General features: G+C 40.4%; 2 protein-coding genes across 3 annotated transcripts; one reads left to right on the top strand and one right to left on the bottom strand.

Annotated features, from left to right (window-relative positions):
* Positions 1 to 40293: 40293 nt before the first annotated feature.
* On the bottom strand, positions 40294 to 43120 carry LOC143415170 (uncharacterized). 2 transcript variants are annotated; one of them, XM_076880640.1, is made up of 5 exons: positions 43007 to 43120; positions 42038 to 42139; positions 41455 to 41629; positions 41160 to 41325; positions 40294 to 41007 (listed from the first exon to the last, which is right to left on the bottom strand). In XM_076880640.1, exons 2-4 carry the CDS (start codon positions 42090 to 42092, stop codon positions 41160 to 41162), a joined length of 396 nt encoding a protein of 131 aa, XP_076736755.1. In that variant the 5' UTR covers positions 42093 to 42139; positions 43007 to 43120; the 3' UTR covers positions 40294 to 41007. The 2 variants fall into 2 exon arrangements, with proteins under 2 accessions (XP_076736755.1, XP_076736756.1); XM_076880641.1 differs by lacking the exon at positions 43007 to 43120 and having other exon boundaries at positions 42038 to 42152.
* Positions 43121 to 56936: 13816 nt separating this feature from the next.
* On the top strand, positions 56937 to 78879 carry slitrk6 (SLIT and NTRK-like family, member 6). Its single transcript, XM_004552603.4, has 2 exons — positions 56937 to 57504; positions 74644 to 78879. The coding sequence occupies exon 2, from the start codon at positions 74659 to 74661 to the stop codon at positions 77194 to 77196; it is 2538 nt and encodes an 845-aa protein (XP_004552660.1). The 5' UTR covers positions 56937 to 57504; positions 74644 to 74658; the 3' UTR covers positions 77197 to 78879.
* The last annotated feature ends 65300 nt before the right edge of the window (positions 78880 to 144179 follow it).

Genomic DNA, 144179 nt, shown 5'->3' with positions numbered 1-144179 from the left:
GGTCACACCCTTTCGTGAAAAGTCACAGTTTTCACTGTAACCCAAGACCAACTCCTTAAGGCTTTCCTGGAGAAATTTGAGGCTGCAGATGTCACCCATCACAATACTGTACCCCAAAGTGTAAAACATGACATTTCCTGTTCCCACTAGGTGGCGCTGTACCTGGTGTCAAATATGGCAGTTGAAATATGTTCAGGGGTGGAGCCTTATCATATGTGTTCACTTTGGTCAAGGTCAGAAAATGTATGACAAAATGAGAGGCAATAAGATTTTCATGGCGAGTCATCGAAATTCGCCATGGCGCCACGGCCTCATAGTATTGTGAAAACTCAAAAGCTCCGCAATTTAACATGGCACAAGGGTGTAGTTGACACTGACCAAATATGAAGGTTATGAAATGAAACCCCAAGGAGGAGTTCGCAAAAGTTCGAGGCATGGAAATGGCAAAATTAGAGCCAAAATGTCACCTTCTCTTCCAAATGGCGGACTTCCTGTTGGGTTTGCGTCAATGGGCCCACAGACTTTTTTGTTCGTCTTGGCATGATACATATGTGTGCCAAATTTCATACATGTAGCTCAAACGATGTGGTCGTAGGGCTGCATTTAACAAGGCATAGGTGGCGCTCTAGAGCCATTTCCCAGTGCTCATATGTAAAACCATTAAAATACAAAATTTTTCACCAGACCTGGCATGTGTGCAAAATTTCATGAGTTTTTGAGCATGTTTAGGCCCTCAAAAAGGCCCTTGTTTCGCCTGAATAATAATAATAATAATAATAATAATAATAATTAAAGCTGCAAGCAGCGTTATGAGGGCCCTCGCACCCCCGGCACGTCGAGCCACTGCCAACACCTCAAACCGGCACGTCCGATGTGATGTCACATTGATGGATTTCATGCTTTTAATCACCAGCTAACATTTCATCTTATTCAACCAGGATTATAGTCATGCCACTAGGTGGCGCTCTAACCATTATTGACAAATAGCATAACAAACATTTCCAAGCTCGAGTCTCATCACACCTGCGACCTTTGGGAGAGATTGGACATTGTGTTTTTTAGTGACAGCAGATTACTGCTTTTTGCGAGTGATTGAAACTCTACGTGCCGCCATGACCACCCCGTTTCCCTGAACGGAAAAAGCTTCGCAATTTAACATCACAAAGGTTTTTAGATTGCACACACTGGAGAATGGTTCAATATGATGAAATCCCTTGGAGGAGTTCGTCAAAGTATGAAGCCTGAAAAGAGGGGAAAATGTCGCCAAAATTGCACATTCATTTTAAAATGGCTGACTTCCTGTTGGATTTGGGATATTGCTCCAAGAGACTTTTTTGTACATCTTGATATTTTCCATAAGCTTACCAGGTTTCAGACTCATAGATGAAACACAGAGCAGGGGCTGTGATTTTGAAATATTGTAGGGGGCGCTGTGGAGCAATTTCGCGCTATTCAATGAAAATGATCACATCCCAACAAAGCGTTCATCCATTTGGAGGTGTGTGCCAAATTTCAAGCCTCTATAAACTTGCCAAGACCCTCAAAAGCCACTTCATCTTTCATGTTGAACAGCGTTGCCACCAGGGTGCGCCGTTCAGTTTAAAGTCACAATTTTTGCACTGAAGCATCACGAGGGACTGATGGTGATATTCACCGCTTTTGAGGTGGCCAAGATGAACCTGTGAAAATCAGTACAACAAAATTAAAGCCATGACATTTCCTGTTGCCACTAGGTGGCGCTGTCCGTATTTCCGACAATGGGCACATCAATCTGTTCAGGGCGGGTCTGACATCATGCCTGTAAAGTCTGGTACTGATCAGACTGGATTTCATTGAGTTATACTAATTTGTTTCTTCATGGCGTGACATCAAAGTTCGCCATGCTGCTGGGGTCACACCCTTTCGTGAAAAGTCACAGTTTTCACTGTAACCCAAGACCAACTCCTTAAGGCTTTCCTGGAGGACTTTGAGGCTGCAGATGTCACCCATCACAATACTGTACCCCAAAGTGTAAAACATGACATTTCCTGTTCCCACTAGGTGGCGCTGTACCTGGTGTCAAATATGGCAGTTGAAATATGTTCAGGGGTGGAGCCTTATCATATGTGTTCACTTTGGTCAAGGTCAGAAAATGTATGACAAAATGAGAGGCAATAAGATTTTCATGGCGAGTCATCGAAATTCGCCATGGCGCCACGGCCTCATAGTATTGTGAAAACTCAAAAGCTCCGCAATTTAACATGGCACAAGGGTGTAGTTGACACTGACCAAATATGAAGGTTATGAAATCAAACCCCAAGGAGGAGTTCGCAAAAGTTCGAGGCATGGAAATGGCAAAATTTGAGCCAAAATGTCACCTTCTCTTCCAAATGGCGGACTTCCTGTTGGGTTTGCGTCAATGGGCCCACAGACTTTTTTGTTCGTCTTGGCATGATACATATGTGTGCCAAATTTCATACATGTAGCTCAAACGATGTGGTCGTAGGGCTGCATTTAACAAGGCATAGGTGGCGCTGTAGAGCCATTTCCCAGTGCTCATATGTAAAACCATTAAAATACAAAATTTTTCACCAGACCTGGCATGTGTGCAAAATTTCATGAGTTTTTGAGCATGTTTAGGCCCTCAAAAAGGCCCTTGTTTCGCCTGAATAATAATAATAATAATAATAATAATAATAAGAAACGGAGCAGATACAATAGGGCCTTCGCACTCTCGGTGCTCGGGCCCTAATAAGAAACGGAGCAGATACAATAGGGCCTTCGCACTCTCAGTGCTCGGGCCCTAATAAGAAACGGAGCAGATACAATAGGGCCTTCGCACTGTCAGTGCTCGGGCCCTAATTAGTGGACCCAATACATGCCATAACATTATCATTAATGCCCTCCCAACAGCCTAACTGACTCAAACTAGATCTGTTTACTATAGTGGACAAGGGTTCACGTTATTGACAGTACACCATCTTGTTCCTAAGTACTCTCACTTCTACAATAATATCTTACACTCATGAAGGTCTGAAATTTCATGCCACTAAAATCACAACATTGCTTGGACGTTGGAGGGGATCAATCCAAATAACGAAAGTATCAATATCAACGCTGGCATTGGCATTGGATCTATACTAGTGTGGCAGGATTGATACTTCAGTATGTAGCCCACTTAATTGTGTTAAGTAATGTTTCTTTTCATTTTTTTTAATAAAATAAATTCACCTCAAACATGCACATGAAAAATGTCTGAACCTTTATGTATTGACTATTACGTCTATTTTATTCATAGCCTTTCGCACATTTAAACCAGCAGTCCCCAACCTTTTTTGCAGTTTACGTCCAACAATATTTTCATGGACAAGCCTTTAAGGTGTTGTGGATAAATACAACAAAATAAAACCAGTAGCGGTACCCAAAACAAGAAGATTTATTCATAACACACGGGAAAATACCCTGGGAAACCAAGTTAACGCTAAAAACAATTTTAAAAAAATAACGCTAAAAACAGATAAAAACACTGAAAACCATAAATTTCACAACCGAGCCTCAACTCTCGCGGCCCGGTACCAAATGACGCCAGGGCTGGTACCGGTCCATGGCCGGGGGGTTGGGGGACCCCTGATTTAAACAACAGAAGTTGATGCAAAGTGCTTTAGAGACAGACACGTTTGCAAGTCTCCAAAATGTGTTCAGAATTTGCAAAATGATGAGGATTCATCTTATAAATCATTAAACACTGCACTGCATTAGTATTGGTATTGGCAGTATCGGCCCTGTATTTACTTGGTATTGGATCAATAACACCATTTGCAGTATTGCACACCACTAATATTTTATCCAACCACAATCAAATGTTTTCATAGTAAATCTCAACAGAATACTTACAGGACCTATAACGAAAAGCAAGACCAACGTTTCACACGCTTGTGTGATCCTTGGGTCTGTGGTACCCATTTACTGTAAGCAAGGTGATATTCTTTCATTAATTAATTTAATTGATCATTTTTTCAACTCACTAGAGTTGTATCATTTTCTGCAAAATGGATGATTTTATTATTGAGTGCACACCGTGCACTCCGAAATACATTTATTGCCCAGATTTATTGGAGCTTAGGGTAGTACAAGTGCAGGGCTCATTGGTGAAAACAAGTAAACATGAGAGAAAAAAGCTTCCAGTCTATGTTGTTTTTCTCCTATCTGGGCCAGCCTCACTGTTAGAACCGTTAGAGTGTGTGTGTCTTTGAGAGCTGAATATTCATTTCAGACTGAACATGACCCTAACCACCTCTTTATAGGCATTATTAAACTGAGATGCATTACCATTCCCTACATGCACACGGTATCTACCAATACCCCTCGAAATGCTTCAAGTCCCCCACACAGCTCAGTAACAACTGACAAAAAAGAGAGCCGGTGTAAAAGGTATAGGTAAATTCCCAGCTTCTCTTTTATGGGATCAGAACGATGCCACCTTGAAATGAAACTGAAAAAAAATATTGTAAGTGAAACAAAAAAATTACAGTTTCAATTAATTGTTTTTCACTATCAATTTTAATTTCACTTTCAATACAAGATTTTTCAGTACATTTATTTCAGTTACAATATGTTTTTTCAGTTTCATTTCAAGGTGGCATCGTTCTGATCCCATAAAAAAGTCGCAGACAAACCCTCCTGGCTTGAGTTCAGAGAGACCATAAATCCACCTTAAGAGCCACGTCTATGAAAGGAGGACAATGCTCTGGGATTTTCCTGAGGATCAAAACAGATGCATGATGGCAGTGTGGGAATTAATTTGCATATCAAAATAGGAAGACACCTGATTATTCTTGTTCATATAGCTAAGAGAGCATTGTAAATTTGACATAAATCAGTGAGCACAGCATGCTACCTCAGCACTGGGTCAGCCACTGAGCTTCTTTTTTTTTTTTAAAGGCTGTAAAAGAGCTTTTTCCTAGTGTAGGAAATGAACCTCTCATAACCCGTACCCTGAAGTGCTTTTTGAGGTACTTTCTCATGTCTCCACTGTATTTTACAACCTCAGGCAGTGTAGATCTGAGTAAGTAAGTGTATACACGCCAATGTAAGAGGTGGCAGGTGTGTATTTTCCCATTTCATATGCCCGTTTGAGGATATCACTGAGGGAAAAAAAATCACTCACCATAGAAATGCTGAACCCTCCAATAAGAAGTAAGGACCTGGAAACATAGCATGACCTGAATTTTCAGTTACACCAACATCACTGAGAAATTGTGTTTTGCTTGATCGCCTCCTGGAAGTCACCTTCAGCATCTAGGGAACGGGATACAAAAAAGTAGAACCGATGTTGAGGATCCCAGAGGTTGAAAAGCCATCAAATTTGGAAGCTAATAAGCTTGAAACACTGAATCTGTAAGAGCTCTTCGCTTCATTCCTGAATAATAAATTAAAGAATTTGGGATTTAGATTAATGAGGGGGAAAGTAAGGCCTTTTTTCAGCTCAAACAGTACTCCCTGAGATGAAATAATTATGAAAACCCGAAAAGTCCAAGATGTAACAGGGCGTTTGTGTGAGTCTCTCATTATGCTACAAACAAAACGTCTCAATGCAGAGTTTTCTGGGATCACAATATCTGTTTGTCGCAATTTTACCCGACTGGTAGAGCTGTCAGCTCCAAATGAGGAATAATGCACTCCTGTTCCCCAGAAATATTGCAGCGTCCTGGCTGATGCCTCCACCACCTCTTCAATTGTTTCTAAATAATTGGGAGCCTCTCTCAGAACTGACAATGGAAATTATGAGTTCATCTCTTGTCTCCACTAGCTAATGATGCGGCAATGGATGTTCATTTATAGCGAGGTGTTCAAACACACAAGAATACAGAACACCTCTTCAGTAAAGCTGAAGGGTGTTTCTCTGTAATTTCACATGGCTTAGCTAATTTTGACGTTAAAGGAAAGAGCAGATGCCACATTCAAATTTCGGAGATTTCACAATCTGAATGTGTGCGTCACCTTCAAAGGACATAACATCAACCTGAATAGAAAATATTGCTTAAAAATCTACAGCTGACAAAGCACATTTGATCTGTCAGACAAATATGTGGAAATAATGATGACAACAGGATTATTTAGTAAAAGGAAACCATATTAAAACTATAATATTGGCTCACATCCTGTAGAGAGGTCACATTTGCCTGCAAGCTCCTCCAACACAGGAGCAGGAGCAGAGCAACAAAACTGGCACACAGGTTTGTCTTCTGCCCCTGAAGGTTCTCATCTAATATCCTCAAGTTGCCTGGCAACCACATACTAATAGGCCAAACTTACCCATTTTTAATGTTCATGCATCTGCAATGCCTTATAAAAGCATAGTAACACTTTGACTTCTCTACAGTAACGTCTAATTTACACAAAACTTGAAAGCGTTCAAATCAATAAGAATGTGCTCTTTCAGTATTTAATTGACTAATTAAAGGTTACCTTGACCTGCCTCATTTTGTACAATTTGGTAGTACGACAAGTACAAGTACAGCTTAGCTCAGTTTGAGTTAATTTGATGGCCCTTTAGCAGAATGCATACAGGTTTTGGACACAACCACTTAGCAGCAGTTTCTTCACATTTTCTTCATAGCTAGTTTTGGAAGGCTTTGAAATTACTGTTAAACACAATGATTTGCAACAAGTACCTCTAAGGAGCTGACACATTATCCAGGCAACAGATGTACAGAAAAGCAGCCATATATGAAATGGATTGCAGTTAATGTATTCTGTTATGTTTGGTAAGGCTTATTCTGCCTCCTCTGACAGCTGAGTATCTATACATCTATCCTTAAAATGATGATAAAAACATAATGTGCATGCCTAAGGTGCAAGCCCACCCCTGGGTGCAGCAATTCTATCCTCCACTGACAATAAAGGGAAGATGAACTGCGTCTACTCTGTGGCAGCACCCAGGGTGATTTTCCTCAGATAAAGGCACATTTTCTGGTTCAGATCTGGTTCACAACACAATGATATGAAGCTTATTTCAGTGCAAAGCTCAGAGCAGTATTGTGTGATTCTACAGATCTGGTCCTCTATTCATCACCAACAGGGCAGCTTGCAGTTTTTATCTCTTGACATCACCCACATGGAGTGTCAGTTCTAATCTGAGGACCCGACTGAACTTCTATATAAATGTCTCACTTCTTTATTTAGGGTCTATTTTATCGGGGTCAGAGGACCACTGGGAGAAAATGCCACTCATGCAATCAAGAAGTTACCCTCCTTCTCATGTCTTCTCCTCTTTAGATTGCAACTCACAAATCCTTTACTTGTCAGCACTAGCAACAGCTTACCAACCCTTCATGCCACTTCAAAAAGCAGATATCTTTTGAAGTTGGCATGCAGTGGCAATTCAGAGCCAAAGAGCTAGTTTATCCTGCAGTCGTGAAGTGTCACATCTGCAGCACACGGCTGTTTGATTAAGCTAATGTCATTGATTATGACAACACGCAGAGTGATTTAGAGAGAGAAAAAAATGCAGTGAGTGCTACACATGAAAAGCGTTTTTAACATTTTTCTCAGTGCATTGCTTTTGATTCCTGCTGCACATTAGTCTTTTTACCCTCTTACTGTCCACCAGGTCACTGGTGACCCATTGTTTTATTTTAGCCAAATGCAAATTTTCACTTAGCTCTCCTTTCCATATGTTTTTGCACTGCAGTTTGTCTGTTAAAAGCTTTTCTATCTGCCTTTCACCTCTTTGGAATAGAGGTGGTTTTAAACAGTATCTATCACTCAACCCTTAATGTAAAATGGGTTGCCAGTTATCTGGTGTTAAGAGGTAAAACAGTATGTTAGTTGATTGCTAAATATGAAATTGTGTCGGGAGATAATTCCCCCCAGTTTGCGAGTGATCTGCAGTATCATGCATTTTTGCATTTGGTGACTGGCGGTTGGTTTAAACACCAAGAACTGAAAAGTCTGTCAGAACACTAAAACACTGCCTTCTGAATCCAACTGTGCCCCAGTCTTCCAAACCCCATGCTGCAAATTAGACCGATGGGAAATGAATGAATGAGGTGACAGAAAACACGTGGGCAGGCCGTTTCAGAGCTAGTGTGCTTTTTTTTTTTTTTTTTGCAGGAGGAAGGAGGAGGGCGAGCGGCCCTGACTGCCTCCCTTTGTGTGACAGCTCTCCGCTCACTCTCTCCTCTGAGCCATATTCCGCTCTGCTTTAGGCGTGCGTGCACGCTCACCATGCACGTGTGCTCACATCAGCTGGATCTCCTTTTTTTGTTTTTTTGTGGTTGTAGAATTGCACAGCTACACACACATACAGGGGACGTGACAGGCGACTGAGACAGCTCAGGGCCCCAGCAGGAGACACAGAGGCGGTGTGCCAAGTCATAGCCTCTCCTCTGTTCCACCTCAGTAGTATGCCTTTAGAAGGCATCGATGACACTCTGCTCACTATAGATTATATATGAGTAGCTATGTGATACTAGCAAATGAGTGCATTATTTTCCTGTCAGCACCTCATACCTGATGATCACATCAATGCCCTCAATCAACATGTGATTTAAATGAGCATAAATACATGCACTGTATTGTATCTACATCCAGTGGAAATTACATGCACGCACAGCCATAGAAAGGGTCCAGCACATACACACACACACACAAACAACTGCCTTTACACCGTGTATTTGCACATATTGTATGTGTAAATTGGTTTTGAAGGCAGATGTAATTGTGTTGGCAGAAACACCTCAATGTTTTTTTTAAAAAAAAACCCAAAAACACAATTTAACTCCAAATGTCAAACACGCAGTGAGGTGATTGATATCAATTTTTCCTCTGTGTATGCTGGATGTGTTTAGTCGCATAATGTGGGTTATGTTGATTTCAGAAAAGTGTTCTTTTTTTAAATTATCTAATGACGATACCAATAAATTAAAATTCCACTTTAAAGTCATGTAAATGCAGTAAAGTGACTAAATCTGAGCAAATCTGTCATTGCCCACTGATTTGTAGAGCTGACAGCTGGTTAGGTGTGACACAATCCAGCCATTGCTCAACTAAATTCATGAATTTACATTAATCTTACTGATTAAACAATGTTGTTAGCTTTATCTAAGTTTTATGTTAAGTTAAGTTCTCCAATTATCTGCATGATGGATGGATATATAAAGATACTCAAACGTGCCTTTTTTCTGGCTTCAGTTTGTATGTGGGGAGAGGAAAGTAGTGGAGCAGTCTACAAATTTTGATGAGCATAGCTCTGAACATTAACTTTATTTTTATTGTGCTAAAGGACCAGAAAGTAAAGTGTAAATTGTGCCCTGAAGAGACACGGCCATCCCCTGCTGCTAACATGATATGGACTGTTTGCAATCATCTGTGAAGACAGCATGCTAACACAAAGCCGGTAGACAAGAACCAACACTCTTATTAAAGCTGTCGATCCCCAACCAAGCAGCCAATGCGTTATTTTTAGCACGTAACAAAACCAGTTTCTACAGTTGAGCTCATTTTAAATACTTTATATTCTTTTTAATCTTCAGTAATGCATCATAGCTTATAAATTCACATATTTGCAAGTAAAAACCAAAACTCAGCTTTCAATGAACTAGGAAAAAGCAGAGCTATATTATGATTTTATTAAATATCATATAACATATACTCTTAACATCTATGAGGGGAATCACAAAAACTAGTGGTGTATGAGAAAAACAGATGATTAAGATAAGATAAGATAAGATAAGATAAGATAAGATAACCTTTATTAGTCCCACACGTGGGAAATTTGTTTTGTCACAGCAGGAAGTGGACAGTGCAAAAGTTATGACGCAAAAATTAGAATACAATAAGAATAAATACAGTACACAGCTGTACAGAATAGAATAAAATAATATACTATATACAGTAGAATAAAATAGAATAAAAATATACAATAAGATAAAAATAGAATACAAATACAAATACTATATACAACTGAGTAAAAATACAACGATGACAGAAAGGATTATTGCACTTAGTATTATTGCACATGTATGGATGTGTGTGCTTGATCAGTTAAAGTCTTTATTATGGAGTCTGACAGCAGTGGGGAGGAAAGACCTGCGAAATCTCTCCGTCCCACACCGTGGGTGCCGCAGTCTCCCACTGAAGGAGCTGCTCAGTGCTGTCACAGTCTGCTGCATGGGGTGGGAGACGTTGTCCAACAGGGATGACAGCTTAGCCGCCATTAATCTTAACAAGCTCGAGGCTTTGTTAAACGGCAAACGGACGAGCCCTTGTGAACGACACATGCTCCAGATTAACAGTGGGTAACGAGTCAAGCAGAGTTAATCCTGCTTCCAGTGACAATAGTCAAATGTGGCCACATCTAATGTGCCACAGTTGACTATAGTAGTAATGTAAAGCAGTCATTTAAAGAATGGATGCAATTTAAAGGATGTACTGTATGCAAACACTCACCCAGGGGTGTCACAATATATATCACTATTGATTATGGTTATGCATATACGTATAATCATAATGTAAATCATGTTTTTTTTGTGCAATTATGAGTCTTTCATCATGTTGCTATTCTCATATTTTTATATTGTCATTTTTATGTACACATTAAACCAGGGATGTCAAACTCATTTTACACAGACCACTTTGATCTTAACTTCCTTTTGTGCCAGTGTAAAGACATTTGCAAATTTAAACCCTGTTATATATTTTAACATAAGAAAAAAGAAATGTGTTTTCAACATAACATGACAGGTTTTCGGAAATGATAAAGAATGCTGTTGTAGCAGAAAGAAGTCTGTTAGCACAACACTTTGGGCTTAAATTGTAAGAAATAAATGTAAAATTACCCAATTCTTTAGTCATTTTGCTGTTGTTGTTTTTTTTCTTTGTTTTTTTTTTTTTTTTTTTTTTACTGTGAACCAACTGTAAAAGTCAGAAGTTTCTATAGTGGGGAAAACAGGAAATTCTATTTCTTATCTATTTTAAGTATGCCTGCAGTAGGAAAAGCCATGAAACTTGTGGAAATATATTTAGAAGTCAAAATGTTAAGGCTTTCCTTCACATTTTCTAAAGCCAGCCAGTGGGACAAAGACATCAGTTCAAGTCCCCAACATGCCATTTAGGATGAATGTCTGTTTTATTGCTTGTGTCTCCTCAAGATCGACATTAAATGATCATATTTGATCATTTTAGTGAGTCACTTTTATTAATTTGACACTTTTGAGACCAACTTGAGGCCTGTTGTAAGTTTCCAGAAAGTATTTTACATAAGAGGCGAAGGCCTTCACGACAGACTATTTTTTATTACTGTTTTAAATGGTTAAACCCATACCAGAAAACCCCAGCCAATCTCAGCATGAAGTCAACAATAGGGTAATAGGAAGGCTGACCCTGCTGGATTGAAATGACCCGCGCAGCAAATGTATCTGAGCAAAACCTCATACTCTATTTTCACCGTTAATGTTGTCCTGGTGCGAGAGCTCACCCCATTGTTGAAATGGGGTTTATGGAAAGAGCTGCACTTTTTTCTACTTTGTGGCCACTGCAGTAGTCTAGACGACTACAGTTCTGTCACAGGAATTGGACCTGAAAGGATAACATAAAAAAAAATCACATATATTAGAGTTCGCATTCAGTATGCAAGACTTTAAGTATACAGAAAATGTGTTTCAGTGATAAATAACTGCTAACAGTCAATCCTCCACATGGCATCTTTAATAGCTCATGTTGGCAAATTATTCATTGTTTTAATCTTTCTGATATTTTAATCAGCCATAACTAATTTGTTTTGTTGCATTTTGTAATGGTTTTGTTTTGATAAAGATTCAATTTAGAAAGTTTAATTCACCATATTTTATTTTTTTTTCTATATTGTCTCTAAACACAGTGAAAACAAATGAGAGATACCCAATAAGACTCCCTGTAAATGCAAAGTAAATAATGCACACAAGACATGCTTTTCTAAAAAATACATTAGCCCAATACCAGACATACAGTTACAAAAAAAATAAATAAATTACAAAACCAGATAACAATATAATTTATATTAAATATCTGTATACACATACATAATTGCTAACAGCGATACACAATACATGTATCGTATAAAGAACATGAACAATTCTCCAACTATTTTCATTTTAAGTTTATAAAAACAGAGACAGCAGGGGAAAAAATAAAAACCTTTCCATCTTAGTTTATTATTATTTTATTGTAATGCCAGTTTTCACCTTGACACAAAGTGGCCCATCCATATTCCAAAGTTAAACTCTGCTTTTATTCCTGTGAATACCATTTTCTCGAGCTCAGTAATACTTCAAAATCACTTTTGAAGTGCTCCATATTTAAGCATTAATTGTGTGTAGCTTTAAATATGAATGTTGTCTACATTATAACAATCATGATATTCAAGTATTTTAGTTTCACGGCATCTTTTTTAAATCTCCAGAAACTGTAGTTCGAGGGCAACTTTAGAAAATCTGAAATTGAAATTTCGATGGATGTAAAAAGAAAAAATAAGGCTCCTTCCTTACAATATCAAAACAATTTGCACTCCTTCTTCTACTGAAATAATCAACATTCTGGCCACTTTTAAATGTCCTATTTTGATAAGCATTTTCTTAATAGTTCATAGAAGCAGTGGTATAAAGCACTGTTTCTGAGGAGCTGGGCTCAGCCCCTTAGTTCCAGAGAAAGGAACTCTTAATGCTTTAGCATACCACTGTATTTTGGAAACAATTTCATGCTCCTTAACTTTGTGGGAGCAGTTTGGGAATGGCGCCTCCCTGTTTCAATATGACTGTGCACCAGTGCACAAAGCAAGGTCCATAAAGACGTGGATGAGTGGGTTTGGTGTGGAAGAACTTGACTGGCCTGCACAGAGTCCTGACCTCAACCCAGTAGAACACTTATGGGATAAATTAGAGAGGAGAGTACGAGCCAGGCCCTCTTGTCCAACAGCAGTGTCTGACGTCACAAATCTGCTTCCGGAAGAATGGTAAAAAATTCCCATAAAAACTTCTAAACCTTCCCAGAAGAGTGGAAGCTGTTATAGGTGCAAAGGGCGGATGTCATCCTTTTAAACCCTATGGATTAAAAATGGGGTGTCACTTAAGTTCATGTGCATGTGAAGGCAGATGAGCTAATACTTTTGGCAGTATAGTGTACCTATGAAATCTGTGAATCTGAATCCATGAAACTGTTACCATCTCAATCTTGTTACTCAAACGTTGTCTCCAACTAGGCCAACCTGAGCTGTCCCTCTGATGTACTCATATCTGTCCATCCTGGTCACTCCAAATGAAAATCTTTTTCAACTCTGCCACCTCCAGGTGCCTCCTGTTTTTTTGTTAGTGCCACCATCTCCAAACCATAGCTCACAGCAGGTCTCACCCCCATCTTCTAAACCTGTCTTTTTTATCTTGCTGTCCCCACCCAGTCCACCCTGCCTTCACCCTCTTTTCCACCTCTCACGTGCTGTCCGTTGCTTAGGATGGCTTTCCCCGGGTATTTAAACTCGTCCACCTTCTTCTTTACCTTTCCATCTGTCTCCCTCTCATTCCCACACATTTTTTGCTTCTGCTGACTTTCATTCATATTGTCTCCTGAGCATACCTCCACCTCTCCAGGCTCTCTTTCACCTGCTACCCTATTTTCACTACAGATATGTATTTTTTATTACATCTCAGAAATAAGCTGTATGATTTTACACAATAACGTATATATGTCTGGACAACCTTTGTTTTTCATTTCAATGTAAAATCTTAATATTGTAAAGCTAATTATTATTATTAGTAGTAAAACAGTAATAGTAATAGTATAATTTTTAATTGAACTTACTCTGTTCACTACATTTTTACAGGAATGCCACATCCAACATTTTACCAGTACGCTGGAGATAACCGTTGGTCTCAGCCTATGTATTACAAATCTGGTTGAGCCTGAGCTCACCTTTTATAGTGTCCAGTTTCTACTGAGGGTGGGGATCCGTTGCTTTCCTGTAATTTAAAGAAATTACAAGACATATCAGTCAACAGAACAGATAGCTTTTTATTGAGCTTGCAGAATTTTTTGGTATTCTTAAGTGCACAAGAACCAGAGCACAGCACATTTGCTCTGACTGGTGTATTTATGATCTCTTTCCAGGCTGAATTGGAATTTTATCAAATAAATGGCATACTGGAGGGAGAAAGAAATAGTCTTGCTTATTATCTCTATTTTATGAGTTATTGTGAAGATATAAGTGAAATCAAAATAGTACTGTGCACATGAGTTGCGCTAAGAGCTGCCTGAAGGAGGTTTGGCAAATAATGTATTGGTTTTTAAAGGAATCAAATGAGTCTCTACTGAAGTCTGCCTCGGATTAGGAGGACATTTGTACACCTCCTTAGGGAGGTCCTTACACTCATTAATCAGCTGTGGATCTAAAGTTAAAAATGTGCCAGCGTTTTAAGATTGTTGCTTCATCCTTCCCTAGTATTGCTGCCAGCATTTGGGACCATTGTCTGGGGGCTGTTTTGCCCTTTTCGAAGCACTCATCAGGGTCATTTGAGTGAATCTGGCTGTTCTGTTCCATCCATCTGGGTAGCCCCTTTGTCAGAATTTGTATTCCATCTCATCAGCTTGTTTTTTTTAAGTCTACTCTTTTGTGCACATTCATCTAATGTGACTCAACTGACTAATTTCAGCCTAGCTCCTGTTCAAGGACAATGGGTGTAAAGAATGGTGCATGCATTCGTCAGTTTCCTTCCTAAAGAGGTGGCGACCACTGTGCTGCCTACCTATTTTCATAAAAAAGTAGAAGAAAAAGACGTTTTCCCTGGCTATTCATCAAATGTATGTCCATGTGTTTCTAATATAATACTGGGATATTCTCAATAGGAAGTTAAAAGCAATTTTATGACATGATGGTTTTTTAAAAAGGCTAAATCCTCAATGATCCAAGACATCACTGAGGCATCTTTACTCTTTACAAGTTTGGAAAAGGAAGAAAATGTACATCAGGTAATTGCTATTAGGCAGCACTTAACTAAACATTTCTGTTCACTTTTGGTGATTCACATCTGGGTCAAAGATTCACCGTCACTTACTTTTTAGTTCATTCTTGTTTATTGAAGCTAGAAGATTGCATGGCCATTTATATTCAACAAGTGATGCCACATCCTTTGTGTTTTCCTGTCTCCAGTTCAGTCATTTCTACATCCTCTTGTCCTGAACTGTTACATTCAGTTGAGAACTAAGTTTATGTCCTAAGTCTGCATGTATATCAACACACTGTATATGTGCGACAGGTAAAAGCTTTCGTCATATACTTAACAAAGCTCAAATAAGTGGGTTCAAGAAGAGCCAGCGTAAATCACTTTAATCGTCTTAATGCTAGCAAAGGAATATATGCAGTCCCCTTTAGTGAACTAATGTGTCATGATCCTGGGTCTGCTGACCCAGCGTTTTGTGTTTAGTTTATGTAGCCTTCAGGTTTCCTAAGTTCATCATTTTCATGCCTAGGTGTTTCTAGTTATTTTCCCCTCGTGTTTCCACCATGTTAAGTCTCCCCTGCTTTTCATGTATTTCATGTCTGTGGCTTATGTTGTCAAGTTCAGGTTGTCATGTCTATGTCTCACTCTGTTTCCTGTTTTATTGTGAAGAGGTCTGGCATTTCTGTGTTCATCGTGTTCAGTTTTACTCTCCCACTGTGACGTCATTATGTTCATGTGTGCCAGCTGTTTCCCCAGGTGTTGCCACTTCCCTCATTATCTTCCTGTGTCCATTTAGTCTGTGTGTTCTCAGTCATTCTTTGTCAGGTCGTCCGTTGTATTCACCCGTTGTACCCTATGTCTCCGCTCCAGGTATCCCTGTCAGTTTGTTATGTTTAGAGTTTTCTATGTTTTGTTTTAGTTCACCCAGTTTAGGTCATTGTTTAGTTTTCATCGATTCCCTATTATTTTGTACCCTCGTTTCTTTCCTTAATAAACGGCTTGTTTTGTTATTCACATCTCATTTCAGTCTGCGCTTGAGTCCTTCCCTGCAACATGCGGTCTGCCCTAGCCAGACCGTGACATAATGCTGTTAAATGGTGTGGAAAAAATAGATGCTTCAATGTAGTGTGAATACAGACTTAGTACAGCACCAGTGAGCTCAAACACTGCCTGTAGGGTAAACTAATGAATAGGGATGGGTATCGTTTAGGTTTAATCCGATACCGGTGCCAAAACGGTACTTTTGAAACGGTGCCGGTGCTTAAACGGTGCACGAAACAGTGCTTAAAGAATAAAGAACACAAACTTTGTCCAAAAACCTCTTGTGTTTTTATTTTTCCCAGTAATTTTTTTAAGCAAAATTATAACAAAGTTAGCCCTTTCTGTCAATAAAACATAACGTCTTTGGTTGGAACCAGTGCTTAAACAATTGAAAACAAACTTTGTCATGAAACCTGTGATGTTTAGCAGTTTTTTTGCAAGAAGATAATCATATTAGCCTTTTCTGGAGCTATACGGCATCGCTCTTGGCTGATGGCATGCCCAGCACAAGAGAAAACTCTTTCAGAAGGCGTTGATGAGGCTGGGACACACAAGTATTTTTCTGATAGGCCAGATAAATTGGGGAGTGTATCCCTCTTACTCCACCACCAGGCCACAGGGTCTTGTCCAGAGGTAATTCCTGGCAGTCTTTTGTATATTTGAAGCTCCTTCTGTACCTGCTCTGTGATTGAGGGGACTCTACCCGCTTGAGAAGCAGCCTGTTGAAGCTCTCTGTCTTCATCCTCAAACAGCTTTTCTAAGGGTGACTTTTGGACCTTACTTAGCTGAAAAACAACAAAAAAAGATGTGTGAGGTTTGCAAAATAAATAAAGATCACTTTTAGAATGTAGTGGTTGTGTTAGAAAAAATCTGAAATTACATATTTTTCTGGCTTGTCCATGTCAGCATCATCCACCTCGCTGTGTGCTTTGGGGTCCTCAGTGGGAGGCTATGGACACACAGATAGTAAAAGAGCATTCCTTCAACATAGAAACTACATCATGATGCAAAAGGACAAGATTGTACACACACAATGAAAATACCTGCGCAACTGCTGCTGCTTCTCCAACCTGTCCCAGATGTCAGTAGCTGCCTCACCACCTAGCCTGCCTTTAAAACGTGGGTCCATCATCGTGGCCTCCTTCAGAAATTTCTGAAGGTTCTTATCCTTTAAGTAAAACAAGATATAACATAGGACCTGATACTGAAAAAAGGTAACCCTATTTTTCATGCGCATTGACATTGTCTGCAAATACCTGATATCTTTTCTGCAGACTACCCCAGACTTTCTCTTTTATTGAAGAGGTGAAAACACTGTCTTCATCACATCGTCTGAAATGTGCCTCCAGCTTGGCCAGGATGGGGATGATTGGGCTGCATGTGGGTGACTTGTCACTTGAGACACACATGGTTGACGTGTACAGGACTTGCATGCACTTAATAAACTCCTCTGCCTTGATTAAATCAGTGTGCGTGAACCTTTCTAGCCTGTTGAAAAATATTCACAATGTTAAAGGTAAATGACGTTATTTAGCTCTTGCAAGTGATGCTCATGTCCTTCTCCATAGGCTTCCTCAGCCGTTGATCCAGAGCAGCTGCCTGGATTGCATCAAACTGCTCCATAAATCTCTCCACCATTAGGAAGAGAGAATTCCAGCGCGTCTTAACGTCAAGAATTACATTATGCTCTGGCAAATCTAAAGCACAGATAGACACAAACATATTTTAAATTACTATAAAAAAGGTAATATGAATAACAATACTTCTTGATATGTAACTGCATGTGCTACTTACTCAGGATTCGCTGCTTTTCTCTGAGCACAGTTTTGCTCAAGGATGAACGTTTGAGCCACACCACAACTGAACGGATTTTGGCACACCAGGTGGAAACTGCAGGAATGTCATACACCTTTTGTGCGGCCAGGTTGAGGGTATGAGCAAAGCATCCCACTTTTAAAAAGTCCAATTTTTTCAAAGCAACATCCATGTTGCAGGCATTATCTACAGTGGCAGCAATTATTTTCCCTCCCAAGTGAAATTGCTCCACAACGCTTGATATTTCTTTAGCGACAACTGGACCAGTTTGTGACTCATAAACTGCTTCAGTGCTGAGCACATTCTGCTTCATTTTGCCTTTGTAGATGTAGTGAACAGTCACTGTGAGGAAATGGTCCTGAGCAATACTGGTCCATCCATCACAGGTGATAGCGACCTTGTTAACCTGTGCCAAATTCTGGATGAGGTTGCTTTTCTCCACACAATACCAAGCAGGTATAAGTGTGTTGGATAGATCATCCCTGGATGGGGGCTGATACCTCGGATTAAGGGCAGAGGACATCTCCCTGAATTAAAAAACAAAACAAAACAAAACAAAACAAAAAACAAATTTATAAAAAGAAAGTGTTTTTGACTTGAAATTTAATTCTTTTTTTCAGATAAAATAAATAAAACATATGAACCAGCTCCCAGAATAAAGAGAAAATACATTTGAATTCTAATTAATTTTTTTCTTCCAGATAAAAAATAAAAACATATAGCTCACCTTTTATTCAAATATAGTTTACTTATAATATTTAGAAAAGACTTACAAAGCTAAGCAGCTATGAACATATTAACCTTTACAGTATTATACAGTCTATTTCTTATGTCAGAGTAATACAACATTTTTCACCTGAATGATGGTGACTCAACCGTTGAAAATGGATGGAGATCTTTGACTATAAATTTTGTCACTGCCCTATGAATTTTGTCCACTTTTTCTTTCCTCATTTTAGCCTTTTTGGCCAGGATGAAGGGAGTATCTGCCATCAAACAAGAAGACAGCCGCATGTAACTACGACGGTGTTTGCCTGTTCACCTTACATGCATTAATTTAATAACGTGGTTAGCTTACTCAACTTAAATTACACACGAACAACATTAAGATACTCACCCAGAGAAGAACGGGTGCTGTTGCCGTCATCATCCATCATCATTTCTGCTACACTGGCAGGGCTAGGGGCCAGGACTCTCCTCTTCGGGTTCTTGGATGTTGCTAACTCCGAGAACAAGCACCACACCCGCAACAGATGTGCTCGGTGTGATGTCTTGCTGCAAGTTATCAAATGCGGTGCATTTCTCGGCTTTTAAAAAAACGCTATGCAACGCCATGTGTTTCATTGGATTTGAGGTGTTACCTCCTTTGCACATTATTACCTTTAAGCACTTGTTGCAGGCTCCTGAGTTTCTATCTTTTGCTGTGAAGTACAGCCACACTCTCGAGCGCTTCAGCTTCGGCATTTTAGCTCTGCTCTAAAAAAAGCCCCATACGTACCTGGGCCCGCCTACTATCCTTGGATAGGAAGTGATTGGCTAGATTTCTCAGGGAAAAAAAGCACCGAAATGAAGCACCGAAATGAAGCACCGAATTGTGCGCTGCTTTTCAGTCAGGTTACTACCGTTTATGTCAGAACCGGTTCCACAATGGCACCGGACACTGGTACCCATCCCTACTAATGAACATCTAAGTGGCTGCACCTGTGTCATATACAGCTACCGCTAAATACAGCATATTAAATTGGTTCAATATAATGCAGCTTAGAAAGAAACAAAACTTGAGCCACCCCTCATTTAATTTAGCTACTAAAACATGTTCAGACATACAATATGTTAGACCAAAGTTTGTGCAGTTTTTGAAAATCAATATTTGGTATTACCACCTTGATTTTTTAAAATAGCCTGAGCTTCCTTAGACAGCAGTCTTCAGGAATACTTCTCCGGGCTTCTTGAAGGACATTCAAAGCTCGTTTTTGGACGTTTGCTGCCTTTTGTTCTGTTTTCTGTCAAGATGATTCCACACTGCTTCGATAATGTGGAAGTCTGACCTCTGGGGAGGCCAATCCATGATTAATAGGTGTTCCTTTGTGTGTTTCTCTATGCAGGTATGCTTTCAGTGCACTGGGAGTGTGTTTGGAAAAATAATGCCCATGCCAATCAGATGCTTTTCAGATGACTCAAAATTGGATGATACTTTTCTGTGTTTATAGTTCCATCAGTTTTGATAAGATCCCTAATACCACTGGCTGAAACACAGTCTGAAGATGTGGCTTTTAGAGGTGGCTGTAGACCTAGTAAAATGTAAAGAAATGAGGGATGGCTCACCTCCATATATACAGACAGCAAATGGAACAGAAAATTTAGAATTTGAATTCATAACTACAAGATATTCAGTATTTTCAGTCCATTTCTTGGTATTTGGTATAAGGTTGACATTTTCTAACCATTTCCCATCCTTAAAAACTGCTTCTTGACAGCCACCCTTCCACTAAGACTACCTGTGAGAAGGCAAACATTAGATGGATCAACTCAAGAACCATCTCTCAGGTCCTTTGTGAGGTATTTGCTGGAATTTTTTGCCATTTCTTAAGGACATGACTTTCAGATACTGTCCATCTGCTAAAGACCTGCCAGTTCTTCGTTTGTCCTTCACATGTCCAACTCTCTCAAAATTTTTGAAGGAAAAACACTGTACATCATGACGAGATATTCCAAGTTTTCAGGTAATAGCTCTTTGGGAATCACCTCGTTGGCACAAAACTACTATTTTATGGATGGATTGGCTTTGGCGTGTTTTGGAGATCTAGCTAAAGAAATGGCAATAAAGTACGTTTTGTTTCGGGTTTTTTTCTGTGACAGGCTGCTAACAGCAAATTGTCTAAAGATATTATTTAAATATGTTTATTTGCTAAGTTGCCTTTATGAGTAAATTCCTATGTGTAGTCTGCTTCAGTGACTTGTCTTAAGCGGCTTAATAAACAATAAAAAATCTGGAAATTGTCAGATAAAAGGCTTAGACTAAAAACTTGTGAAAAAAGCAGCTAATATCCGCAGAAAAACTTTGAAAGACCAGGAATCCTGAAGAAGTATCGCTTTAAAAATTGCCCTTCAAAAATTACAATACATTCTCACTCCTTTGAAGCAAAATATAAAGAAGTTTGGTGTAACTTAAGACTTTTGGACACTACTGTAGAGTTCAAAGAAACAAAACTTAATGAACCAGCTGATCTTAATGCATGCCTAAGGCTTTAACCTGTCACCATACATCACTGATTTGACTTATCGCTTCATGTCTGTTGCAGTGGCTTTTTCAGACATGTAATTTTCTTTTAATAAGGAACTAATGTTGAACTAATGATTTGTTCAGTCACATATGTCATTAAGTACGGTCAGTTCAGTTTGACTGATATGCTCCAAAAATCTTGACATTTACTTGGTAGAAAAATAGGAGCTCCCCTATACATTAGTCATTTTATTTTATTTTTCTTAAATAAAAATGTGAAAGCTAATCTTTCCGTCTGCATTTGAGCAAGGACTGAGAAACATGGGTATAAGATAACGCAGATTAGCAGTTTTTGCTGTCAAAAAAAGACCAAATATTAAGAAATTATTCTACATATTATCTGTTTTTAACAAGTAAAAAAAATAAAACTGCAAGTTCATAACATCTGCTACTTTCACTGCAGACGTCATTATATTACCGTCAACTGGCTGGACAAACATTCTGTGTCCTCCTAGAGACACACAAGCATGGGGGGTTTTAAAACCTTAAGAAGAGGAGATATAAATAACCTTCTCCTTCAAAGGCAGCATGATTACAGTCTCGCTCTTTAAACCCTCACCCCTTGGGGTCCTAATCAAGAGGATGAAATAGCCTTGAACCTATAGTGATGTATGGCTACAGTCCTCGGTCCAATCAATCGATTGAGATTCTGCAGTTTTGTACTTGTGATTGTGAACAATAACAACAATAAAATCTCTTACTCTCTCTTTATTTGTTTTTGTTTTTTTACTTTACCCACTTCAATCGATACCGCTTCTTCCCCCCCTTGATGCCGCCGCTCCATTTTTTGTTTTTTAGGAACCAAAATGGAACATCCCCCCAAAACACTTTTTCTTCTTGCACTCTCTCAGCAAGTACTATAGTACTCTGTGCTTTTCTCTTCTTTTTTTGTGTATGTTACCCTTCAAGTCTCATTGAAGTTAAACGTGTAATTGTTTCTCTTTTCAATTCAAATCTGCATTTACTCATTTGGTTTCTGCTCTAAAATAAGATCTGCTATTTGAATCAAGTGACATCCTCACATAGTCATTTATATGCCTAAAAATATATTTTAAATTATTCATGAACTCTAAATAAAGACATAAGAATGAGGGAGAAACTTTAAATTTATTTTGAGAAAGACAGGAGGCACAGGGCAGACAGTTTTTCAATATCAGAAATACCATCTTCCGCTCATTAAAAACTAACACCCAGCCTGAGTCATCAAGTTGAAGACTGAACTTAAAACTACACAGCCTTCAGATATCATTGGCAGGCAGTGAGTTTTTATATTCTTGCACGTTTTTTACCATTTGCCAGGTTTCATTTTAAACAAGAGAAATCAAACACATTTTAGTTTCAGAGCCACATACACAATTCGATCTTAAATAAGCCAAACCACTAAAACTGTAGATGAAGTACACTGGGAAAATGTTCACATTTAGTAAATTATCCATTTAGAAAATTTATCTTAACAAAATTAGGTGCAACAACACATGACAGTTTTTTACGATGAAATACCAAATGTAGAAAAAACCCACCAGAATTGATACTTACACAATTGATGCGGGCTTTGTTTTGCAATTAGAGATAATTTCTGTTGGTTAAAAAAAGGACATTTTTCTATGAACTAAGGACACGCAGTAGAAATATATGGAAATCCGTAAAATTAGAAAAATTACTGCCAGCTCATGACTACCACTTCTACCATTTTAAAAAGTTTTCTTTCATTAGAAAACAGAAAATGTTCTGTTAATTTACAGAAAGTGTCCTGCTTTCCACTAAAGACCAACAGTAAAAATAAAAAATGGCAAAACAACAAAAACAAACAAACAGCAATAACAAAACAAGCAGGAAATCTGTACAATGAAATATTGGAACCAAAGTTTCATAAAAGAAAGAATATCTGTTTTAAATAGAATATTTTTTCAGTAGAATACTAATAGTATGGGGTAGTGTCTTTGTCATGACAAAGGCCCTATAACTAATCTTGATTCATGAAATTAACAGTTCGCATTCTGATGATGCGATCCAGTGGGCCTGATTGGACCTTTTGGCGACCTGGTTCTGGCTCTCACACCGTGTGTTTAACACACCTTTTTTTAAAACACCACTGTTTACAGTGTGACAGGGATTGTTTCACGCTCATTTCAATGAGAATGGTGTAAGTGTTTGTGGTACAGTGCGGAGGAGGAGGCAGGAAGAAAAGAGAAAAAAAGGGGACACCAGCATTAGCACCGAAGAGATGAGGGTATTGTTTTTCCCCCTAAATATACAGAATTCAGCTTCCTGTGCTGAACGCAGACACTCAGAAAGAGGAAAAAAGAGAGAGAATGACATAACCAGGCCTTAGAGAGGCTTTTTTTCCTCTCCTAGTGTTACAAGCATTTAATGCCCTCTTGCTGTCAGTGGGTAAACTACAGTGACTGCACACGTGACCACAGACATTATTGCTCTATTATATGGAGGAGTAATTTGGTGGCTACTCTAAACAGGCATCTAGTTGAGTATTTGAGAATAAATTACTTAATCTTGTGGATATGTTTGCTTTTTTGATGGTGATGCATCTTGAGACAGGATTAAGGATCTTCTTCATTTAGCAATTTCAGTTTTTTTGACACATCTCCTTTTATGGAGGGATACCTAGCCATGTCTTAGCCAATAAAACGTATTCACACACAGAGCTTCACAGTTTAAAATGCCTTTTTTAAATATATATTTTAATTGTATTGTTTGAACATGTGATATAAAGGGTGCCCCTTAATATATATTATTTTTACTTATTATAAAAGTCTATTGACCTCATTTTCCAGTAGAAATCCTTTTTGTGTGACTTCCTTATTCATTTCATCAAATTCCTTTTGACATATTCTGTTCAAGCTTTAAAAAAGTGAAACTGAAAAAAAACAAACAATAATGTAATTGCGAGTCACCCTGTGTCAAAAATCGCTTCACAGTTGCTTCCAGTGCAATTTATTTATAGTCATTTTTCTGCTTTAGTCCCTTAAATATTACATTTGCATAATGTAGTGCTCTCAAAAGTTGTTGCAACAGAATAAAATTAAATGTTGTCCTCATAGCATGCTCTCTGCTCCCATAATGTAATGCCTCACCTTTGACGTTGTGAAAATTACAAATGTGTTGCACAGCACCTGTCAGCGGTGTAAAGCAATGAAAAATCATAATTGTAGTTTGGTTTATTACCCAGTTTGGAAATTCTCATTGTCAAAGACAGACAATAAAAGACATTACAATGACTAAAATTAATTTAGCAATGGTGTGGTCTGAATAGAGATTGAAAATATGACGTCATTTCCAGGGTAAAACCGCAAAGGCTTGTAGGTATGAGTGGCAAGTGGTAGTAGCGCACGTAGGCTTTCACATGAAAACAGTCACACAGCAATAAAAAGAAACACAAAGAATGGCAAGAAGCTGTTGTATTATTAACTGCAATAGCTGGTCACATGACAGCCACGGGAAGCTGACGGGTAAAGAGATCAGTTTTTATCAGATTACGTCGTGGAAGAGAAATTGTTCGAGCCATGTTTCCGAAGTAACAAAGAGCCGACGGATGGCCTGGATTGCAGCCATTCAAAGACCAAATATAACGTCCCAGAACACTCCAGCTCACAGGTTAGTCTGCTCCAAGCATTTACACAAAGGTAAGTCTTCTGTTGTAGTTATTACGTAATTTACCATAACATAATTGTTGATGTAGGTTACAAATAAGTCTTATATTGATTTGAATTTAATTCGTTGCGCTATGCTGCTTTGTTCACTGTGGCTTTGCGGGCCAATGTTTGTTGTGTTTTGTAGGAAAACCAGCCTACAAAATGCTGGAATGCGATCCAGACTGGACACCCTCTATCAACCTGGGTCACACAGAGTTTAAAGCTGCTACCACAGCGAGATTTGATCGGTTAAGAGAGAGAGCCATATCAAAACAGCCACGAAAAGTCCCGCATATATGTGCCCAAGTGTTGTATTGAAGCAATCAAGTGATGAATACAGTGGGGCAAAAAAGTATTTAGTCAGCCACCGATTGTGCAAGTTCCCCCACTGTAACTGTTTTCCAGTATGATGTTTTGAAATGTTTTGGGGGTTTTTTGCATTGTTGATTTGTTTTTCACCAAAGCAGCTAATAAAGCATAATGGAATATAATTTTGCCTCTTTCTTGTAAGCTTCTTTTATAAAATGAAACAATAATGCCAGTTATAAATAAAGACAATAAATTGAGTGAATTATGAAACACTTATTTTATTTCTATTAGATCTGAAAATGTTGTGTAATACTACAACCTGAAAAGACAAATAGATTGTGTTGGCCTGTACAGGAGATAAAGAAAAAAAATGTAATAACAGCTGTGAAATGGAATAGTCCAAATCACCAAAGTAAACTGGACCTGGGCTTGTTGCAGGGATCTGAAGTTACTAAACATTTTGTGAGTGTATGCACTCACACTGATGCAGGGCGGGACTTGGCCCAGGCATTTTGACTAGAGACCAGCCCATCAGGTATTACAGGAAAAGCCATAAAGCCTTTGAATGAAAGCAGACGCTGTTGTGACAATACACCTTATTGTTGGTATATGTATGATTTCTATACATTTTACATCAGATTAAAACTTTGGTTGTAAGATTCAGATAATTATTTAATAAAAGCGAGACATTTTAAATGAGAATAAGAAAGAAAAGTATTTCTTTGTGCCCCCCTCTCCCAGTTAATGCCCCACCTGCCCCCTGACAAAACTTTTCTAGACCCGCCCCTGCACAGTTACCAGCTGTCAGATACTTAGCAAAGAATCCTGGTGTTATTTCTCAGAAACAGTTTATAACTTATTTATTCTGAAGCCTGTTGTGGTTGTTGTTTTTTAATATCAACTGAAAAATAACACCATCAGCATTTAGATTGGTTACCTATAAATCTTTCCTTGAGTCCTGGCACAAGCTTGCCACCAGGTTGGAATTTTCCTGCTAAATCTGATTTTCTTTTTATGAAAACAGGAAGTATGTCAGCACACCATTAGGCAAATGGTTAGCCTTTTCATAAATTAATATGACAGCAGCTTTCTCTGCATAAAATTTTTCTCTATATAAACATGTACACAAAACAGAAATGTGTCCATAGGATTTGCCTTACCAAATGCTGGCTGCAGTGCCCAATTAGCTATAGCCATATAGCTGCTTGCTGCTAATGGCTAGCCACCGTTAGTCACCAACAGTTTGCTGTTACAGATTTGTCTTCAGAGATACTGGTGGATATCTTTAGTTAGCTGGCATAATGGATAACAAACAGCTTTGGACACGTGACTAGCCCAAAGAAAAGAACTGCTATATCACAGGAATCAAGGAAAGCATTGAGAAAGGCAGAGAAGACAGGATAAAGCAGGAGTTAGCCTGAGAGAAGCATTTACACAATGGAGAGAGCTTCAGGATTTAAGGGGCTTCAAAGCAGACAGCCAGCTGGCACTGAGTAACAAAACCTGTGTGCCTGTTATCTAACTTAGTATTTTCATATGATCCTAGCTTATAACCGACATGTCATTTTGTGTTGTTTTATAAGCCACCAGTGCCAATAAATATCATCAAGAAACAAGAAACAGCCATACAGATAAACAGATAAACACTGACCTGTGATTTATGTTTCTTGGAAAAGAAATAGTGGGCATCCAATTAATGTGAATATGTGTATTTGCAACCCCAATAGATACTACTTGGTATGCATAGTTACTTTATAAAGAGCACATTAGGGATACTCCACCCTCATCTTTGTAAAACATCAGAATATAATATTCTCCTGAGAACCAGCCTATTCATTTATGTTCTCTGTATTTAACATTCATTTTTGGTCTATATCTTGTGACTTATTTGAGCTACTAAAATGATGTACTAAATAGAGGACATCTTGGGCTTTCCACTGTTATATCTCATGTGTTTGGGTGGCCACTTTTAGCTCCTAAGATGCAGGAAATCAGAAAAAAGGTTCAATGAGACGATTATTTTTTCCTCATTTCTATGTAAAATAAGTGCATATAGCACTTAACTTTTAAAAATACCTTTAGATTGTGAACATAGGTTTAAATTCAGTATGCCTATATATAGGCTTTGAGCTTTTAATGCGAAACCAACCCATTTTTCTGCCTTACACCATTAAATGATGTATTATCCAGTACCTGGAAAACTAACGGCATTACTGCCATACTCATCTCTACTTTCCATTTAGTACCACTTAGTTAATTCCGGTGTGCTACATTTCCATCTAGGTCACATAAAAGTTAAAAGTTTGATAAAAGCATGCTGTGTATTGAGCCTTACAGTAATCTAATGTGGTTTAATTTCGCTATACTGGCATGATTGTACCAATATGGACTATCAAATTGAAGTCACAAGTCACTGTCTCAGTAGTAATTTTATATGTGACTCATCTGCAAATCATATAAGAAGCCATGTAGACACAGAAAGTATCATGGAGGAAATTAAGTTAATAAAAATGGCATTTTGGTTTCCTCAAGGCCCTGTCTGTAATAAGTGACTCATAATGCTACATGGTCGGCTTTGTAAAGAATAGGATCCAGGAGCTTGATCGCACGCTGTCCCTGCTGATAAGGCTGTGAGATGTAGTGTGCAGCCTCTGTAAAGACTGGTGTCGTGTTCACCCTGTGAATGGCCACGTGTGCTAGTTGTAGCTGATTTCGTGGTGGTGAACTCTGGTTGATAGTTATGGTGTAGTTTGTTTTTTTGTACTGTACTGTACTATGTGTGATCAGAGATTCTAAAATAACATCTGCATCCTAAACAAAGTTTCCTTCAGGCAGAGGGATTGAATGACTCACGCAAGACAAGGTGTAACCATTCCCTCTCCCCCCGCTACTTCTCTCACCAAAGCTTAGGATCATTTGCTCCGCATCTCACCACAGTGTCGATGATTTTTCAATTTTCATTTTCCTTCTGGGTTTTTCCTGAAATATACAGAGACTTCTGCCCTGAGTAATGGCTCTTTTTTTTTTTTTCGACTGTCGAGGTGGCTTCTAGATACAATTTACAACCTCTGCTATCTTCGGAAAGCACTATGGCATACACAGGTGTCAATAGCTGTATCAAAAATGGTGACAGGGAAGGCTCTAACAAAACACATAGTCAAGGTTTTGATGCTGAGAGACAGTGAGAAGAAAAAAAAGTGCTAGATCACACTGTGTGTGTTTTTTTTTCTTTTGACTGCAAAGTTTTACACCATTCTCCAGTCTAAGCTTCTCTAGTTGTTGGTATCAATAATTTACTGTGTAATTTCTTACAAAAATGACCTGCGGGCCTCCAGGTGTCATTACAAACATTTCGTGGTATGTATTTTATCACCGCTGTTAATTTTATGAGGGCCGTTAAGTTAAGTGGAGGCGCATGCTGCCAGCAATCGTGCTCCTTGAATCAGCAGTTTACTAAAAATAACCTACACCTTCCCTAAAAAGAAACAGGGTTACTTCAACCCCCCCAACCACCAGGCTTTGAGAATGCCAGTCATGCCGGGAGTTTTTTTGGAATGACACATCTCGGGCCTGAATTGAAATGCAGCGATCATCGTCTGTATCGATGTTTCGCACTAAACTTCCTTCACTGACTCCATTTAAAGGGGCAATGAGTGAGATTTATACGGCCCCATAACACAAAATGACCATAACATATCAACGGTAGAGTTATTGATCAATGCCAGTGACCCAAAAAATACTTAAGCAGGTGTTTGGGGTTTCCTGGCTTTCCAGACTCACTGTCCTGGACAATTTGGAAACAGCTAAGCACTGGGAGACATTAGCAAAAAGGCAGCGTTAGTACAAAAGTTTGAATAAGTTTTGAGATATGGATTTTTGGTGGGTTTTGTTTCAGTGTTACAGTCAATGTAGGCCACCTACCTCACACAATAGAGTCGGTAGCGCTAATTAACCTTTGATCATCTGGTGAAACTCTTGGAAAAAGGCAGACAATAGAGAACTCCAGAGCAAGACTTGCACAGATGTGTTTTTTGTACGCTGTACTGCTTTATTAGTGCGAGTGGATGAACACGCAGGAAATAGGAAAAACTATTTTAATGGGCACTCAGAGTTTATTAGAACACGTCTAAAAAAGCTGGAACAGTATGAAAAATGTGCCCCCCCCCTTTCTTTTTTACCGAAAAATGATTTGATGCCAGCAGCACAAAATGTTTGTTTGGAATAATCACAATTCCTCGCTGACCTGTAAAAAATTTGGGACACCGGTGATAGTCTTAAAGTGTCCGACGTGTCAATCTTTGACGCAAGGTGGAGATAGAGAAGCAGTGGTAAGATAAAAGACACTTTTATCTAAAGTGAATTAAAAGAAACAAGCTGCTCAAAAACAAAAAGAAATTCCACAAAACAAAATACAGAAGACCAGAGGGACATGACTTGACAGCCCAACAAAGAAAGAAGACAAACCAACTAAATACACACTAGAGAAAGAAGGGTAATAAGGTGCAGGCAAACTCAATCAGACGTCAAAGGGGGCGGGAAGATAACAAAGGAGGGAAATAAAAATCGCAGAGATCCACAAGTGAAAACAGACTTCTAAATACAAGAGAAGAGGCATAAATTCACAATGAGAAACAGAGGCAACACAGGGGATGACACAACTGAAAAAAAAAAGTTAAGGTTTACAAAACGAAAGCACACATAACTCGAAACCAAGGATTGTGAAGTACTAAAACAAATCTGAAAAAAGCGATACAACTTTTCTGAAATACTCCAAAAAAATTTCTTTGAGGGGGGGGTATTTTGCAGGGCATGATATTTGCTTTGTGCAGAGGATGTGGTTCTTCTGGCTTCATCCACAGATTGGTGCTGCATCTATAGTGCAGCACCAATCTGCACTGGTCTGTTGTGGTAAAGACGGTGTAAACCAGGAAGGCATTTACATCCCTACTCTTGCCTATAGCCAAGAGTTTGGGTATAAACCAGAAGAATCGCAGACACAAGTTCAGATATAAGCTCCTAACAAAGGTTATAGGAACTCAGTCTTAAAGATGGGTTTAGGAATTCAGTCATCAGGATGAACTCAGAACAGAGCAGCTGTTACTTTGCAAGTTGAAATGGTTATCTTGCCAGGTAAAGACACCAGAACAGACTGCAGAGACTGTGTCTTGGTTGGCTTTGGTGCATCTTACAGGTTCCAAAGGAGCTAGAGGGCCTGACCAGAGAGAGGAGAGTCTGAAAATCCCCGCTCAGACTTCTGCCTTTAAAATGGATGGATAGGTGTAAAGACAATGGCTTTCTTGGAGATAGTCCCCCATCGCTAAAACCACTTCCTCTACCAGAAACTCCAGAAAACCTAATATGATTGTCTGTACACTCTGCCAGTCACTTTAGATTAAGGTGACATGCACCATTTAACCCCTTCCTCTTGATATAAGGATTAAACATGCCAATCCCTTGCCAGCAGTACTTTTTCACTGAATGAATTTGGCCGGCGTTTGCTCATAGCTCTCAGAAATGCTGAGCATTAACACATGCCTCTGGCACATGATCAATAAAGCTTCATGGGTAGACAGGAGTGAACACATAAACAGGAAGTCAAATTTTCCATCACTGAAACTATTAGGTCAACGCCAAGATCTTAATTGATCTGTCACCCTTGCATCCCCACTTTGCCATGAAGGTTATGTGGCATCCATGTGCACGAAAGGAAATGCCAGACACACGTGTGTGATAATACATGCGAACTTGTTGAATACTTGTGCTCTACTGTACCACTGTACCTCCTAATTTCCCTTCACTTTATTTACCTCACTCGACAGCTGACATCGTTTTATATTAGAGAAAAATACCTACTGGGAGACTAAACCAAACAGTTAATAAAATGCATGATATGAATGATATGAAAAAAAATGCAAAGCAACCAGAGTGTATATATATATATATGTATATATATATATATATATATATATATATATATATATATATGAAGAGTTGACCTTTTGCAGAGAGGAGATTTCTGCAGCACTCAGATGGCAAGAATTCAACTGCAGGTTCACAGTGTAGCGCTCAGCAGCCATCTCCTCCCCAGCGGTGCCATTAATAATGGGAGGCAATCTGCCTCACTGAGACGTGGGAAATGTAGTCATCTGTAGCACAGTGGTGTGACCGGCTAAATGCTGCTAATTGATATGGACAGCAGGAGCCTCTCAGTGTGTGGGATTAGAAGATGGCAGGGCGGAGAGAGCCCAACTTGTTTTCTGGCTGTGATGAGTCCCTCTGAATATGAACCAAAAAAAAAAAAAAAGGCAGAGAGAGTTCCAAAATAAATCTCTTTTTCTACTTTTCTTTTACTGTCTTTTTCCCCTTTTCACAGACAAATATATTCAGAGTTAAGAGACACATTTGTATTCGAGCAAGCCTATCTATTTTTACCCGCTGTCCAATGATTGATGTATCCTTTCAGCATGTACACCCTTGCTATCCACAGGGATGAATAAACCACAGATGAGCAGCAATCTGCAGGGAGTGTACGCACACACACACACGCACTCGCAGCTAAAACACACATACAGATGTCCACATAGGCAGGGACACAAATGGACTAAGAGGAACGCATACGCTCAATATAAAGACTCAAAATATGTAATGTGTTCAGTCTTTGAGTGCACTTCTTAGTCCTTTCCATCATTCACTCTGTTGTATCTGTCACAGATGCTGACTCTTTTGGCACTTTTTGTGCATGTGTCTACACATGAGCGAACGCTCCCGCTTTCATCTCCTCGCCCTGTGAATCGGCGCACGACGGCGCCACGTCTATTCATCTGACATGCTTTGCGGAACGCAATGGATACGAGACGGACAGCCGTGACCGACGAGATGCATGTCCCCTCAAAGAGAGGGGCCGTGCTCTAACAAGCTAATAGAGCCAAGTTTGTGAGTGATAGAGGGCCGCCGGCAGCAATAATGGTCACGAGTGAGTTATGGAGTTGATGTGCCCTCGTCTAAGTTGCTGAGTAAAAGATGCAAACAGGGGAAATAAATGCGCAGTTGCACAAAGATACGGGGTCATGCGCTGGATGCAGAGCATACGGACTGACATAAGGCCTCAGTCTGTTTCAGGTCTCAATGACAGACCTAACTGTGATCCCTTTAACTCGCGGACAGGCAATTTATAAGATATTCACCTTGGGAGACTATTTATATATGAACAAGCACCAGAGAACAGACTACTTACTCCAGGGGGCAATGCAGCATGATTGACTTGGCTTTTCCACTGAGTGTTCTGGAGATCTACCAGTGCCCTCTTGTGTCTGAAATCCAATCCCACAGCTTGAGGAGCTTCTACAGAAGAAAAAAAAGACTGATGTTTATTTGGGGTTTTACTCAAGAGAGGTGAGCAAATTAAGCGACTTCTTAAGAGCGAGCTTTTGAGCGAATCTATAAAGTCTCAGGTGATATTAGATAGATGAAGGGAAATCCGTTTCAAGTGGTACATTGACCCACGGGAGTCACTTTGCAAATCTGTAGCAACCGAACCAGTGGCGCACCCTTCAGATCCCCAGTGTGTGTGTGTCAGTATTGCATAGCGCTTCAACACAGAAGGAGGTGGATGGAGTTCAAGCTGGGTTAAAAAGGCAAAGGAGTGAGGGCTTCTGGTGACTCAGCAAGGCGACTCACGGTGGCTGCTCATAAATGAATAGGCACAAATTGGACCGCATCGACCTCGGTTTCATTTACAGAAGCTTTAATGTTCTGATGTCTAATCTATCACAGGGTTAGAGTTAGATCTAACCCTAACCCTTTGTGTTCTGGGGAAAGTAGCTGATTGCCAGTACGTGGAAGAACAAAGCATATCCTAACAGCATGTAGTTAGGAGTGAGGGGTTAGTGTTAAGGTACTCATCCTCACTGATATTGACTTAGGGCCTTGCAGGGTTAACATCTTTCTTTCGAGAGTTCTTGACCATTAACTGTGATAATTGTACCTCGGTGTTTGCTTTAGTTTTCCTGCTTTTAGAATTGTTGTGCTTGAAAAAAAGCATTTATTTAAGACAGCTCTCTGGAAAAATATCAAGCAAATAATGTTAAGAGACAAGTAATTATTTCATCCCAGACAGATAATTTTCAGATTGTTTGGCAGTTTGAAGGAAAGTGAGGCATTAAAGATGACTGCAAGGTCAATCAATGGTTTGTTGAAATCATGTACGTCTGTATAAACAGAGTTTGCTATGGTTTATGTTCAGGAATAAAAATGTTCCATTGTCATTGCCTGCGCCTGTCTACAGTATTAATTCAACACTGTCTATCCTAGAGACTCACATTATTTTTGCCTTGTTATCCAAGTATAAAATGAGGTTATTTCATTGCTATTTAATGTTATTCAGTGAACTGTTTGAATGTGGTTCAGAATGTGAATTGTCTCATCTGTCATATCTGAGCTGGACTGATATTTTGATTTCATGCAAACAAGAGCATAAAATCCTGCAACACATTAGTAATTGCTTTCCAACATTTGCCCTCCGTCCAAACTAAAAGCATGTTATGGCATTTGTGTGCATAGAATGTCCCCTGTTTACAGTTATAGATACAGGATACACTGACTGGTGTGAAAAAGTATTTCCACATTTCTGTTTGTGTGCATTTCTCACACTTACATGTTTCAGATCGTCGAGGAAACTTTAATATTCGAGAAAAATAACTCGATTAAATACAAAACACACTTTTTAAATTATGCTTATGTCAAAAAATCTCACACTGGCCTGCCCCTGGCAAAAGTAAAGAAGTCCTTACTAAATCATTATAAATGATGCCAAACCTGTGGAATCAAGAAATCACTTTAACAGAGCCTGTTTGACACATCATTAACAGAGTGGAGAAAACTGACATCTATCAGATTGGAAAGACTTGACAGTCATTATCCACAAATGCAGAAAACTTCAATGGCAGTGAATCTTCCAAAATTACTGCCAAAAACTACTCCAAGAACATATCAAAGAGTCATCGAGTCATCCAGGAGGTCACAAAATAATGCAGAACAACATCTAAAGGACAACAGGGCTCACTTGTCTCAGTTGAAGTCAGAGTTCATGAGTCAACATTAAGAAAGAGACTGGGTAAAAATGGCATCCATTGGAGAGTTTGTGTGCTTTTTGGTCACCAGTGATTATGGCCTTCAAATACTCGTCTCGCATTTACCAAAAAACGTCTTGCTCATCCCCAAGACTTTTATAAAATATATTCTGTGAACTCATGAGAAAAAAATCTGAACCTTTTGGAAGGTTTGACCCCCATTACATCTGGTGTAAAACTAACACACCATTTGATAAACAGAAGATCATAGCAATAGACAAACATAGTGGTGGTACTGTGATGGTCTGAGGCTTCTTTGCTGCTTCAGGACGACTACCAGAAAATCCTGAAGGAGAACATTTGGCCATCAGTTCATAACCTGGAATACTGTTATGCAGCAGGGCAATGATCCAGAATTCCTCAGCAAGTCCACCTGCCTCAAAAACTTAACAAATTAAAAAAATAAGGTTTTGGAATGGCAAAAAAAAAGTCTTGGCCAAATTCAGACTTTTTCACAACACTGTAGATAAGACAGATGTAGCCACCTAGCATCAGCCAGTGGTTAGAAACCTGTTTTCATGCCCTGTTTTGGCTGTTGCCACCTATTTTAGCCAGAAGTATCCCTATTTTGGAAAAACAAGTGGAACTCTAACTGATCAGTTAAAGCTAACTTGTTTGGTTCTAGCTAGTTTGGTTAGTAAGCTGCAAGCAAAAACTGTATAGGTACCTTTGCTACCAATTAAACCAATGTCAGTTTTTACAGATATAGTATAAAATGGGTGCACAGATTTACAAAAGCCACCAACAGCAGAAAAAAATCTGAAAGGTTCAGTTTACTGATGACTGTGCTGGGATATAGCTTGACAATTGAAGGCCTTAATAATCGATAACTTGAAACCTAAAAGGCATTTAAACTCGTGACTTTTGAAAAAAAAATGTTCTTGAAGCTCAATCACCCTGCCCTTCTTTTGATTAAATTGCTAGCTCACTACATATCGTTGGAATCTCAGCCCAACTATTTATTTATTTTTCTTGAGACTCCATTTGCTTGAATCACCTTAGTTTCTCTCTCCCATGTTTAAGAAAGTGTAGCCTACTCTAAATGACTCAATGTAAAATGCTTAAATAAGCAGAAGGATTGATGTTAGGCATTTTCCCCAGTAAATAAGAATCAGAATAATAATAAAACCACAATACTGATGTTAACACCTCCTTAACAACAATATTTACCGTGTGCAACAGTGTGTAACCAGAGTTCACTGTACTATAATTACTAGAAATATTTATTATGAAGCAGTATGAAGCCTATAATATAAAGCTGTTGACAGAAGAAATGCAAACAGCCACATCCCTGCCAATTATAACATATTTGTCTCACCCACTCTATATAATAATACCAAGAGTCAAATCACATCCAGCATAACTGTTGACAGACTAAGACTTCACCACAGCATAATTAGCTTTGAGGTGGTGGCTGAAAGTAAACAGATAAACTAATGGAAAGATACACAGCAGCTATAAAGAGCTCATTTCTGACTGATCAGGGTAAAACGGGTGACTCCAATGCTCCCCTCAAACAGAGGTTTCACATTATGTTTTGCTTGCTGGGTAATTAGGTGCCAGATTGTGTGTGTGTGTGTGTGTGTGTGTGTGTGTTTGAAGTATACAAAGCTTGTCTCCATGTGGATAGCCTTGTCTTCTGTGCATGGTTCTGCATGTGTTAAGCTCCATGCTCATCTGTCAGCTTATATGTACCTGTGTGTGTGTGCGTACTTTTGGGCAAATCACCTTCATTATAAATGTGTCTCATTACAGTAATGAGACGATTTCATTATCACTTAAACGACCTTGTCCCTGGTGCTAAACAAGGCCGGCTGTTACAAACCCAGTGGGCTTCTTGAGTTGAAACGCAGCAGGGCGCCAGGCAGGAGGGCGGCTAGGCAAGTGCTGCGAGCTTTAATTTGAACGGAGAGATCTAATTGAGGTGCATGAATGCATGCGCATGTAAGTATGGGTGCATGTAACTGTCATGTTAAAGTTTTTCTGAACAATAAAGAGCAATTGTGAAGCACTATGGTGGCCTTAATGTGCAAAACACAACAAAAAGAATAAGAAATCTTAAAAGCCGACAAATATTTTATTTACTTATTTTAATATGTTTTTAGACTGTTTTCTGAAATAGTGTTAAATACTATTAAACCCCCTAAAATACTAATATTTTAGGGGGTTTTCTTTATTTGTTTTTCTTATCTTTGCACCAGTAAGATACCCTATAAATAAATCTCTTCAATAAATTAAATGATTAATTAGTGCTGATCAGAGAAAAGGGTTAACTTAAACTGTAGCCATGTTCTATATTTACATGTTTCTTAATGAGTAGAGCCAAAAAAAACTGGGAACGTAAGTGGTACCCATTGACTATAGCACAGACAGCTAAATGTTATGCCAGGTTTGTTTACTGTTGTTTTTATGTTGCCATGGTCTTTTTAAATGGTTTTTGTGTTTGTTTGTTTTTTTGCTTAGTCAATGTGGTTTCTGAAATGTCATCATTTAGTGTTGTTTTTTTTTTTTAATTTGTGTAATTTTTCTGTATTTGGCACCTCCAGGACACCATACTATGATGTTCTTTAGGAATATTTAGATTAGCTCAGTAAGTTACAGTAGATGAAACTATTACATCTAGAAAAATTTGCTTCTCGTGTTTTCTATCATTTTTCCAAAGTTCTCATATTCCAAAGAGAATAGAAAGTAGGTGGTTGGTGGTGGTGGGGCTGGCTACAGTAACAACAACTGAAACATAATGTTTTATAAAATGTTGTAAGGCTTTTAATTGGGGTTTTTTTGTGTTTTGTTTTTGGTGTCGTGTGTGCCTTTTCAGTTATATTTTTTTTGTTGTATTTTGTTTAAACTATTTTTTTCAGCACCTTTGGGACCCCATACCTTTCTGTAGGCTAAGTTACATAAAACCTGAGAGAAAAAAAGTTAACATCCCTTCACTGACTTCTTTATTTTATTCCTTTTTCATTACTAATGCAATAAAATGAAGGAAAGTGCATTTACCTTGACAGCTGTAGCACAAATAGCTAATTAATGTGTAAAGAGTCTGTCCAGGACTCGGAACACCATGGTTTAAAAAATTTTTAAACTCCTTAAACAAGTCATGACTTTGAGTTTTACAACTTTTATTATAAAATACTGCAGTCTTTGTAGTAGCCAGGTATAAAAAAAAATCCCTATTTATAAAATCATATAAATACATGCACACCGTGGACATACACTTTCTCTTTCCTATGCTCTACCTGGCTCCCACTAAGATCTCCTCTCATCCTTGCTAAGCACTCAATCTGTTTGGTGAGTGACCTTTAGTTGTTGGAGAGCTTATCTCCTGCTTTTAAAGCACCCTGCACCCCTGAACTAATCCTTGGAGCCAAACACTGCCGCCCTAATCCCCACTCCCCGAGGTCCTCATTCACTATTTGCTTTCACTCTAATTGTCTTCAAAGCACTCCAAGACTCATTCAGGTTTGTTTCCCTATCTGTCCGTGTGGGTGTGTTGTATATAAGTAAATTTACTTATCTATGGGTGTATCCTGGCATCATTACCTCATTTGTGTATATCTGTTTTCCAGGTACTAAAAGCTTGGTCCCAGTCATGCTATGTGTGGATCTTGTCTATCCGTGTGTGTGTGTGTACATGTCTTTATGCATTTGACCGGTGACCACGAAGCCATCAGGGTGCATTTAGGAGGATTGTCACTGTGTAGGAAGGGATCAAGACCAGAGTCAGAACCAAAGCTGCACAGGCACAAGCCCAGAATCAGCATTCAGCAGGTTAGTGGTGTGTGTGTGTGTGTGCGTGTGTGCGTGTGTGTGTGCGTGTGTGTGCGTGTGTGCCTCAAACCCAAGGGTAACAGTTCCTGGTCACAGTCTGTGGATGAAAGTAATTGCCAGTGGAGGGCAACCTGCAGCTGAGGCCCAGAGATGGTGTGTTGGTGTATGTGTGAATGGAATAGAGCTTTCGTGGAAGCAGAAATGCACAATCATGCAGTGCTTGAATTAGACCACGAACCTGTGTATAGTTCATCCTTACTGCACAGCCAATAATGAACTCAAATATATTTCTGTTTTCAGCATCGAGTTTGATTGCTCACCTTTCAGAAATGCAACACACCTTTGCTGCTGCTACAGTTGGAGTAAAGTTTCTACTCTTGGTAAATGGTAAATGCCATCACAGTGCAGTACTGACAGTTAGACTGACAAGGTCAAAGTGGGCGTGGTGGTTGGTTGGTGGTGGTTTCACGGCTGACTTCATCTCTTCCGTGGACGCCCTGAACATTCCACTTGAAGTCTCTTTTGGTCTTATATTTTAGGGCAAAAATAAAAGGAGTGAGAAAGATTTAAGCTAATATTTTTACAGTAAAAAAACATAGGAATAGGAAAAATAAATATAATATAATAAAAATGAGCAAAATTACATACAAAATAATTGGTTTTCTTACACATATCATTACATTTGTTGTTGTTTTCCGAGCTCAGTAAGCTATAATTAGCAGTGAAATGCAGGCTCCATGCACTTTTTTTTATTTCTTTATTTTTTATGCTCCTCAACACAAAGCAAACAATTCTATTATATTTACTGCAAACATCTGAAAAGTAATTTTAACAGTCCAGACCAGGTTTGACCTCATGCAGAAAAGTATAATGAAACATAGATATATTTATCACAGTATATTGTGATATCAAGAGGAATGAGTGAATACACGTTACATCACGCTCTAAGTTCAAACTAACTTTCATAAACTCTCTCCTGTGTCAGGTCTCTAGTGCACAAATATAATATTTTCCCTTATCTACAAGCAGCTCAGCTCCTTGAGGCTTATCGAAGAACCAAAATACCAGGCACCAGCCAGCAGATAGAAGTTATATGGAAGCTAGTAAATAGTGATAGTGTGCTAAATTGAGGGGCTAAACCTAAGAAATTCCATTACAGGTGTACAATACAAGTGATTGATAACATTACTTTATTTACATTTTTGTAATCAGGTTTTGGTTTATTTGGGGAATATACGGTTTTCTATTGGCAAATTGGATCCCATTTATGCCTAGATGACAAAACTGTGTTACTTTTGTCACGATACTCATCACACCTAAATGACAGAATTGGTCAATTGGCAGTGATTTCCTACACGTAAGATTTTAGCTGCGTAGCGCTAGTGCTAATAATTTAGTTCAGTTTTATTTATATAGCACAAACTCACAACAGCAATTGCCTCAAGGTGCTTTATGTTACAATCATACAAAGAAGACACCAACAATCACATGACACCCTCCAAGCAAGGACTTGGCAACCGTGGGAAGGAAAAACTCCCTGTTAATAGGAAGAAACCAGGCTCAGGGAAGGGCAGCCATCTGCCATGACTGTTGGGGTGTGAGAGGAAGAGATCATTCACCTTTATAAATGTTCTCTGTGTCTGTCATGTAAAATAATTAACAATAGTTCTAAAAACCCTTAAATGAGGACATAATCAATACAAACTGGAACTTTACACTACACTACAACCTTCCCTTTATTTGGACCATTTTGATATATAAACAAATATCCTTCTATACAGTGTGCATATATAAACTCAGATTACAGAGTGTTACAGTCAGGGCAGCAACTTTATAACATAAGTTATGTGAGTTATGTAAACTGATGTCAATTCCTACTGCATTAGCATGTTTATTATTATTATTATTTTATTGTATTATAAAGACCCTACAATAATTCAAAGAAACCCACAAAATCAAAAGTGGGAAGCAAAAAGTCCCTTTTAACAGGAAGAAACATCCGACAGAACCAGTCTCAGGGAGGAGCGGCCATCTGCTGCGACCAGCAGGGTGTGAGGGAGATGAGATGAAAAGAGGATTGACTTTCAACCAGGAGATTTGAGCTTGTCTGCTGTGCAGACCGCTGAAGAAACCCAGTATGTTATAGACATGGCGGTCCACCGTGTCCATGTCACACTTGTATTGCTAGCAGGTGGGGGGTGGTTGGTAGTGAACAAACATACGACGTACATGTTTGTTGATGTGTAAATGTAAATGTGTTGATAATGTCTGTTTAAACACTTTCCCGTGATTTTTTTCATGTTGGCTTGAATAAAATATTTCCTTCTGCTGTTACTGCAACTTACACTGTTAGACATTTTATTGTATTTTTACAGCAACTTACTGGCAACACTATTGCCAGTAAGTTACTGTAATTACTAATCTACAGTATCTTTACTGTTGTGATGTTTTACAGTTCAACCACTTTACTGTAAACATATATTACAGTATAACAGCTTTACTGTAAACGTGGTTTACAGTTAGAAAGACTTACCGTGATTAAGTTTTATAGTATCACTGTACTGCAAATGTGGTTTATGGTATAACACTGTAATTGTGTACAGTATAATTTGTTTAGACTGTAATTGTGTTTTACAGCATATAAAATAATATTAACATTCATATTCAATATAAGAACATTTACAAAAAACAATATAATTCAATAAAGTAGTCTCAGAATAGTGAATTAAACCAACATTTATTGTTGATATTTTTTTAACAAGAAAAACATTTTTCAACTGAATAAAAACAATGTCAATAACCAAAATAAATAGAAGCGTACATGAAAACTACACAGTCCTTCACCTTTCCGTGTCTGATTTTTTTAAGGAAAACAGTTTTTCATTCCACTAAAAACAGGACAAACCCACCAGCATGAACATTAAATAAACTATTACAATTGTAAAACAAAAATCATTTACAAAATGTAATAATTATCAGTGGGTCCCAGGAAATAGAATGTGACATGGGATTTAGATTTCCGTTACCAGGATGGTCGGGTTCAGCGTAGTCTTTATCACCACCTGTCAAAGACACATCATCAATATTCATGTTTGCTCAGGTTATTCACTTGTTCACATCTGTCTGAGATCATTCATACTGTTGTATGGATGTGTGTACAGTATGTATATAATTATCAGCTATGTAAAAGATATTATCATCTCTGTATTCTTACCTAGTTGGAAGTCCTCCATTCAAACTCAGAGAGCCGCTGGAGGAAGGTGGTGATCCGAGGGCTGATGCTTGTAACCTTCCTCTTTACGACACGACCTGTCTTGCAGCTTGTACCAAGTTTTGCAGGGCATTTTGTTCCCATGTCTGGATTGATCCTCACAAAGAACCTTTTAACGGAAAAAAGGCTGCTTTAATTTCAAAATTAAAACATACATTACAGCAATCACCTATATGTTTCTGCAACTGTAGTCAAGCTATCACATATATTTCATTCTTAAATGGTGTAAAGTATTTACCTCTGTATCATCTCCTGTGTGATGGACGCTGACTCCTGATACTCAAGGTTGAAAACGTAGTATGACGCAAAGAAGACAGCAAGGGTGCTGGCAAAGTCATGCATCTGCTCAGGCTCATAAAATACCTTGCCCTCCAAACTGATCATCCAGCGACTTGCAGACATGAAATTATTCCCTAAAAACAGACAAGAGTCCAATAAGACAATGTGCTCACCCTTACAAATAAGGTTTCCACAAGAATGCTGGATAGCAGGCCTCACACTGTAAAAAAATAGAATCCACACGGTTTGCTGCTATTTCTCTTATTATTTATTATGTAATGAAAATTATGATCAATTACAGGAAAAAACTGCCTAATGTTTTGGCATTTTGGCCTGTGCTGAAATGTTAGGCTGTTTTTTCCTGTTGGTCATTGTGTATAATAAATAATAAGAGAAACAGCAGCAAACTGTGTGTATTCTATTTTTATACAATATAAAACAGACAAACCCCTGTTAAGTAAGTTGTTGTGGGTACAAATACCACAATAATTACATAGATTTTTTACAAAAATATTACAAGAGGATTGAAACTATTTACTTACCAAGCGCTATTACCCTTGGTGTGATGGGTAAGGTCATCTCTCTCTCAACAGACATCTTGGTGGAAAAAGCCTTTAAAACACAAACACTGAGGCTACATCACACTGTCAGCGCAGCCAGCAAAGGCAGGAGGACAGCAATGCACCACAATGGGCGGGAAAAGACAGAGAGACAATTGTTAATTTAATGTTGCATTTATTTAACCCTTGAAAAATATATTTACATACCGGTAAGTAAATAAAAGAAAAAAAACACACAACCCATCTTTTCAAGAATAATTCAACTAATTGCTCTTTTGACCAACCTAACACAGACGTGACACGGTTTTCCTATGAAAAAGACCCTGGAAGACGTTGTATTAAAGGAAAAAAAACATGCTCCCCTTCCCACTTAAAAAAATAATAAATATTAAACTTAGGTTGGAGTTCCTCGCGCCACCAACCTAATGTTATATTAACTTTTTAGTGTTGTGTACTGCAGCTCACACAAAATTAAATAAAGCAGGCTAACCTACATGAGCAAGCTCAAAACTGGATAAGATTGTTTTAGCAGTCTCTAAATTTCCAAAAAAAAGTTGTCTTTCTTTATTCTCATTAAATGTGTATTTTTACCTGCTGCTTTAGCTGAAGCTAAATGTCCCACTGTTAGCATGGCCAGCTTCTCAATAGTCATAGAACAGAAGCGCAGGAGGACAATGCACCACACTCGGCGGGAAAAAGACAAAGACTGTGGTTGCGCCTGTGTTCCTCGCCCCTCCCCGTGGAAAATATATATCTAAATATATATTTAAATAAGAAAAGAAAAAAAACACACACAACCTATTTTTTCCAGAATAATTCAGCTAATGTGCTATTTCGACCAAGCTAACACCGATTTTAAGCCCCCCCCCCCTCCCCCCCACACACAAAAAATATATATGCTCTTAAGAATTAATAAACGAGTATGTTAGGTAGGAGAGTCCTTTGCATTACCTTATGACGTCCTGTTTGCAGTTTCCACACAGAGGTCCAACAATAACGAGGTGCAAAATCTTTTGTCCTCTCGAGCATATCGTAATGAAGAGTTAACAAAGTTGGACTGTCTTTCCTCTCCTGTCAATCACTGGATCACAGGTCATGTCAGTCAGGATATGGAGTGGTGGTTGGTAGAGGTAGGTGGGTGGGCGGGGCCAGCATGCATTCAGTGTGTGTTTCACTAAGTTGGGTTGACTAGTTCCCAGAAGAGTTCTGTACATGTTGCACGTTCAGTAAATGAGCAATTCAGTTACTGCTCGACTGAGAAGCCTCCGCCAAATTATTACAATATTCTCCACTGACTGAAGTTCGCCTTTGGCAACGCAGTGGCAAGCACACATTTGCAGCAGCTGTGCATGTGCATACAACTGCATGCAGCAGATTAGATGATCAGAATTCTTGAACCTTACACACAGGCAAGTCCCCTAAAAAGTCAAAACCATAATACTTTCACTGGTATCATACTGGCAAATGGCATAGGTTGGAGGAAAATCTGGAAATGGTTGGCAGTGAAAGAGTTAAAATGTAATGCACTATTGCAACCAACCACTGAAAGAGTAAAAATACACAAACAGTATGATGAACCATTCAAATCACATAATACAGTAGCACTACTGCTAATGTGTTAACGGTAGGTATAACTACTACCGCAATTTTAAAAAATACAGTAAGTAAATGTAAATAACCTTAATATACCCATAATGCAAAGCAAATTACAGTAATTAACTGTAGAAATGTTTTCAGGTAAGTTACTGGGCATTTTGTGGTATTTTACTGTGAAAAATACAGCAAAGGTTAACAGTGTACTCCACTTTGACACTAATTTTAACCATATGCAATCAAAATAATCAATAGTATGCTTTATGTAGACAATACCACAATTCCAGAAAAATTCTTACATCTAATGTAGTTCAGATTTTCTCTCTCCCACTCAGCCCTCTCGACTATGTACCTTATTATCAGTCCTGAATTCATGTTCCACTGTCTATGGAACTGGCAGCTGGCACATCTGGAAAGGCTCTATTAGTGCTGATAGGTTTTAGAATAACATATGACAAACAATGATGAAACTGCTAAGTTTTATTCCAACAGCATGGTTTTTATAGTCAAGTAATCAAAAGTTCCCACATGTTATAGGAAAAGATGATGCTGCACAGTAGTAAACATGGCCTTATTATAGTTTTTTTAAGATACGGTGCTTCCAGAAAATTTAAAACGACCTATTTTTCTATGCTCTATTGTGAATAAAGTATTGCTTTATGAGATTTGAAAATCAATATATTCTGTTTTTATTTACATTGTATAGTTTGTGCACTTCTAGTTATCACAGTAAAGTCAGTAGTAACATGCTGAATAAAACACTGTTGGTGGTTGAGGACCCTAAAGGCTGGATAAATGTCAGTTTCGTTAGCATAGACAGTCACTGAATGCACCACGAATGCTGTTTGCAGTTTTGTTTAAACCTTTCTTTTGGTGTTACTGCTATTGTCTGAACCCTGAAGCCAAGAAGTAGCAGCAGTGCCAGTAGAGTGACTGTGCATGCAAAAAAAAAGAAAAGTCCTGCAGTAAAATGACTGAGCTTGTATTCAAGAGGCCATTACAGACATCAGCAAAGGTCAGGGGTGCTTGTGGAATTTAATTATTTACATTTTGTCATGATTATAATTTTTCCAGGTTCTGCGAGAGAGACACAAGGACAGTCATAAAAATGTTTTGGGGTGAAAAATGAGCTGCTGCTTTTAATCCACAAAGCAGCGGTGCAAAGCACTGCAGGGTGTGCATAATGCACAGTATCCAAATGAAAAACTGAAATGCATGCACACACATAGCATCGCTACCAAAATATATTGCTTCTGCCAGGACCCACTGCGCTCCTTTTATGTGTTCTTTTTAGTATGTCATCTTTTATATTAAGGTATGCATGCTCTCTTTATCAAACTCCATTTCTCAATAAATATTTCTCTTTTTCTGAGGGGACTGCTTAATGCAATCCATGTAACTTAGCAGTAAGAATTCTGTGCTTTAGAAACGACATGATTTCATAACGTGACAGGACCTCTTTGACTCAAGTGCTGTTATGTGAAATGACCAGCAGAGGGCCACAAAACCCAATAATTGGCAACTCTCATCTCAGATCCCTCCCAGCCTGCAATGGTCTACTGAAGTTTAATTTGGGCTTTTGGGAAACACTGAAAATGAAATTTCTTCCCTCTGAAATGTTCCAGAATCTCAAGACAAAAACACATACCAGCTCATTTTGTCAAAAAATCGCATTCCCCTCATTTTATACCGTCTGAGGTTTGAATCCAGCCATGGGTATCCCGATATATTTCCAATTCTAACCATGTTATACTTTGTGCATCCATGTTTCAGCAATTAATAAAAACACTGCCGCTCACTTTCACCGTCTGCTGCTGAGACCCCTGAACTAAAATGGCCACCAATTACACGTTGACCCAAACTGTCTCTGTGTTGCTTCAGCAGAACATGGGCAGGAATTCAGGACAAGAGCAGACACACACACACACACGCAGAAAGAGACCGAGAGAGCGAGTGTAGAGGGGCAGACATGCAGAGCGACAGGCACCGCGAGCGAAATAAAACAGAAAATCAGAGAGCAATAGACCGAGGGACCATGTGGCAGAAGGCTAGCGCCCCGAGGCTCTTCCAATCTCTCCCAGAGCTACTTCATCAGCAAAACAAGCTGTCCTCTTTCACCAGAACTTACGTCAGCCGCACTCACGGGTCACGACGGGTTCACGGTTTGCTGTGTTACCTGAAAGTGTCTCACAGATCACCAGTCAATAAACGCGAGATGAAGAGTTCTGGACACAAAAAGCGGAGGTGCACCCCGACCCGATCACAAGAGTGCCAGTCCCTTTGTTGAAAACACAAAAGCAGTGTTAGGTTTTAATTAAAAGCTGTCCCAGGTGAACAATAGGCAGGATATTGCCCAGGTAGTCATCTTTTGTTGCAGTTTGTTTGGGGGAGGAGCTGGCGAGGAGGAGGGAGGGGGGTGCACATGAGGATGACTAAAGTAGTGTCAAATGAACATCTCTGGAGAGCAAAACAGGTGTTCAAAGGATGGGAAATTATGAGACCAATGTTATCAGGATCTTTCATATTGCACTCATGACTCAGGCAGGACAGGTAAGAGAGGCATGATGCTAAGGGGAAGGGCACTGGATGACAAATGAGATTGGATTGCTAATAAGATTTTTCTTTTTTTTCTTTTTTTGACTCAATAATAGATCAATGGGATTCAGGCAGCATGAGTAATGCATGTGGGAGACGAGTTTTCTTGTCTTCCACTCAAGGACAGAAGGTTTCCATGCACAGTGTATTTTATGATGAGGGTGTAGTTGATGTAATTTAAAATGGTTAAACAGATCTAATGGTGGAATGTCGGAGTATGTCGGCTTCATTTAAATTAATCAAATTGTTAGTGCGTGAAGGTTAAAGGGATGTCAAAAACACATCTTATTTGTACCCTGCTGCTGTTTTCAGAAGCTCCACTCACTCCTCCTTCAAATAGATTATGATTTGCTATCATAGCAGGATAGCAAGGACCCCATTAGGCCCCACTGTTGCATTCCCATGTAAATACCATTTTCCTTGTTAAAAAATAAAACAGCTTGGAAGGGATCAAACTGCACAATTGATATGTATCACGGAGATCCTTGTAATTAGTCCTAAATAGCTTACAATCACCTGTTAGCTAGCTAACCAAATGTCACAGAAATGCTAGCTTCCTTTGTGATATACGCTTGCTATAAATTTTAGACTGCAGCAAAGTGCAAACACAAAACTGGAGCAGAGACCTCTTAGAACAGCTGTTAATATAGTTAACCTAATAGCAAGCCCTGTTATTTGTCAGATAAATTGCACCTTAGACTGCGTATATACAGAGTTGTGTTCTCAAAATTGAGATACATCTTTGCAACAGTATAGATATAAACACTGCTGTCTTTCTTTGTCTGATTTTTAACAGCAGCAAAGAACTAAACAGTAATTATGACTGTTAGCCTAGCTGCCATATATGTTAACATTAGCTGTGTAACTTTTAGCAAATACCTAACCACCACATTAGCCATCTAGTAAGTTATTACTAAGTAGCAGCTAGTGGCTTTGGCTAATTAATGAAATAATAATGTTATTGAAGGAGCTAGGCAGCAAATAGTATCAGTCCTGCTCTTCTGTAATGTTAATAGACAGTATTAATTTAACTGTATAACACTATTACTTATGTCTGAAAAGTGCCATGTTGCTTGTAAAATAATACATTCTTATTTTTTTCATTTCCCCTGTGGTATCAAAAATGGCATTGGGTACCAATGTTGGGTACTTGTATCACAATGCTAGTATCGTGACCTTGTCAGCACCCTACTCAAACTGGTTGTTCCAAAACTAAGCAACGCTAACAGAAAGTATATGACTCTATGTTAAAATATCTCTGCAATGTAAAGATATCTACTGAAGTTGATCCAGGGTCACGCTGTAAATTTGTGTAATAAGCCTTTTGAAGACTTGAGGGCAGGGCTTAAAAGATAAGCAGCATACATCCAAAAATATCCCAACACATTTATGAGTGAAAAGCAGACCCCAGGTGTTCAGAGGTTTTGACTAATTATATTAAAAAAAAATATTGAATGGGTAATTAAGCTATATCGTGCAAAACCTCAGTGACAAACCAGTGGGTGATGTAATTTGATTTAGCTACATCCATGTTTTATACCATATATAGTGATCAATATAGAAACTCTTGGTTTTGAACTATAGTGTTGATTTTTTAAGGCAAATAAGAAGGATGTTGTGGCAAAAAAAAAAAAAAAAGCTTCACATGACGTTCGTAGAGGAAATGATGCAACGTGGGTTTCTGTCCTTTCCTGTCAGATCTTTATATTCACCAAGGTAGCCATTGGAACCTGTTTTCTTACACTCTGTCATACATTTGAAGTGTGTCGCCCAAAGGGGAATGGGACCAAATCCAACACCTGCCATGTTTCCTGTCCTGGTATGCCTTTGCATCTGGCTGCCATGCATTCACCTTTGCTCTCTTGTCACAAATGGTGTAAAACTAAAAACTGAAAACAGAGCACCACACATACTCTGAACATATCAAAGTCTTGTCAGAATTAATGATTAAAACTGTCTGAAAGTATATGCTGAAATGAAAGGTTTACACTTGAGCCATGACTTGTAAATCCACCATGCTAGGCTTCCAAACCATCTGCGACATTTAGCATAAGAAGATACAGCGGGAGCTATGATAAAAGTACGAACAACAAAGAGGCTTGAAAATTAACCAAGTGGTTAATTCCTGTTGTGCTCAAAGCAGTTGAGGTTCAATGGCTTGCAGCGCTGCTCTATTATGTCTTTGAAATTCTTTTCTTTTGGACGTGACTCAAGCAAACAATTACAGTATGCAGCAAAGTGTCTCATTATAGACTGTAAGTCATGCTAAACACTTGAAGAGGTAGAAAACAAACTCGTCAGCAACGGTTTAACAATCGCATGCTGAAGGGTGAGGCATGCTTTTTTCAAAAATACATGCTGTGGAACGTAGCAAGTATCGGATGTGGTGAGCATAGTAAACTACTTGGGTCATATCTTAATTAGTGATCTTTGTGACGATGATGATGATGTGAAACAAAAGTGCTATAAGCTGTACATGCAAGCTAATATCTTGGCACATAAATTTTACATGTGCACATTTTTCAAGCCTATTGTACCTCTTTTTACACGCATCATTTGTGGTGCAATTACAGTAAAGCCATAATTAAAAAAAAAACTGCAGGTGGCTTTTCATGATGCATTTAGAATTCCAAGATGGACACCTGCAAGTCAAATGTTTGTGACGAGTAATTTTCCAACTTTTTATGCGAATGCAAATTTATGTGCCATTCGAATGAGTCGAAAATTTCAATTGCAAGAGTTTTGACAGTTACGGTGTTATGGTATACACAAAGTATGCGTCAAGCTTTCATAAACATCGGAACAAGTATCTGTATATTCTGTGATAGTTTTGCTTTTTGATGTTTTTCTTCTTTTGTATGATATGGACTAATCTTGTCTGAAACAAAAGTTTATTTCTTTTTTTGCCTTATCGTGTCAATAAAGCTGATTCACCATCAGTGTTAACATACCTTTAATGACTCTATGCAACTCAATTAAATGTTAGCCAACACAAACCCTTGAACTATTGAGATGCTGCAGGGCAAAACTGACTTTTTTATTTTTAGCTTTCATTCACAACATTCTAGTCCGCCATTGCATAACACCACAAAGACAGGTTGGACTGCCAGAGTATAGCAATCAAACATCCTACAAGCCTGGACCTGAGACACATTAGCATGCTCTCCTCTACACGGCACAACATCGTACTTGTTTTTTCAAAAAGGCAGGGTTTGGAACTCGGCAGTATTAGTTTTCGTGACACTGCTAAGTCATTATGCTAACATAAGGCAAAAGTAGCTGAACGGGCACTCAGGTGATGAAAGGGCCTGTCATCAGACAGCTTAAACGCCAGCCTGTGTAAATATAAACCAAGTTTCACAACTTGGCCTCAACTCCATTCTGTTTTCATTTTGATTGATGACCTGTTTATTATGTAATTCATGTAAATATCACTCCAGTTGTTTATGTCCAAACGAAGTCACATTGATTCTTGATTTATCTTCCTTTCTGTCTCTACAATAAGTTTCCATCATCCAACAAGTCTAACCACTAATGAAAAAGTACATGTCTTGCTTTGGTTAGAGGACCATGAACATGAAAGGATACTTTTTAAGGGGATAAGAGCAAAACTCTCAATGTGTTTGTGGGTTCATTGGGCACTCCACGCTCTAATGCTTCAAGCGAACAACAGCTGAGTGATAAGAGACAACCAGCAATATCCAAAGTATAAAGAATGACTTCTTGTCTGGACTGAGGCACCTCATTTCTATTGCACTTCCCCCCCCCCCCGGGAATCACAGTACAGGATCTTTAACATCAGGACAAGACCATAATAGCGTTTGAGATTATCAAAAGGACTCTTGGCTTTGGGAAGATTCCGGTCGAGTAGTTCTGACAAAGTAGCAATCAGGCTGATAACAAGGACACTTCCGTCGGACTAGCGGCTCTGCAAGTACTCTTGTGGTTAGTCAGAGGGGTACTCTGGGGCACTCAGTTGCCTCACTGATTAAATATGCAACTGTCACCTTAGGGCCTAGGTAACAGTTCAGGCTGTGTAATGAAAATAGGATTGCTTCTGCATCCACAATAAATTATATTTAGCCTCTGTTCTCTCCACGAGGAGAGCAGTCGCAAGACCTGTTGAAGGAACAGAGCAGGCTTAGCTAACTCGCTGCAAGTGTTTTCAATATTGACTTCCTGTTGCCAGTGAAGATTGGCAGTAATGACAACACTATGCAAGCTAGATAAAGACTAACTTATCTTCTGCTTTGCATTACATGCAGCTAGCAAAGCTATTTCCAGTGGATCTTCTGTGAACTACAAACCTTTCGTAACCATGTGCAAGTCAGTCATCACATTGTTTAATCACACAGAACTTATACTTCAAGCATAGAAGAAAAACTACAAACTTCTGTTTGACTACAGGGAGTAGGCCAAACCTGAAGATTATTTTACTGAGTGTAAATATCACCAGGATATTTAAGAAGTGGAAGTGTGGATCAAGATAATGCACAATAGGTAATACTGTCAGAGAGGCTGGAATATGATTATTTCTGTACAAATTTTCTTGGAAAAAAGTATCTGTTTTAATCAAAGGAGAGTGCACAAGACTCTCGAACATAAAAAAGTCCCATTTGTATTTTCTGAAACTTTTAAAATGGATGTTTTGAGCTCCAACAGCATGCGATGTTTACTGACCCTAATCCCACACAGCTCTCGCCTGCAGACTTTCGCTTACATGACCAGTTTTTCACGATTGAAAGCTTGAGGTGAACTACGAAAAAGAGTCGATGGGATTCTGAAGTTTTGGGTTGGAAGGCCTGTTTCTGATGGGTCTCCTTTTTGACAGGAGAAATGGCAAGGAGCAAGACTAAATTTACCCAGTCTGGGCCTGGCAAGACTTTTTTTTCCCTCCTCCTTTTCCTGATGCAGAGCATGTGAGACATCTCAGACTGCAGCACACAATTTGTGCAGCAGAGGACTGTGGGTGGGCCAGCTCCTTGGGCCAAAGCAAAAACACACACAGATGCAAGAGGATCTTCATTATTTGTGGAGAGATTCTCGTTGCAGATAAGCAAAAGCCACTCTGTCTTTGGAATCTCGTCACGCGGCGGGGTTTTTTTTTTTTTACTCTTGGCTTCTTGGGTACTGTGGGCCTTCTCTGAGGATGACTAACAGTGACATCAGAAGTACTAAAAGGTATATCCTGCTACAAAATAGATATGCCTTTAGGTCCAAACAAAGCCACGAATTCATCAACCGTATAATATGAGTTTTCTACATTGCAGCAGAAAATATGACCTTGATAGAAAAGAGGTGGGTGGGGGGTAGAGAAAACAAACAGCTGCCGAATACATTGATGATAATTTTGCATTTTGTTACAGAGCTATTATGAAAAAATTATGTAAATTACAAAAAGTGCTGCTCAGCAAAGGAAGGTTTTTCAGAAGACACTCAAGTTTCAGAAAATAGCTCGAGAAAGCTGTGAATTAAGAGCTCTTAAATTATGCAGAAGGACAGTTGTAGCTAAGAAGTGAACACAGCCAAATATTCACTAAATAACTGAATCCCCTTAAAAAAAAAAAAACAACCAAAAAAAACCCGCCACATGTTTATTTAGTTTTCAGCCACATTTTCAACCCACGTCCGATGTGAGGCGAGTCAGATGAAGTCTTGCTTTGCCTTTGGCTAATGCCACCATGCCCGCAAATATCTCCGGGCTGTCTTTCGGCTCACATTCTCTGCTGCTCCATCAGACTAGTGGGAGGTATGTAATTGCATTGATACTATGTTGGATGTGTCCCCCGTCAATGTGGTAGCAGAGACGTAACGGAGACGTAGCTTTGCACTTATTGCTGATGGAGAGCTCGGGGGAGGTGAGGACACAGGAGCCCGCTGTGGATGACAACTATGATGAAGATAAGACAGATGTTTTGCCAGCAGACGCTTCCTTTGCCAGTGCCATCCCAGTTTTCTGTTTGTAAGTTTTTAAAGGATTGTTTCCAGTACACAAGCTGATACACCAGAGTCTGGAGCTCCTTCTACAGTGGGGAAATCTTGGGCAACCCATGTGTGGCGGGGCGTGGCCTGCGATGTCGTGCAGGTGCGTCCGCCCCCTCTGCACTGCACCGCAGGCCACGCCCCGCCACACCGTGGTAAAAACAAACTTTAAAGAAAACCAGTGTTTGGAGAGGGAGAGAAGAACCCTGAAATGGAATTAATTCAGCTGGTGCAACAGTGTTTACAGACAGAAAACACTACTGTACTACCGACTAATTGCCTTCTGTACACTGCTACACACCAAGGAAGTCTGATTGTATAGACGTCTATGTGAAGACAGCCCTCTGCTTCTTTTACTGTGTAACCTCAGTAAACACTTTCCTAATGGGCTTATGAGCTTGATCACTAGATCTAGGTTTTGTTCCAAGTCTTACTGAATAAAGCATGACATTCGTTTTGGCATTAAGTTATGGTACAGAAGGACAAAGCAGAGTATGCTACCTTGTGACTGACAAGTCAGTACCTTAAGAAGATGCAGTGTCCCTCAGCCATATCTACATCACACTCACGACATCTTGTTTTGAAAATTCTAAGATGGCAACAATGAGTCAATTGATGACATCATGGTGGCTGCATCCATCTTTTTTATACAGTCTATGAGCTGCTTGGCAGATTTCAGCAGCAGAAAGGAACTGAAGTATTTTCAGCACCATACTGAAGTGCCATTTACTTTAATTATATTCAAGAGAAGACAGACATCACAGCCAAACTGGCCAACTCGCATCCAAACTAACTATCACTAGCACCACAGTTAAAGTGTTTCACTTATTTTGAGCACTTATTGTTTATAACCTCAAACAAACCCCAACAGCAACACTCACAAACTAATGAAATAAGAATTACACCACTGAGTTCAAATGTGAAATTTGTAACACAAGCACGAGGTGTTGTTTGCATTGTAAACTTGGCTTAGTGAATAGTACCGTTGAGTAAATGTATTCATGCACATGTTCTCTCCCTCAGCCTTCTCACATTTCAGTGGAAGTTAGGTGGAAGTTTCGTAAAGAGCATTAATTTTACTCAATGGGGTTTTACATAAAGCGTGCCACCGACTGATGCCCCATCTGCTTGATGGGGCTCGTATTTAATTTGATTATGAACAAAAAGTACCTCATTCTGTGATCAAACAACAGATCAGTGAAACAGAAGTAAATAATTCAACACACAGTGCCCTTGTTTAAATGACAGCTCTGTCAGCACCTAGTCTGGTGTTCCAGTCTCAGTCAACTAATACAAATAAAGATACGCATCTTATCGCGGTTTTTGTTGGATATTATTGCCCATATAATACAGCAGTGGAACTACTTAGGAAGAGTAAAAAAGGAGGTTCTTGGTACAGACACATAGTGGCTTTGTGGCTTAAATTAAAGGTACAGTATTATGATTTACGTATTTTTCCTGTCACTTATGCTATTACAATGATGGATCCTCATATTAAATGCAGTCAGTGTTTTAATTAGAAATAGACATAGAAGAAATCTCTGTGAGCCATAAACTCAGGTTTTAGACTGCTCTAATTTGTTGTGTTTTTTTTTTCATTTTTGGTTCTGTATGACATCACTGACAGGGGATGTTCCTAATATGGTAATATGGTCAACACAGTGATGCAGCTCTGGCTGTAAGTGCTGAAGCCCCACCAACCCAACTTTCTGTTCAAGGGATTTTATTTTCTATTTTTAAAGAGAGTTGGGCTATAAAAGAAAACATAAATGGTTTATATTAGGGCTGTCAACATTAACGCATCATCATGATTAACGCAATTAAAATTTTTTTAACACATTTAATCCATCTGGAGCACAGAGTGGACAAACTTTGGACAAACTGCCCGAAATGCATTGACAGAGACATTTCAGGGATTTAGAGTCATTCTGCGCTCCAGATGGGTTAGTTGCATTAAAAATTTTAATAGTGTTAATCGCGATGACAGATTAATCTGCATTAACATTGACAGCCCTGTTTATATCAGACTGAGGGCAGAATAAGATGCTGTACAACTGAAAATCATACAAAGGTGCACCAACAGATTTCAGCAATAAAAAAAATGGAGATGAAAACATAATCAGTTAGTAAAAGATGGATGCAGCCATCATGACATCACCTCTTGGTGCTGGACATTTTGAAGCCTCAAATTTAGTCTTCTGGACTCCAGTGCCAACTGCTGGTTGGAGTGCTAAGTTATCAGCTAATGCTAATATAGGAGTCCAGTCCATAGACACATATGTCTGCTAATCAGCTCTAAATAATGTGCTTATTTATTTTTTAAAGTACTTATGTGCTTGAAATAGGACCATGCACAATATTAACATTAGTCTTGACATTTGAATTTCACTCATTAAAACTGGAGCACAGACCTTTTGAAATGTGCTGTACGTAAAGCAGTTCTAATGAAAAATACTTTGAATAGACATTTACACTGGAATTGCTGTACATGCAGTAGTTCCAATGAACTCCAATGAACTCCAATCGGCACAAACAGATCGGTTTAGTGAGCTGTATTAATGCACTTGAGTGGCTGTCCACTGTAGATAGATACATGCATAGATAGATCTATTTATCTACATTCACATGGCTATAGATATGTACATATGACAATAAAAATAGAAACCAGTGCTATCCAGAGGACCAGAATGAAAACTCAACAAAACAAAAAAGCCAGGTGACTTATTTACACGCTCATATTCACATATTTTTTGGTTTGTTTTTATATTTTTTCAGCGAGAAACAGATTTTCATTGGTTCTGTGTTATAATTTCCACAATATTAATCTCTTGACTGTAATGCTGTAATATGTATTATTGGTTCTTACAGCCAGTTTATTAACCATATAGCGTCTTCTCAGTGCTGTTTTTGTCTCACTTGTGATAAATTCTGAATATTTGGGGGGAATGTATGTTGTCATTAAATTTAAGGTCATTAACTTGAAATGTTTACTATACATTTACTACTATATATTTATTATGAAGTGGGTGGTGGGGTGGTGGGGGCACTGTCCAAAATGTCAAGAAAAGGTTTTGTATCAGGTTCTAAACAAGCTTTGTAATGGTCTAAATTTAAGAATTTGATTTTAAGTGAGCGTAAATGATTTTTGTTTTGTTTTTTTGTAGCAGGGCTCTGTGAACAGGACACAGAATATTTACTCTACCAGAATGAAATATTAGGCTGGGGAATTATTTGGAGAGTGACTTTGCATTTTAAGATACACCGTACTCTCTTGTTGTCACTGCCATTAGCGCACTGTTTAATGTTAATTTTGTTTTTGTCTAAATGTGTGAATGTGCTTGCAAGGTATCATTAAGTTGTGTAAATGAATCACACTTTTTTTTCTTCCTGTTTTACATCTCATGATTAAACTCTACATTACAAGTTCTTGGGTAATTTTTTTAAAGGTTGTAATTTGTCACTCCTGCATCTTTGATTCTCTGACCAGGTCCTTTGAGATGATCTGTCTGGGATGGGTCACCGATGAGGTCAAGCAATAGATGACTGCTCCAGTCTGTGATGTTCCAGATGGGAGTAAAATTTTCTCTAATTCCGTGACAAACCCACTTGGCTTTATGCAGCAGATAGACACAACCGATTGCATTGGGGCGGGGGGCAGCCCATCTGAAAGTGATCAGCGAGTAAGCTGCAGAGAATTACAACCCTGGGTTTGATGCAGATGATCAGTTGGCATTCCAAGGTTATTTTCAGCGGTTTTGATCTGTCTGATTCTTTTTTCATCACACAGGAGCATGATCTGGAATAATAATGATCTTACACCCTATTAGTTCTTGCACCACAGGGAGGTTAAAGGTCAAGCCCAGCCACAACTCATCTGGAAGTGGTAGCACTTCAGTGTCGTGTTCAAGGGCACACACACACACACACACAACACACACACACACATAAAGACCAGCTTGCAGTTTGCTGTGTGATGAAAGGTGTGTTAGTTTGCCACTGTGCAGATCCCCTCTCTCTCTCTCTCTCTCTCTCTCTCACACACACACACACACACACACACACACACACACACACACACACACACACACAGGAAATTATTTTCTTCTCTCACAAATAAGAATCAACACTATTATGTCAAAAATGCTATACTTGACTTATGTGATTACAAGACCTTTGCATATTTTTATGCTACTATTTTAGTTGCCTTATATGGCTGATATAGGCATTCTTTGGTCTTGGTGCTGCAGCCAGGCTATTTAAAGCCTATCAGTGTAAGAGTTTTTTTTTCTCGGTCTATTGTGAGAATCTCCAAGAGGAGGAGCTCTGTATAGCCGTTTCAGTGCTTTCCCAGTTGCATAAAACTGCCCGATATAGAGACACTAAAGTACCGGAAGTTGCATGATATCCCTTCGTGAATAAACGTTTTTTTTGTTTGTTTGTTTTTTTCTGGTTGGCTGGCAGTTGTTGGAAAGAAATGAAAAATATTTGTATGGCCATTTTTTAGAGTGATTAAATATAATTTAAATTATGTTTTGTGATAGATAAAAGTCGTAAAATTGATCAAAACATTAAAGAGGCTTAAATAAAAATAAATAAATGCATTTGATCTACTCCAGGCTTTTATTCTGAAAGTCTGAATGTCTCCGGGAGAGCCGCGTGCTGCGGTCGCCTTGACGCCGCCTTGCCTCCTTGTAGTCCACCTCTACAGCATGCAAATTACCGAGCAACTCCAATATATCGCAGATTGGTTAACTACACAGAGCGCGCGGCGCAGCGCGAGAGCAGGGTACGGCACGCGCTGGCATTGTATTTTTATTTTATTTTAAGTTGACCGTAGAAGCATAATTAGAAAAAAGAGAGATTAAAGAATAGCCCCGCTTTAATGGCAACAATGTTTTAACACTGTCGCCTCGAACCTGCAACTTAATCCTAATTGACTGTGGAGAGACTGGAAGGAGGAAGGCTGCGGGCTGCTCATCATCCCGGGACCGGAGTGAAACCTCACCGCAAAGCGTCCTGGTGTATCGGAATAATTAAGCGTGTGAGAGTGTGTGTGTGTGAGGAACCGCAAAGGAAAAGGGAGAGGACTGACGGAACCTGTGAAGTTTTGTAGTGTGTCAGCCTGTTTTATAAGGAGCTTCGTGGACTGTAGTGAAACTGTTAGCCTGCGCGTCCCCCCTCTCCTCTTTTTAAAGGTGGTGGGTTACCCGCATTAACTGATGGACCAAGTACAGTGAAATTTGGACTTAAACATCGTCTTTCTTCAACAGTTTTATCCGGTAAGTGTCACTTTACGGTGAATGTAAATATTTTTCTGTCAATGTTCTGTCAGTTATGGATCAGATGTGATTTATGGAAAGTTTATTTCTGTTTCATTGCAATTAAATAACTGCCCCCCCCTTTTTTTTTTGTTTTGTTTATTGGGGTTAGCTTAAATGATAAGGAATCCGCGTCCATTACGGGCACGTTCTAACTAGCTAAAGAATGTTGCAGTGCCGTAACCATCCAGTTTTATCCCCCCTTAAAAACCTGCTATAAAACAGAGGGTGTAGATTGTCAGAAAGCACAGGCAGAAAACAGCTTTAAAGAAAAAAAATAAATAAAAAATAGTGCCTGGACTTGACAGGAACAGAGAAGGAGCTGTGAGTTTTCCTGAGGGGGCTCCATTACCTCGAGCACACCTGGCTGTCTGCCACACACAGTTACTGTATCCTACGGCGCTGTTCTCCCCTATGGAAATTCGGACTGGTGTGCCTGTGCTCTGCTTTGTATTACATACAAGGAAAAATATATTTAAAAAAAAAGACAAAACTTTGGAGTGAGTGGCTCATTTTTAAAAGAGCTCTGCGCGGTAACAGATTGAAGCTGCCTCACACTTCGCTCTTCCCTCCTGGCGTTCGGCCATCACTAATTATATCTGTGGCTTATGAATATTTATTAGTGTTAGTGGTCACAGGTGTCTTTTAATGGGCGCTGCGTCATAAATTCTGACAGAACCGAGCCAATCAGGAAGCAGAGCCAGCCAATTAATCTCGTTACGTTTCACACGGCGCTGTTATAGCGTGCATGTTCACACTCTAATCACAGGCAGTTCAATAGATCTGCACTGCATTTGTGCCTTACTTCTAATCAGCTTTCCCCCTTCAATTAGAGGAAGTGCAAGTTAATGGGGAAAGCACTGTCTGATTATCTTTAAGTTTGCTTAATTGAGTCTGGACCCCAATTTTTTGCTTGGATGAATAATGGTTAATAAGGTAATGCCCCAGTTATAGGCCCTGGATGGCATAACATTTGATTATTTATTTTTTTTAATCACAACTTTCCTGTCTGGCTCTCTAGTGTTAAGAGTTTTCTTTTGTTTTTCCCCCCTCCAGCTTTGTAGCTCCATTGCTATAATACCTAAATAAAATAAAAAAAGTCACCCAGGCACAGGGAATTATAGAGAGAGGGGAAACAAGAGCTGATGTTAATTGTGGATATCAGGTGGTGCAGTCGTGGTTAGTCCCCTACAACTGAACAAACTGTTTGCAGTGAAGGGGAAACACAAATATGTTTGAATAGGGTAGGTGTTGTCTGTAATGAGTTGAGTAGCCAAAAGGAAATTGGCCACAGGTGTGAGTGGTCTGCGGATTTCAGAGCCAGCTCTGGGTCGAGGGTAGAGCTTCTGGCCATGGTGAAAATATATTAGTGTGCTGTTTGTCAGATTGAGAAATCCTGCAGTTATGTATCAGAGAGCGGAGATGAAGTAGGCAGCGTGAGCCCACGTAATATTGAATCAGTCAAAAAAAAAAAAGGAAGAAAAAAAAAATGCTGGAACAAGGGGCAAGGGAGTTGAACTATCTCATGCCTGTTGAGTGGGTGGATGTCATAATTATCATTTCTCCAGGATTGTGGTGAAGGAGGGCCGCGGGCGCTGGCAGAATCTCTCACTGATATGTGGGTGTAGTGGTGGTGTCGACCCTGTAGGGGCAAGCCGCATCACTTCCAATCCAGAGGAGGAAAGGGACAAGTCCTGGCGTAATTGGTGCCTGGGAACACTGCAGGGGCGCTCGGGGAAAGTTGATAGACGGTCAGAGCGAGCGCAGAAACAAGGCAGCGCAGAAACACATACGCACTCTGAAGCCATGGACTGCTAGGGTGTTTGGGGGTGGGGCTCTAATGTGCTATCCCATGTCGGGCTGAAATGAAACAACCTCTAGCCTGACGCAACAAGTCAACTGTCTCGCATTCTCCGGCCCAAACTCCACCTCATTCTGTTTCAGCCCCCCAGGCTAAAAGCCGCCTGACTTTTAAGTAGTAGACGCACGCAACTGTTGGTGGGAGACCTTCAAGGGAAATGGGGAGAAAAGCCTGGGAGTAAACAAGGCTCTCTTTTCCTTCAGTGGAGAAAGGTTGCTGGCTTTTCGTGGTCGTGTGTCACAGCAGGAAGGTGTAAATTAGCAGGCAGGACTTGTCATAACACGATAAAAAAGTTCTTAAAATACTTTGTAATTGTAAGAGAAAGCAATCAGGAGCAGTTAAAGTGCATGTTTATGGTAGCACATTCCTGAGTAACCACAACATAACACAAAGGAGTGACTGAGCACAAACACCTGTAAAATTCACTTCAGTTCAGTTTTATTTATATAGCTCCAAATCAAAGCAATAGTCACCTTTAAGGCGCTTTATATTGTAAGTTATTGTCACAGTCTGGCTGAGGCAGACTGTATGTGTTTGCAAGAGAGGACTCAAACGCAGACCAAAAACTGAACGTGACATGGATTTACAAAAAACAAGCCGTTTATTGAGGCTAGGAAACAAGGTACAAACAAAGAGCATAGGTGAAACTAAACAATAACCTAAACTGGGTGAACTAAAACTAAACATGAAAAAACCTTAAACATGGTGAACTGACATGGATACCTGAAGTTGTGACGTGCATGAGCAGGTGACCTGACAAGGAATGACTGAAGACACATGGACTAAATGCACACAGGAGGATAATGAGGGAAACGGAAACACATGGGGAAACAGCTGACACACATGAACATAAGGACATCACAAGAGGAGAGTAAAACTAAAAACATTGAACATAGGAACACAGGACCCCTTCAAAATAAAACAGGAACCATAATGAGACGCAGACATGACAACATGAACTTGACAACATGAGACTCTCAGACATGAAAGGGCAGGGGGGACGTCACAGGGGTTGAAAACACAAGGGGGAACTAATAAGCAAATGAACATAGGAAACCTAATGAGCTTAAACATACTATAAACATCAAAATGAACTAAAAGTCAAAACACTGGGTCATAAGACCAGTGACCAGTTGGGGCTGAGGGAAGGAAGAGAGGGATTTTCTTTCTTTTTTTTTTTTAAGTGCTTCTTGCTACACATAGTAAACACATCTGGGTCTTATCTGGGATCTTTTTGGCACTGACAGCTCAGATGTTTGGGCCAGACATGGTATTAATGTGGGTTATAATTAGTGTAGTGTGGACCAGATGTGGCCCAAATGTTGTAACACATTTAATATAAGAATTGTTTAAGGTGGACCAGTGCAGTCAGTCAGCGCCAGATATGGGCAGTAAAAAAGTGCATACTTTGGCCACATTTTGGGGAAAACATTAATGTCTAGCAGGGATTAAATTATATTAGAGCATATTTTACGCTCTAAAATATGTTTATATATTTATGAGAACGGAGCTTGGTCCCCATAGATCTCTCGTAGTCTGGCTATTGAGTACTGCACATTTTCAACACACCTCAAAAACCTTTACAAGTTCAGCATTGTTCATTGTCTTGACACCAAACATTATCGCCAGCTGTTGAGCCTTTACCTATCCATCTTTATATTTTGCCAAGCACTTTATGAATATTGTAAAACCTTCTGCTGGAAAAGTAGCACATAGAATTTGATGGGCTGCTGCTAGCATTCTGATGAAATGCTCAGCGAGCAGATTATTTAGGACAATAACACCCCCCCCCCACCTTTGTTTGAAACGCAACACTCCCTTCTGTTGCAGCAGCGTCACGTGTGATGTGTACACATTTCTTGTGGCAGACGTGCAGCGTGTGCTGTGCTGCCTGTATATGCATTTAATCTGCAGTGTCTGTTGTGATTCCGGGAACTTCATTTGGCTCGGAGTAATCCATCTCAAAAACAAACAGGGAATTATGGGTGGCGTTGAGTCTTATATTTGACTTTGAAGCTTTTGTTCTGATAACAGGTTTTAGCAGGAGCTTAGAATGCTGTCCAGCTTCTTTAACTTCCCGCTGTGGCTCTCCCACTTAATTGGTCTTGAAAGGTCTTGTTTAGCTGGACGGCGCAGGTCAGCTCGAGTCTCTGCAGTTAAGTTGTCACACACTCAATTAACTGACAAAAAAAATGCACAGGCTGAAAGCAAGACACCTTGAACTTAATCTGCATTGAATTTGCTGTCTTATGTGTCCAGACAAGAATTATGTAAAAATATACCAGCTTTATCTTCCTTTTAAAAAGACATTACACCTTGGTGTTACTGATGCAGTCAAACAGACATAACATCTATCAATCTTCTCATCTAACCATCCACTCTTGCTCAATGGTGCCAGTCTGAAAATGTTTTTGACTATCGGTCCGTAAGCTCTGCCTCTGTCTGTGTGTACTGCTTAAGTCTGCTGCTGCATCTGATACTGGCAGCTCCAATGAGTCTTCTTATTTCCCTTGACCATAGACTGGATTTCCTTCAGGCAAATTTGCATCAGCCAAAGTGTCAGATAGGGTGGAGTTTTAGCTCTACTGGCTCTGCATCATAAAGCAAGTTATACTGATTCTAGTATGACACAGTAATGAATTATGGAGGCGCCTGGTGAATAAACAGGGAAAGGGCAGAGCAGAGGGAGAATCAGAATTGGTGGTGGGGGTGTGTGTGTGTATGATCCATCTCCATGTTTCCCAAACAGTAAAAGATAAATCTGTGACTTTGTGCTAATCCTATTACCTTCAACGTAGCTAAAAAAGCTGCGCCGCCATCTTTCCATTTCTCCCATGAACACACATGGGCTCAAAGTTTGCACCCATATGTGAAAATGTGCAGTCGCTTATGACAATCATAGTCTAGATCCTGTCAGGTAAATATAAAACACATACAGGCAACGTTTACATATGGCTTGTAGATTTTTCTTCCCTCTTTCTTTGCTTTTAGTAGGCGTCTTGATGAATTGTCACTTGATCACATACCATTCAGCTGTTACTAATGAACAGAGCCACTAACAGATGTGGTCATAAAAAACAGCTTATGACTTTATAATACTTTGTTCAGTTAGTAAACTCGTCATGGTTTTGCTGACGAACAGTAAGCTAGAGTGTAGTACATAAGGCTGAATATCAAACTGATAAATCAGACTGATTACATCCTACCAAGTGTTGGATAATGTCTTGTTATTTGATACTAAATTTTAGTATATTTGAAGTAAATCTCATCAGTGTTAAAGAGCCAATCAGCAGACAGCATACTAGTGCGAAGATCTAATGATCTCAGTGACTGGCTGTCTAACGTGTAGCAGAGTTATACAGAGAAAATCTATGTTACAAGTACTTATTTGTAAGCTGTGTTTTAAAAAAATAGTTTCATATCTTCTCCGAGTAACTAAAGTCTAATTACCAAATGTGAAGAAACAACTGCTTTGATTCTACATCCAAAAAATGTTTGTTTTGTCCTGATAGGATATCCACTGAAGTTGAACTTGGGCCAGTCTGCACTGTTGTGCAATAAACATTTGCACAATATTTTAACCGGGCAAGTCATTATGAATACATTCATATTTATGGTGGTGGTCAAAAACTGGGAGGTAGCTAAAAAAGTTATATAAAGGTTAAGAACCAAGAGACATCTGAAAACACATACTGATAAACCACTACCCCAGGGGTGGGCAATTCCAGGCGCACATGCATCGATTGTTTTTTTTTGAAAGGCTTACATCAGATAGCAGGTGGAGAAATTTGTACAAAAATTATTAGATTTGATGCCAATATCATAAAACTGCAATGCATGCATTAAAGAAAAGGCAACTACCAAGGCCGACTGTATGACAGATTTGATGAAACTCTTGAAATAATGGAGCAAAATAAGAGAGCAGGAAGCTGCTCTGTGTTTGACTGTAAGAACAATTAATCAGCCAGGACCGGATTTTCGAAAATCATTTCACATTTCCCAGAAATAGCCACATGCCCAATTTGAGGACGACTGTTAACTAATTGTAACATTACTGCAATGCGTGTGGTGACCCCCTTTAATTCCTGGCTTTTGTGCATTTTTAAATATTTGCATGAATATGTTGTAAAACAGCTCTGAGTTGGATCTCAAACATAAATGCGTAAATGGGTATGTTTTTATGTTCTGAAACTGCTTCTATGTGTAAAATGGTAAAATAACTTTCTTAATGGAGCTTTTCTATCCTAACGATCAATTTTAACAGTGAGGAAAACATATTGTTTAATCCTTGCTTTAAAAATAATCGAAGACTCTAGTTTTTGAATGATACCAGTCATAATTGCACAGTTAGGATATCCAGCGTGATCACAGTACATGACAATCCATCATGTCATATGAAAAATGTACTTACAGCTCGATTGTGTTTGACAATCACTTTATGTATTTGTAGTTTTTGGAAGGAAGTTTCTATAAATTCAAATTGAAAGTTTCAAAATAGACCAGTATTGGTATATTGCAGATATCTAACTAGAATGCATATGAAAATATAAAAATCGTTTTTTGTTGCGAGTTAGTATTTTTAGAGATTTAATATAATTTAAGTTTCTATTTTCAGATTTTCAGGTTGTCTATAAACTTGCCTGCATTTTTGTAGACCACAGAAACCAAGCTGTGATTAACTGACATGACAGAATGTTCTAGGTGGTGCCCTTTCTTTTGTTTATTCTCAGTAGCCAGGCCTGTCTACCTATAATATGTGACTCCTTTGAGAATGAAGTTTTTGTTTTTTTCCAAGTGGCTGATCTACACCTATTTATGGAGCGAATCATAAGACCGTCATTACCATTACCCTGTGGCCCTTTTTTTTATGGAGGGCATGCTTTAAAATCGACATTAGAAACAACTGAAAGGCTGAAAGGACTAAGGATGGTTACACTGGAGATAGAAAGATATGAAACACTCACTGAATATTCTCAAAGAGCTATCTCATAATGATATAACACAACAATCTCTATTAAAACTGTTTTCTACTTTATTTAGAGTATTGGCTTTGCTTTCAGTTGCCTGACTTTCCAGGTAGCACTGAAACTAGATTGAGCATAGTGAACAAATGTATCTACACTTTGCCAGTCCTGCTGGTGAGTCACTCCTGAATAGAAAGTGTCCTTTTTTTTTTTTTTTTTTTTTTAAAGCGACAGTAAGGTATACAGAAACATACATCTGTTTGGTGCAGATGGGTCTTTTTACAAAACATACCTTGATCCTACTATACAGTGGCGTAACTCGCCTGCTCATTTCAGGAGAACTAATTACTGCGCATTAGTTAAACAGACCATTGGAAATGCAGGCCTTCTAAATCAAGCTTGCCAGGGGAGCTGAGCCACCCCCTCTTCCCTCCCTATCCCACACTGCCTTTGTGTTTCTATTATTAGTTCTATCATGCATATGTTCTCTATCAGAAATTAAGGCCCACCAGCAGAGAGCAGAAAGTGAGGAAGCTATGCAGTTACACAAGGTAGTGAGTAAGCAAAACTGTGGCGTTAACTGTGTCAGTTAATGGCCATAAAGATGTATTAGGTCTCTATGCATGATGAAGTTCAGTATCTGCTTATGACTTACCATAGGGATGAGCTCCCAGCTGTTAGAACTACTGAACAACATGAGAAAAGCAGAGAGCCAATCGAATTTCTTTCTTTTCATTTTTTTTTTTCATCGGGACACTGATGATGTTTCTAAAGATGCAATCCTTGTAGCAGCCAGCAGAGCGTGTGCTATCAGCCTCGCTCCCCTGATCACCAAGGCTGTGTGCTTCCAACACAGCTAAAAGGATCTTTGTTGGCCTGTTTGAAAGCACAATACTTCCACTAAAACCTCCACCATGCTGAAACAAAGGGCCAGAAAGTTCAGTCAGTGTTAATATATATATTTTATAAAATAGATGTATATAGACCGTTAACAGGTGGATGCACTTTAGTTAACTAAAACTAAAACTAGGAGCTAAAAAAACGTTTTGAACTTTTATTTTTTAAATTAAAATCTAAATCAGTCATACCTACTGCACTTACAAAACTAAAATCCAACTAAATATGTACAGCTGAAATGTCTTTAACATTGGTTTACTGGATTTGTTTTTATGCATGTTTGATTCAAATTTGAATAAATGCAATACAGTCACTTTCACTTGCGCTGGCACACGGAAAGTTTTGATAAACGTTTCAGCACAAGCACCGCAAGCAAAATGAAGCAATAGATCAACAATTCCGTTGGGAAACACATGATATCGCTCCATTCACAGGGACTTGACAGGCAAGAGCTCTGAAACCTGATCCTTGTACATGTGAATCCTCATTAACCATATGCAGAACAATACAATACATGTCAGATGTTGGCTCATATGTTTGAATAAAAGTTGTTTTGTAGAATCCTGATTCTAAACCTGCTTGGATTTCAGTCTCACGGTGCTGGTACAGATTATATTTACATTATTGCTGCGGGTGGTGAACAGGTGGATTAAACTGTCAGAGAACTTCAGACTTCAGTGAATTAAACTCTACTCTTTCAACCACCCTGTTGTCAGGATCCATTAATCATCGCAGCTGCAGGTAGCCTAGCAATGAGGAGGACTAAGGTCATAAAATGCTAAGAACCGAGGTGACTAATGCTTTTAAGAGCAAGTGAAAAGCCAATAATAATGTGAGATATCCACAAGACATCTCCGTGATATGTCCAAAACACTAATTTGGAGTGACTTTTATCACTCTTGAGCGAGCTAAGAGAATGGCTCTATCCATCGGTGTGCCACTAGGGATAACAAGTCTTTCATGCTACATCAGGTTGCCTCCTGCAACAGAAGAAGGAATTATGCCTTATGGGCTATTTGTGGCTCTAGCGTGCTTTACTTTGACAGTGACGAGGACAGAACACGACTATGACTGTGTTCATATTATCTAAAAATAATGTTCGGAACTGTCAACCGGATGGTGTGCATTCATACTTAGTACAGTGCAAATCCAGGTCCTTGTTTTGTTGTCATATACTGTATCTATAGTGTGTGTGTCTTTGTCAGTCCACTAGAAACTATGACAAATGTACAGATGGTAAATAAGTGGTGCTGCAGTGTGCTGTCAGGGGCGTAAAGAGTGCAAAAATCAATGGCAAGCAAGGGCACACGAGCTGTTCAGTAAGGATGGCATGCTTAGTATGAACCCTGGCTTTGCAAAGGAATGCCCAATACAGTTGTTATTTTAAAGTTTGTCACAGTCAAGCTGTGATAAAGCCACATTCAGTCCATTCATACTGAAATGCTGTCAGCAGTGAGATGTCTTTGTCAGAATCCATAGCAGTGTGGATTTTTGGTGACTTTTGCAAAGGGACATGCTCCAAGTTTATCAGCAAAGGTCTGCTCAGCTGCATCGCTTTCTCACACTACTTATGTGATACATTAGATTACCAAGTAATGAATTCTGGACTCATCTGCCTGTTCGAAAGTGACTTGTCCTACAGAAATGTTGATAAGAATAAAACTTGATTGCGTTGTTTCTAGGGCTGCGTGATTATGGCAACCATATCATTTAGCTCAATTATTGAAATCTTGATGATTTAACACATTGGTCACCTGATCAAACATGCTGCATGTATTAAACTTTAAAGTTGGAGCAAATTTCATATAAGGAGAGGAATTTTTTAATTTTTTAGGTTCAGTGAGAGTGACGCATGGTTGTCCTCTATGGAGTTAGGCGTACACTAGCGGGTGTTATTGACCCTAAACCCAGTTTCGCAAGGGCAGCCAGACGTCCTGGCTTACAGCCTCCATTGGAGGATGTCTATGGGGGAAACAAGGGGCTATTGTGTGCTTCAGGGGACCTGTATAGTAGCTATGGGGAAACAATGGAGAACTAAGACCAACAAATAACTGGCACCTCTGCCGAGCACCACTGAAAGTGGACTGAGAGACCAGCAAAGTGTTTGAGGCAAAGGCAGCTGCAGGCAGACATCAGTGATCATTCCACAGGCTTTTTAAAACTTCCTTTACACTGATTAGAAAGATTACTTAGGGTCAAGATGAAAATGCTCCTGTGTAAAACAAAGGGATACGCTTCATTGATAACACACACAAAAGTGAGTTTCATATTGAAAATGCATGCAAAAAGTTTTTGGATATACTTATCTTTGGTTATTTAAAGTCATTTGGCTGCTTACATCATCTCAGATATCATGCGTGCACTTGTCTGAATGGACACACTAATGAACATATAAAAAGACAACATTTATTTACAGCAGTGCTGTAAAAGTCTGCGTGGAAGATAAGCATTTGTGTATTCATGGCTTTCTGTGTGAGAGTGCTCGCACAGTCACATAGAAGAGGCCTTGTCACTCTGACATATTATACCCACGGGGGGCAGTGGACTCACTGTGGGTGTTCCGTGATATTATGGAGTGTTTCACTGCACTGGAACAATACAATTTATAACCGGTCCAGCAGAAGCATTAACAGGGTGTTTATTGGTTTTATAAATGGACAAAGCCTCCTGTGTATGTTCCAGCGATGGTAAAGAACCCGGCCTATGATTAATATTCCATCAACAGACTTTTTCCTCACTTTCTCTCTGATGTCTTACTCTCCTTCGCTCCATGCTGCTTTTCCTTTTTTCTTTTTTTTTCACTCATCTGATTCGATTTTGGGTGATGAGTTGGCTTCGCTCGCATGCATGAGGAGCGATCTCATAGGGCTTCAGTAGATCTCTAATTGAATTGTCTGAACAGCACGAGATGAACATTTGAATGTGTAAAAAAAAAAAAGAAAAGAGAGTGCAGCAGAAGACTGGCACTGGAAGAATGTTTCATCTCCTGCGCCCATCACACCGACTTCCATGCAACATTGATTGCTTGAAAAATGGATCAGTTAAGAGGAGTCTGTTTGAAATCCAGTAGGAAGAGAGCATCAAACTACTGCCGTTCTCTATCTGCTCTCTGCAGTGTTATCATGCAGCACGCGATAACATCTGTTAATAGTCTTTTTTTTTCCATTTCATATTATCCTACAAGCCATTAGGGTCACAAAGGTGAGCGCCTTGGGTCCCATGACTTCCACCAGACTCCTGAGCAATCAAATGTATATAAATAATAAAAAGGGAAATGCTGCAGTTATTATTCAGCACTAGATTTGGGAGATGTTGTCTGAATATTATCGCTGTCTAAACAATGTAAATTTAATAGGTTTGACGAATGAGATTTTTGTGTCTCATTTTGGTTTGTCACATTATCTTTAATTGCTAAACACGAGTACATAGTCACATTTCTCAATGTTCTGCATAGAAATGCTTGAAAATGATTATTGCTTAACTCCCAGTGATGTCTAACTGTATAAATGTGGAAGTTGTTCACAGCTTAGAAGTTTTGCCAGTGTTTGATTTTACATTAATATCTTCTTTTCGTATATGGAATCTGTGAGTATGTCTTTTCAAATACAGACTTTAAAAAGTTGATTCAAATATTTTCTTTCATTCTTGTTGCTTTTTGCAATAAGAATTCAGAAGCGAAAGACTGATTTCTAAAATAAATGCCATGCCTTTCCACATGGACGTGGGGGGGGGCAAGCAGCTGGAAAGGTCTAAGGGCAATTCCACCACTCAGAGAAAATTTTGGCTTTGAAAGCTTAAATTTGGTGGCCTATAGCCAATTCTGATACCTCTCTTCCATCACTTTACCTCCTCTTTTAATGAGTTTGCTTAGCCATCTGTAAAGATAAATTATTGCAGAGACCATTAAATGATAAATGTCTATTGATTCTTAATCTACGTTTTTATTTATTTAGTGACCGCTTGACTGCAGTGTTTTGAAGACATGCCAACGTGATGTTAATTAGAAACATAAACAGATATATCCATGATTAATCCTTAGCAGGAAATTACATTGACCTGGCAGGTTCAACACAGATATGACACCACATATCCCAAATAGCAAAACAATAACTATTCCTAATAAAGTTCTCCTGTATAAATACATAAAACAGCCAATAAAGGGTGCAGTCCCTTTGGCTGATTTCAGCTTCAAGAGCAGTCTTCTGTCCACCACCTGCTGGACTCTCAAATTCACGCCAATCCATAAAGTCCTTAATTCTTCCTCAGTTTCCCTCCTCCTCACCTCATTTGAGCAAGAATCATAAGAGGTGAAATCATAGAAACCGAGCCAAAGATTATTAAGATCACACTAAGTAAAACTTAGACTGCAGAACACCAGAATGATGTGTTATATTTGGGATTTTATAAACTGCATTCAACTATTACAAAGTTTAAAACTACAACACATTATTCAAATCTATTTGCTTTGTGGATTGTTGGTTGGACAAAAGGGAAATAATAATCTGACATTTTCAATTCTGTACGACATACCGGATAGATGACAGGAACATAAATGCAGAATAGTCTACAGTTTAAAAGACATCATCACTGTTTGAGAGACATTTTCATCCTTTGTGTATCTAAACAGTAGCTCAGTGAGTGATCTATAATGAGCAACTTGTCTTTCTCAAAGAGTGGTTGGTCTCCTTATTGTTGTACTCCTGTCCAGTCAGATTCAGAGCGCCAGATTTCCCTCGAGGCAAGAACATTCAACTAATTATTCCTGTGCATTCTGCCTGATGTTGTGGTGATTCCCTGTAGAAATGAGTAAGGGAGGGGATCACGAGATTATTAGTGCATTCAGGACCAGATTTACTAAGCAGGTCAAATTAACAGGAGACTGTAATCTGAGAACAACAGGAGTTTAAAGGTCTGCTGTTGATCTGCTAACACAGAAACAGACAGTGTATTTTAGTAATATCCAATTCAGAAACTTGTGTAGGGTCACGGACGAGAAGAACAGATGAGGGTGTGAGGAATTGGCTAACGATGCAGGTGCGGTTTGTTACCTGCAATCTGCAATATGTTATTAGCATGGGTTTGAAAGCATTTGTTTCTCTCAGTAATCAGCATGGCAGGGAAGAAGTGAAGAAGAAGCTGTTTTCTGTGGTAGAATCAGAGGTGTTATTGGAGGAATGTAATATCCATCCAGCCATCTTTTCTTTCTCCCCTTCAGGATCTCCCACATGCAACCTGCTCACTAAAGGGACACTTGTAACAGCATTGAGGTGCATACATTAGCAAGAAAGCTTGCTTCATGGAGGAAATTTTTAAAATGACCTGAGGAGAAACGTTTGTGGACTACTACGGTTGTCTCACCTGTATGCCGCTTGGGTTTGGTATATCAAAAATTTCCACTTGTGGCTAACCACTTTTGAGCAGTTGCACTTTTACTATAATTAAAACAACAGAAATCACTCAGTCGCAAAAAAATACCATCAGTTAAAAACTTGACATCGAATATCTGTGTTCGTTAGACTACGTTTTTCTGCTTGGTGGGTTGATGGGGTTTTTTTCACCTCCCTCCCCCAAACGTTGTAAACTTGTCTTTATTAAGCACTGCAGGAATTATAGGTGTTGCAAATTTTCTGTGCCTTTTATTGAATTGTTTTTCTTTTTCCAAAGCAATGTAAGAATACCATTCCTTGGCATTCAGTATATCGCTTTTCCTTTCATTCCCCCCAAAAAAATGAACACATCTTTTCACCGGCACACTTTGTGTTCTGGCCTGCTCACGGTTGCAAGTGTTACAGTAAAGTGTAAAATGCTGCAGCAGAGGACATGCTCAACTACTGTAATAACATTACATTATGTGCTTTAATTTAAATACTTCCCAGGCCAGATTTTGCAGTCTGAAACAGAAACTTGTCTAAATAGATATGCTGTAAAGCTAGCCAAAGAAAAAACTGTCCACACATTTCCTTTTACTACAGCTTCCTTTTTGGCTCTTTGTGCACTTATGAGAGTTGAAGCTGGTGCCATCTGAGTTAGGTAAGAGTTCAGTGACATTACCAGTAATGTATTACTTTGGTAATGTAACGAGTGTCTTAGGGTTTTTATATTTCTTAGAGTTCTCGCTATTCAGTGTTTCCCGGGTCCATGGAGTGAGGAGTGTAAAGTCTCTTATCGGTTATTGCAGGTATGTGGAGAATGACCTTGGGGTATATGCCTGAACCTCAAAGATGTTGAAGATGGAGTTGTCTTGGTTTTCATCAATACTGTTGACTTTGCCCTGTGGCACCAAAAATGCATGGAGGCATGGTGAGGGAGGCAAAAAGTTGAAAGAAGGAAAGAAGAGGCACGGAGAGGGTTGGGGAATAACTTCAGAGATGTTTTAGCTTCATGGAGCTATCTTCTCTCTGTTGTCTCCCTGGGTTAGGTGTGTGTTGTGTGAGGATTGCTTGACTTGGTAAACAGAACAATTGTTATATTTATAGTCAGACTGTAGTAAGCATTTAAAATCTGAACGTCTGATGTGTTTCAGAACAGTAATTAAGCTAATTGGTACATGAATGCCTGCTGGTCCCTTGGTCTGTATCTCTAGGCTATATAGAAAATGTAATTTTCTAAAACTTTACAATTAGAGGACAAAAAAAAAATTGAGCATCCAAACTGACACATCAAAAACTTCACATTTTTTTTAAAGTCTTTTTGTTGTTTTCCCCAAAACAGTAGAGTGGTTTTTGATGATGAATTCACAGGGTGTATCTCTAGTCTGCACACCAAAAAAGATATTTTTTTCTATTACTGCTTTAGGGCACAGGCAACTGCAAACACCCCCAGAAAATATGCCCCACATGTCTCTGACTTTGCGTAAAGGGGAGATATTTCCTCAGCTTTGTAAAGAGAGACAGTTGAGTATTATTTCGATAGATATCTTGAGTCATAGCTTTCACTCTCTGACAAACACAGGCTGGATTGGCTTGCCCCGTCTTGCCAGAATGAAGCTTTCCAGTTACTAATCGCATTCGTTAACAAGAACGGCTGTCATCTCTCACGTCTTTCCTCTTTGAAGAATCCCATTCGTTAACAGTGAATATCTAGATGATTCTTGATCTAGGGAAGATGTCTACACTTCTGCACCAGTCCCCCAAGAGTGATTTAGCCTTTGATCCATCGGGATTTTAGTCGACTTAATGTAATAGATTTCAATGTGGTGCGCAGGCTGCTCATCATTAAAATCAGATTTCAGCTTTTCCCTTGTCATTCAACATAAATCCTACTCACAGTTTGATTTGGTTTTCAGTGGACCGAGCTGCCCCTCCACACGCTTCGGTTTATTGCTTTAATATAGTTTGTAAAATAAAATCAAATTCAAATTTTTATTTGTCACGTACACAGTCATACACAGTACGATATGTAGTGAAATGCTTGGACAACTGCTCGTGACCTAAAGAAAACAAAAAAGGAAAAGGCTATGAATAAGATAGGAAATAAATATGAAAAATTAAAAGGGGTAAATTTAACTAGGAAGGAATAAAATATAAATTAAGGTTAAAAATGAAATAACTGTACAACACAAATTAGAATGAAGGGTAAATTTAACTGGGAAGAATAAGATAAAGATAAATATATAAATTAAAGTTGAAAATAAAATAACTGTACAACAAAATACACAATATAGAACTATATAAGAATGTATGAAGAAATCTAAATATAAATAAATATATACACAATAACAGCAGCTGTACAAGTATTAACCGGAAATGAAGAATATAGTGACCAGTGTTGTGCAAAACCAAAGTCCAGAAAGTCCAGTGTGTGTGTAAGAACTGTATGTGTGGGTCAGTATAATACAGTCAAGAGTATTTGAAAGAATTCAGATGTATGAATACAGGGTTGGCTCAGATTTAATTCTCTTTGAGTCCAGCCTCATGTGAGTTAGCTGGTTTTGCAATAAAACGGGGTCATTTATTTCACGTTCTAAATGTAGAATGCTTGTTCTAAATGTTGCTTTGACATGGATTGAAGTGACTTCTGCATTTGCATGACTCACACTACGTCTTTGTTCAGACGAGCCTGCATATAAAGGGCAGAGAAATCAGTCAAATGAGTCTCTCTCTCTCTCGCTCTGCCTCTTTTTTTTTTTTTTTTAAATAATGTACCATTATCCCACTGAGTCACTGGGAAGAGTTGCTGTCTGATCTCAGTCCTCACCCTGTGGAATTTATTTACTCATCGGTAAAATGCAGTGCCCCGGGAGGGAGTCTTAATTCTGAAGTGTTTTATTGGATGAATAGGCGTGCCATTAGCTAGAGATGATGCTACATATACTGAGTAAAGGCAACATAGGTGTAAACATTCAGAAAGAAGAGAATACTTCTTAGAGTTTTCACAGTTGCTAAGACATCTCCACCCCTTTTTGTAAAACTGTTAACGACACCTTACTAAACCTCTGACAATGCTGGCGAAACCAGTCGCATCAAAACAGCTTTGTCAGAGCTCAAAAACCACACAGTGTTTTCAGATCACACACACACTCACAGCCTGCGAAAAATAAGCCCACTGCTGTGCATTCATTACACACTAAAGTGAAAGAAAAAATGATGAGAACATGAAGCTCCAAGATTTTTTTTCCAGTAAAAATAAAGTGTGTGAAGCTGCTTCCAATTCCACTAAAATAACAAAATATGTACCTTTGCTGTGCAGTAGATGTTGGATTTTGTGATGGCCACGGATGATCAACAGAGATCTGGTTGTCCTGTTTGCCTCACAAGTTTGCATGAAATTCATTCATGTATTGTATATCTCATAAGAAATTAATACGATATAATTTACTCACAAAGATGGTCTCTTTCGTATTGCAGCATAGTCATACGTTAAAAAGTCAATAAATCAAGAGAATATTCGTAAATAAATCAGAGTGTGCAAGTATAAATCTAAATATAGGTAAAGCATGCTGACTATAAGAGGGAGTGGGAAATTGTATTAAAACTAATGAGCGTTTCATATAAATTGAACACAATGTGTAGAGAATACTGGACACTGTTAGCATTGTTTTCTAGTCTTATATATTTTTCATGCAATTAAGGCTGTGCAAGGACAGTTCTACACTACATAAAGGCTTTGACCCAAGAACTGTGTTACTCGTCATGCATATGATGCACTCATAAATATAATTTTACACTTTTACACATACATAACATAAACTTGCTGTTGTAACATATGAAACTTAAATGACATTTGGATCACTGACAATGAGACTGAATATAATTTTAATGCTACGTGTAAGTGGCACAGTTATTTAGGACATCGTGTTTGAGTTTGACCTTCTGCAACATAGTTGCTTAACACTTTTCTTTTTCCTCCCCACCCCTTCTGCCCATCCTTTCTTCACAGATTTCTCAGGCCGAAATGCTGCCTTGTGTCATTTTCATCGGCTTGTTTCTCGCTGCGGTCCAATCCCAAGATATCCATCCCTCAGAGGCATCATCCTCCATTAGTGAGTCTTGTGACTCCTTGTGCTCTTGCGAGAGAAAAGACGGCATCTTTCATCTTAACTGCGAGCAGAGAAACATCAGCAAAATCTCCCAAATCAAAGTCCCAGCAGGTGTGCCCTTCCACCTGAACCTTTACAAGAATGACTTGGTTGAGCTCCGTGCTGAGGAAATGGAAGGGCTTAAGAGTGCCCTTTCACTGCACATCGGGGGTAATAGTATACAAGAGCTGGAGCCAGGGGTCTTTAGCACTTTCGGTTCGCTGAAAAAACTCCATATAAATAGCAATTTCCTCGTCACACTGAAAGAGGACACTTTTCAAGGCCTGGTGAATTTGGAATTTCTCCAAGCTGACACAAATTTCATACGGGTCATCGAGCCAGGGGCCTTCAACAAACTGATCCGCCTCAAGGTCCTCATCCTCAATGACAATTCCATCGAGTTTTTACCCAGCAACATTTTCCGATTTGTACCACTCACCCACCTGGACCTGCGTGGCAACAAGCTCCAGACACTGCCCTATGTCGGCTTTTTGGAGCATATTGGGCGCATAATGGAACTCCTCCTAGAAGACAATGACTGGGTCTGTAACTGTGACATTTTACATTTAAAAATCTGGATGGAGAACATGAGAGCCCAATCATCAATCAGCGATGTGATCTGCACCACACCACATGACCTCAAGGGGTCCATTCTGGCAAAGGTGAAGCGGGACATCCTCTGTCCATCCCACGCCAATATTCCCTTGGAGGAGCCGTCAAAGTCACTGGATATGGTTGTTACTCCCTCATCCAAAGTAGCTCAGATTCCCAAGTTGGTCAATGCCAAGGATGACGGCAGAATCCCGACACCATCTCACATTCCCAGCAGTCCTTGTGTGGAGCATTGTTCTTGTCACAATCACCCCGTGGCTGGGTTTTTGATGCATTGTCAAGACCGAGGAATTCAAAAGGTGTCAGATATCGGAATACTTAAGGAAAGCCCAACTAAGCTCGTTATGACGGGAAATATGATTCAGAAACTTCTGAAGTACGACTTTGTAACATATGATAGTTTAGAATTGCTCAACTTGGCAAACAACAGAATCGATTACATTGATAATGAAACTTTCCTCAGCTTAAGCAGCTTGAAAAAGCTCTACTTAAATGGCAACAGAATTGAAAAGCTTTTCTCTACCATGTTTGTAGGACTGCACAACCTTGAATACCTATATCTGGAATACAACCTCATCAAAGAGATTGCACCAGGCACATTTAATCCCCTGCCAAACCTGAAGCTGCTGTCATTAAATAACAACCTGCTCAGCTCTCTTCCAGCGCAGATATTTCGCAACGTGCCTCTCGCCAAATTAAACCTGAGAAAAAACCTGCTTATGCACCTGCCAGTGAGCAACGTGCTCGATCAACTCGACTCGCTGGAGCAGATTTATTTAGAGGACAACCCCTGGGACTGCAGCTGTGACTTGCTCAGCCTCAAACAATGGGTAGAGAAACTGAGAAAGGACACAGTGGTGGGCTCCATTTTGTGTCACATGCCAAAGAAAGTGATGCAGACCGACCTGAGAAGCCTTCATCATGAGGTGCTTTGTCCCGGTTTAGGGACCTACCACCCATTGCCCTCAAATGAAGAGAGTGTGACAGCCACCCTGGGGCCCAACAGCGATGAGAGGAGTCTCCTCATCTCACTCACAGACACTGTCCCACTGTCTGTGCTCATTTTAAGCCTTCTTGTTTTTGTCCTCATGGTCATATTCTGCTCGGCTGGGCTGGTGGTGTTCGTCGTGCATCGGCGGCGGCGGAGGGCGAAGAAAAAAGCAGCAGAGGAGCAGCCGCGAGAAAACACCAGCAGTAGCTCCCCCATTCACTTGCATTACAGCATGTATGGGCAGAAAACCACTCACCACACTCTGACACAGAGGACGGGGTCCACCACTCTGTACGAGGACAGGTCGCACAGTCCCATCGTGCAGATCTGCCGCAACCCCACCTACTGCTCTCAGCACAAGGAGCACGACGCCGATATGGATTATAACCTCGACGAGCCCAGCTCCAAGCATCACCTCTGCCGGAGCATCATGGAGAAGGAGAACACGTCGCCCCTCACGGGAAACCCCAGCTCAAAGTTCAGATCCATGCCCGGAGAGTGCCCCGCGGAGTTTGTCACTCTCAGCAACCCCAACTCCTTGTACAGGAACATTCTGGAGAGGGAGAAGGAGCTGCAGCAGCTGGGAATAACAGAATACCTGAGAAAAAATATGCCTCAGCTTCAGCCTGCTGTAGACATGCAGGTCCCAGGGCACCAGGAGGAGGTGAAACTAATGGAGACAATTATGTACTCAAGACCGCACAAGGTCATGCTTGAGCAAACAAAAAACGAGTACTTTGAACTCAAAGCTAACCTGCATACTGAACCAGACTATTTGGAAGTTCTGGAGCATCAAACTGCATTTAACTGAGCTTATGAAGTTATAATAAATATATATACATAAAATGTTTGATCTAAGTGCCTTGTCCTTTTTGCCCTCTTGTACTTGCCACAGTGTAAAATATAAATATAGATATATGATGGGCACATCTCTTAAATTGTAGCACAGAATGTAATTGGTTGATTCTTTTGTTATGTTTCATCTGTTGACAGCCATGTTATGTAGCTGGTAAAAGGTGTCATTATTTATGGCCAAATATAACTTAACTGCTTAATCTCCACAGGACCACTGAGACGTCATTTGAAATATAACATCATCTTCAAAGATTCAGTTTGCTGTGGCCAAAACAAAACCCGAACCTAACGCGAGATGAGCGTGTGCTGTCTAGGGTTCAGTTCAGGATTAGGGTTAAGAGGAACACACCATTCACACACAGACTGTTAGATGAAAACTACAGAGCTTCATTTAAACAGCATCAGCTTCTGCTTTATGAAAATACCCTAAACCCCAACCCTAATACGAACCCTGTTGGATGTTTAAGAGGTTAAAACTCACAGTCTGTTGAACAGACCTGTGTTGAAACCAACTTTTTTTGTTTTTTTTAAATGATTAATTACATCTCTGCTGTGTTACTGCAGCCAAATGAATCGATCCACATAGCACCCTCCCCATCCCCCTCACGCTCCAACATCCCGATGGAATAAAGCAGATGTTTGGGAAGAAGTGAGTGAATTTCAATCATCACTTGACCCAGAAATGCTGTTTAATCAGTTTACCCTGACTCTGGGTATGACCTGATTACATCCTCTGTCAACATAAGCCAGCTGGATTGCCGCAACCAGAATGCTCATTGTGCCGAAGAGTCAGCAAATTGCCAACATGTACATAAAAAAAAAAATATATATATATATATATAAAAAAAAATACAGGGATAGGAGTGCAGTTTGAAAGCTATCCTTCTGTCAGTTAATTGACACGACATAGGAACTTTATTTATTTTTGTACAAGCTACGTCTTTATTTCTTGAGTCAGTAAGTAGAGCACTTCAAGTAAAGTATATACACCACTGTAATGTTGTAAAAATGCATTGCACTAATCAAATGCCATAAGATGGTGCATGACAATCAGAGTCCTGCTGAAATTTGTTTTGTTTTGTTGTTTTTTTTAAGCTTTTGATGAAAAAGCCACTAATGTGGAATATCATTGATCTGTGTGTGTCTGAGTGTCTGTGTGTGAGACGTGTGCCACTATTTTCTGTCTGACAACAGCATTTGGGAACATTGTTCGTTCCTCGTGCTGACATTTATTAACTTCCTGGAACATAACATTGCCCGAAAGCGAGCGAAGGTCCAGTTTTCCACAGACAGCCTGATAGAAAACAGACTCCAGCCGACTTCTCTCTGTTTCCCAGCTCACATTATAAACAGCTGACGAGTTGGCGAGTGACATGTGCAATGTAGACATTGTCGTTATTCTGCATTTATACTGTTTGCTCTTCATACTCTTGGAAACTCAACATTTGGAACGGTTCATGTAAGCACACACTCTGTAGCTTTTCTACTTAACTAGAGTTAATTATTTATTCTGTATATTTTGTATATACTTATGTTCCACCTAACCCTTATATCTATTGTTTTTTTTGTGTGCCTTCAGTGCTGTACAGACTATAAACAGAACTTGTAATTGAAAGAGGAAATAAAGAATTGCAGTATACATATGGTTTGTAAGTAATTTATGGCTAACTCATGTATACATCCAGCCTGTTTTACCTTCAAGATAAAAGAATTCAAAGCTGCTGCTTCTCAACACCGCACCCTATATGCGCTAATTGCCACACCAGGCACTCGAAAAAGACATTTTCTCTCATTGTGCTATCAGTCCTGCACAGCATACGTGCGAGGATGTACTTGTGTAAACAACATTTGGGTTTTTTTTTTTTTCCAGCTATGTGAATAATTTACCCCCCCGCAATGGCTCAGACCTTGTCCTTAATCACACAACAGTGGCGGCAGGCTTTTTGTCCAGCCATGCTCTACTGCATTACTTTTTTTTTTCTTTCCACTTGGGGAAACAGTGGATCTTCTGTAATTCCTCTACTTTCTATCATAACTGATGTATCCGACACTGCTTTCCAAGAATACACACGTAACACAGACTGCCACTGACATCTAAATACATAAACTCTGTATGCACGCACATCATTTAAGGTATGAAAACTCTCAGAGGCACACACAGACATGCACACAGCAGGGAAGACAAATGATCTTCTGCTGCTTGATCCTATGAGACTCATAAGCAATATGCTCCTCTAAAGGTGAGACATTAGCAAAGTGCAAAACTGTGTGCAGGATGCTTTATTTCAGGGGACGACTTCAAATAAGTGAATCCAGTCATGTGAGTAAAGTTCACCAAGGAACCAGTAACACAATGGAATAGTTAGTAGGCGAGGTAAACAAAACAAAATCTCAAACACATTTTACATTGTAAAATGGTCAGCGAAATTCTTCTTTGTGTCAGTGTAAAGAACTTTAAAAACACATTTAATCCCTGAGATTATTTTAACATAAGAAATAGAAGCGCAATGTCAACAATACAGTTTTTCTATGGGGTAAAGAAATGCTGTTGAAGTCTATCTGTATGATTCTTTGGGCTTAAATTGTAAAAAGTAAATGTGTACAATGACAGAAAAAGTTCTAGTATTTCATTGCCCAGATTGTAAAGCTGCAAAATTTATGACAAAGCAGTTAAAAGCCCAAAATTTATGCCCATCTTCACATTTTCTAAAGCTGCCCAGTGGGCTAGAATGGAGCAGGCTGATCCCGGCCCCCAGGCCTTATGTTTAACACCCCTGTTTTACACTCTACAGGCAGAGTAAAATTAAAGTATTCAAAGTCTTCTGTAATTTACCCAGGACCCAGGATATTGCAGTATACCAAAAAAAAAAAAACCTAGAAAAATACGGAGTATTTTAAAGAGAACACTGAGCAGAACAACGACTCAGTTTCAAACATTTGTTTCAATAAATGTTTTACGTATCCTGTATAACATAACATCTTCCTCTGAGACTCTGTGCATTCAAGAACAACAATATGTGGAAAACCTTACATCACAATCAGGTTCCTCCCAGTGTAGGTGATGAGAGGACTTTTTGCTGCACTTAGCTGCATAAATTTGCACAATAATGATGAAAATGGTGGTACATTAGGGCTAAGTACCTCTTGCATCAGTATAAGCTAACCTAGCTCTAATGACTGTGGATGTTCATGTTTAGATGGAACGCCTGCGAAGTAACACTGCTGTTCACACACCAAGTGTAATCACATGTAACGCAATTATGTGGAAGCGCAAACAATGAAGCCAGCTGTCGGACTCGGAATAAGGCTGGAAAATGGAATGGGAAGCAGTGGTAAAAGTTAAACATGAAATGCATTATTTACAGGCTTACACACATAAAGCACACATAGGCTAGACTCGTGGAGGCAAACAAACACAGACCTGAACTTGAATAATACACCAGTAACCAGCTGTGACTATTTGCAGTTCATTTTGAACAGTGCATATGTTTGTTTTGCATCACAGCCGGAAAAGAATAACATCTTGTGACCTCAGATGCAGATAATACACCAAATATCACTGTGTGAGTGCAATATTAGTATTTGTGTTCATCCATTAACACAGCTCAGTTAGGTGGTCTTACCGGAGTGTCCAACGTCTCATTTGTAGCGCAGATGATGTATTAGTTTTATTAGCAAAATGTTTCTAAGAGAGGCTTGAAAAATCCATATCATCTCACCCAGTTATTATTTATAAAACGGTCGATCTGTTACTTCGTGCCTCCAACCACAAGTCATTAATATTCATATCTGAGAGCACAACAACAGAACATCTCTTCTGGGCAACAATATCGATCGCTCTTCTGCATCCAAGAGATTCACCAGGTTCTTTGTAGTGAACACCAGTCAATTAATGCCTCACATATTACATTATTCATCCTGCAGGGCTTTCTTGCCTTTAATTCCTACTGACATTTAATGAACAGTAAGTGGCAGATATACGGAACTATCACACAGTTGGATATAATTGCTAGAGGACCAAAATGGTTTTAAAAAGCGAGAGGTGAAAGGATATAGGATATAGGAGAAATTAGCTCCTGTTCCTCAGGGGTGGAAAACGTACTGAGAAACTATGCAATAATTCAATGAAGGCACATGCATTTAAATGTTAAATATCAAAATTGAGCATAAATTGTTTTAGGTGCAAAACAACTTATGAATCTGGTTATCATTTGAAGGTAAATGTGAAGATGTTAAGTACTGTATAAAAAAGATTAAAAAAGCAATACAGTGTACAAGTCAAAGACGTGCTTTTTTTAAACAATATAATAGTTTACTGTTCTTTTTAAAATAGAACTTAATACCATAAATAGCAATGCCATTGAGGAAAAAAATTAAAAGCATGCTAATGTGGGAATGTAAATTTATTCGTGAAGGTTATTTCAGTTGATTTGCGATTTGTCTCTGTTGGGGAAAGGCAATTTATTTTGCAGCGCTTGCATGTCTAAGAATTATGTTAAGGTTTAGTTATCAATGGAGCACCATGACTGAGCCTTCTGTAATAAATTAATCACTTTGAGGCAGCATTTATCTTGGGGGTATTTGTTAAAATGTTGAACAAATCAGATGTCTCATAATAGTGCAAGGAGTAGAGCACTGAGACAAAAGCTGGTAGCCTGACATAGTTCATCTGTGCTCTCTCACATCATTGAATACCTTTTCACTATGGCAAATGTCTTTATACTGTATGTGTAAACAATGCCCTTATCTAATTTAAATTACCACATTTAAGTTATTTTGTGTTGTTTTGATCACTTTCCTTAACTTCTATGCACTTTTTTCATAAATGTCTACAATATCAAGTGGAAAAGCCATTCATTTACTAGTATTGTGATTTTTCTATAATTATTTATTGAGACTTTAGCCAAGAACAATGTTTTCACATGCCACTGTGTTGTAGCGATGAGTGACTTTTAGCCACTAATCATTTTTAAGGTTGTTTATAGTGTTTCTATAATTGTGCGGTGTATAGGGCACAAGAACTAACATCTGTCTGTTAACACATCAGGTAACTATGTATCGAGAGAAGTAAACTTAACCTCATCTGCCAAGTTACTGTTCAGTTATTATTGCCAAAACACTTCACATTCCCCATGAGGATTGCTGGAGCAGCTCCTGCACTGAAATGCTGTACTTTCCTACATAGCTCCGCTGGGACTGCAGGTCTTGGTCGGACAGTAGGACAATCAATTTTCCTGATGAAGTAACTATGTATTGAGAGAAGTAATCTTGATATTGTTTGCCATATATAGTAACAATTTCTGTGTATATTTATTGAAAATGTTAATGATTTATTGTTAAAATTATTTATCAAAGAAGTTGTGTTACAGCAGCCAAAACAACTTAAACGACTAAAATAAATACAATATCACAGAATATAGCTAGGTCAAAAAATATACCAAAGAAAGGGTTCATATAAAATCAAAATTATAAATGAAAAAAAGAGCTCAATAAAGTAAAATCTAAATATGATAAATCTAACAAGAGTGTGTGTATTGTGTTAGAAAACATTTTCTGTAAAAAGCATCAGGAATCCGAACAGTGTGCTGATTTTTACTGGATTCTAACATCAACAGCAATGGCAGAGCCCCTCAGTAAGTAATATAGAGATGTTTAGGCAACAAAAATGTTGTTTCACAGTATTGTCTGGGACTACACCACTTTTCAGTCATAGCTATTTACATTCCTCTACATTTTATCTTACCACTCAAGTTAACATCCCAGTCCACTCACACAGTCCTGAAGCTATGCACACTCAAACTGTGGTCCAGGAAGTGCGAGTATGGCAACGTCTTGCTGTGATACTCTATGATGCACTAGACTGTGTTCCCTCTGAGTTTTAATCTGCCTACTCAGTTATTATTGGCCAAACACTTCACATTCCCTATGATGATTGCTGGAACAGCTCCTGCACTGAAACCCTGTCCTTTCCTCAATAGCTCCACTGGGATTGCAGGCCTTGCTCTGGGCAGTAGAACTGTCAGCACAGTCAGCTAGTGAGGATTCTCCATTACCAAGAATATAATGAGAAAAACACCCACTAGTAAATATTATACATGTAAGCAATACATGTAAACAATCCAGCAGGGATAAAGTTATTTTTATGATTTTTTTTATGTTTAAGAAGTTCATGCAATGTGTTACATACTCAAAGTAAATTATTTTAACTCAAGTATTATTTTTATTATTATTTGCTCTTGCCTCTTGAAGGGACCTTTTTTTTATTTAAAATCAACTGGGAAACAGTCTTTCATGAAGTACAGTACATTCAAAGTACAGCCATTATTATTGTGGAAAATCAAGAAAGTTTGTATGGAAATTTAGCTGCCAATACTTTGCTGTGATTTATTGGTGAATTGTTTGAATAGTAAATACACTTGACTTTAGGTGCATTAAAATTCTCCTCATAACGTCTCTATCATTTGGTTTGAGTCCACATGTGGTCTTTTTAATTAATGGCCCAAGATTTAGAATGAAGCCCATGTCTATCGATCCACACAACCATCCATTTTCTGTACCCACTTTTTGCTTGTCAGGGTCGTGACAGGGGGCCAGAGTCTATCCCAGCATGCACTAGGGTAATGGAAGGCAGACGTGCGTGAAATGCACTTGTTTATGTAAAGTGATAGAGACTGAGAATGTTGGAGCAGAAAGATTTGTCCATTAAAATGTCAATTGATGCTGTAATTACTGCCAGGTGATGCATTCAGTATTCAATAAACATTACTGGCACGGCTGAAAAACATATTCAGAAATCAAAAACTCTAAAGTTGAAAAAGCAGATATAAAAGGGAATGCGTTAAATGCACTGCGGTGACATTAATACCAATCAAGTGTCCACATGCTGTATTTAGTAGCCCCAATCATGAATGAAACCCCATAATAAGGGATGACTTTGTCTTTGCAATTCCTGATTGTTCTGTACTCTGTTGCAGAGCTTTTCCCTGGGGGTGATCTTATGATGCTGCCTGCCAAGCAGAGCAGCTTGCTATGAAGCTATGGACATTGAACCACTATCCTGTTGTTCACTTGGCACACAGTTTAAACACTCCGGTGACCCAATTTTGCATGAAGTATTGAGTCATGGGATGCATCGTATTAAATCTTTTGTTGTGGGCAGCCTCTCAGGTAAAGAGGATAAAAATGTATATGAAAAGAGAACTCGCTCAAACCAAACACCAAAACCATACACTGACAATATATTTTCAAATTAACTGGGTCTGTTTTGCTGTTTGTTTGTTGCAGAGGACTGTTTCTTGCTGTGTGGAAACAATGGTTTCCCTACCACCCATAACCTCAATAGAAAGCAATGCAGTGCAGCACTGAAAGACAATAACTTTCAAGGGCCTCATTTCATCCAAACATGGGGGGGAAAGTCTCATAACCTTGTTTCACATTTATTTCTAGTATTTTTCTCGTAATGCAAATGCCAGAGCTGTATATTTTAGCATTTTCTCCAGTATTCTGGGAAATGTAGTCACCATGTCAACTAGTAACCAACAAATCTGAGAGAAAGTAGAGGCCTGAAAAAAGTAAATTGCGACACTTCATCACCTAATAGCTCTTGGAATGTGCTGCACATCCCAGATTGATGATATGTAAGAGTAAACGTATCTAAGGGTGGATTTTCTACTTTTAATGGATTGTGTGCAGGATTTTATTAGGCATCACATAACGCAGCAAAGCAAAATAAAAAAAAATAAAAAAAACGAGAGAGAGATGGAAAGTAGTAATGGAAGAAAATGTACCGTGTGACCAATTGATGGATTAAATGGTGGGTGACGTTGGGACAAGAACAGAAATATATAGTGTTTTATGAGCATTGATTTGTTCTCTTCTCTTGAAAGGACCTTTTTCATTTTAAATCAATTGGGAAACGGTCTTTCATGAAGTACAGTACATTCAAAGTACAGCCATTATCTCTTATTGATTAGGCTCTGTAAATTCTTACAGATCTTTAAAGAGGTGGTGTAGATTGATTGGACTGTACTGTGTTAGATTCTTAGGCTACAAAAATATCCTTTACTTTATAAATATTTTTTTTTATTATCATGCTTCTTTTTTATGATACAACTTAAAAGTAGCAGTGAATAAATCAAATACACACTTATTTTTTTACTCATTAAAAATGTACAAATGAATGTTAATTACATTGACTTTTTAATTTGTTTGGGAATGTATCATATATGTGTGGGTGAATGTAAAGAAACTGTATTTTAAATATACACATGTGTTCAAAATTTAAGCTACCTGATAAGTCCCCATTTTTTTCTTTAAGTGTATCCTTTTTGTAACACATTTTACCTTTTGAGGACTTTTGTGCTTTTTGTTGTTTATAAGAAAAAAGCTCAGACAGCAACATTGCAAGCACTATGCCAATATCAAGGATTTTGTAAGGGAACAGAACAGAACAGAATAGAATAGAACAGAAATATTCTTCATTGTCCCTCATTGGGAAAATTCAGGTGTTCAAGGAGCAAAGTGACAGGCAGATGGAGCATGCAAATTCACACAAAAGTAAAGAATATAAAATAAAAACAAGAAATAAGAGACTGTACAGCGCAAATTTACAACAAAAGAAAAAAAATACAGTTATTAAGAAATGTATTCAAAAAATGTGTTCAGCTGGCAGCAGTCCACAAAGTCCTGAATCTACTGTCTGCACTCCAAGTTTGCCTTACCTTTGATGAGGCTAACTATGGCAGAGACATCAGAGAACTTTTGTAGATGGCATCCTGGGTAGTTGATGGAGAAATCTGCAGTTTTACACTGCATTGGGACAGGTGGTGGTCCACGGCTCCAGCTTGTCCCTCCGAAGTCTGGGCTGGATGATATTAAAAGCACTGAAGAAATCAAAGATCACAATCCTCACAGTGCTTTCAGGTTTCTCCAGATGGATCAGAGCTTGGTGCAGGACGTAGATGATGGCATCATCATCTACCTGATGCCAACCTGCCTGAATCCAGGCTGGTAAACAGCAGCAGATTTAATGAAGACCTCACCAGGGAGTGGGGATGTTTGACGAACAAGCCTCTTGAGGGTCTTCGTCAGAAGTGAGGTCAGTGCTACCGGCCTGTAGCTGCTATAGTCCTTCGAATGTGTTGGTCTTATGTTGAACATGTATTCCATGATGCTAAACAGTTGGTTTGTGTAGCATTGCAGCAGCCTAAAGCTGATGCCATCCGGACCTGCAGCCTTTCACACCTTGATCTTTTGCAGCTCGTTACTCACCTGAAGTGCTGAGAGATGGGATGATGGTGAAGGAAGAAGGCTTTGGGATGAAGTCTTTTGAAGCAGAGGGGGTGGGTGATTGCTGAGGGCTGAGAGGTTTGAAGTTGTGGGGGAAAAAAAACAGGCACTGGTCAAAGGTAGGGGGGTTTGCAGCAGAGGTGATTAGGCTGCCGAAACAGGCTGCCTGCTGACGCGATGCTGTAATTTGTATATTTGGTTTCAAATTATGTTTTCAGTGGCTTTAACCATGATCTCTCACTTTAACCGATAGACATCCAACAATATGTTTATAATCTTTGGTTCTAAAGCCTTGCGTTTAGCACTACACCCACTGCCATCAGGGTTTTTGAACAAGTTGTCTAACACTATGTATGCATCTTTCTAACCAGGCTTACTAGCCTGTATGCATAGACACTAGCTAGTTAATGCTAAGTGGTGAACAAATACTCGATTTTCACTTGTCAAAACCAATGCACGAGTGGTACAGTTAAATTTGTCCCAGATGGTACTTACATCAAAAATACAGCTGAGAGGGCCAGTTTGGTAACTAACTACCCAATGTGACACCTAGCCTACAGGTAGTAGGCTAAAAAAGATTATAAAGAGTATGACTTTTTTTTTCTTCTTGCAATGCTGCAAAGATAGTTCCAAGAGAGACCTGGAAATAATGAGATTTTTAATCTCAATGATATTTTTACCTGGATAAATAAAGGACTAATAAAAAAATAAAAATAAATTCTGCTCTGAAGTCGGAAATTTTAACATGGGAGTCTATGGGCATTGGCTCACTTTTGGAGCCAGCCTCGAGTGGCCACTAGAAGAACTGAAGTTTCTGGCACTTCTGCACTGGCTTCACTTTTATGCTATGTAGCTGGCAATTGCTTCAAACATTAAGAACTAAAGTAAATCAGTAAAAATTAAAAGTTGCTAATGATTCTGGTTGTATTAGAGGAATTGCTGAAGAATTATGAATGCTTATGAGTAAAAAGCACTGATTGTACAGTTAAAAGCTTAATATATAATCCAGTGCATAGATGCAAGTGTGGCATCTCTCTCTCTCTTTGCCCTTTCTTTCCTGGTTCTTGTCATTTTAAGGTACTTAAATTTAGTTTGGTGTCTCAGATCTAAAATCCTCTGAGCTGTGGCAAATTTCATGTTTATGTAGGACCCTGAGGCATTCCAGTATGACTTATGCCTGAATATCTGAGGTCATCAGACGCAGATGTTAAAACAGATCCAAATACTGTGACTGCTTCTATTCATAGCGATATATCAAGTTTACTACTGCACACCATCAGTGCAAATTCAAGTTTTTATGCACAAGAATACATAAATTCTCCCTTCAACGTTTCTTTCCTCTTTGCTCTTACATATGTGTATATGTTCATTCTGCCCAGTTGGCAAGTTGCCACAAGCCGAAAATGAACTGAGCCACAGATGTAACACATGTGAGAGTCCACATATGACCCTGTCTATGCAGCACCATGAGGAAAAAAAACACTCTAAAAAGAAAAGGTCAGTGAACCTTATCCCTGGTGTGGGTTGTTCCCTCTGTATGGATTCAATAAAGTGGACTTCACAGGCAGAGGAAAACCTCATTCATGCAAATGTAATATGTATGCTGCGTGTTTGCATGTCCCATAAGAGAATGCTGCCGGGTTTGTCTTGGAAACACGGCTCGAGCTCGTTGAGCATGAAGCGAAGACAGGCCTGATAGGACTGACTGCGACACAGCAGACAGAGAGAGAGAGTAATACCCTCAGAGACAGAGAGAGAGTCACAAGTCACACTTGTGCTCGCCGCATTAGAACAAATTTCCTCATGTGATCACACTGCAGAAATATGAGATGGTGGCCCAAAGTGTTTCTAATAATATTATAAGCTAATGATCCATTTCGGAAAAAAAAAAGGGCCTTGCCCGGCCCACTTGGAACATCGAACAGGATCACTGATGGGCTTTCACGGCTTGAGAAGACATGCAGTCAGAGCAGCAAAAGCCATCGTTTCCTTCCTCCACTGAATGATGGTGCAATTAAATGTTTCATAGTGTGCCAACGTCAGTGCTACCACTGCAGTGGCTTCCAGCTATCTTGTTCTTTTTCCTCAAAGAGCTGTCATGCAAAGCACAAAGAGATGAGATGTAAGTCTATTTCCTATTTCTCCCTATTCTGTTTTCTTCTGTTTGCCTAGTTTTAACTTTGTCTAACTTTCTCTCCTTTGTGTCTGCCGTGGAAAAAGCACAATTAAGTCAAACAGAGGAGGAGACTTTAAACCTTGGTCCATGGAATTATCCCAATCTCAGTTTGCCGAAATCTTTCCCCTCTTTGCTTCTTTTTGTCTCGTGCGCTCCATAAGGTGTGGATGTAAGACCAGTCTAGTGAAAACCTGTTGTGAAACAAATGCATTATCAATCAGGATGCTTTTCCCCCCCATCACAACATAATGAATTCAAGAGTGCTGAAAAACACCAGCACTTGAAATAACAGTGCTGAAAAGATCCCAGTTTTTCGCCTTTGTTCCTTTGAAGAATTCTGAGAGAAGAAGGTAAGCAGTCAGAGAGTCTGTGATCAAAAGCGGATAGTTAGATAACGTGGCAAGACAAAAAAAGGAGGTAAAAATACATCTTGAAATGTACAAATTTGTTGGGATAAACAAGACGAATGCAATTACAGAAGACAATGTATGAAAACATCTGGACCTCTACTACAAGTGTGATTAAGCATGTAGTGTTTAACTATAAATTTATGCTCATTATATCTACATGAACATCAATCTTAGGCCTTAAACACTCACTGCTCAAACGCGCCAAAGGGCAAAGAAAGTGCTTGTTGACCTTCGTTAAACATATGCTACATATACTTAAAGACAAGGTGCGTGAAGGGCCATGAGCTTTAACCATGTTGCTATTGTACACATATGTAAAGTCAAGAGTAACACGCTAGTGCTTTTGGGACTCAAAACGACCAAATATACATACTTACCCTTTGACTGTACATTAAGAAAGCGTTTAATTAGGAGTTATCACAATACTAACATTAACTTGGTTTTAAAAATTGACAGTGCTTCAACATAAGCAAAAGTTGTTTTTTTTAACAGAAAGAAGACAATGTAGATAAAAATATCTTAAAAGGGTTTAGACAGGACACACAGATGGGCAATTAAGAGACTGCTAAGGCTTTGCAGCTGAATGACAACTTGCAGCTGCACAGCTGGATAACTACATTATCACTTCAAGGGAAATCCAAGTTGTTCCCAAATTTAAATGTAAAAAAAAGTGTTTGTGTTTGTTGGTTTCTCTGTTCCACTATTTCCACTATTATGTGACCATAAAGACCAGGGGCTTAGGTGGATTCACTTCCAAAGCTGTTTTATTGAAAACATTTTCTTATGTACTAACCTGCCAAATATAACCATGATTCTATCATTTACATCAACACCATTGTTGCATCCATTTTTTAACTTGCATCATGTTAATAGTCAATGTTGCCAAGGCTCATCAAGTGGCAAGCAGAGCTAGGCCTAAAAAACAAAACTACGTGTGAAATGCAAAGAAATTAAATGCAGTTCCCTCAACCATCACTTGAGGTTGTCTCCCAAAGTCAGTCAATCCTCAGCCCAAATAAACGTGTTTAAAAGCTGTTACAAATAAATGTTTTTTAACTCAGATTTTACAGTCGTGCTATCACTAACCATGCGATGCTAACTTGTCCAACATGTTGGACGTGATAAAATTAAGTGAATAAGACTCCAGTCACAAAGACCTAGAGATTGCTAGTGGAGTCTTCGATTAACTGACAGCCAATGGTCTCTGGGGAGAAACGAACATTCCCCAACTAGTTGGGGAAAACCTCCATTGGATAGCTTTGGTCACTAGCACATTGCAGCAGTTGCCCATAGTAGCATGGGAGACCCCAAATGACTGGTAAACACTGGGTGTGGGTCTCAATCAGCCAGAGTTTCGGATGAGCTCATTTTGAAACCTGGCCACACCTTATCGTGCGAATTCCTGAGGTCAAATGGCCCAGGATGTGAGTGGGCGTTAAGGCGTCTGGGGAGAGAACTCAGAACTGGATTATAGATGGCAGAGAGTTGGTGTCGTAAACCACTGCCTCTGTTCAAAGATGGTCGCTCACAGTGGACATAGATGGCTTCTTTCACTCCTCTTTCAAACCATCTGTCCTCTCTGTCCAAAATGTGAACATTGGCATCCTCGAAAGAGTGTCCTTTATCCTTAAGATGCAGATGGACTGCTGAGTCTTGTCCTGTGGAGGTGGCTCTTCTGTGTTGTGCCATGCGCTTGTGAAGTGGCTGTTTGGTCTCTCCAATGTAGAGGTCTGAGCATTCCTCGCTTCACTGTACAGCATACACCACATTGTTAAGTTTGTGTTTTGGCGTTTTGTCTTTCGGGTGAACCAGTTTTTGTCTGAGCGTGTTGCTGGGTCTGAAATGCACCGGGATGTCATGCTTGGAGAAAACCCTCCTGAGTTTTTCTGATACACCGGCTACATAGGGGATGACAATGTTGTTGCGTCTGTTCTTCTTATCCTCCCTCGCTGGTGTCTGGTCTTCTTTTCTGTGCCTCTTTGCTGACTTTAAGAACGCCCATTTAGGATAGCCGCACGTTTTGAGTGCTTCCTTTACATGTGTGTGTTCCTTCTTTTTTCCTTCAGGCTTAGAGGGAACATGTTCTGCCCGGTGGGGTAGGGTCCTGATTACTCCAAGTTTGTGTTCCACAGGGTGATGGGAGTCGAACAGGAGGTACTGGTCCGTGTGTGTGGGCTTCCGGTAAACTTCGATGTTGAGTTTGCCATTCTCTTCAATGTGCACGGCGCAGTCCAGGAAAGGCAAACAGTTATCCTTTGTGTCTTCCCTAGTGAACTTGATGTTTTTATCCACAGCGTTAATGTGTGCAGTGAAGGATTCCACTTCTTGTGTCTTGATTTTGACCCAGGTGTCGTCTACATATCTGTACCAGTGGCTGGGTACTCTCCCTTTGAAAGAGCCAAGAGCCTTCCTTTCCACTTCCTCCATGTACAGGTTGGCTACAATAGGTGACACGGGGGAGCCCATGGCACAGCCATGTTTTTGTCTGTAGAAGCCTTCGTTGTATTTGAAATATGTAGTGGTGAGGCAGAGGTCTAACAGTGTGCAAATCTGATCGGGTGTGAAGTTGGTCCTGTCTTCCAAGGAGCTGTCTTCTTGTAGTCGTTTTCTGACAGTCTCCACGGCCTCCGTGGTGGGTATGCAAGTGAAGAGAGAGACTACATCAAAGGACACAATGGTTTCATCTGGATCCAGGGTACGTTTCTGGACCTTGTCGGTGAAGTCGATGGAGTTCTTGATGTGGTGTTGGGTGTTCCCCACGAGAGGAGCAAGGATGGTAGCAAGGTGTTTTGCAATGTTATAAGTGGCTGAGTTTATGCTGCTGACTATGGGTCTGAGTGGGACAGCTTCCTTGTGGATTTTAGGAAGTCCGTAAATGCAGGGTATGGCATCCCCTGGGTAAAGGCGGTGATATGTAAGGCGGTCAATGATTTTGTCCTTTTCAAATTCTTGAAGGCAAGCTATAACTTACTTTTTGTAGCTGCTTGTGGGGTCTCGCTTTAAGGCTTCGTAGGTATTGTTGTCACTGAGGAGAGTAGTGATCTTTGTATGGTAATCTGTAGTGTTTAGGACCACGGTGCATCTTCCCTTATCAGCTGGTAAAACAGTGATGTCCTTGCTCAGGGAAGCGACGGCCTTCTTTTCCTGTATTAGGAAAAGTGTGACACTAACAGGAAATTGAGACAATTAACTTTCAAACTAAAAGTTATGCCTTTTGAATCATGTTAGCTGCAGTGTGGAGGCACGACTTGTGGTTAACTGCACCATCAACCCATACAAGAAATTTATGCTCCACTTTTGGTAACAATTTTAGCAATTTAGATAGATATCTGCTATTAGTGCTAACTGAAAACAATGATTGATGCAATAGTTTGTCACTGGCAGGGATAGTGTTAAAAAAAATCATGGCACCCTTATGGAGATGACCATGATCTACGCTTAAAGTCTTTAAAACAGAAGTTCAGATTAATGTTGTTTTGTTGACTGATGCTGTGGTGGCTACATCCATCTTTTATATACAGCCTATTACACTCAGTACTTTGGTATGACAGTAACATTCATAAAGCCTGACCTGGTGATGATGCCAAAAGAAAAACTGAAGAAAACATCATTAACAATTTGCCCTCTGGGAAACATGAATTTAATGGTTATCAATCAAGTTGGCTTGTTAGCCTCAAAATCCCAAATGCTGTGTTGCTAATAGAGAATGAGTGAAACATTGGGGTATGGTATTTTTTTTGTGTGCCAACATCACTGTCTTGGGTTCCCAAGACTTGGGTAAACCCTGGTTTATATTTGAAAAAATGCGAAAATAATTGAAATCTAATATAGCACCAGAAACACGGTAACTAGATCTGTTAAAACAGCCATAAAACAATCAACAATGTACCAAATAAGCAATGAAAAAACCTGATCCAAACTCCATCCACCAACATGAATCAGATGTGACTCACTGACTACACCCCCCATACGTCTGGAGTTCCCTACTGTCTCAGCGTTAGAGACCCACTTCTACTGAGTGTTTGGGGCTTAAGGCCACCCCCCGGTGAAATCATTAATTCCCTGAAGACTTTTATGTGGATTTCTGAAGCCTCTTATTTGGAATTATAGCCTGTCCTTAATCTTATGGATTTAAGACAAGCAGATTGCTCTCGAAGAAAAGGAAAATACTGCACATTGTAAGGAAAATGCATTTCAGGATGATTCCTTTTATGAAGCCTCTAGAAAACATCATCCTATTTTAAGTTATTTTGACTCTTTTTTCATGAAAAAGGAAGCAGTGCTCATACATGAAATCTGCTAGACCAACCTATCCCAGCTTTCACCTACCATCTTTGAACTTGAATCACTTTCATCTCTTAACTTAAGGAGTGCAAATTTAGCATGCCTCTCCCATGAACTGCAGGATTTCTTTCTTTCTTTCTTTCTTTTTTTTGCAAGGTTTTAAATCCATACAAGAACATTTGAGCATCCTTGGCTTTGGGCTGCATGTGTTCCTGCTGTTGTATTCTTGACGCTAGAAGTCAAAACAATTAAGTCACCCTTCACCCATAGGCTTGCGCAATTTAGGGGCTGCAAGAGCTGAGAGAGGAGGCAAATTTAAACGCACGCATGCATATTTTCACACACATAAGGCACAAAGGCACATTTTGTAGCCTTTTTGTTTTTTCATGAAGATCTGAAACATATTAAATATTTATTCCTGCTGTGGTTTTAGAATCCATGTTGGGGTTGGTTTAAAACAAACCCTCATTAGCGATTGTTTTAAGCGTATGTATGTATATATACAGTGGGGCAAAAAAGTATTTAGTCAGCCACCGATTGTGCAAGTTCCCCCACTTAAAATGATGACAGAGGTCAGTAATTTGCACCAGAGGTACACTTCAACTGTGAGAGACAGAATGTGAAAAAAAAATCCATGAATTCACATGGTAGGATTTGTAAAGAATTTATTCGTAAATTAGGGTGGAAAATAAGTATTTGGTCACCTCAAACAAGGAAAATCTCTGGCTCTCACAGACCTGTAACGTCTTCTGTAAGAAGCTTTTCTGTCCCCCACTCGTTACCTGTATGAATGGCACCTGTTTGAACTCATCATCTGTATAAAAGACACCTGTCCACAGCCTCAAACAGTCAGACTCCAAACTCCGCCATGGCCAAGACCAAAGAGCTTTCGAAGGACACCAGGAAAAGTATTGTAGACCTGCACCAGACTGGGAAGAGTGAATCTACAATAGGCAAGCAGCTTGGTGTGAAAAAATCAACTGTGGGAGCAATCATCAGAAAATGGAAGACATACAAGACCACTGATAATCTCCCTCGATCTGGGGCTCCACGCAAGATCTCATCCCGTGGGGTCAAAATGATCATGAGAACGGTGAGCAAAGATCCCAGAACCACACGGGGGGACCTGGTGAATGACCTGCAGAGAGCTGGGACCAAAGTAACAAAGGTCACCATCAGTAACACACTACAACGGCAGGGGATCAAATCCCGCAGTGCCAGACGTGTTCCGCTGCTGAAGCCAGTGCATGTCCAGGCCCGTCTGAAGTTTGCCAGAGAGCACATGGATGATACAGCAGAGGATTGGGAGAATATCATGTGGTCAGATGAAACCAAAGTAGAACTTTTTGGTATAAACTCAACTCGTCGTGTTTGGAGGAAGAAGAATACTGAGTTGCATCCCAAGAACACCATACCTACTGTGAAGCATGGGGGTGGAAACATCATGCTATGGGGCTGTTTTTCTGCCAAGGGGACAGGACGACTGATCCGTGTTAAGGACAGAATGAATGGGGCCATGTATCATGAGATTTTGAGCCAAAACCTCCTTCCATCAGTGAGAACTTTGAAGATGAAACGAGGCTGGGTCTTCCAACATGACAATGATCCAAAACACACCGCCCGGGCAACAAAGGAGTGGCTCCGTAAGAAGCATTTGAAAGTCCTGGAGTGGCCTAGCCAGTCTCCAGACCTCAACCCCATAGAAAATCTGTGGCGGGAGTTGAAAGTCCGTGTTGCTCGGCGACAGCCCCAAAACATCACTGCTCTCGAGAAGATCTGCATGGAGGAATGGGCCAAAATACCAGCTACTGTGTGTGCAAACCTGGTAAAGACCTATAGTAAACGTTTGACCTCTGTTATTGCCAACAAAGGTTATGTTACAAAGTACTGAGTTGTATTTTTGTTATTGACCAAATACTTATTTTCCACCCTGATTTACGAATAAATTCTTTACAAATCCTACCATGTGGATTCATGGATTTTTTTTTCACATTCTGTCTCTCACAGTTGAAGTGTACCTCTGGTGCAAATTACTGACCTCTGTCATCATTTTAGGTGGGGGAACTTGCACAATCGGTGGCTGACTAAATACTTTTTTGCCCCACTGTATATATATATATATATTTTTTTTTTTTTTAAACAGAGCACACTCATGTTCCTTTCTTTTACTACTTCTTTATTTCTCAGGCCTCCAGGGGGTTTCAACATGTAATCAACTACACTGATTGTTGTTCCTACATCTGCAATAAATGTCAGCGTCCTCAGGAGAGCAAAGTAAATAGTGAGATGTTGACATGCCTTTAGACTTTGTTTGACAATTAGAGGAGGATACTAAGGAGGTGGGTAGGCTGGCGCAGTAAATTCTGAGCATCAGACACTTACGTTCATGCATTCTGGTGAGTTTTTGATCCACTGCAATTCATTTTTTTCTTTAGTTTTTATGTAAAGTAACCACAAAAGCACAAGACAGTTGAACATATGATGGACTATAATAATAATGGATTGGATTTATATAGCGCTTTTCAAGGCACCCAAAGCGCTTTACAATGCCACTATTCATTCACTCTCACACACTGGTGGAGGCAAGCTACGGTTGTAGCCACAGCTGCCCTGGGGCAGACTGACAGAAGCGAGGCTGCCATATCGCGCCATCGGGCCAACCGCCCCTCTGGCTAACACCAGTAGGCGGTAGGGTAAAGTGTCTTGCCCAATGACACAACGACCAGGACAGAGAGCCCAGGGATCGAACCGGCGACCTTCCGGTTACATTTTTCCATTGACTTTTCTACCTTGGCTGAACAGGCGAAATGGGGGGAAGAGGCCCTTAAAAGTGCATTGCTCACTAATCAAAGGAGCTTGCAAAGAAAAGCGTCTGGACTTCTTTAAGTGGCTTGAAGACGTTTCACCTCTCATCCGAGAAGCTTCTTCAGTTCTAAGGTCAAATGGTGGAGAGTCCCAGATATAAACCTAGTGGGAGAAACCCCCCACAGAGGGACAAAAGGACCCCCTGGTGATCCTCTAATCGCCTGAGCCAAGGTGTGAAACTGGGTGTGGGTCCCAATCAGCCAGAGTTTCGGGTGTGTTCATTGTGAAACCTGGCCCCACCTTATCATGCGAATTCCTGAGGGCAGATGGCCCAGGATGTGAGTGGGTGTTAAGGCGTCTGGGAAGGGATCTCAAAACTGGATTATAGATGGCAGAGAGTTGGTGTCGTAAACCCCCGCCTCTGTTCAAAGATGGTCGCTCACAGTGGACATAGATGGCTTCTTTCACTCCTCTTTCAAACCATCTGTCCTCTCTGTCCAAAATGTGAACATTGGCATCCTCGAAAGAGTGTCCTTTATCCTTAAGATGCAGATGGACTGCTGAGTCTTGTCCTGTGGAGGTGGCTCTTCTGTGTTGTGCCATGCGCTTGTGAAGTGGCTGTTTGGTCTCTCCAATGTAGAGGTCTGAGCATTCCTCGCTTCACTGTACAGCATACACCACATTGTTAAGTTTGTGTTTTGGCGTTTTGTCTTTCGGGTGAACCAGTTTTTGTCTGAGCGTGTTGCTGGGTCTGAAATACACTGGGATGTCATGCTTGGAGAAAACTCTCCTGAGTTTCTCTGATACACCGGCTACATAGGGGATGACAATGTTGTTGCGTCTGTCCTTCTTATCCTCCCTCGCTGGTGTCTGGTCTTCTTTTCTGTGCCTCTTTGCTGACTTTAAGAACGCCCATTTAGGATAGCCGCACGTTTTGAGTGCTTCCTTTACATGTGTGTGTTCCTTCTTTTTTCCTTCAGGCTTAGAGGGAACATGTTCTGCCCAGTGGTGTAGGGTCCTAATTACTCCAAGTTTGTGTTCCAAAGGGTGATGGGAGTCAAAGAGGAGGTACTGGTCCGTGTGTGTGGGCTTCCGGTAAACTTCGATGTTGAGTTTGCCGTTCTCTTCAATGTGCACAGCGCAGTCCAGGAAAGGCAAACAGTTATCCTTTGTGTCTTCCCTAGTGAACTTGATGTTTTTATCCACAGCGTTAATGTGCGCAGTGAAGGATTCCACTTCATGTGTCTTGATTTTGACCCAGGTGTCGTCTACATATCTGTACCAGTGGCTGAGTACTCTCTCTTTGAAAGAGCCAAGAGCCTTCCTTTCCACTTCCTCCATGTAAAGGTTGGCTACAATAGGTGACACGGGGGAGCCCATGGCACAGCCATGTTTTTGTCTGTAAAAGCCTTCGTTGTACTTGAAATATGTAGTGGTGAGGCAGAGGTCTAACAGTGTGCAGATCTGATCAGGTGTGAAGTTGGTCCTGTCCTCCAAGGAGCTGTCTTCTTGTAGTCCGACAAGGTCCAAAAACTTACCCTGGATCCAGATGAAACCATGGTGTCCTTTGATGTAGTCTCTCTCTTCACTTGCATACCCACCACGGAGGCCGTGGAGACTGTCAGAAAACGACTACAAGAAGACAGCTCCTTGGAAGACAGGACCAACTTCACACCCGATCAGATTTGCACACTGTTAGACCTCTGCCTCACCACTACATATTTCAAATACAACGAAGGCTTCTACAGACAAAAACATGGCTGTGCCATGGGCTCCCCCGTGTCACCTATTGTAGCCAACCTGTACATGGAGGAAGTGGAAAGGAAGGCTCTTGGCTCTTTCAAAGGGAGAGTACCCAGCCACTGGTACAGATATGTGGACGACACCTGGGTCAAAATCAAGACACATGAAGTGGAATCCTTCACTGCGCACATTAACGCTGTGGATAAAAACAACAAGTTCACCAGGGAAGACACAAAGGATAACTGTTTGCCTTTCCTGGACTGCGCTGTGCACATTGAAGAGAACGGCAAACTCAACATCGAAGTTTACCGGAAGCCCACACACACGGACCAGTACCTCCTCTTTGACTCCCATCACCCTTTGGAACACAAACTTGGAGTAATCAGGACCCTACACCTCCGGGCAGAACATGTTCCCTCTAAGCCTGAAGGAAAAAAGAAGGAACACACACATGTAAAGGAAGCACTCAAAACGTGCGGCTATCCTAAATGGGCGTTCTTAAAGTCAGCAAAGAGGCACAGAAAAGAAGATCAGACACCAGCGAAGGAGGATAAGAAAGACAGACGCAACAACATTGTCATCCCCTATGTAGCTGGTGTATCAGAAAAACTCAGGAGGGTTTTCTCCAAGCATGACATCCCGGTGCATTTCAGACCCAGCAACACGCTCAGACAAAAACTGGTTCACCCGAAAGACAAAACGCCAAAACACAAACTTAACAATGTGGTGTATGCTGTACAGTGCAGCGAGGAATGCTCAGACCTCTACATTGGAGAGACCAAACAGCCACTTCACAAGCGCATGGCACAACACAGAAGAGCCACCTCCACAGGACAAGACTCAGCAGTCCATCTGCATCTTAAGGATAAAGGACACTCTTTCGAGGATGCCAATGTTCACATTTTAGACAGAGAGGACAGATGGTTTGAAAGAGGAGTGAAAGAAGCCATCTATGTCCACTGTGAGCGACCATCTTTGAACAGAGGCGGGGGTTTACGACACCAACTCTCTGCCATCTATAATCCAGTTTTGAGATCCCTTCCCAGACGCCTTAACGCCCACTCACATCCTGGGCCATCTGCCGTCAGGAATTCGCATGATAAGGTGTGGCCAGGTTTCACAATGAACACACCCGAAACTCTGGCTGATTGGGACCCACACCCAGTTACACACCTTGGCTCAGGCGATTAGAGGATCATCAGGGGGTCCTTTTGTCCCTCTGTGGGGGGTTTCTCCCACTAGGTTTATATCTGGGACTCTCCACCATTTGACCTTAGAACTGAAGAAGCTTCTCGGATGAGAGGTGAAACATCTTCAAGCAACGTAAAGAAGTCCAGACGCTTTTCTTTGCAAGCTCCTTTGACTACGATGACCTGGATGACTGAGAACCTTCACAGACACTGCTCACTAATATTAAAGAGGAAATAAGGAACGAACTGATGCTCTGTGAACTGCCTTCCTCCCTAGATGCGCTTTTGGCTTTGTGTATGTGGGTGGACGATCAGGTGAGCGCACATCGGAGCGCGCGCGTTCGGGGCATGCCCCGCTGGATTTTTGTGGGACCTCTACTGCTGCCCATGGGTCGTGTGACGCCGACACCGGGGATGGGGATGAACCCATGCAGCTTGGGCGCTCATGGCTGTCGCCCGCGGAGCGCCAGCGCCGCCTTGCCTCCAGTGAGTGCGTTTATTGCAGCCGTAAAGGCCACTCTGTCTCCTCCTGCCCGACGCTGGCAAAAGGGCGCGCTCACCAGTGATCGTGAGGGTGCTGGTGGGCGATCTGTCGAGTGAAAGCCCTCTCCCCAGACTTCTTTTGCCGGCTACACTGTGTGTTCGGACTGTTTCTCATTCTCTCTCCGTTCTCATTGACTCTGGGACTGAGCAGAACTTTATTGACACCTCACTCGCCGCCAAACTGAACATCGCCTTGGAGCCTCTGTCACGCCCTCTCCGCGTTCACGCACTATCGGGTCAGCGCCTGCCTGACATCACTCATGTTTCTGAATTTCTTTCATTATCTCTTTCGGGCAATCACACAGAAAGGATTTGTTTTTTTTCGTTTAAGGCTCCTCTCACTCCGCTGGTTCTGGGTCACCCCTGGCTTGTTCTCCACAACCCGCATATCGACTGGGAGAAGGGTGCCGTGCTGGGTTGGAGTGTGGCCTGCCACATGAACTGCCTCCGAGCTGCGGCTTCCCCCGTTCCGCTCCCGCCCACGGCCTCGCCGTCGGACGCCCCGGACCTCTCGATGGTTCCGCGGGTTTATCATGATCTGCGGGATGTTTTTTGTAAGGATCCTGCGCGGTCCCTTCCCCCGCACCGCCCGTATGATTGTGCCGTCGATCTTCTTCCTGGAGCTCTGCTGCCATCTAGCCGCCTGTACAGCCTCTCCCGGCCTGAGAGGGATGCTATGGAGAAAGTGCGGGCTGTGGTGGAATGGCCTACTCCTCCTGATCGCCACCAAGTGCAACGTTTTTTGGGATTCGCCAACTTTTACAGACGGTTCATTCGCGATTTCAGCAGGATCGCTCTCCCTTTTACTAAACTCACCTCTCCCAAAGTTCCCTTCCAGTGAGATTCTGCCGCTCAGCGAGCCTTCGCCCTGCTCAAGGACAGGTTCACCACTGCTCCCATACTCCGGCAACCGGACCTTACACGGCAGTTCGTTGTGGAGGTGGACGCGTCGGACTCCAGGGTTGGGGCAGTTCTGTCTCAACAGACGGACGGTAAGCTGCACCCGTGTGCCTTTTATTCTCGCCGTCTCTCTCCAGCAGAGAGTAACTATGACATCGGGGACCGGGAGCTTCTGGCCGTCAAGCTGGCCCTGGAGGAGTGGAGACATTGGTTGGAGGGAGCAGCACAACCATTCATCGTCTGGACGGATCACAAGAATCTGGAGTACCTGCGCTCGGCTAGACGTCTCAATTCCCGGCAAGCCAGGTGGGTGCTGTTTTTCACTTGTTTTGACTTCATTATCACCTACAGGCCAGGAACACGGAACGTAAAGCCAGATGTCCTGTCCAGGCAATTCTCTATCACTGAGGAGGACTCGGACCCCGAGCCTGTCCTCCCGGCCGCCTGCGTAATTGGAGCCATCTCCTGGGAGATCGAGAGGCTCATCCAAGAGGCGCAGGAGACCGAACCGGATCCTGGCACTGGCCCATCTGGTCGCCTCTTCGTTCCTTCAGCCGTCCGCTCTCAGGTTGTCCAGTGGGCTCACACCGCCCGCTTTTCATGCCATCCTGGGGTCCTCCGCACCTGCTCGTTCCTCCGACGCTACTTCTGGTGGCCCGCTATGGCTAGGGACGCCAAGGAGTACATAGCAGCCTGTTCGACCTGCGCCCGGAATAAGCTTTCGAACCGCCTTCCACCGGGTCTTCTGCAGCCTCTCCCTACACCAGCTCGACCGTGGTCCCATGTTTCTTTGGACTTTGTCACGGGCCTGCCGCCCTCCACTGATAACACCGCCATACTTACCGTTATCGATCGTTTCTCCAAAGCTGCACACTTCGTCGCCCTCCCGAAGCTCCCCTCTGCCTTGGAGACGGTCCGGCTCCTCACCTCCCATGTGTTCCGTCTTCACGGGATCCCAGAGGACATCGTCTCGGATAGAGGGCCACAGTTCACGTCCCGTGTTTGGAGGGAGTTCTGCTCCGCACTGGGGGCCAAGGTCAGTCTGTCTTCCGGTTTCCATCCACAGAGTAACGGGCAATCGGAGCGGGCCAACCAGGAGCTGGAAGCTGCCCTCCGCTGTGTCGCTTCGCACAACCAATCGACCTGGAGTGAACAGCTTCCATGGATCGAATACGCCCACAACAGCAGCATGTCCTCTGCCACGGGCAAGTCTCCCTTCGAAGCGTCCCTGGGCTATCAACCGCCATTGCTCCCAGCCATCGAAGGTGAGCACTCCGTTCCTTGAGTGCAGGCTCACCTCCGCGGGTGCCATCGTGCCTGGCGGGCGACTTGGGCTGCCCTACTCCGTACTAAGGAGCGGAACAAGACCCTCGCTGACCGTCGCCGGACACCGGCCCCCGAGTACACCATCGGTCAACAGGTATGGCTGGCTACCTGTTTTGTGCCGTTACGGACTGAGTCAAAGAAGCTGTCCCCTCAGTTTATTGGCCCTTTTCCCGTTGAAGCCATTGTGAACCCTGTGTCTGTCCGCCTCAAGCTGCCGCGCAACATGCGTATTCACAATGTCTTCCATGTGTCTCAGGTCAAGCCGGTGCTCTCCAGCCCGTTGTGCCCTCCCTCCAGGGCCCCACCGCCCCCCCGGCTCGTGGATGGTCAGCTGGTCTACAATATCACCCGCATCATGGACTCCCGGTGCCGGGGTCGGGGTTTTCAGTACCTGGTTGACTGGGAGGGCTACGGGATAGAGGAACGGTCCTGGGTGCCTCGAGCTGCTGTCCTGGATAGGGCCATGCTCCGGGACTTCCACCGCGGGCATCCAGGTAAGCCTGGTGGGTCGCCGGGAGGCTCCCATTGAGGGGGGGAGCCTCCCGGTCTGGTCTCCGTGCCTGCCTAGTCGGCCCCACAAGGCTACATTTGCTGTTTCTGTTCTCTCCCTCTCTGCCTGGGCGGAGCTCACTGTGGGCTCCCGCCCTTGGCCCACACACACACCTGACAACAATCACCTGTCATCACCGGGAGCACTATTTGAGGCTGGAACACAGATCCTCTCGTCGCTGGATGATTGTACTACTGACGTTAGTGTTCTCACAGCTCCTGTGGACTTGTGCTTCATAATTCGTAATTCGTGATTTGTGATTAGTTGGTGACTTTCCTTCTCTTCTGCCTCAGATCTTCCCCCCCGGACCTGCGACCTCCCTGCCATGTGAACGTGTGTGAGTGTGAGCAAAGAAGACGTGAGCGAGTGTGAGAGAGCTACCCTGTGATTTCCCCGGAGTTTTGGATCCCTTCACTGTACATATATTGCACTGGCACTGTAAATAAACTACACCTTGGAGACACCTAACCGCTCTGCGTTTGAGTCCCTGTAACCAGATCGTGACAAATGATGCTCATCGTGCAGAACACTTTGGTCTACATATAGTAGGGCATTCATTTTTACATAAGTCACAATTTATTTTTGTGCCTTTTTTTTAAAGATCATGTTGAAAAATATCTGTATATTTAAAAGGCACTGCACATATCTGTGGTGATCCTAAGGAAAGGTTGCTTCACTTTAGTAAAAGTGATGACAATTTAATGTAATAAAAGCGATTTTAGGAAACTTGTGAGTCAAACTGCCTCGTCCTTTTTCCTACTGGTTCCACCTTGGCTATCACCAGTAAAAAATACAGAGGTCGCTACTTTGACTCACCCATTAGTCTCTGATGTATTGTTTTGAAGCCAAAAGCGAAGCACTTCCACTATCGCCATCTTGGTTAAAAAGATCAAGTCAAGTGATTGGCCAATGACCAAGCAGTTTTAAACCACAGACCATCATTTTGAAACATGATGTGACCTAGACTGAAGAAATATACCTGCAATGTGTAACTGAACCCATAAACTCAGCAGGAAAGTGTTTACAGAGGTGAAGACAGAAAGCCATTTTCCCAGACTTCCATAGGACCTGTAGGCTTTTTGCAACCACAGCTATCGCCATCTGTGGCCTTAAGATAAAATGCAGCTTTAAGGCACTTCCAAACTGGCTTCATTTATAATCCAGAAGCTATGCCCATGTTTTATACTATCAACTTGCTGACATGCCGACTACACTATAGGAGAAAGAGGAGGCTGTGCTGCTGTTGCTAACAGAGATCACGGCATTGTGCTTGTGAGGCTGGGACAGTTAAGTTTACCACAAAAGTTCCAACAGTTGTTCCAAGTAATTTCTCTGTGTCTTTCATGTTTTGTACCAGAAGAGAAAAGCATGTGTTTTTATATAGGGGAAGGGAACTTGTCCCCTGCTTCCCCCCTGAAATCACCACCTATGGATATTGAAGCCACATATATATGTACACACACACTCACACATTCACACATAATCAGAAACATGAGTGAGGTCTGTGGTTTTTAGTTTATGTTGCTGTTGCTCAGCTGAAACTCAGATTCACATGCTTAGTGTAGACCTTTGTATCACACAATGCTCATATTAAACCACTCGCACATGCACAAACACACACACAAAAACAGACATACACACACGTGCATACAAGTCTCAGCTTGTTTTGGAATCATTGCTATGACTTGACGCTACATGGCCCAGTACACATGGTTGCATATGGCACGAATGCAGGATTGTGTTGGTGTGTCTGTCTGTCTCTATATAAATGTGTATGTGTGTTTGTGTGTAGGCCTCCCTCTGCCCCCCCATTAGAGTTTGCTGTTTCCATGCCTATTGAAGCCAGCATGTGCTTTTTCGATACCACCCACCGCCAAATTTCACAGCCGTGGCTAATTTGTCCCTGATGACGACGTCACACACTCCTACATGCCCACATTCACAGACACGCGTGCACTCCACCGGCTTTTTAAGCGTTCAGTCTGGGTGTGTCATCAGAATGCGGTCCTGCACAACGCGTTTGCAGTCACCAGCTCAGCTGCCACAGATCAATAATCAGTGTGAATGCAGGGCTTCTGCCTCCGTGAATCATCCATCAGACACGTGTGAACTTTGCATGAACACGTTGCATGAACACCCTCCCCAGCACTTCAAATGCACACACACACCTACACACCACACACAAACATACAAATGTGAGTCTAAGTGACACGGTGAATCATGGCTAAATCCCTTGGAGCTTTTTTCTTCTTTCTTTTTAGTGGGCTACATGATGTGTTCAAGGGGTGAGCAGGACACTGTTGGGGCTTTTAACACTGCATTGTCATGTACCCTGGCACTAGTGGGCTCCAGCTCCAGTTATATCCGCTGTGAGCGAGGTCGCACGCTTTGTCCTCCCCACACACGTGCACATCCAAAAAAGGTGCACAAGCACACAGGGGGATTTGTGTAACGGGATACACACACTTTTTCTCGGCAGGAGCTTGATCTTGCTGTCGGTTTGGAGAAAAGAGGCGGGGAGCCCCCGGAGTTTGGCCTCTTCTTTCCTCTCCTCTGCCGGATTCTTCCCAATTCTCCTCGCCACTGGTTTCTCAATCCTGCTACCCGCCCCCCCCACCACCCCCCATGACTCTTCATCCCTCATCTCTTTTTCTACTTCCACGCAACCTCCCTGCTCGCTCGCCTCCCATCTTAACGCAGAATGCTGTGGCGTGCCACTATCTGTCCTGCGCTTCTTCCGAGTTGCAAGCACATCTCACATGCAGCCTCTTTTTTGCTCCGTCACCCTACGCGGCTATTTTTAGCCGCCTTGCTGCACCTACACAAATGAGCCAGAGCCTCCTCCAACTTAACAGGAATCTTATTATGCGCCGTGCATCACCCCTCGGAAAGTTAGACGAGAGGAGTAAATCTTTCTTTGATACAGTGAGCTTATGCCGCAGAGCGGGTCCCCAAATCTTCATCAGGATAATGTGACTGTTGTACCTCTGCGTTGTCCAGGTCTCCATCTCCTCTCACTTGGCTCACACTTGCTCTTCTTTGTGCATTAAGGCACCAAAATCAGCCAGGCATTTAAACTATGTCCTCTTATCTCTTTGCTGTCAATCACTGTTAAAAAGCGGAGTCTGCTCGTTAACCCAGAGGGAAGGGTTTAGGACATTCTCTCTCTTAGCCATGCTGTTTTTATTACACGTCCAGGCATTTGTCTGTTTTTTAACATGTGTCGCAGGGGTGCCAGCACCTGAGGGCATGAATGAGAGGATGACCTTTTGTTGCTGTCTCACTTTTATTTAATGTTGCTCAAGCTCCTCAGCGTTATGTATTTTTGGGTCGCTCACCTCGTTTGCCTCAGAAAAAGTACGAGCCTCGCGCTAAAGAATTTGCATAGGCCGACTTCACGGGTGGATTTCAATGAATGAATCCAGTGACCTAGAATCTCAAACACACCCAGAGTGCACAAATGAGGAAAACAAAAAGATATATCACATTAACATTCTGTTCATTCCGTACCAACACTAATAACAAGCTAGATATTTTAAGGCATCTTGGTTGAGGCCTGCCAACAGACGCTTGTTGTTCTTGGGGATAAAAGAAAATAATTGCCCAGTGATGTAAAAAGTAGGAATAAAACTGGTTCAAGCCTGCTTGGTGTTTCTAAGGGTGGTATAGCAGTGTTTCTCAAAAGTAAGACAGAATAATTTTTTTGCTAACAAAAACGTAACATACAATAGTTTGTAAATGATAAACTTCAGTATGTGAATTTAATTATACAAAGAAAAAAAATACTAAAATTGGACACCAGTCTAATAACTAATGTGCTAGCATGTGCAAGAACAATGCTAATATCAACATATGATCTTGATGTAAATGGTACTCTTTGCTAATGATATGCTAGCCTAAAATGTAGCACTTTTCAGTGGTAAGCATTGCTAGCTTTGTTTTAGATTTACTTGCTGCCTCGTTTTGACTCAGTATATAAGTAAACAATCAGATATTTAACTTGGAGATAGTTTGACATACTTTGATGTTTATGACAAAATCTGACCATCCAGTCTTCATCCAGTCTTATTTTGTCCAGTTAGGTAGCCTCCTTTTCCTGTTCTTATTTGACGGGAGTGGACTTGACATGGTCATCTTCTCTTCCTTGGACTGTTCTCTGTAAACCCTATAGATGGTTGTGCAAGAAAATCCCAGCAGATCAGAAGATTGTGAACAACAAGCCTGTATGACACCAACAACTATGCCAACATCACTTAAATCACCTTTCTTTTCCATTCTGATGCTCACTTTGACGGTCAATGGGTTTTCTTGACCATGTCTATTTTTGATTATTGATCATATTGTGCCGTACATGGAAGTTTATGACCAGAGCCTATATTCATGAAAATCTGTCCATGTTTCATGGTAAGTGCAATGGTAGCAAAATATCTTCAACATGGTAATGGCTAATTGTAATGATGCATGTGCTACTTCTATTCAGAATATCAAGGTAGAAAGTAACATCATATTAAGTTACGAAAATATTCTTATTTGTAATTAGTAAGAGGACAAAGGTTATTGATTTAATAAAATAATAATAAAACTTCTGGTTGCAAAAAGGTTACATATTATTGTTATTATTATTATCTCAATATAAAAAGCTTACATCAAGAATGCAACATTGATTCTGTTGCTTTTTGCGTCTTTCTCTTGGTGAAAGTTTCTGGACAACCCAGGTAAGCAAAGCCACTGAGACAAATTTGAGTGCAACATTATCAAGGGTAGAATAGCTTACAAGGAGCTGTCTCTAGACAGGCTCCATTCATTTGGCAGCGTGCACTGCCTCTCTCTACCAGCCTAATTAATGCATGGAGTCTGCCAGGCCTGCGACCAGCCGACAGTGCCGAAGTGGGTGGCCATGTCGTTGGACAAAAACACCTTTCACTGCGAGAAATCCAACAATAATTTCCTTTTGAAACATGAGTCATTTGTCGGAAGGGTTATCAAATTAAGTCACATTACACCGATAATGTGAAATTTGTACTGGAACAATCTTAATTAATGTTGCACATTTAAATATAAGTTGAGCTTGTATTTCAAAAGTAACCTACCTAACATTGTGTAATGGCTCTCTGTTGATTTGTTTGCCATTTCAATCATGTCAAATTGTAAAATATTAGAGGTTTTAAACTGTTGTGGCTGAGGCTACCTCATCAAAAAACCCACCAGACTTTAAATGAATCGGCAAAATGCTTCTTTAGGTGCTTTGATTGTGGATAAAACTGAAGGAGAATCTCATAAAAATGGCCAGCATTACATCCCCAATAACAGAGATATTGCCTATAAAAAAGTTGTCTTTGGGTAATGGCTTTGAGGAAAGGAAGATTCGCTCTTAATGGCTATTTTCAAGTGCAGCTCAGAACATGCAAAAATGAGCTTAGTTGCTACTTTTTTCTCCTTTATCATGCTTCTCAAGGACTCTGTCATTAAGCACAAAGGCACATGGAGGATTACATAATTTAAAGTTTATTACACAAGAACACAAGCTACAGGTAAAGAGCAGTCACTTTGACTTCTAGGTGGCTTTGTGCTAAATCATGGATAAAATGGAACGGTACAGTGATGAGCCCCATTCCCTTTTGTGTCAAGATAATGAGGCACTGCAAGGTTATGCATAGGATTACTTTAATAACACAGAGGGTGTTTTCCTATTATTCTGACTTCATAAAGAAAGCTGGGTTATAAGGCCATGCTTAAGGTGACTCTTTGGTTCGTCTTTCAGGGGCTATAAAACTTTGTGCCAGTGCGTGAAAATGTCAGCTGTCAATTAGAGACAAATGAATGAAATATTGGTGTTACCAGGTTCCCTCGCTGTGCACTCAGTACACAGTTAGTCAGTGAGATGAGGGGAGAGGGAAGCCAGCTGCACTGTAATATACAATTAAGAGCTTCAGTGTTCTGTGCCAAAATGTAAAATGAAAGATTGAATGGAACTGGGAAGCGTGTGAACCACGGTGTCCTAAGAAGGGGCTGTAATGTTCAGCCTCTGAGGTTTTGACACCTTAGCTGGCTGCCATTTTAAATAAAAATCTGCCTGAACAGGCTTTTGGAGCAGTTCAGTCACTGCTGTACTACTTTTGGCTTCTAAAAGTATGAAGGGATCCAGATGCCTGCTATACTTCAGCAGTTTTATTGCAAGAATTTGGTTCAAAAGATTTAGAAGTTGTTCAAAAAATGAATGGAACATTTTTTAATCAGAGTACAGCACCAAATCAGTTCAATTTGTGGGATATTGATCTGGTCAGCTAAGCAGCAGAGGGGGTTGTTAATCTGTTTCAGCTGCTTTGGTGTTAATGAGCAGGAGCACTAGTGGGGCAACAATGAGACACCTCACAAAACAGGAACGGTTTTACAGCTGGAGGCCACTGGAATTTTTCCCTCCTCCTCATCTCTTCTGTCTGCCTTTTCACTAGTTTTGCATTTGGCTAATGTCAGTGTCACTGCTGGTAGCATGAGACGATACCTGAACCCTACAAAGGTTGCACAGGTAGTCCAACTCTTCCAGGATGGTGCATCAATACGTTTCATTGCCAGAAGGTTTGCTGGGTCTCCCAACACAGTCTCAAGAGCATGGAGGAGATTCCAAGAGACAGGAAGTTAGTCTAGGAGAGCTAATCAGGGCCATATAAGGCCCAAACCCATCAGCATAACTGGTATCCTCTCCTTTGTGTGAGGAGGAACAGGATGAGTACTGTGGAGCCTGATTGGCATTTTTTGTATTCTATGGTGAATGCCAGATGTATCACTGTGCTTTTCACAGATGAGAGCAGGTTCACCCTGAGCACATGTGACAAGTGTGAAAGGGTCTGAGAAGCATGGAGATTGTTGTACTGCCTGCAACATCCTCCAGCATTAACGGTTTGGCGGTGGATCAGTGATGGTTTGTGGAGACAAATCCACAGAGAGATGACTAGACCTCTACAGGCTAGGCAACCACACCCTGACTGTCATTAGGTATTGGGATGAAATCCCTGGACCCACTATCACACAATACTGGTGCAGTGGGTCCTGGTGTCTTCTTGATGCAGGACAATGCCTGACCACCTGTTCCAGTTCCTGGAGGAGGATCAGACAGTCCAGGAGCTCAGTGATGCCCTGGTCCAGAACTGGAGGAGATCCCCTAGGACACAAGTCATCGTCTCATGAGTTCTGGTGAGTGAAATTCTTCTATTTTAATCACCTTTTGCATAACCCGAATTTGTTTCTGCATGTTGCTCCACTACTGTGTACAGATGCAGCAATCAACGCTGTTAGCATTAGCTGATATATTCACCCTCCTGTCCACATATCAGTAGTTCTGGTACTTCAGCTATTCTGACTGCAGCCAAAATGTCGAGGCTTCAAACCAATAAACAGAATAAAGAAACTTATCAACAGAAACCAATTTTCAGTGTTTTCTTTTACTGTAGTTCTTTGTTATGTAAATTCCTAAACTTCTAGGGACCAGGATTTCAAAACAGATTGCAAGATATGAAATATGTGGAATTTATATACATGTCACAGCTTTTCTTCTATTGCTTGTTTCTTCTTATCACAGCTTAGTTCCTACTGGAGCAAAATATAAAAAATAAATAAATAAAAAAAATCCAACAATAAATGGAAATCTAAATTTTTATCATATGACATGCCTCATGTTATTGTTTTTTTTTTTTTTTTTTTTTTACCAAACATTATTTGTCCTGCAAACTTATTTTGTTATTTGTGTCATTTCTTGCTCATTAGTTTCTAAATGGTATTTTGCATGGTTTCATCACCTTATTCACTTCCAGTACTCTTGGCATTGTAATATAGCTGCAATCTATGTTAGATTTCTTTGAATGTTGTAATAAAAAACTTGCAGCCCTGCTAGGAAATTTAAAGGTAGTAATGCTGCAAATCTATCCATGTGATGCTGGATGTGCAGCAACATGAATATTTGTCCAAGTCTTGCAAATTGCTTGTATGGATTTTAAAGGATAATTACAGCATGTGTTCTTTAGAGAAAAAATATGTTCCAAGCTATCTGGCTGAAATACAAAGTATTTGTAACAAACCCATGAACAGATCATCTAAAGTACTGCAACACTGAACAACTGCACCTGGAAATGCCCACTCACAGGTAGCTCAACAATTTTATAATGTTGCATTGTGCCAGATTTGAGTCATTTCTATCACAGCATGAGCCCACATTGTTGAGGTGCAGTTTGTCACTGTCCAAGTCTGCTTCATACTGGTAGTTGTTGTGCAAAAATGCTGTGCAAAGACCTCATTTAATTATCTCCCCCCACCATTTATGATCAAATGAAATACTGTCCTGGCTTTAAAAGAGATTTTCCATAGAAAAACAAGGATGTGACCATGCTGTACATTTTTCTGTATTATTCCCAGACAGACACGTTCGTTCATCCCTTCCCATTTGTGTCAGGTGATTGGCAGTAAGCAGAGTGTAACGTAATGCAGCGCTGATATGAAGACACTCAGCCGTGGCACAATGAAACACCGATTAAACAAACTGACAAAACAGAAATGAAGGCTTTCTGTTTACTTTGATGGATTTTCAAGGCAATTTTCAAGTTGTTTCGAGTAAAGAACTGAGTGGCAGCAAATAGCTTATTCTGAAGGGAAGAAAACAAGCCTGGATATCTGGAGGGGAAAAATCCTTTAAGCCTGCAAGCTCCATGATTGATTTTTTTTTTTTTATTAATTCCATGCTTTGCAACTCAGAGTGACTCTGTGCCACAATCATGGGCTTACAGTTTTGAATGTGGAAAAAAACAGTTTAAAGAAAACAAAAATTAGGGTAAATTTATTAATGGGCTCCTAAATGACGTCCTCGAGATTAAGTGTAGGTAGTTAGACGACGATTACCCTTTGAATCAAGACCTCACGGAGAAGAACCACTTATAGCGAGCAAGCGTCTTTGTTAGAGAGTTTTGCTCTCGAGATTTACCTAAAAGACTCGTGGAGAACCAAGTGAGGGTTTTCTGAGGACATCCAACCCCCTCCACACAACGTGATCTGAGTGATCTCCCTGGAGGGGGATTCTTGATTTGAAAAAGATCTGTTGATAATGAGGCACCGAATAGATAAAGCAACCTCAGGGGAGCAGTTAGGTGATAAATATCTTCACCGGAGCTCAGAACATGCTTGGCATGACCAACACTGTGTTAGTCTTTAATGAACACAAACAATAAAATCACTCCTGAACAGAAACTTTGGTAAAGAACAAGTAAAACCAGGATTTTCTGTCTTGTAACAATGAGTTCTGAAAGGCTTACAACTCTGAAGTAAACATTTATTTGTAGGAATTGATCAGCCCTCACAGATAACAGTGTTTAGTAGCTTCCCATCTGCCATAATGGCTAGGGGTATCTGCAAGCTGCTCTAACAGGTTTTCAGGTTCTGGTTCAGTTTCAAATAGACATTTATTTCAAGTTTATCAGGTAGAAAGTGAGAAATAATGGGAAATACAACAAGGAATTAAAGTTGTATTAAAATATTGTAGTTTTGAAGAAATATGCAAAAGTAATTCAACAGATCAACCAGTGTAAACTTTTTTTTCCCAAATCAACTTAAAAACTCACAATTTATAAAATTAAGGTAGTGTGCACTTAATCTGCAAAACTATTATAAAATATTTTAAATAATAATCATCAGTTTCATCAAGTGAAACAAATAATTTTCAGTATAAATTTCTATTCTGTGCATCATATTATCTTGATATGCTCTCAATAATATTGCAGAGTGGGCATGTTGGAAAACTTATTTGCTATATTATCACAAACAGATTTATATAACTGACAACTTGAGCAACTGTAAATTAATAGCAGACTAATAGCTTACTGACTCTGTCTGTCACCATCTTAAAGCAAAAAAGCCACTTTATGACTTGCAGTCAGAAACCATTTTTTAAGCAATCTCCATCCCTAACATTATTGCTAAGAAATCACAAGATAAAGTTGTGTGAAATTCGCACAACTTTATCTTGTCATTTACGTCACACTGTTAAACTCGGTCACTGAGCACACCCTAGATTATTCTCCTGTGATTGATAAGTCATTATCAGCGCATATGTGCATTTTAAGGGATACTGATCTGACCAATTTCACATCTGCCTCGTGCTAGTGACCTTCTGTTCACACTGTGAGCTTAATATTTCAGTGAGGAAAAACTGAAATATGTGGGAAATACTGGACTCCTGTGACATTTTCTTCCTTTTGAACTATTCTTGCAGATCGAAAAGATGATTTTACTATACCCCCCCAACTGCATCAGGATTTAACATCATCATGTAACCGAGTGTAACACCTTGCAGCAGCAAAGCTTTTGGTTGTTAGCTAAAATTGTATATATGTGTATAATGTTTTAGCTAACAATAATATGTGTGGGTGTGTGTTTAAAAATCTGTGATCATTTCAACAGTGAAACTTTAAAATGTATCTTCTCATTGCAGTGAATCAATTGTGACTTAACAGTTTGTACTGAGTGTCACGCACAGTCAAAAAGGGAAAAGGAAAGTTCCATGGCATCATATCAATGATGTGTCACTTCTCAACTGATTTTTAAAGATTTCTGTCATGAGTGGGAGAAAGCAAGTGTGAATTGTGCGGACTCAGGCCGTGGACCGTTAACATGTGATTCACACAATCTGCTGTACGGTGCAGAGCAGAGAGTAATACAGCCTCGGGGGAAAGGGAAGAAATGTGGGCGATGAGGGCTGCCGTGCAGAGTTCATGTACATCTTGTTTAAAAAACAACTCTCAAGCTGTTAGTAGGCCCACAGCTACATACTAAATCCATTCTTTAACTAAACACACTAAATGGCATTCCTGCAAACTTGGGTAGTTCAGTTATATCCGGTGAACATAAATAAAACAGTCTGAACGATAAAACAGCCAAGATCCTCTATTTAGATCTTACCAGAAGTTGTTGAAGTCATTGTACCATAAGTGGAAATTCTACTGCCAATCATCCAGACTGCTAGCTGGCCACTACCAAATAGACTTTCCTTTGATTTGTCTTTTAAATGCCCAGCACCCCACAATCAACTTTTGCAGCTGCAAAACCACTTCGGGTTGTCTAGAAGTCTATGGGAAAATGATCTCTCTGCACCCTTGCTTTAATACTACAATTAACGCTTTCCTAATGGGCTCATTTGGTAGTTTCAAGTGAACATAATTTTCTAAGTTATGGTTCTCATTTATCTCGGTCAATGAGCAAAGATGGAGATGGTGAAAATCAGCAAGAGGTTTCAAGAACTCCTCGTGTCTCTTTGCCACGTTCCAGATACCCCTGAACTCGGATGTAAATGACAAGACAAAGCTGTATAAACGTAATATTTTCACTCAGATTTCGGAAGTTGGGAGTGACGTCAACCCTGAGTTCCAACATCAGAGCGTCCGGAAAAGTGAGGAAAAGCAGGATTTGTTTGGGTTCTTAGCAAGGTAGAAACATTTGTGTGTCACTCGCAATACAGCATAATAACTTAAAAATCCTTAACACAGCTGCAGCATAGCCTGGTGCTTTGTGTATGGCTTATTTAGTGAGTCACAAATACACAACAGTGGCAGTACAGATAAAAGGTTTTACAGTTTTACTACTGTTTACATTCAGTGCAGTAGTCATCATGGACTGCATGTTAACTCGGGAGTTGCTGGTGCTAGTCTGATTTTCTGAGAGGGAAATTCGAGTTGATGGGTTGTTCCAGATTAAACTGGCTGACTAGGAACTTGGAAATTCCGACTGCTGACTTATTAAATATACACTTTTTATCGGTTATTTAGCGCTAATTAGCAAATATCTTTGGATTTATTGATGGACCATTTCAGCCTCTACATTGTAACTTCTGGTTTTTGACAACCAAAATGCTGACACTGGGCCTTTCAAGAAACCAACATCTGTATCCATAAAGTGCAATGCTGTTAACTGATTTTAAGCAATCAGCAAATACTGACAGAATCCAGTGGGTGTTGTTAGAGTGGTTGCATCCATCTTTTATGTACAGTCTACAGTGTGAAAACAACTCCTGTATTTTCATTTCCTTTGTCATCAGCAGCTCCACACGGCTCCAACAATTACCCGATCCTTTGCATCACCATCATCTGGATGTTGCCAGAGAAAACAGCAACAACTTCATTTGAGAACTTTTCTTGATGAGAACCAAAAAAAAAAAGAAAAGAAATGGGGCATTGCTATAGCTACCTTAGAGGTTCATTTTCTTTTCCTTTTGAATACATACACGACCATGGGGGGAAAGGAGCCCTCTGTCAGCTCATTGCTTTCATCTAAATCAAAATTATCTGGCTGAACTGAACTGAATTATCATTGGAGACGAACCACTAATGACCCAGGATCTCTGAAAAAAAGAAAAACACAACACACACACACACACACACACACACACACACACACACACACACACACACACACCTGCACACAAGCTCAAGTAGTGGAATAACACTCTAAAAGAGCTCATTATTATGATCCTCACTCCTTCTACTGTACACGCAGCTATCATTAAGCCTGCATTTTGGATATAATGACCTTGTGTTGTTACATGGCTGTCACGGGTTATATCAGTAATGGTCCTCAAGCCACCGTCTCTCACAAGTTAAGGACACACATGTGTACACGCACACACACATACACACCATCGGTGACAGTATTTTCCCCCAGTCATCCCCAGAGGACCAGAGGGCCATCAGCCAAGTAGCGCTGTCTCGACACCTTGTCACAACCCTTGGTCTGAGTGGCACGAATTGTGTCTGTACATGTATGTGCGCGCGCATGATTTCCTCAGACGTGGCGAGCCATATCAATGTGACACAGCCAAGTGCAGAGCTGATTGCGGCAGTATCGCTAACAGGATGTTTGACGGCGGTGAGCGTGCCATGGAGAAGGTCATTTACATCAAGTTGTGCTTGATGTAAATTGGACCATTTTCAATTGCCTATTAGATAACTTGGTTACATCACTGATTCTGTGGGATCTATTTCCCGCTTCACTGATCAAGAGGAATAAAGAGGAGACTAGCATAAAGTAAAGGCGGTGGGGGGGTTGAACCCGTTGTCAGTTTCCACTTTTCTAACGATTTTGTCACAGATTGCTTCACATAACCACCAGTGATGTGGTGCTGAGGGTTAATTCTCCAACTTCATAAATTAAAATTAGGATTAGTTCCAGAGTAACAGCTCTGGACCATAAAATAGCAACTAACGGGGGGGGGGGGTTCAGTAGCCCTCTGTATTTCCTTTGATGTCGTCGCTTGATCATGCAAGCGAGCAGCAACCAACTGTAATGTAGAAATACATTCTGGGTGACACATCCGTTTTGCCTCCTAAATGTGCCTCAGATCAAAGGAAGCACATAATTTTGTTTTTGACTCCCAACTTTAACCGCTCCTAGGTCCACTGTGCATAATCCATTTTAAGACTTATTCACACTGTGTACCTTTCGGCTGAACAGCGGGTTATGGAGGTGGGAGGGAGCATTTTGTCTTCCTCCACTGTTTCTTTTCCAGTTTAGTCACGGCTGCTCAGGAAGGCCAACTAAAGCTCCCTGTCCTTTCCTATAAGTCTGAGATAGGGAACAAAAGGAGCAATTCATTAAATATTTCAGGACGGTGTCTTCCTTCGTAATCTCTCAGTATCTCAGGTGGAGGCTGTGTGTTAATGGCGCGGAAGCACATATGCACACAGTGGCTCAAAGAATCTGGAATGTTCCAGCAGTTGGAATTATTAACGACATGAAAGTGAACAGAGTGGCTTGTATGTTTTGTTTGGGAAATTACTTTATTCCAAAGTGACGTGCTGTAGCTTTTGAGCTTTTTAAGTTTTAAGTTTATTATAATATTTTGCTTACAGGATAAAGCACCTTTAGGCGACTGTTGTAAAAATATTTACACTCTGGTACTTAGTTATGGCGTCTTAGGGACAGCCAGCAGTTACAGCTGTATGCTAGCTTTGACCGGGTTCATGTTAGCTAATTCAAGATGCTGAACTCTGGACTTTGTGATGCTGGTGACTTTTCTAATGCAATTATCTAACAACCAATAGAGGCTGGTGTCCAGTTCATTGTACATTGAAATTTTTACTGAGTGAAACTGTGTTGTTTAATGGTACTAACTAGCTAGTGCTAATTAGCAGTTGTCTGTGCTAGTACAAGTTCCTTACCCATTTGTTAAGTGATGGCATAACGACCCCAATTCTGGCTCGATCCTCTCATTTCTCACAGGAATTACTCGGCATTTTAGGCCTCTTCAGCCTCTTATTAATGCTAAGTGTTTGAAAATGATTGATGATCATGAAGGGTCATGGGTTTTTGGTATCTTTCACATCAAATATTTTAATAAATCAGAACATAATCACCCTCAGACCAAAGGAAGATTTTCATATAGGAATTTAGGTTTTGCTCTTGGCATAATCCAAACCACATAGCAACATGTAAATGAATAATCTCTTTGAGCATGGGCTCATCTTAGTCATCTTAAATCATGTAGGTCATCATCACCATCTTCATCGTACTATGATGGCCATAGCATATGTATGACTGTATGTTTGGTCTCTTTTTAGATAATTGCTTCAATCTGTGGAGGTGACTGTAGTAGTAAGTAATTTAGCACAAATTACGCTATTTAGGCTTATGATTTACAGATAGATCAGAGTTTACAAATAACAGAAAAGTTATGTATGATAATCGGTGTAAATAGCTAACAATTATACATGTTCCAAATTGTATATATCTTTTCTTTAAATTCTCACCTGTATACAAGTACAAGATTCTGTTTTCCCGCTCACAAAGAATCCAATCTGCTCCTTCTGGAAACCACTTCTAAACTGCCCAGTTTCCAGACCAAACACTTTCTCCTTCTCTCCACAGGATTAATGGTGGCAGCACTTGGCTGTGTGAGGCAGGTAAACGTTCCAGCATGTGGGGTGAGAGTGGGCAAAGAAGGTGAGCCAGCAAGTTGCGGGCAGGCTGTCCAGCTGGTTCTCTGAGGAGAAGGGGAAGAGAATCGAGTAAGTTAAAAGCAGAGCTAAGCTCAAATGAACAGATGAGCATCAAAAGGCCTGAGCAGCTATACCACATGTCCAGGTCAAACGTGTGAAGAATACTGCGCCGATTGTAGATTACTGACAGGTGTTCCTGCCTGAAGTTTCTTGAGGCCATGATCACAACTGGAAGTGATTGGTTACCGGCCATTCACACCCACACTCACACAAAGAGAGTTTCCCACTGTTGTCAAGTGCTTGCTCATAGGGGGTCGTCTGATTGTTGGAGGTTTCTGTCTTTACCTTCCAATAGAAGTGCCCTGATTCAGTGCTACATAAATAAAGTGATTTGAATTGAATGTCAACTTGCTAGCTAAACTACATTCTATTTGTGTAACTGAAAGAACTGAGGGATCATCTGGACCTGGAAAAAGCTAATGATGTGAGACTAAAGGGCCCATTATAGTTTGCTTCCAGCTTCACCTTCTTTTACTCATATACAAGCACTGATGTAAGATTTTTGTCTGATTCTCAACATCTAATATGTAGAAGAATGCCGCAGTGGGTTCCATTAACAGGTGGATGCTGTCTACAGACTGGTGGCTTTGACTAAAGCTGCTGCAGGACATTTGAGACTGGTTACGATGCAATCAGTGCTTTATATCAAAATTTTACTTTTTAATTTTCTATCCTGTCCTGTTTTTTTGTCCTGCCAAAATTATAGATATATAAATTTGGAAATTACCAAAATGCCTGCATCCATCTTTTATATGCCATCTTTGGCTTAAGGTGATTTCTACTCTAAATCTGATTCCAAGATAGCTTGTAAGGTTTTGCTATCTTTTTCACCCTCCTTGAATTGCCCTAGACAATTGGATTCTTTCAAAAACAAGATACAGTATATTTTCCATCCCTTGCAACAAAAACTGATCTAATCTCAGGAGCTTACTATGTAAAGATAAGACAGAAAGTAATTAATTTTTAAATCCTCCTCCTTGCTTTTGCCTGTGTTTGTGTGAAGTTATTTTATATGACTTTTGCAGGGTAGGCCATTACTTTCCTCAGGGACAAGCTGCCCTGCTGCACCAACGTCACAGTAGTCTCTCGCTGCAGGGATCTCAAAACTGCATTGTTTTTGTAAGTGTGCACATGTGTACTTACATGTGAGCACAAAGGCATAAAGAAACAGAACCAAGGAAGACAAAAAAAGGTGCAAATACCTCAAGTTAGAGCAATAACTTGAGATATAAAGAGCATCATAAGCACCATGCCTTCTGGACTATTTAATGCAGCTTCATAATGTTTTACAAATAATTCTTTCACTGAGAGACATCTGTAGAACTCTGAAAAGTTACAGAAGTCTATTCTAAATATTCTGACGAGCATTTACAGATGGAAGGGTTACTGTGAAGAAGGCACTTTGTTCACTAAGCACTGATGGGTCTGCCAGCTCTGAAGCCTGGAATCCTGGGAGCTGTCTCTGTGATGTCCAGTCATTTAAAGATAGGTGGTTTCAAATGGCACTCAAGGGAAAATGCTGCAAAGAAAAATGTCAAAAGAATGAGAGCCACAAATCATATGACCATCAAGTCAGACTTTTTTTCCTGAGAAGTCTCTGCAGATGAGAATGTGACACTAAAAATGTGAATCTCAGAACAAGGAAAGTCCAACCATTCTTCCCATGCTACTTCCCTCTCATTGCTTCTTGCATCTTAATGATAGCTTATCCTCTTGTCCCTAAAGTCCTGAAATGCCTGAATTCAGATTCCCTCAAATAAAGAGGAAGCCTTAAAAGGAATTAACAAGTACAAATTGAAATGCTGAAACGCAGGTTGATACTTGTTGCATACTTACGCAGAGAGGGATTATTTAAACAGCATGCCGCAGGTGCCCACGCTTCTGTAGCTTTTGAAGGGTGAAATAACATACTTTCCTCTTACAGACTAAATGTTGAATTCATCAGCAATGAAATACATCTCCAGCCTTTCATTTCAACACGCTTGAGGGTTTGGCAGCTATAGCCTTATTTGGCCTGGAATGAAAAGTAGCTTGTGGTTTAAAAATGTTAATTAACAAGACTGAAATCACTTTGCGACATTCTGACTTTTGTCCATTTATGTTAGTGGGAGTTTTGAAAATATTTGGCATCTGCAGCTACAATGTAGCATGTAATATTGCACTGTGTACTCCAGATATGATCAAATATTAATGTTTTTGTCCCAGAGTTGTCTCATCCATGTATAGAATTTAAAAATCTTGCCTGACCTTTAAGCCCTCTGTACCCCATAGCGGCTGCGCCCAGCTGCTTTGCTTTTCCCCTTAAAGAGTGGTCGGTGTTTCTACTACTGTTTATGTAAAAAAAAACTTTTTTGAACAGACTATATTTCAATACAGTTGAATAATATGAGTACTTAGCAAGAAATCTGGAAATAAAACATGGATATGTGTATGTAAATATTTGATGGTATTCTACATTTTTAATCCAAAGTCACCTAAAAAACTCTGCTATCACTTCGTTCACTGTAGTAATTAGCAAAGTGACTTAAGATCAGATCTGCCCCAGAGTATTTCTGCTATATGTATAGACTTTCAGTCCACTGTTTACCTCAGCTGTTAATGCTGTATAATAAGCATCCATATCTATTAACTCTTGAGGACTGTAAAACTTTGACTCACTGGCTTGTATCAGAGTTCTATCACAGTAAAGCTTACCTCAGTATCGCTGTCATTGAGCAGAAGGGAGTTGTTGAGGATATACTGAACTTTTCTGTTGGTAAGTCCTGTTGTTAGCCTTTGTTAGCTGTGTTAGTGAAATTTATTTTCCTTTTTTTTTGTGTGTGTCCCGTTTGGATCTTTAGCCATCAGAATTGTTGTCTTAAGGCCAAGAAAGATGCCAAGCGGATTTATTTTACCAAGTGGATCATCATGGCCTTGCCATATTGGTCCATTTGATTGACCTTTATTATAATTATGTATTTATTTTATTTTCAGTTGCTACAAACGGGACAGACATGACTGGGGGATAGGACAGGGAGAAAGAATGAAAGAAAGAGAGGGAGAGAAAGAAAACCAGAGGGGAGAAGAGACGGTGAGAAAGGGGGGAAGAAAGAAAAAAAAAAACAAACAAAACACCTGGATCACCTGTATGGAGAAAAAAAAACAGAAGAGAAAGCAAACAAAAAAAAGAGCAACATAATAAAAAAACAGCACCATCACAATAAACTAGCTAGCAGTAGATAACAGTAGATACTAAATATTAAACGATATTGTGCAGCACGCAAGATAGACAGCGCACAATGTGCTTTGAGGCAGCAGCCAAGAAAGGTGTAGTCTGCGTCTGTGAACACCCGTGTGTACACCTGTGTGCATACCTGTGTGGATCAGCATGCTTGTATTCCAAAGGTTTCTCCATGTAACGATCTGCTAGGGAGTGTGGGGAGCCATAGCCCCGTCCCCCAGGGTATGAAGCAGGCATAGAGGAGATCCAGGCCCCAGATATCCAAAGGCCCCAGAGTACAAGGACCCGAGGAGGACCACCAAAAAGGGGGGAACCGTGCCACCCTCCTGGGAAGAGCTGAGTAGAGCCCCAAACAAGAGGTCACCCTGCAGCTACGGAGCAGAGGCCAGAGGGGGTTGAAGTGGCGTGCCCGCGGGCTCTGCCGGCAGCCAGCGGGCAGCCGGTACATACATGAGCGCCCAATAGACACCCAGGTTGAGTTCATTCTCTACCTTGCTATATCTCTCCCCCACCTGCAGAGTGAGCTCCTGTAGAGAGGAGACCACCTGCAAAGATATAACAACCTCCCCACCAGTTAGAGAGCCCCCCTAGTTGAAATTTATTTTCCTAATGACTAAGTGAATAACTTTCTGTCTGATTAAAAATTTGATTACCTTCACATCATTTAGAAAGGGTGATTTTTTTAGGACATTAAAGCCTAACGTTCGCTGGCATAATGTTAGCTTATAAACAGCTGTTGTTGTTTAGACACCTTGTTGTCAACTATCCAGAGATAAGAGAGTCTAATCTCCCTTTTGTTCTGTCTCTCTCCCCTCACCTCCCACCAGCTGCTTTAGATGGCTGCCCTTCCTTAGCCCAGTTCTCTCTGAGATTTTCTGATGATGAGTTTTTCCTTCCCCTTGTCACCAAGTGCTTGGGGTTGTAAGAATATTGGGGTTTTCTCTGTATTAATGTAGGGTCGCTATATTATAAAGTAAAATTAAATGGAATAGTAATTGTACCAATATCTGGAATAAATCAACATGTTTACGCACATTTTCATGTGTTTGTCACGGTCTGGCTGGCAGACCGTGGGGATGTGGGGAAAGGAGGACCCAAAACGCAGACTCTGCGATGCAAACAGTGCTCTTTATTTACAGTGGAAAGCTGTAAACACAATAACTCCCCGTTGCTCCCTCGAACCCCGTGCGCGTGCTTCCCTCCGATATCTGTGCTCGTGCTCCCCGCTGTTGTGTTTCCGCACCCCCGTGCGTGCTGCCTCTCCGGACCACTCCTCCTGTAGGGAAACCAGAGACGCAGCCGTCAACACTAACCAGCACATATACGCACAGCACAGACCTACGCTAACACACACTGACTTGGTAAAATAACTCAATGATCCCGCGTCGGTGGGAGCTCCAAGACTCTCCTAAGTAGCTCCCCCGACGAGCCCTGATCAGCGGCAGGTGTGTGGCTTCGGGTGTGGCCAGTCCCTCCGCAGGGCCACACCCCTCAGGCCTGCAGGTGGCCGAGCTCCATCCTCCAGGCACACCCGCAGACATACACACCCATACCTCGCCTAAACATATGAGTGGGACACAGACTAACACAGCACAGAGAAACACACATATGTACACGCACAGAGAAGGAGAAACGACACCAAAAATACATAATAATAATACGCAGGTTCATGACTGCCCAGGGATCCTGGGTCGCCCAGTCCCAGGACCCTGACAGTGTTAGAGCCTGGACACCAGGAGATTAGGCATGAGAATTCCCGTTTCTTTCAGAATACGCAAGAATCTGGAAAATTCTAACTCTATTGGTGTATAGAAGATTGCATAATAATGGATTTCTATTAAGCATGTCTTTAAGGCATGTTTCTATCCATAAAGAAGGATTCTGGTGTTGGATATAAGCCTAGTCGGAGGTTTACCATCAAATGGGCAAGGGGCGATCGTGGCTCAAGAGTTGGGTGGTCGCCTTGTAAAGCGCTTTGAGGTCCTTAGGGACTAGTAAAGCGCTGTACAAGTACAGGCCATTTACCACTTACCATTAAAAATGTCTCTTATTTCTAACTTGCTACATATGGACACTTATGAAAAAGACCCTTAGCATTACCTTCACTTTTCATGGTGTAGTTGCACAACCTAAACCTAAACCGCAATCTTTACTTAATTAAGTTGGGCCCTGAAAAGCTTTTGGTTTTATTGCTAGGATGTTTTCAGCACCTAAGGTTTAATTTGGAGGCGAATGCATAAAGGTACAGTATTCGTGCACAAATATACTGATACTTTGTGTAATATCTGTGCACTTACAACAGAGCTACAGTTCACAATAAACACAAAGGTAATGTGGACAGAACGCAGCCTACTGAAAATTCAAGCGCAGGCATTTTACAGTGGCAACAGGTCACATCAAAGGTTGCACAGCACAACTGACCATTTAGCTAAGAAAGGAAGCAAGGGAATTCTGACCAACTTAATAACCTGTCCCCATGGTATTTGTTGCTCTCTGTTGGGCATATGGCCCTCTTAATGCAATCTGGTGTTCCTGACTCCCTGGGAGGCTAAATTCATATGTAACTGCCTGACAGACTGCCCCTGTATGGCTTTACTTCCTGTTAGGCATCTGGTACTGCCTGGCAGCCACCTTCTAGAGCTTGGCTTGCTGAGAGGGCTTAACATGGCATTATTGCTGCCTAACAGACTGTAGTATCACTTTGTACCTAAGGCCTTTAAGGCATCAATTTAAAAAAAAAAAAAAAGGCAGCCCAGAAGCCAGATTCCATGCTCTAGAAGTCTTTGCCAAAAAAGCTTTGGCAGATTGTTTCTATAGTGCATGCCCTTCGTATTGTAGGTGTTGATGCCACAATGCCTCTTGGGAAAAATCTGTTTGTATTAAGTATTCAAGAAGAGTTATTTTAAAGCCATCATTAAAAAATGAGTAACAGCAATTTTACTGGATAGCAACTATACTTTTTATTTCCCTTCAAATGTGGAGCGGTCTAAGGTTCATATGACAGCAGATGGAGGCGGGTTGAATAATAATATGCAAACTACCCAAAGCATCAAGCAGTTCCACCACCCACAATTTCCTTGACAAAATGCATGATTGAGAATGCTCAGTCTCTCTCAGACAGGGTGACCTATACAAGCACTGTTAGCAATCACACTGCCTTGGACTGCCCTTGATTAAAATTTTAATGAGGAGTACAGGTAGCTGTCCAGCTAATGGTACTCATCACTTATGATTGGCTAATTGGGGAAAGGATAGAACCAAATGTGGATAGAGAATAAGAAACTGTCAGCAAGACTGCTCAAGTAACCCCGTGGACAGCTTTTGCAGACCATATGAATGAATTGGCTCTGGCAGTGTTGTTACAATAACCAAAATTCAATAATAGATTGTATAAACATTTCAGATAGTTTCAAAGGCGTTCTGCCAGCCGGAATTCAACATCACTTCCCCGAAGGCGCACATGAACCAGCAGACTTGAAAGGAAGAGGATTTGGAATAGAAAAAGCTCCAGTCTGGCTCCTCAAGGTGGACTGCAGGCATCAGAGCAAATTTTTAAAGCAGTCACAAACTGTAAACATGGCAACAGCATCAAACAGTCCACCACGTCTTAAACCAAATCCCAATCCACCTGAGCCAATAGACAAAAGTGATGCCGGGAGGAAGAGAGTGGGACTTTCTTTCTCCCCATTTACAGAGCTGACAAAGATGGATGTCCAAACAGCATATCAAAACCCAAAGTTGCACTTCAGCTGTCAGAAGCAGTAGAATCACAGCTTGGTTCATGCTATTCTTCACTTGCTTCCTGCGGTATTGCACAGTGGTGTTCTGCAAAGTAGATTATTTCTTTTATTAAATCAGTTTGTTAGTGAAACCTTTCAAAGAAAAACTTTTAGACCTCGAGAATTTACAAGTTCATCTAAAGGGAGATTCTAGCCAACTCTCAAAAGAATCCCCCTTCATTTGGTGGCTTCCATCAAAGAAGGGGAACCTGAATGATTTAAATTAACCCAGGTTATATGGTTTAAGCAATGCATCAAATGGGATTATGTGGCACTCTTGAGATGGATTTGTGCGAACGTGTGTCTGCTTGAAAGAATATGGCACTCTCAGCAGCCAGATGTCTGCAGAGCAATCCCTCTGCACAATTACCTCCGGACATCTGGGACCTATAAACACAGTGAGCGAGCTCCAGCTCTCGTTTTCTTTAGTCCCGTATTGTCTCTTCATCATTGTCCTCGCTCCCAAGTCTGTTCCTTTCTCCCTCTTTGTGTAGCTTTGTCTTGTCTCATATTGTACAAACAGTCCTGTTTTCAGTTTCCTCTTCCTCTTTTTCCACCCCCCTCCTCCCCCCACCTAACCCCGTATGCATATATTCATTTCTCTATTCCATGCCTGAACACATGCATTTTTCTGTCTCCCTCCGTGTTCTACCACCCCTGCATCTGCACATACATATACAATTCTGCTGTTTTTCTCTCTCCCAGCTGGTAACCACCTTGTCGCCTCCCTGTCATCATCTTTTTCTGTCACTCCTTCTGACTCTTGTCAAAATATCATCCCTTCCCAAAGCACTGACAGCAGAAGAACCTATTTGCTATTCAAATAAGGTCTCACCTGGTGCACGTATGGAGAGTCTGCTGCATAAATCATCATGCAAATTGTTGTGTACAGTGTGAACTGTGTTCCATAAGCATGTAATCCATTATTTGTTACTTTCGTAACATGTGTAAGATGAAGAGAAGGCCATTTGGGACTGACTAGCAGTTAGCAGCAAAGACACAAGGTCATACATTAATTCTTTGTTAAGAGCACACAACAGCACTGAAGGAGTCACAAATCTACGCATAATTTGCAAGTGACAATCATCTGTGAAATGGGAAGTTGGAACCATTTGTCATCAGCGAGTGGCTGCATAAATCCCGCCCCCCCAGAGAAAAGAACACGAAAAAAGGAAAAGTAAAACAAAAAAAACCCAAAAGGCCCAAGGGCTGCAGTCATAACACCAAATATTTGTAACCCGGCACCTTCCTGAGAAGTTTTTGTGACATTTATTGAACAAAAATACAATATTCCCTAACAATAAACTTTATTAGGTACACCTGTTCAACTGCTTGTTAACACAGATTTTTAGTCAACAAAAAACACGGCAGCAACTCAATGCATTTAGACTTGTACACATGGTTAAGGTGATCTGCTGAAGCTCAAAGCGAACATAATGGAGGAAATTTCTACTATCAGTAGATATTTCAATATCATTGAAATTGTGGAAGAGGTAAAGCTCCTCCGCATCCAAAATGCCGAAAAAGATAAAAAGATTGCATACGTGGAAAGTAAGGTCGCTGACCTGGAACAATACTCCAGGATAAACGACGTCATCATCACTGGGCTCCATATTAAACCCCGGTCATACGCTCAGGCGGTGACCGCTGACAGCAATGAGGAACCTGGAGAGCTTGACATTAGCTCCACGGAACAACAGGTGGCTGCTTTCCTGCGGTCCAAAGGGATTGCCCTGGACTGTAACTCTGTCGAAGCATGCCACCCTCTTCCCAGGAGGAACGGCAACATTGGTGTTCATCCGAACAATAGACTGGACTGGACTCATAACTCAGACGCCCTCTACAGGAAAGGGCAGAGCAGGCTGTACCTGCTGCGGAGACTCAGGTCGTTTGGAGTGGAGGGCCCACTCCTGAAGAAATTCTATGACTCTGTTGTGGCTTCTGCTATCTTTTATGGTGTGGTCTGCTGGGGCGGCAGCATCTCTGCTGGGGACAGGAAGAGACTGAACAGGGTGATCCGAAGGGCCAGCTCTGTTCTAGGATGCCCTCTGGACCCAGTGGAGGTGGTGAGTGACAGGAGAACGGCGGCTAAGCTGTCATCCCTGATGGACAACATCTCCCACCCCATGCAGCAGACTGTGACAGCACTGAGCAGCTCCTTCAGTGGGAGACTGCGGCACCCACGGTGTGGGACGGAGAGATTTCGCAGGTCTTTCCTCCCCACTGCTGTCAGACTCCATAATAAAGACTTTAACTGATCAAGCACACACATCCATACATATGCAATAATACTAAGTGCAATAATCCTTTCTGTCATCGTTGTATTTTTACTCAGTTGTATATAGTATTTGTATTTGTATTCTATTTTTATCTTATTGTATATTTATTTTATTTTATTCTACTGTATATAGTATTTTATTTTATTCTATTCTGTACAGTTGTGTACTGTATTTATTCTTATTGTATTCTAATTTTTGCCTCATAACTTTTGCACTGTCCACTTCCTGCTGTGACAAAACAAATTTCCCACGTGTGGGACTAATAAAGGTTATCTTATCTTATCTTATCTTATCTTATCTTAACATACCGGCTATTATATTAAGGTTTGTAAATCGAAAGCACAAGATTACGCTGCTGAAACAAGGAAGAAAATTAAAAGGATCTAATGTCTTTATCAATGAACATCTAACCAAACACAACGCTGAAATAGCCAAAAAAGCGCGACACCTTAAGAAGCTGGGAAAAATCCAAAGCACTTGGACGACGAACTGCAAAATATTCATTAAACTAAACGGATCACCAGAGGAAGCCAAAGTTCTGACCATTAAAAATATGGCGGATCTCGAAAAATATCAGTGAGCAACACGATCTGGACGGCAAACAAGGTAACAGACAACCACACACTCACTTATGACACACACTGGAAGGAAGAACTCAGATACATCTGGAAGAATCAGCTGCATCAGTCAGACAGTTGCAGAATATGAACAATTGGAACTGAAAACATTTAACTATATGGATCACAATACACATGACTTGGAATATGAAATAGATCCAGACAACAACTTTTTCTCATCTAACACTAACAATTGCTGCTACTATACAAATAAAGACTACAATCAGAGGATTAAAACTGAGAATAAATGATCAATTATCCACTTTAACTGTAGAAGTCTCTATGCTAATTTTAGTCATATCAAAGAATATCTTAACCAGTTTTCACATCCATTTAGTGTCATTGCCTTATCAGAAACTTGGATCAATATGGAAAAAGGAACAGACTTTGAACTGGAGGGTTATGAATTCACATTTATAACTAGGCGAAACAAAGGAGGAGGAGGAGTGGCCTTGTATGTGGACAAATCCTTGAAATTTAATGTGGTGGAAAAGATGACGATGGTGATTGATAATGTACTAGAATGTATTACAGTTGAAATTTGTAAAGAAAAAAGTAAAAATGTAATCATTAGCTGTATATACAGAGCTCCAGGTAGTAGTATTGAGACATTTAAAGACTGGATAGAAGAAACATTTATTGAAATAGCTCGCAAAAAAGTTTTCATTTGTGGAGACTTCAATATTGATTTGCTAAACCCAAATAAACATAAAACCACTGAGGAATTTATAAACACAATGCACTGTATAAACCTATTCCCTAAAATTACTAGACCTACCAGAATTACATCACATTGTGCAACTCTCATAGACAACATTTTTACAAACGACATTGAAAATAAGACTGTAAGTGGACTCCTGATTAATGACATAAGTGACCATCTTCCAATTTTTACAATCTATGATAGGAATTACAAGATCAATAAAATGGACAGTAAAAAAGAGTACAGACGAGTAAGAACAGAAGAAAGAATGAATGCATTTAAAAAAGATTTATTGAAGGAAAACTGGGGTGAAGTATATCAGGAACAGGACGTTAATAGTGCTTATAATAAATTCCTTAGAATATTTACATTACTGTACAATACCAACTGTCCAATAAAGCAATATAGTAGGAAACAGAAATATATGGACTGTCCATGGATAACAAAAGGTCTGCAAAATGCATGTATAAAGAAAAATGCTCTATACAGAGAGTTCTTAAGAACGAGAACTAAAGATGCTGAAATCAGATACAAAAGATATAAAAATAGGTTAACTAATATACTTAGATTTAGTAAAAAGGAATACTATAAGAAGCAATTAGATATAAATAGAAATAATAATAAAAGATTATGGGAAATCCTGAACAGTGTTATAAAATGTGGGACTGGACAAAAGAACTATCCCAAGTATTTCATTTGTAATGACCATGAAGACTACAATATGGATGTTCTGGCAAATAGTCTCAATGAATTCTTTGTAACTGCTGGACCAAATTTAGCAAGAACAATCACTCATCCTGGGAAAGCACAGGAAAAAACCGATACACTGATTGACAGAAATCCATATTCTATGTTTCTCACAGCCGTTGATGAAAATGAAGTTCTTGAAATTGTCAAAAATTGTAAAAATCACAAATCTTTGGATTGTAATGATATTGATATGATAGTGGTTAAAAGAGTCATTGAGGCTATTATAAAACCATTTACATACATCTGTAATTTATCATTTCAAACTGGTCGATTTCCAGACAGAATGAAAATAGCAAAAGTTATACCTCTATACAAATCTGGAAACAAACACCATTTCACAAACTACAGGCCTGTCTCTTTACTACCTCAATTCTCAAAAGTTCTTGAAAAACTGTTTAACCTCTGGGGGGTCCTAGAAAAATGCATACACTATTGGGCTTAGAGCCACAAATCGACCACGCCATGAAAAGTGCCATAAAATATCTATATATTAATATTTTTTTCCACTTTAAATTAGCCAATCTTTTAGACCTACTTCTCCTTGAAATATTCATATCAAGTTTTAATTACATTTCGCGGATTTTAACCCTTTATATCCCGGTTTCGTCACATGGCCGCACTGTTTTTTTAGCCCCAAAAAACAAAGAAATCAAATATTTCCCAAAAGATTCAATTCCAAGGCCCGGACTCCCGAGTACCACCAACATTCGGAAGATGGCCCATTATTTGGTTGTAATGACCGTGGAATGGGAAATAGCGTTTATAATGGGTTTCAATGGGGCACAAATCGACCACTAGGACCAATAGTGTAAGTTTATCTGTAGCTCAGCCACTGAAGCTAATTTAAGGGAGTCAGACTGGAATTTTGAAATATATGTAACCAGACTTTTTTTTGGAAAAGTTGGCTATATTCCGTTCAACACAGTGCAAATGGCGTGTATACGAACAATGAAAAATGGCACAAATCGACCCAAGACCACCCAGAGGTTAAAAACAGACTGGAAAAATTTATAGATAAACATAAACTACTCACTGAGAGTCAGTACGGATTCAGATCAAGCAGATCAACATCATCGGCACTATTAGATTCAATAGAATACATCACAAATTCCATAGACAAAAAGCAATATGTGGCTGGGTTATTCATAGACTTGACAAAGGCATTTGACACTATAGATCATGATATATTAATAAGAAAACTGGAACGTTATGGTGTCAGAGGGGTAGTTTTAGATTGGGTCCGGAGTTATTTAAGTGACAGAAAGCAGTTTGTGAAAATAAATGGTGGTTGCTCCTTATGTATGGACATTGCTTGTGGTGTATCCCAAGGGTCAGTTTTGGGTCCAAAATTCTTCAACTTGTACATTAACGACATCTGTAAAGTGTCCAAAGTATTAAAAATGGTTCTCTTTGCTGACGATACAAACATTTTTTGCTCTGGTGATGATCTGCAGAATTTATTGGAGGATATGACTAATGAAATAAGTAAAGTGAAGTTCTGGCTTGGTAAAAACAAATTATCATTAAATTTGAATAAATCTAAACTGATGTTATTTGGAAATAGTAGTTTAAATACGAATGCAAAGATTCAAATAAATGGTGTTGATATTGAAAGAGTCAGTGAAAATAAATTTCTGGGGGTAATAATAGATGAAAAACTTAACTGGAGAGCTCACGTAAGATATATTCATTCCAAAGTATCACGAAGCATTGCAGTACTAAACAAGGCAAAACAGGTATTCGACAGAACATCACTTCATATTCTCTACTGTTCACTGGTTTCACCATATTTAAGCTAGTGTGCAGAGGTCTGGGGCAATAACTATAAAACCACATTACATTCACTTTTTACTCTTCAAAAAAAAAAGCAATTCGAATCATCCACAATGCAGGTTATAGGGAACATACAAACTCACTATTTTTGCAGTCTGAAATATTGAAAATTGACGATATAGTGAAATTCCAAACAGCACAAATTCTATTCAAAGCAAAAAATAAAGAACTGCCAGGTAATATTCAGAGTATGTTTTTTTTGAAAGAAGGAAGTTATAATTTAAGGGGTTTTTGTAACTTCAAAACAATGAAGGTACGTACTACAAGAAAAGGCTTTTGTGTTTCTGTTCATGGAGTGAAACTATGGAACAAACTGAATATGGAATTAAAGCAATGTCCAAACATAAAACTGTTCAAAAAGAGTTATAAAAATATGATCTTCTAGATCTATAAAGAAAAGGAAAATATTTAAATTAAGTGAACGTCTCTATTTAAAAACAAACAAACAAACAAAAAATTCATGATGTGATATTATAGTATATAGTATATCAGAAATCTGTTCACTATTTTTATTACAAATTATATCAGTAAGGAAGCTGACTAAATATTCACTGATAATTTATGGCAAAGGGGTGGGATTAAATAAGTGTATACTTCTTCCCACTCCCTTTCAACATGTAAATTAATCAGAATGTTTTTTTGTATGTAATTTGTATAGTATTTTTTTTCTCTTATTTCTTTTCTAAATGTACTTGTATATTGTTCACATGTTGAAATAAATTACCAATCAATCAAAACATCAGAATGGGGGAGAAAATTGATTCGAATGGCTTTGAATGTGGTTGTTGGTGCTAGATGAGATGGTTGAGTATTTCAAAACTAATGATCTGCTGGGATTTTCTGGCACAACCATCTCTACAGTTTACAGAGGATGGTCTGTAAAAAGAGAAAAACATCCAGTGAGCATTAGTTCTCTTGGAGTAAATGCTCTGCTGATGTCATAGGTCAGAGGTGAACAGCCAGACTACTTCAGCCTGATAAGAAAGCAACAGTAACTCAAATTATTACTTGTTACATTTAGCATAACATGTCAAACCTTGAAGCAGCAGCAGAAGACAATGCACTGGCAACTCCTGTCAGCTAAAAACAAACTTGGCCTACAGTTTACACAAGCTCACCAAATTTGGACAATAAAAGATTGACTCTACTGTTGCAGAAGAACTTGAGACTCATAAGACTAGGCAATGTTTCCAGAGTTTGGTGTAAACATGAAACCATGAATCCATCAGTGGTACAGGTTATTGCTGTTGGTGGAATGGTGTAGGTGTTTTCTTGGCACACTTTGGCACCCTTAGAAACATCTGAGCATTGTTTGAATGCCACAGCCTACCTGACTATTGTTGCTGACTATGTCCATCCCTTTACGGTCACAAGGCACCCAAATTCTGTTGAATACTTCCAGCAGGAAAATGCAACATGTCACAATGGTCAGATCATTTCAATCTGTAGTTCACTGCACTCAAATGACCTCTATAGCAGAGCACCTTTGGTAGGTGGTTGAACAGTGGAGTAACTTCACAGATGTGTAGCAACTGTGGGATGCTATTATGTAAATATGGACCAAAATCTCTGAGGGCAGCATAGTTGTCATGAAGCATGAAACTGGCGCTAGATACAAAAACAGTTTTTCAGATAAAGCTGTAAAAACATTCATTTCTACTGTTACATGGAGTCTGTGGGAGCTGACTTAGTTTATTTAAACAGACACTAGCGGGCCACGGATTTACTGCAGTTTTTGGCACTTTGATGTTGATTTTTTTTAACCCCTAAGGTTGTTGGTATAATGTTTACTGTGGAGAAGAACTACAGCCAGGATGCACAAACAGTCTAGTGTTCATGTTTTTTACGCGCCTCAAGAGTCTGCCACCATTCACAATCTATGCAGCATTTGTTTGTCGGATAATTTTACCCTTCATCTCGTAACGTTCCCAGGGAAACATTCAGCCAAGGCAACAGCGTTTCTTGCCTCTCTTCCTTACAGCAATGCATCTATAACCGGATTTAACAGCAGTTTTTTAGAGTCAAAATATACATAGTGTAAACACTTATTAATCACACACTGCTACAGTAGTGCCCAACTCTTATGGTTGACTCACACAAACAGAACTTTAAGTCAAAAAGCTGTTGCCCTTTAAAGAGTAAAATAAACACTTTTGTAAAAGCAAATTTATTATACTTGACTTAATATTCCTACTTGGGATTTATTATTGGTAAGTGGGGTACAGTAATTGCCTCTCCACTACTCTAAACATTAATTTGAGCAAAACAAGGGCAAGGGAACATTTTGTCCAGCATGAGAAACAAATCACTCCGATTATGTCTAAACGAAATACAATCTTAGCCTCCGGAACTGGAGTTTAACCAGAAAGACTAGCATAATTTTGTTAGTTTTAGTATTATCTAGCAGTCACGCAAGAAAAGCAGCATAATGAGATAAAAACATGCGCGCGGGGGACAGTGTTGAATCCAAATGGGCTTTATTTGAAACGCCTAAAATGTGAGAGGGAGGCTCAAAGTGAGCATGTCCTGTTTGTGCCCCAGCTGAGGAAAAGGATAAATAATTTCTTCGTAGCAGGAGGCTACATCGTCTTGTGATGATTATTCGAGCCAGAGGAGTAAACGAGGCCTCGCTAAAGTTTACCATGGCCCAGATAGCTCAGGTAGGCTGTCACGGCAATCTAAATATGACCAGCGAGGAAAAAGTCAGCATGAGGTAAGTGTTTTTGTACAGAGCATAAACAGTGGTGTACAGAAGGCTGATTTGGGGGTGGGGGGCACTGAAGGTGGGTGGCTGCATGTGATTGGAACAATTGTTCTCCTTTGGCAATATATGAGAGAATTAGACATGCTTGCTTTCAGTCTTTTTATTATTGACTGCTTTTTAATGCAAATATTCCCATTTTAGAAAGCTTCTAGTTTCTGAAAGTTGGTGTGTTTAGCATGTGGCTAACAAAAATCCCAACCTTAACCCTAAGTTGGTTGCCAGTGACCTTGTAGATGTTAAACATAACCCCCAATTGAAAGATCTCTCTAGTTTAAGGGGAGTTGACCCTATTTTTTTAACTTGTGGCTGACCTTTTCCCTTTTGAGTCAACCGGCATGTTTTATGGTGAGAATTTATCTTCTTACATACTTCTCCTTGCTTTCACTGTTTATGTTCACAGCTCGCTTGCCATGGGATATATTGAGGTGTAAAGGGCATCCAAAGACCAAAAGACGACGAATAAAGTCATAACACGAGTGAGAGAAATGTCAAAAGAAAAAAGATTTGGCACAAGTCAATGAGTCTCTTCATTTTCAGTAAAACATAAAAGGCCACTTTGTCTCCAACAGCACTCTGCTGTTTCCCTCTCAATATTATTGACCTCGCTTCTCCCTAATGGCTTTCTGAATATAGGACAAGGCTTTTCATTTATTCTCGGTTGCCGTTGGAAGTCCTTGAACTACTTGTCCCTGTCATCTGCCGTTTCAGGTGCGGCTGTTGACCTTGTAAAAACAACTTGAGCAAGGCTCTTAGTACAAGCAGATTCCCACTCTGGGTCCTCTTGTCACAAAGCTGTTTGCATGGACACTAATCCAGGATCACTGGCAGGGTTACAGCAAGAAACCTCGAGTGAACCAGGTAGGCGAAGACGAACAAACTCAGCTTCTTATCTGTGCTGGCCAGACCAAGATTTCCAAAGAGGCAAATAGCCTTACAGGTTCTTGCAATTGCTTTTGTCTGGGTTAATTTGGCAGAATCCACTGTTACTCTGGTAACAGCAACTGCGGTTTGAGTACTTCAGTAAACATTTCTTGAATCCATTTAGTTAAACTGTTGTTTCACCAAACAATCAGTCAAAAGTTATTGCTCATTTTTGCTACACACAGATTTTCCACACAAACTGTGGTATCCAGCGACATTTCATGTGGCCGTTTCACCAGCTTGTCTTCATTCCTAGAGAGTCAAATACTGACGTTTTGTCAAAACCACTGGCATCTCATAGATGTGCATAATCCAATGCATCATGGCACTGATGTCATTGTGAGGTGGGTCTCAGTCCCAACTGGTCTAACCTGGATGCTTATAAATCACTCCTCACTCACACTGGATGAGTGTCATCGTTTGAAAAGCCTTCAACTGATCCAAACTGCTGCATTCTTCTCTTCAATGACTTCCTGTTAAAACTAGTATCGAAATCATTCTCATCACATACAAGGTCTTGAATAATCAAGCCCTAGTTTATCTGATCGCTCTCAGACTTCTGGCTTACTTTAGAACCTAGGATATTTAAAAGGGGAACTGGAGGAACCAGGTTCCAGTTTGGATACGGGACACAGACACCATCTCTACTTTTAAGATTAGGTTTAAAACTTTCCTTTTTGATAAAGTAGATAGTTAGGGCTTGATCAGGTAACCCTGGATCCTCCCTTAGTGCATCATGGGAAGCCCCCAGCAGACTAGGCCTATTCCACTTTGAGTGTTTCTTTTTCACTCATCTCTTTTCGCTGTTTATGTGTTTAGAAACCTCTCTGAATTTAGTCATTAGTAATTATTAATTTCTCCTCTGCTCTCCCTCCCCTCACCCCCAACTGGTCTCAACAGATGTCTGAGCCTGGGTGTGCCAGAGATTTCTGTTAAAAGGAAGTTTTTCTTTCCCACTGTTGCCAAGTTTATTGGGGTTTTCTCTTTATTATTCTCTCTATTATTTTCTGATTATCTGATTTATATCTGATATATTTCTTAAAAAAGAGGCAATTTCTGTTAATATTCAATCCTCAAAACACATGTTGAACACATCTTTTCAACGCCACCAACACCTGATAGAACAACAGTGTTCGGTGCCCAAGAATTTGTTTGTTTCCTTTACTGTAAGAGCCACCAAGAAATGCTCAGTTTGCACTTTAAAGTGTTTATAGAAGATCAAAACAGCTGCAACATACTCTTGTGATCAGCAAGATTGCATAGCAAGCCATATCCAGAGACTATCACACAGACATAGATGCCTGATAGTTATTCATCCATTTTCTTAAACACTTGTCTAATCCAAATCAAATCAAATCAAATCACTTTTTATTGTCACATCACATGTGCAGGCACACTGGCACAGCACATGCGAGTGAAATTCTTGTGTGCGAGCCCCACAAGCAACAGAGATGTGCAAACACAACAACACAAACGAGCAAAATACAAGAATGGCCAACCTGAAACTAATAAATATATGTACAATATATAATAGTGTATGCATTTCTGGATGTGTATACTAAATATTTTCCTGTGTGTGTGTGTGTGTGTGTGTGTGTGTGTGTGTGTGTGTGTGTGTGTGTGTGTGTGTGTGTGTGTATACACATTTTTACAAATTAAATAGTAAAAAAATAAAATAAAATAATAATAATAATAATAAAATATATAAAATATACAGAGTTGAATATGTGCAAAACAAGTGGCATTTATATACAGTGTGGAGTGCATAATGTTGAAGTTCCAGTAGTGAAGCTGAGGTGTCTATGACGTGTTCAGCAGTCTGATGGCCTGATGGAAAAAGCTGTCTCTCAGTCTGCTGGTACGGGACCGGATGCTGCAGAACCTCCTTCCTGATGGAAGCAGTCTGAACAGTTTATGGCTGGGGTGACTGGAGTCCTTGATGATCCTCCCCGCTTTCCTCAGGCACCGCTTCCTGTAGATGTCTTGGAGGGAGGGAAGCTCACCTCCAATTATCTGTTCAGAGCACCGCACTACTCGCTGGAGAGCTTTGCAGTTGTAGGCGGTGCTGTTGCCATACCAGGTGGTGATGCATCCAGTGAGGATGCTCTCAATGGCACAGTGATAGAAGGTCCTGAGGATGCGGGGGCTCATGCCGAATCTTTTCAGTCTCCTGAGAAAGAAGAGGCGCTGCTGCGCCTTCTTCACTGTTTTGTTTGTGTGTACTGACCACGTAAGATCCTCAGCCAGATGTACGCCAAGGAACCGGAAGCTGCTCACTCTCTCCACAGCAGCGCCGTTGATGGTGATGGGGGTGTGTACTTCTCTGCACCTCCGGAAGTCCACTATCAACTCCTTTGTCTTTGCGACGTTGAGGGTGAGATGGTTGTCTTGACACCAGTGGGTCAGGGCGCTGACCTCCTCCCTGTAAGCCGTCTCATCACCGTTGGTGATAAGACCCACCACTGTAGTGTCGTCCGCAAACTTCACAATGATGTTGGAGCTGTTAGTGGCTGTGCAGTCGTAGGTGTAGAGTGAGTACAGGAGAGGGCTCAGTACACACCCCTGTGGAGCACCAGTGTTCAGTGTGATGGGGGATGAGGTGATGCTGCCCAGTCTGACCACCTGGCGTCTGTCAGACAGGAAGCTAAGGATCCAGCTGCAGAGGGAGCTGCTCAGTCCTAGATCCTGCAGTTTCCTGTCCAGCTTCGAGGGAACGATGGTATTGAATGCTGAGCTGTAATCTACAAACAGCATCCTCACATACGTGTCTCTCTTCTCCAGGTGTGACAGGGCAGTGTGTAGTGTCAGGGCTATGGCATCATCAGTGGACCTGTTGTGGCGGTATGCAAACTGTAGAGGGTCCAGTGAGTCGGGTAGTGCAGAGCAGATGAAGTCCCTGACCAGCTTCTCGAAGCATTTGCTTACGATGGGGGTCAGGGCTACAGGTCGCCAGTCGTTCAATGAGGAGATGGTGGAGGATTTGGGTACAGGGACGATGGTGGCCATTTTGAAGCAGGCTGGGACTACAGACAGAGAGAGGGAAAGGTTGAAGATGTGTGTGAACACTCCAGCCAGCTGAGCCGCGCATGACCTGAGGACGCGGCCGGGAATCCCGTCCGGACCAGTAGCTTGTGATCCAGGGTCACAGGGAGGCTGGAGCTTATTCCAGCTGTCAGTTTGTTAAGAAGCAAGAGGTGGGGTACATTCTGGACAGGCTGACAATCTATCACAATGCTAACAGATAGAGACATGGGAAATATACACAGAAGGTTTGATTGTGAGTGTGAATGGTTGTCTGTCTTTCCTGTATGGGTTGTCCCCAGTTACTCTGGCTTCCTTCCACAGCCCAACGACATGCCTGATAGGTCAACTGGTGATGCTAAATAACTTGTTAATCAGTCCTAAGTAATTTACAAATACAAAATTATAGATTTTTTGCTTTTCCCAACTGGTTTTCCATACAATGAACCCTTACATCAGGCAAGAAATCACCAGCAATGCAAAACACTGTTGAGATGTTCAGTTCATGAATCACATTTTTCAAGGTGAGGCCTACTCAATAGCCAGTGGGCCAGTCGACTGCACTCACTTAAGGCACCTCAGCTTGCAATGATGCAGTTTTAAAAGGGTGAGTAAAGAGTCTGAGGACCGACTCGCTTTTGGAACCAGCCTCCAGCTTTAAGAGCAGCAGCGCACAAGAACGCCACAAGCCAATGTTGGCTTTGCAATAGCCAGACAAAGTATTATAAAATAAAAAGCATTAATCCAGCACAATAGGCAAACAGAATCCAGAGCAGGAAAGGCAAAAACTGTTATATAGAGAGGGTATTACAAAGTGTCAGTACACTGAATTGAATTTCAATTTATTTTGTTAATCACTGCACGGAAAAATGCACTGAACTGCACTAAACATCTGGCATTTCAAACTTTGAAAAAGAAAATGCAGTTTTACTTGGTATTTCCAGTTCACATAGATTACATGTTGACTCCTCTGAGTCATAGTTGCATTTTTCTGATTTAAATAATGATTCCAGCACAATGCAATGATGTACTCCCACATGCAGGGTTTCTATAACAAATTCAACATTTGGCACACAGCCTATAGCCGCCCCACTTTCTTATAAATATTTCAGCGAGTGTTTCCTCGCTGAATTTGCACTCTTTGGAATTCATCCGATACAGTCAGTCACATTGCAACTTCAAACAGTTAATCGTTGGCAAGAGGCCACAGTGATGAACTTCAGTTCATGTCTTGGCTCTTGACAAGCCGATTGCTTTGACTTAAAAGTGTGGGGGGGCTTGATGGGTATTGGAGGGACGACCACAGGGACACGGCCCAGGTGTCTCCTTGCTGAAACGGGAGAGTGAGGCTGTCAAGGTGTGACATATGAGCTAATGACCCTTGACCTCGGCTGTGCATTCAACTGGGAGGTTGTGTGTGTGTGTGTAAATATAAAAGCTCCTCACAAACAGCTTTGGATGCAGTGGAAAAGACAAGGAAGTGGGTTGCGTCGAGTTTCACTTAAACAAATTGAGAAATTCTGCTTTTAACATCCTTTAAAAGTGCTCCGCTGAAGCTCCATCTCCATCCCGTGTTTCTGATGTGTGATCCTTTTCTTCAGATAATCCTGCAGGGCAGTGAAGATTTGCAGCACTAAGAAGACAATTGTTTGTGAAATACTTTGCCATAATCCTATGACCCATTTTTTGGTCTCGTTGAATTCCTTTATATGGCTTTATCACAAGCTGCTCGAGAATACATTTCCATCGTTTAATGTAAATGCAAACCCCAGGTTCTTTTTTATTATTATTATTTTTTTTTTTATCAAGAAGCGATTCCTCTGTAGCCACTCAGCATAAAGATGAGTCGCCTGGTGGGTGAGCAAAGCACGAAGCAGACCTAACCCTGTTTATTTTAACAAATGTAAATGCAGGCATCCTATTGATGCCAGGGATTCTTTACTGAGTTCATTTCAGGTCTTCATAAATAATAAAGGAATGATTATGATTATATTGCTGGTGGTGTGTACAGATTGGATTACCGCAAGATGTTTCCCGTGGGAAGGATGGTGTTTGTCAGGTGTTGGCCTGCAGACTTTTCTGACGTGACACATGTGACATCTTAGGGTTGAGTTTCAAAATAACTAGCTTTCCTTCATTTCAGAAGGAAATTACAAGGAACTTAACATCGCCCAAGTTTCTAATTTTTCCACAGGGTTTAAGTCTAATGGCACTTAACCGGATAAGAGAAAAGAAAAAAATGGTTGTTTAGTTTGACTCACTAAGTTTATACTCCACCATTGACTTTATTTCCTCCCCAAGAGCTTAGAAGTATACAATTTAAACTAGCAGAAAATAAAAAATGAGACATTTTGGAGAAAAGCACAAAAAAGCACATTAAGGATTTCACTATCGCTGAGATCTAAGATAGAAAACAGGTCACTGGCAAACAATGAACTTCCTAGTCATGTAAACCTCTTCCACTTGAAACCATTTGTCACGTTTCAGGAAAAAACACCAAATCAGTTTAGTCTTTGCTCATTCACTGTTTATGAGGCCATGCACGGAAAAAAGGAGTGCTGATAAACACCTGTTTTTTGTTGCTACATTTAACCTACACATTTTAATGTAGGCTAAACCACTGAACCTGTGTGATGTAATTTTGCAAGACATCCATTAAGGTACGAGTGTACCTGTTAAAAAAAACCACAAAAACACAACTTTTATTGCATCTTATTGCCCCCTAAACTCATTTTAAGCATGTTGCGATCCCTCCACCCTGGGATATTGCTGTTTAAACAGTCATTTCCTTCACTTTCACATTGGCAAATGTGATATTTTTGTAACAGCCTTCCAGTCTAGTGAGGTCTGCTTTAAAAAGCAGAGGAAATGTCATGATTATTTAGTGAGAACCAGTGTTGCTTTCATGTCAGGTCCAGCTGTGTCAGCACTACAGATTCAGCTTGGTTTTATTTATGTAGCAACAGTTCAATGCAACGGCCTCCATTTATACTGTACAAAACAAAACCAACCACGTAACCTCCTTCCTAAACACTACATGGTAACGTGCACCAAAAATCATTGCTTTGGTCCCTAGCAGATTGCTATGGTCGCTTATATTTTGCAAAGAAGACTAACTTGCCACTGGTCACTAACCAGTCTTTATACCTCTGCCACTCAGGCTTTAAATAAAATGTTTCCAACTCTAAATGCTGATTTCTTTGGTTTGGACGAGTTTGATCATTATCTACATTTAACCCCACACAGAGGCTATCTGGGAACCCACCTCAGAACAAAGTATGAATAACATAACTTCGTATGTCTCAGTTATATTTATACTATTTTGGTTAGCTTACAACAAGAGTTTGTACCCTATGGTCTGCACAATCTGCTGTATAAATTTGTGACTGTGATTGTTGTGCCAGCTATTGGATGTTGTGAACTCTTATATTACATGCCAGTAAATGCAAACCTAGCTATCATTAGCATAGTCGGAGTCAAATTACAGTTTTAGATTCAACGCTATATTTAGCAATAAATTAGCCCATTACATGAATTTTACGTTTTTCTTTGCTAGTTGGGGTGCTAGGTATCAATAAGCTAGATGTTAACAGAAGAGAAAGGTTAGGCAACAGGTATGTCCAATTTGCCTGCAGCCTTTGTATGCCTGTTTGGCAACGGAGCAAACGACAACTCAGTCAATGCCAATTAAACACTGATAGCAAATAATGTATGTAAATAGTGAGGCTAATGTTAGCAGAGGTGTGGTTACACTGAGTACTGTATGTGTGTGTGTGTGTGTGTGTGTGTGTGTGTGTGTGTGTGTGTGTGTGTGTGTGTGGGGGGGGGGGGGGGGGGGGTAGTCAAAAGTGTGTGCAATGTCAAAGATATTTTGCAGTTTAGAATATGACATGAATATGACATTCCGTTTTGAAGGATAGAGAAAGGCAATAACAGGACTGTAGTTCTTAATGCAAAATAATCTGACACACATGCTGTGAACACTATGAGATTCATTTTCTCAATCGCTAAGACATAGAGCAGCTAAATGGACACCATGTGGCAGGCTCTAGAGTGCACTTCCTTGCGATACCGCTGAACTTCCTTGATCTTAAACTGCTGGCAAAAGGAGGCCATCCGTCAGGTTCCAGGCAAAAAGTGAAAGAAGATCATAAGAGCCTGACTGAAAACAGACCTGACCAGCACATATGGCCTCATAAAGAACCTGGCCCTGCACTGTAAACATTTGCCATTTTTAGGACGCTTAAGAAACGACATGAACCAGACAGTAGCCACAGTCTGGTGTGCCGAGTAGAAAAGAGTTGAATTTGAATGAATTTGCCTTCCATTTCAGTCTTATCTGAGTGACTTGGCAAACTTTACATTGTGAATTCTCACCAGTATGTCACATCACCTGATAAGAACATTAGGATGATTCCTCAAATGATAACAAAAGATGCTGTAGCTCAAAAAGATTTGATAAAATGTGCCCGTCTAGACAGTTTAACTGCAAATTCTCCAAGGGCATTGGCATAGTAGAGCCAGAAACAACTGGAATCTACTGGTCTTCCCTCTTTCACTAGAAAAAACACATTGTACATTTTGTTTTCTTTCATTCCTATAATAGTGATTACACAATGCATTAGAAATGCTGTGATCAAATCTGTGGAGTCCTTTTGATGACCAAAAATACAGCTTGGCGACATCAGTAACATTTTATCGTCGCCAGATTTTTCTTTTCTTTTTTTTTTATGCTGGATTATTCAAAGACATGTTCCCAGCCTGGTTTGGTATTTCCTGTGAAGACTGTGCTTCCATTCATATCCCAATCACTTTGATACCAGTCATCCTCTGTAGCCTTGATGACCTCACTTGAGAGTTTCCCCCCTCCTAAAAATCACTCCAGATCAAAGAATGTGATGTTTGATCCTCTGATAATAGTGCAAAGCCTCAGAGCCTCAGACTTTGGATTCCACTCTTCTCTCTTGCCTTTGTTTGCAGCTTTTGAAAGAAAAAAATGCTGTATTGAATAAAAAAAAGGATTTGGGAAAAAGTACATCAGAAATGCACAATAAGTCAAAAGGGGGCGAGCACTTAGCGGAGTAATGATGCCAGTTAGCATTGCCGGTCTCCCAGTTCTTGTGACCTAGATAGAGAATGACATGAGCAAGCTGTGGTGACTGGAATTGCTTCCATTTGCTCATCACTGCAGCATTGCTAATACACTTCTACTAAGAGATAGGGTGAATCTGTCAAGCACAACATGCAAATTTCTGTATATTTTATACCCCTCCGCCCAAAAAAGGAAAAACCCACCCCATCTGACGTTTTATGTGACATTTAAAGACGTTGAGAAAAGTTGAAGTAGTAGTGCAAGTCTTTCCTTTTTTTTTTTTGTTCAGGTCTCCGTGTTTCTTTTTATTACATGCTAAATCCTCTAAATGAGAAACAATATGATTGGAGTGTAAAGATGTTCTGACAAGGATGCACATTCTTCAAATGCCTTTGAGAGGCTGTCCTCATCTCCCTGCTTACATATTCATGAGGAGAAACTGATATTTTGGTCTACGAGACCTTCATCAACAGGAAGACATATTGAGACAATGACAAATTAGCACGTGTCCACGATCGTGCACGTTGGGACACACAGACATCCACTCCTGTCCCTACACGAAAGTCCACCAAAAAAGAAAAAAGAAAAAAAGGGGCTGGTCCAAGGGCATCTTTTGGTCCCAGACGCTCCACAGTCTGACAAATCTGCCTCACTCTGCACTTTCTGCATAATTCCCTCTACTTCGGGCCTAAATGACCTGCGTGATCGCCATGAATATCAATGTCACGCATGTCCGTCTGAGTCAGTTCAGTTTGCTTTGATGCATGTCGCCGGCTCTGCCGTTTTAAAAGCATGGCCGGGCTCGAGGAGGAGGGGGAAGCAGCGGCAGGATATTGCTGGCAGAGGCATTTATGTCACCTTATAAATTGCAACGTATACGTCACTTTGAGGAATGTAACCGAAATTGGAGCACCCCTTTCAATCTTAAGTAACTTTGTCACCGTCCCCCTTCCTGGAAAAAAATTAAATAAAGAATCGTCATTTTGACCCCTGTCCGATCAGAGGAGGAGTCATGTTTTAGCTGCGTCGCCTCTGACTTTCACAAACAAGCCGGAGTGAAAGATTAGGTTTTAAACAGCAAAGCTGGATGCCATTTTCAGCTGCAGTTATGAAAATGTGAGTCCCTGAACTACTTTACTTTTAAACTTGCTCCATGAACTTTTCATTACTGCTGTCCAGTAGAGCTGTGTGATACTGCAAAGTTTGGTATTGATTACATACAGAGTAAATGCAGAGCCGGTACTGCAGATACAGATACTAATACTTTTAACCTATGAATTTTGGGATGAATCAATATCATAAATTTCCAAATTCTGAACACATTTTAATGACCTCTAAAGTGCTGATTTTCCACAATACTTAGTTAACACAACAAAATCTACCTTTCAGCCTTTAGTGTACTTTAAAATTGGGCTTTTTAGAGGCCTTGAATTTAACTGTGCCTCTCTCCAAAGCTCTTTGGGGCAACTTCTGTTTAATAATTGTGTTTTAGGCTATGAATAAAATAGTATAGTGCATGTTTATGTATGTATGTGTTTTTTATTTCAGAAAAATAATCAGTTTAACACTACATATTGAACAGAAACAAAGTATCAATCCTGTCACACTAGCATTATTTCAATACCAGCACTGGTAACAAAATTGACATCCATCCGTCTGGTTAAACACAGCAGCTATCACTCATGTCCGGATACACAGTGATTTCAGTGAGGCTAGTGT

The sequence above is a fragment of the Maylandia zebra genome, linkage group LG23 (assembly GCF_041146795.1).
Source record: "Maylandia zebra isolate NMK-2024a linkage group LG23, Mzebra_GT3a, whole genome shotgun sequence".
NCBI classification, from domain to species: domain Eukaryota; kingdom Metazoa; phylum Chordata; class Actinopteri; order Cichliformes; family Cichlidae; genus Maylandia; species Maylandia zebra.
This window is presented reverse-complemented; position numbering and strand designations above follow the sequence as displayed.

Excerpts from the sequence above, each read along its gene's own strand:
- LOC143415170 (XM_076880640.1), bottom strand. The coding sequence starts at position 42,092 with ATGTCTGTTGAGAGAGAGATGACCTTACCCATCACACCAAGGGTAATA. Across the intron at positions 41,630-42,037 it reads ACCAAGGGTAATAGCGCTTG|GGAATAATTTCATGTCTGCA; the intron begins GTAAGTAAATAG and ends GTCTGTTTTTAG. Across the intron at positions 41,326-41,454 it reads ACACAGGAGATGATACAGAG|GTTCTTTGTGAGGATCAATC; the intron begins GTAAATACTTTA and ends TTCCGTTAAAAG.
- slitrk6 (XM_004552603.4), top strand. The coding sequence starts at position 74,659 with ATGCTGCCTTGTGTCATTTTCATCGGCTTGTTTCTCGCTGCGGTCCAA.